The following is a 144,179-nucleotide window of genomic DNA, read 5'->3' as shown; positions in this document are numbered from 1 at the left end:
CACTATATATAATTACACACAGATGTCACACACTGTACACACTATATATAATTACACACAGATGTCACACACTGCACACACTATATATAATTACACACAGATGTCACACTGCACACACTATATATAATTACACACAGATGTCACACACTGCACACACTATATATAATTACACACAGATGTCACACACTGCACACACTATATATAATTACACACAGATGTCACACACTATATATAATTACACACAGATGTCACACTGCACACACTATATATAATTACACACAGATGTCACACACTATATATAATTACACACAGATGTCACACACTGCACACACTATATATAATTACACACAGATGTCACACACTGCACACACTATATATAATTACACACAGATGTCACACACTATATATAATTACACACAGATGTCACACTGCACACACTATATATAATTACACACAGATGTCACACACTATATATAATTACACACAGATGTCACACACTGCACACACTATATATAATTACACACAGATGTCACACACTGCACACACTATATATAATTACACACAGATGTCACACACTGCACACACTATATATAATTACACACAGATGTCACACACTATATATAATTACACACAGATGTCACACACTGCACACACTATATATAATTACACACAGATGTCACACACTGTACACTATATATAATTACACACAGATGTCACACACTGTACACTATATATAATTACACACAGATGTCACACACTGCACACACTATATATAATTACACACAGATGTCACACACTGTACACTATATATAATTACACACAGATGTCACACACTGTACACACTATATATAATTACACACAGATGTCACACACTGTACACTATATATAATTACACACAGATGTCACACACTGCACACTATATATAATTACACACAGATGTCACACACTGCACACACTATATATAATTACACACAGATGTCACACACTGCACACACTATATATAATTACACACAGATGTCACACACTGCACACACTATATATAATTACACACAGATGTCACACACTGCACACACTATATATAATTACACACAGATGTCACACACTGCACACACTATATATAATTACACACAGATGTCACACACTGCACACACTATATATAATTACACACAGATGTCACACACTGCACACACTATATATAATTACACACAGATGTCACACACTGCACACACTATATATAATTACACACAGATGTCACACACTGCACACACTATATATAATTACACACAGATGTCACACTGCACACACTATATATAATTACACACAGATGTCACACACTGCACACACTATATATAATTACACACAGATGTCACACACTGCACACACTATATATAATTACACACAGATGTCACACACTATATATAATTACACACAGATGTCACACACTGTACACACTATATATAATTACACACAGATGTCACACACTGCACACACTATATATAATTACACACAGATGTCACACTGTACACTATATATAATTACACACAGATGTCACACACTGCACACACTATATATAATTACACACAGATGTCACACTGTACACTATATATAATTACACACAGATGTCACACACTGCACACACTATATATAATTACACACAGATGTCACACTGCACACACTATATATAATTACACACAGATGTCACACACTGCACACACTATATATAATTACACACAGATGTCACACACTGCACACACTATATATAATTACACACAGATGTCACACTGTACACACTATATATAATTACACACAGATGTCACACACTATATATAATTACACACAGATGTCACACACTGTACACACTATATATAATTACACACAGATGTCACACACTGCACACACTATATATAATTACACACAGATGTCACACTGCACACACTATATATAATTACACACAGATGTCACACACTGCACACACTATATATAATTACACACAGATGTCACACACTGCACACACTATATATAATTACACACAGATGTCACACACTATATATAATTACACACAGATGTCACACTGCACACACTATATATAATTACACACAGATGTCACACACTATATATAATTACACACAGATGTCACACACTGCACACACTATATATAATTACACACAGATGTCACACACTGCACACACTATATATAATTACACACAGATGTCACACACTATATATAATTACACACAGATGTCACACTGCACACACTATATATAATTACACACAGATGTCACACACTATATATAATTACACACAGATGTCACACACTGCACACACTATATATAATTACACACAGATGTCACACACTGCACACACTATATATAATTACACACAGATGTCACACTGCACACACTATATATAATTACACACAGATGTCACACACTATATATAATTACACACAGATGTCACACACTGCACACACTATATATAATTACACACAGATGTCACACACTATATATAATTACACACAGATGTCACACACTGTACACTATATATAATTACACACAGATGTCACACACTGTACACTATATATAATTACACACAGATGTCACACACTGTACACACTATATATAATTACACACAGATGTCACACACTGCACACACTATATATAATTACACACAGATGTCACACACTGTACACTATATATAATTACACACAGATGTCACACACTGTACACTATATATAATTACACACAGATGTCACACACTGTACACACTATATATAATTACACACAGATGTCACACACTGTACACTATATATAATTACACACAGATGTCACACACTGCACACTATATATAATTACACACAGATGTCACACTGCACACACTATATATAATTACACACAGATGTCACACACTGCACACACTATATATAATTACACACAGATGTCACACACTGCACACACTATATATAATTACACACAGATGTCACACACTGCACACACTATATATAATTACACACAGATGTCACACTGCACACACTATATATAATTACACACAGATGTCACACACTGTACACACTATATATAATTACACACAGATGTCACACACTGTACACTATATATAATTACACACAGATGTCACACACTGTACACTATATATAATTACACACAGATGTCACACACTGTACACTATATATAATTACACACAGATGTCACACACTGCACACACTATATATAATTACACACAGATGTCACACACTGCACACACTATATATAATTACACACAGATGTCACACACTGCACACACCATATATAATTACACACAGATGTCACACACTGCACACACTATATATAATTACACACAGATGTCACACACTGTACACTATATATAATTACACACAGATGTCACACACTGCACACACTATATATAATTACACACAGATGTCACACACTGCACACACTATATATAATTACACAGATGTCACACACTGCACACACTATATATAATTACACACAGATGTCACACACTGCACACACTATATATAATTACACAGATGTCGCACACTGCACACACTATATATAATTACACACAGATGTCACACACTGCACACTATATATAATCACACACAGATGTCACACACTGCACACACTATATATAATTACACACAGATGTCACACACTGCACACACTATATATAATTACACACAGATGTCACACACTGCACACTATATATAATTACACACAGATGTCACACACTGTACACACTATATATAATTACACACAGATGTCACACACTGCACACACTATATATAATTACACACAGATGTCACACACTGCACACACTATATATAATTACACACAGATGTCACACACTGTACACACTATATATAATTACACACAGATGTCACACACTGCACACTATATATAATTACACACAGATGTCACACACTGCACACACTATATATAATTACACACAGATGTCACACACTGCACACACTATATATAATTACACACAGATGTCACACACTGCACACTATATATAATTACACACAGATGTCACACACTGCACACACTATATATAATTACACACAGATGTCACACACTGCACACACTATATATAATTACACACAGATGTCACACACTGCACACACTATATATAATTACACACAGATGTCACACACTGTACACACTATATATAATTACACACAGATGTCACACACTGCACACTATATATAATTACACACAGATGTCACACACTGCACACACTATATATAATTACACACAGATGTCACACACTGCACACTATATATAATTACACACAGATGTCACACACTGTACACACTATATATAATTACACACAGATGTCACACACTGCACACACTATATATAATTACACACAGATGTCACACACTGCACAAACTATATATAATTACACACAGATGTCACACACTGCACACTATATATAATTACACACAGATGTCACACACTGTACACACTATATATAATTACACACAGATGTCACACACTGTACACTATATATAATTACACACAGATGTCACACACTGTACACACTATATATAATTACACACACTGCACACACTATATATAATTACACAGATGTCACACACTGCACACACTATATATAATTACACACAGATGTCACACACTGCACACTATATATAATTACACACAGATGTCACACACTGCACACACTATATATAATTACACACAGATGTCACACACTGCACACTATATATAATTACACACAGATGTCACACACTGTACACTATATATAATTACACACAGATGTCACACACTGTACACACTATATATAATTACACACAGATGTCACACACTGCACACACTATATATAATTACACACAGATGTCACACACTGCACACACTATATATAATTACACACAGATGTCACACACTGCACACACTATATATAATTACACACAGATGTCACACACTGCACACACTATATATAATTACACACAGATGTCACACACTGCACACACTATATATAATTACACACAGATGTCACACACTGCACACACTATATATAATTACACACAGATGTCACACACTGCACACACTATATATAATTACACACAGATGTCACACACTGCACACACTATATATAATTACACACAGATGTCACACACTGCACACACTATATATAATTACACACAGATGTCACACACTGCACACACTATATATAATTACACACAGATGTCACACACTGCACACTATATATAATTACACACAGATGTCACACTGCACACACTATATATAATTACACACAGATGTCACACACTGTACACACTATATATAATTACACACAGATGTCACACACTGCACACACTATATATAATTACACACAGATGTCACACACTGCACACACTATATATAATTACACACAGATGTCACACACTGTACACACTATATATAATTACACACAGATGTCACACACTGTACACTATATATAATTACACACAGATGTCACACACTGTACACTATATATAATTACACACAGATGTCGCACACTGTACACTATATATATATATAATTACACACATTTGTCGCACACTATATATAATTACACACAGATGTCACACACTATATATAATTACACACATTTGTCGCACACTATATATAATTACACACAGATGTCACACACTGCACACACTATATATAATTACACACAGATGTCACACACTGTACACTATATATAATTACACACAGATGTCACACACTGCACACACTATATATAATTACACACAGATGTCACACACTGCACACACTATATATAATTACACACAGATGTCACACACTGTACACTATATATAATTACACACAGATGTCACACACTGTACACACTATATATAATTACACACAGATGTCACACACTGTACACACTATATATAATTACACACAGATGTCACACACTGCACACTATATATAATTACACACAGATGTCACACACTGTACACTATATATAATTACACACAGATGTCACACACTGCACACACTATATATAATTACACACAGATGTCACACACTGCACACACTATATATAATTACACACAGATGTCACACACTGCACACACTATATATAATTACACACAGATGTCACACACTGTACACTATATATAATTACACACAGATGTCACACACTGTACACACTATATATAATTACACACAGATGTCACACACTGCACACACTATATATAATTACACACAGATGTCACACACTGTACACACTATATATAATTACACACAGATGTCACACACTGCACACACTATATATAATTACACACAGATGTCACACACTGCACACACTATATATAATTACACACAGATGTCACACACTGCACACACTATATATAATTACACACAGATGTCACACACTGCACACACTATATATAATTACACACAGATGTCACACACTGCACACACTATATATAATTACACACAGATGTCACACACTGTACACACTATATATAATTACACACAGATGTCACACACTGCACACACTATATATAATTACACACAGATGTCACACACTGTACACACTATATATAATTACACACAGATGTCACACACTGTACACACTATATATAATTACACACAGATGTCACACACTGTACACACTATATATAATTACACACAGATGTCACACACTGTACACACTATATATAATTACACACAGATGTCACACACTGTACACACTATATATAATTACACACAGATGTCACACACTGCACACACTATATATAATTACACACAGATGTCACACACTGCACACTATATATAATTACACACAGATGTCACACACTGTACACTATATATAATTACACACAGATGTCACACACTGCACACACTATATATAATTACACACAGATGTCACACACTGCACACACTATATATAATTACACACAGATGTCACACACTGCACACACTATATATAATTACACACAGATGTCACACACTGCACACACTATATATAATTACACACAGATGTCACACACTGTACACACTATATATAATTACACACAGATGTCACACACTGTACACACTATATATAATTACACACAGATGTCACACACTGCACACACTATATATAATTACACACAGATGTCACACACTGCACACACTATATATAATTACACACAGATGTCACACACTGTACACACTATATATAATTACACACAGATGTCACACACTGTACACACTATATATAATTACACACAGATGTCACACACTATATATAATTACACACAGATGTCACACACTGCACACACTATATATAATTACACACAGATGTCACACACTGTACACACTATATATAATTACACACAGATGTCACACACTGTACACTATATATAATTACACACAGATGTCACACACTGCACACACTATATATAATTACACACAGATGTCACACACTGCACACACTATATATAATTACACACAGATGTCACACACTGCACACACTATATATAATTACACACAGATGTCACACACTGCACACACTATATATAATTACACACAGATGTCACACACTGTACACTATATATAATTACACACAGATGTCACACACTGCACACACTATATATAATTACACACAGATGTCACACACTGCACACACTATATATAATTACACACAGATGTCACACACTGCACACACTATATATAATTACACACAGATGTCACACACTGCACACACTATATATAATTACACACAGATGTCACACACTGTACACACTATATATAATTACACACAGATGTCACACACTGTACACACTATATATAATTACACACAGATGTCACACACTGTACACACTATATATAATTACACACAGATGTCACACACTGCACACACTATATATAATTACACACAGATGTCACACACTGTACACACTATATATAATTACACACAGATGTCACACACTGTACACACTATATATAATTACACACAGATGTCACACACTGTACACACTATATATAATTACACACAGATGTCACACACTATATATAATTACACACAGATGTCACACACTGCACACACTATATATAATTACACACAGATGTCACACACTGCACACTATATATAATTACACACAGATGTCACACACTGTACACACTATATATAATTACACACAGATGTCACACACTGCACACACTATATATAATTACACACAGATGTCACACTGTACACACTATATATAATTACACACAGATGTCACACACTGTACACACTATATATAATTACACACAGATGTCACACACTGCACACTATATATAATTACACATAGATGTCACACACTATATATAATTACACACAGATGTCACACACTGCACACACTATATATAATTACACACAGATGTCACACTGTACACACTATATATAATTACACACAGATGTCACACACTGCACACACTATATATAATTACACACAGATGTCACACACTGCACACTATATATAATTACACACAGATGTCACACACTGCACACACTATATATAATTACACACAGATGTCACACACTATATATAATTACACACAGATGTCACACACTGCACACACTATATATAATTACACACAGATGTCACACACTGTACACTATATATAATTACACACAGATGTCACACACTGCACACACTATATATAATTACACACAGATGTCACACACTGTACACACTATATATAATTACACACAGATGTCACACACTGTACACTATATATAATTACACACAGATGTCACACACTGCACACACTATATATAATTACACACAGATGTCACACACTATATATAATTACACACAGATGTCACACACTGCACACACTATATATAATTACACACAGATGTCACACACTGTACACACTATATATAATTACACACAGATGTCACACACTGTACACTATATATAATTACACACAGATGTCACACACTGCACACACTATATATAATTACACACAGATGTCACACACTATATATAATTACACACAGATGTCACACACTGCACACACTATATATAATTACACACAGATGTCACACACTGTACACACTATATATAATTACACACAGATGTCACACACTGTACACTATATATAATTACACACAGATGTCACACACTGCACACACTATATATAATTACACACAGATGTCGCACACTGCACACACTATATATAATTACACACAGATGTCGCACACTGCACACACTATATATAATTACACACAGATGTCACACACTGCACACACTATATATAATTACACACAGATGTCACACACTGCACACACTATATATAATTACACACAGATGTCACACACTGTACACACTATATATAATTACACACAGATGTCACACACTGCACACTATATATAATTACACACAGATGTCACACACTATATATAATTACACACAGATGTCGCACACTGCACACTATATATAATTACACACAGATGTCGCACACTGCACACTATATATAATTACACACATTTGTCGCACACTGTACACACTATATATAATTACACACAGATGTCACACACTGCACACTATATATAATTACACACAGATGTCACACACTGTACACTATATATAATTACACACAGATGTCACACACTGTACACTATATATAATTACACACAGATGTCACACACTGCACACACTATATATAATTACACACAGATGTCACACACTGCACACACTATATATAATTACACACAGATGTCACACACTGTACACTATATATAATTACACACAGATGTCACACACTGCACACACTATATATAATTACACACAGATGTCACACACTGTACACACTATATATAATTACACACAGATGTCACACACTGCACACACTATATATAATTACACACAGATGTCACACACTGCACACACTATATATAATTACACACAGATGTCACACACTGTACACACTATATATAATTACACATAGATGTCACACACTGCACACACTATATATAATTACACACAGATGTCACACACTGTACACACTATATATAATTACACACAGATGTCACACACTGCACACACTATATATAATTACACACAGATGTCACACACTGCACACACTATATATAATTACACACAGATGTCACACACTGCACACACTATATATAATTACACACAGATGTCACACACTGCACACACTATATATAATTACACACAGATGTCACACACTGCACACACTATATATAATTACACACAGATGTCACACACTGTACACTATATATAATTACACACAGATGTCACACACTGTACACACTATATATAATTACACACAGATGTCACACACTGTACACACTATATATAATTACACACAGATGTCACACACTGCACACACTATATATAATTACACACAGATGTCACACACTGCACACTATATATAATTACACACAGATGTCACACACTGTACACACTATATATAATTACACACAGATGTCACACACTGTACACTATATATAATTACACACAGATGTCACACACTGCACACACTATATATAATTACACACAGATGTCACACACTGCACACACTATATATAATTACACACAGATGTCACACACTGTACACTATATATAATTACACACAGATGTCGCACACTGCACACTATATATAATTACACACATTTGTCGCACACTGTACACACTATATATAATTACACACAGATGTCACACACTGCACACTATATATAATTACACACAGATGTCACACACTGTACACTATATATAATTACACACAGATGTCACACACTGTACACTATATATAATTACACACAGATGTCACACACTGCACACACTATATATAATTACACACAGATGTCACACACTGCACACACTATATATAATTACACACAGATGTCACACACTGTACACTATATATAATTACACACAGATGTCACACACTGCACACACTATATATAATTACACACAGATGTCACACACTGTACACACTATATATAATTACACACAGATGTCACACACTGCACACACTATATATAATTACACACAGATGTCACACACTGCACACACTATATATAATTACACACAGATGTCACACACTGTACACTATATATAATTACACACAGATGTCGCACACTGCACACTATATATAATTACACACATTTGTCGCACACTGTACACACTATATATAATTACACACAGATGTCACACACTGCACACTATATATAATTACACACAGATGTCACACACTGTACACTATATATAATTACACACAGATGTCACACACTGTACACTATATATAATTACACACAGATGTCACACACTGCACACACTATATATAATTACACACAGATGTCACACACTGCACACTATATATAATTACACACAGATGTCACACACTGCACACACTATATATAATTACACACAGATGTCACACACTGTACACACTATATATAATTACACACAGATGTCACACACTGTACACTATATATAATTACACACAGATGTCACACACTGCACACACTATATATAATTACACACAGATGTCACACACTGCACACACTATATATAATTACACACAGATGTCACACACTGTACACTATATATAATTACACACAGATGTCACACACTGCACACACTATATATAATTACACACAGATGTCACACTGTACACTATATATAATTACACACAGATGTTACACACTGTACACACTATATATAATTACACACAGATGTCACACACTGTACACTATATATAATTACACACAGATGTCACACTGCACACACTATATATAATTACACACAGATGTCACACACTGTACACACTATATATAATTACACACAGATGTCACACACTGCACACACTATATATAATTACACACAGATGTCACACACTGCACACACTATATATAATTACACACAGATGTCACACACTGCACACACTATATATAATTACACACAGATGTCACACACTGCACACACTATATATAATTACACACAGATGTCACACACTGTACACACTATATATAATTACACACAGATGTCACACACTGTACACTATATATAATTACACACAGATGTCACACACTATATATAATTACACACAGATGTCACACACTGCACACACTATATATAATTACACACAGATGTCACACACTGCACACACTATATATAATTACACACAGATGTCACACACTGCACACACTATATATAATTACACACAGATGTCACACACTGCACACACTATATATAATTACACACAGATGTCGCACACTGCACACACTATATATAATTACACACAGATGTCACACACTGCACACTATATATAATTACACACAGATGTCACACACTGTACACACTATATATAATTACACACAGATGTCACACACTGTACACTATATATAATTACACACAGATGTCACACACTATATATAATTACACACAGATGTCACACACTGTACACTATATATAATTACACACAGATGTCACACACTGTACACACTATATATAATTACACACAGATGTCACACACTGCACACACTATATATAATTACACACAGATGTCACACACTGCACACACTATATATAATTACACACAGATGTCACACACTGCACACACTATATATAATTACACACAGATGTCGCACACTGTACACTATATATAATTACACACAGATGTCACACACTGCACACACTATATATAATTACACACAGATGTCACACACTGTACACTATATATAATTACACACAGATGTCACACACTGCACACACTATATATAATTACACACAGATGTCACACACTGCACACACTATATATAATTACACACAGATGTCGCACACTGCACACACTATATATAATTACACACAGATGTCACACACTGCACACACTATATATAATTACACACAGATGTCACACACTGCACACACTATATATAATTACACACAGATGTCGCACACTGTACACTATATATAATTACACACAGATGTCACACACTGTACACACTATATATAATTACACACAGATGTCACACACTGCACACACTATATATAATTACACACAGATGTCACACACTGCACACACTATATATAATTACACACAGATGTCGCACACTGCACACACTATATATAATTACACACAGATGTCACACTGCACACACTATATATAATTACACACAGATGTCACACACTGCACACACTATATATAATTACACACAGATGTCACACACTGCACACACTATATATAATTACACACAGATGTCACACACTGTACACACTATATATAATTACACACAGATGTCACACACTGCACACACTATATATAATTACACACAGATGTCACACACTGCACACACTATATATAATTACACACAGATGTCGCACACTGTACACTATATATAATTACACACAGATGTCACACACTGCACACACTATATATAATTACACACAGATGTCACACACTGCACACACTATATATAATTACACACAGATGTCACACACTGCACACACTATATATAATTACACACAGATGTCACACACTGCACACACTATATATAATTACACACAGATGTCACACACTGCACACACTATATATAATTACACACAGATGTCGCACACTGTACACTATATATAATTACACACAGATGTCACACACTGTACACACTATATATAATTACACACAGATGTCACACACTGCACACACTATATATAATTACACACAGATGTCACACACTGCACACACTATATATAATTACACACAGATGTCACACACTGCACACACTATATATAATTACACACAGATGTCGCACACTGCACACACTATATATAATTACACACAGATGTCACACTGCACACACTATATATAATTACACACAGATGTCACACACTGCACACACTATATATAATTACACACAGATGTCACACACTGCACACACTATATATAATTACACACAGATGTCACACACTGTACACACTATATATAATTACACACAGATGTCACACACTGCACACACTATATATAATTACACACAGATGTCACACACTGCACACACTATATATAATTACACACAGATGTCACACACTGCACACACTATATATAATTACACACAGATGTCACACACTGCACACACTATATATAATTACACACAGATGTCACACACTGCACACACTATATATAATTACACACAGATGTCACACACTGTACACACTATATATAATTACACACAGATGTCACACACTGCACACACTATATATAATTACACACAGATGTCACACACTGCACACACTATATATAATTACACACAGATGTCACACACTGTACACACTATATATAATTACACACAGATGTCACACACTGCACACACTATATATAATTACACACAGATGTCACACACTGCACACTATATATAATTACACACAGATGTCACACACTATATATAATTACACACAGATGTCGCACACTCCTCCTGCACATGTCGCACCCTCTGCACTCACAGAACTTGGAGGCGCTGGAGCTGATGCCGGTCAGTCCTCCTCCTCCTCCTCCGCTCCTCCCGCCGTCCCGTCCTCTCCTGCACAGCTCCGGGGCGCAGTCGGGCCGCAGCCGCCAGTGGTTGTGGTTGGGATCCTCCTCCTCCTCCATGGATCTGGTTGTGTCCGACCATCATCGGCCCGGCACCGGGCACTTCCGTTCCGGTCGCGGAGCACGCCGGGAGCTGTAGTCAGAGAGACAGCTGATATCCAGCGGCGAATCAGCAGCCGCCCGGCCGGAAGTCGTCCTGTCACATGGCGGCCATCCTATTCCTCCTGCCTGCGGAGATACATGGCAGGTCACATACATGCTGTCTTACACCCAGCCCTGTATACACTCGCCCTATACACAGCCCCCTATATACAGCGCCCTATATCCAGCGACCTGTACACAGAGCCCTGTATACACAGCAACCTATACCCAGCCCCTATACACAGCTCCCTATATACAGTGACCTATACACAGAGCCCTATATACACAGCAACATATGCCCAGCGAGTTATATACAGCCCCCTATAGACAGCACCCTATACACAGCCCCTTTATACAGCTCCCTATATACAGTACCCTATATACATAGACCTATACACAGCCCTGTATACAGTGACCTATACACAGCTCCCCATATACAGCACCCTATACACAGTGACCTATACACAGTACCCTATACACAACCCCCTATAGACAGCGCCCTATACACCACACCCTATACCCAGCCCCTATATACAGTGCCCTTTATACAGCGACCTATATACAGCACCCTATACACCGTGCACTATACACAGCACCCTATACACAGCGCCCTATACACAGCGCCCTATACACCACACCCTATACCCAGCCCCTATATACAGTGCCCTTTATACAGCACCCTATACACCGTGCACTATACACAGCACCCTATACACAGCGCCCTATATACAGTGACCTATACACAGAGCCCTATATACACAGCAACATATGCCCAGCGAGTTATATACAGCCCCCTATAGACAGCACCCTATACACAGCAACCTATACCCAGCCCCTTTATACAGCTCCCTATATACAGTACCCTATATACATAGACCTATACACAGCCCTGTATACAGTGACCTATACACAGCTCCCCATATACAGCACCCTATACACAGTGACCTATACACAGTACCCTATACACAACCCCCTATAGACAGCGCCCTATACACCACACCCTATACCCAGCCCCTATATACAGTGCCCTTTATACAGCAACCTATATACAGCACCCTATACACCGTGCACTATACACAGCACCCTATACACAGCGCCCTATACACTCGCCCTATACCCAGCGCCCTATACACATCGCCCTATATACAGCACCCTATAGACAGCGACCTGTACCCAGCACCCTATACCCAGCCCCCTGTACAGCACCCTATGCACAGTGACCTATATACAGCACCCTATACACAGAGACCTATATACAAGCCCTATACACTGCCCCCTACACCCAGTGCCCTATACACAGCCCCCTATTCACAGCAAACTATATAGAGCGCCTTATACACAGCAACCTATACCCAGTGCCCTATACACGGTCCCCTATATAAAGCGCCCTATATACACTCGCCCTATACCCAGCACCCTAAACACAGCCCCCTATACACATCACCCTATATACAGCACACTATACACAGCGCCCTGTCACGATAATGCCAAAAAATGCCATATTGTGAGTTTAGCTTCAGAAGCACACTTTCTACACACACACAATGCAGCCGCGACCCCCCTTTCCCCCTCCCCCCCCTTTATCCTCCTAAGCCACAGGCCAGCCAAGATGATACCATGACATAACCTGTAAGTGTTCTCTTTTCAACATTAATCCTATTTTATTTTGTAATCTGTAATGTATATAAGAATTGTCTCCTTTCTAATATCTTTCTATACTTTGTAAACACTGCCTAATTTTTCATGGAGTAAAATATTTAATTGCTAGCTTGTCTCTTCTGCTCTATACAACTTTGCGTCCTCTAAAGTGAATTGTGCTACTGATTTGGGTTGGCTTCCGACCCGTTAGTCAGAGCTGGTTGCAGCATACGTTGTTCGGTGCGATTGGGAATCTTTGCAGCAACGGCTGCATTGATAAATATTGTTCCCGCCTGTGTGGGAGTAGTTATATTGCCCTCGCTGCAGTGTGCCCAATAGCCAGTACATAGCAGGCAGCCTTTCTGGCGACTAATTACCCTAGGTGCAGTACCTAGTCTGACCTGAGGGTAAGGGGGGCGACAGAGAGCTGCAAGTTCCAAACCGGAACTGGGAAGTGGGATATAGATAAATCCCCTTCAGAAGGAACCAGGGGCAACCAAACAACCCCGGTTCACGACAAATTGGTGTGAGTAGTGGGGACGATAAAGATATCCTCCTGGGATCCCTGACACATTGGTGAGACCCGTGACCTAGTGTTGGCAGGAGCCGGCCCAAGCGAAAACGGGTCTGCAGCAGAGGTCCAACTACTGAATGCTGGCCCTACTAGCAACCAGGGCGGCTTGGACCCCCACCTGCAGGCGGCCTTGGAACAACTCCCCGCTGATGACCGTGATGGACGGCTGCAGCTGATCCAGCAATCCCACGAGAAAGCGGAAAAGTGAGCCGAGCGGGAGGCCCAAGCCCAGAGGGACCATGAACTGCCGCTGGCCCAACTCAGAGCCGTACCATCTTCCACGCAGAGCAGTGAGTCGAGCAATGCTCAGTTGCCGAAACCCCGGCCAGAGCACTTTCCTGTGATGGAAAAGGACGGGGACTTGGACACTTTTCTGCGGGCCTTTGAGAAAGCATGCAGACAGTATCAGCTGCCGGATGGTGAATGGGCCTGATACCTGACCCCAGGGCTAAGAGGCAAAGCTCTGGAGGCATTTGCTGCTCTCTCTCAAGATCAAGATGACGACTGTGAGGCCATCAAGCAGGCCCTGATAACGAAGTACCAGCTTTCACCTGAGGTTTACCGTAGAAAGTTCCGGAACCTCCAGCGTGGCCCACACGACAGTTACAGCGATGTGGCACATGGACTGGGGACCCACTTTGACCAGTGGACCCAAGGACTGTCAGTGACGACCTTTGCACAGCTGCGAGACCTGATGATCAAAGACCAGTTCTTCCATCTTTGCCCAGCTGAGGTGTGACAGTTCCTGATAGACAGAGAACCCAAAGACGTGACGAAAGCAGCGCAGATTGACGATGCCTATGAGGCAAACCGTAAATTGGAAGTGCGGAAGCCAGTCACCGCCAGCTGGAGAGGGGGTAAGCCTGCAACCAATGCCAGTACCGCTGCCAGCCAACACCCCAGAGGTCCTGTCCCCGTAGCCAACAGCACCAGAACTACCACCGACCTTGGCAATTGTTTTTCCTGCAAACGGACTGGTCATATCAGGGCCAACTGTCCGGAGAAGCAGAAGATCCCCCCAGCCAAGGCCCCAGGGCCTAATGCAGCAGTTCTTTTGGTGGGTGTGGCGGTTGGGAGGGTGTGTGACAACGTGCAGCATGTCACCGTGGGGGGCCATGTCACTACAGGCTTCAAGGACACCGGGGCTGAACGGACCCTTATCCAACCCGAACTGGAGGCCCCTGAGGAGATCATTCCGGGGAAAACCCTAACGGTCACCGGGATTGGGGGCATCAGCCTGTCTCTTGCCAATGGCCCGGGTTTATATAGATTGGGGTGCCGAGAGCGGGGTGAAGGAAGTGGGGCTGTCCGATATCTTGCCCACTGATGTTTTATTGGGGACTGATTTGGGGAGAATGGTTGCATACTATGTCCCTGACTCTCCTCCCCGATCGAATGCTGATGATAGCAATGGGAAATGTGTTATCTGACAATACTTTATCGAGTAATGATGCATCTGATAACCATTTTTTCTCTAGGAATGTTGCTGAAAATGATGTAAATGTGCCAACTAAACCTGATAACCATTTTTCCACAAAGGTTGATGTGTCCACAGGTGCAGGAGTGCTCAGCCACGTCATTCCACGAGGTGGGATGGCTGAGGAAGACCTAACAGGAGCAAGCGTCGGTGCTCAAGAAAATGGGGAGATGCATGGGAACCGTGAGAAAGGTGATGCTATGCAACTGACCAGTGCCACCGAGGAAGGTAACTGGCCCATAAGTAGCACTGCTCCTGGAATGTTGGGGGTGGATGGGAAGGTAGTACCCATAGCAGCGCCAGCTGATGGGTCTGTGGAAATCCCCAGGGAGACAGCCTACGTAGCTGCTGTCAACCACAGTCTGAGTGCCCAGAACACCAATAACGTTCTGCCTTCTGAACGCTCCTCAGTCATCGTTGTGACTGAACCAGAGATGGACCCAGAGCATGTCCCTCCCAGAGGGTTCCCGTGGGGAAGGGAGCCTGATGTCGCTCAGGGCTTCCCCTAGCCAGGAGTTTCAGGCCGCTCTGCACACAGATGCGAGCCTGGAGAATTTGAGGTACCTCGCCGAGACGCTCACCTCTGTGACCGATAAGGAGAGGGTGTTCTGGGAACGAGGGAGGTTGTACCGGGAGACAGTACCTGGAAAATCGCAAAAGGGGTGGTTGAGGGAAAGACAGCTGGTCGTCCCATAGCAATTCCGGAGTGAGTTGTTACGGATTGCCCATGAGATCCCGCTCGCTGGACACTTGGTGATCAGCAAAACTAAGGCCCGGCTGTCTCAACACTTCTATTGGCCCAAGATGGGGACAGATGTGTCAAACTACTGCTGCTCCTGTGTCACCTGTCAAAGAGTGGCGAAGGCGGAGCCTGCTCTTAAGGCTCCCCTGATCCCTTTGCCAGTGATAGAGGAGCCTATTCAGAGGATCGTGGTGGACATTGTGGGCCCACTGGCTGTCCGCAGCAGCTTTGGAAAGCAATACATCCTCACTGTGGTAGACTACGCTACCCGGTACCCAGAGGCAGTGGCTCTGTCCTCAATTAAGGAGGATAAGGTGGTGCCCTGTTGGCCATCTTTTCACGAGTAGGATTTCCCAGGGAGATGCTTACCGATGAAGTGACCCAATTTATGTCTCGTCCAATGGAGGCTCTCTGTAAGAGAATGCAGGTGAAGCATCTGGTATCGAGTGCGTATCACCCACAGACCAATGGCTTATGTGAGCGCTTCAATGGTGCCCTCAAACAGATGCTCCACATGCTGGTTGAGACTCAAGGACGCGACTGGGAGCGGTACCTCCCACACCTGCTGTTCGCTTACCGAGAGGTTCCACAGGCCTCGACGGGGTTCTCCACCTTCGAGCTCCTGCACGGCAGGCGAGTCCGGGGACCCCTTGGGTTGGGAAGAGGAGCCGAACCCTCCTGAAGTGTCCATATAGTGGAATATGTCATGCGCTTCTGTGACAAGATGCAGACCTTGACGCAGTTGGTGCGTGCATGACAACATGACGCAGGCTCAGGCTGATCAGAATTACTGGTACAACCAGAACGCCCGGGAGTGGACCTACCACGTGGGTCAAAAGGTGTGGGTGCTGGTCCCCATACCCAAGGATAAGCTTCAGGCAGCCTGGGAAGGCTCGTACGTCATCCACCAACAGCTCAGCCCGGTCACCTACGTGGTCACGCTTGACCACGCGCGGGGTAGGCGAAAGGCCTTTCATGTCAACATGATGAAGGCTCATCACGAACGTGAACTGTTCGTCCTACCGGTCTGCAGCCTGCCCGAAGACGGGAAGGAACACCCCCTTCTGGACATGCTGGCCCAAACCAAGGCCAGTGGGTCCATTGATGACGTGGAGGTAAGCGCCTCGCTAACCGAACACCAGCGGTTGCAGTTGCGGACCAAGCTGGAACCCTTCCGGGCCGTGTTCTCCAACCGACCTGGAAGGACTGAGTTAGCAGTCCATGAGGTGGACATCGGGAATCATGCCCCACTACAGGGAACACCCTATCGGATCTCCAATGAGGTGCAGCAGGTTATGCGCCAGGAGATCGATGAGATGTTACACCTGGGGGTGATTCAATGGTCAAAGAGCGTGTGGGCCTCACCTGTAGTTCTCATGCCAAAGAAGGATCGGACCACCCGGTTGTGCGTGGACTACAGGGGGCTAAACGCCATCACAGCCTGTGACGCGCACCCAATGCCGCACATCGAGGAGCTGCTTGAGAAGTTAGCTGGCGCAAAATATCTGACCATAATGGATCTGAGTCGAGGATACTGGCAGATTCCCCTGAGTCCGCCTTTATCACACCCTTCGGACTGTACGAGCCTACGGTCATGCCCTTCGGTATGAAGAATTCCCCTACCACTTTTCCAGCGGATGGTCAACCACCTGCTTCAGGGACTGGACAAGTACGTGGTGGCGTACCTGGATGACATTGCCATCTTCAGTCCCTCCTGGGACGAACACCTGCAGCATCTCAAGGAGGTGCTCAGACGACTTCACTGAGCCGGTCTGACCATCAAGCTGGGAAAGTGCCCGATGGGCATGAGAGAGGTCCACTACCTGGGGCACTGGGTAGGTTGGAAGTCCATAAAGCCAGAACCTGGGAAAGTGGACCCGATTGTGTCCTGGCCCACCCCCAGGACCAAGAAATAGGAGATGTCCTTCCTGGGCACTGCAGGGTACTATAGGCGCTTCGTACAGAACTATAGTAGCCTGGCAAAACCTTTGATGGACCTCACCAGGAAGAAGCTACCCCACAACATCAACTGGACCGACGGCTGTGAGGGGGCCTTCTAGGCATTGAAAACAGCACTGTGCAATGCCCCTGTGTTGAAAGCAGTCGACCGTTCTTGGTGCAGACCGACGCCAGCGAGTTTGGCCTCGGAGCCGTGCTCAGCCAGGTCGACTCAGAGAACCAAGAGCACCCCGTGTTGTACCTGAGCCGGAAGCTTCTGCCGAGGGAAGTGGCCTACTCCACCATCGAGAAGGAGTGCCTGGCCATAGTCTGGGCCCTGCAGCGCTTGCAGCCCTACTTCTACAGTTACAACTCTCTGTGCTTGCTACAAGCCGTGAGTGGAACAAATAGAAGGTTGCTATGCTGGAGCCTTGCCCTCCAGCAGTACGATTTTACCATCGAGCACAAAACGGGCAGGAAACATGGCAATGCAGATGGGTTGTCCCACCAGGGTGAACCTGCTGAGGTACGCATGGAGGAGTACCGAGAGGTTCTGCCTTCGTAGCTCAGTCCAAAAGGGGAGGTGTCACGATAATGCCAAAAAATGCCATATTGTGACTTTAGTTTCAGAAGGATATGGCTTTCTACACACATACAATGCAGCTGCGACCCCCCTTTCCCCTTCTGTGCATTCCTCCATCCAAAGGCAAAGCCTAGAGCACTGACACTGGGTAACTTGACCCAGCGCCCTCTACACAGCGCCCTTTGTACAGCCCCCTATACCCAGCCCCCTGTACAGTGCCCTATATACAGCTCCCTATACACAGACTTATATACAAGCCCTATACACAGCCCCCTACACACAGCGCCCTATACACAGCCAACTATATAGAGCGCCCTATACACAGCACCCTATTCCCAGTGCCCTATACATGGCCCCCTATATAAAGCACCCTATATACATTCGCCCTATACCCAGCGCCCTAAACACAGCCCCTATACACATCACTCTATATACAGCACCCTATACCCAGCGCCTTATACACAGCGCCCTGTCACGATAATGCCAAAAAATGCCATATTGTGAGTTTCGTTTCAGAAGCACATGGCTTTCTACACACACAATGCAGCTGCGACCCCCCTTTCTCCTCCCCCCTCTGCATTCCTCCATCCAAAGGCAAAACCTAGAGCAGGGACACTGGGAAACTTGAAAGTACTGTGTGAGCAGGGTGTGGCTTTAAACTGCAGATGACCAATCCTGTAAAGCCACTCATTGTCCCTCCCCTCTCACTCAGGAATTCCTTTGTCTGAGACTTTGGAAAATGTAAATAACTAGCAGATCAGTGCATATCATTACTCAGCCCACTTAGTGATGTCACGACAGAGGGCATATCTTTTACGCCTGCTGAGTAGTGAGTCAGTCTTGGCCCGGAAAGCGATCTAACACCAGCTTGGCAAAGCTGTTCCATGCATCTGGATGTATTTATCCTCCTAAGCCACAGGCCAGCCAAGATGATACCATGACATAACCTGTAAGTGTTCTCTTTTCAACATTAATCCTATTTTATTTTGTAATCTGTAATGTATATACAAATTGTCTCCTTTCTAATATCGTTTAATACTTTGTAAACACTGCTCGATTTTTCATGGAGTAAAATACTTAATTGCTCTGCTCTGTACGACTGTGCGTCCTCTGAAGTGAATTACGCTACTGATTTGGGTTGGCTTCGGACCCATTAATCGGAGCTGGTGGCAGCATACTTTGTTCTGTGCGATTGGAAATCTTTGTAGCGACGGCGGCATTGATAATTATTGTTCCCGCCTGTGTTTGAGTAGTTATATTGCCCTCGCTGCAGTGTGCCCAATAGCCATTACATAGCAGGCAGCCTTTCTGGCAACTAATTACCCTATGTGCAGTACCTAATCTGACCTGAGGGTAAAGGGGGCGCCTGAGAGCTGTAATTTCCTTAACAGAACTGGGAAGTGGGATATAGATAAATCCCCTTCAGAAGGAACCAGGGGCACAAAGGTATCCTCCCCGGGATCCCTGGCGTATTGTTGTGATCTGTGACATATTGTTGGCAGTACGGTGTGAACCGTGACAGCCCTATACACAACAACCTATATTCAGCGCCCTATACACAGCAAACTATACACAGCGCCCTATATACAGCCCTCTATACACAGCACCCTATACCCAGCGCCCTATACCCAAAGCCCTATACACAGCGCCCTATACCCAGCGCCCTATACCCAAAGCCCTATACACAGTGCCCTATATACAGCCCCTATACACAGCACCCTATACCCAGCCCCCTATACACAGCTACCTATACCCAGCGCCCTATATACAGCGGCCTATACACAGCGCCCTATATACATCCCCTATACACAGCACACAAAACACAGCCCCCTATACACAGCGACCTATACCCAGCGACCTATATTAAGCACCCTATATACAGCGACCTGTACACATCGCCCTATACACAGCTCCCCATATGCAGCGCCCTATTTACAGTGCCCTATATACAGCGTGCTATACACAGCGACCTAGAGCAGCGCCCTGTATACAGCGCCCTCTAAACCGCAAATTATACACTGTGATCTATATACAGCACCCTATACACAGCGCCTTATATACAGCAACCTATACACAACTAACTGTACACAACGCCCTATACACAGCTACTTATATACAGCGCCCTATATACAGCGAACTATACACACCGCCTTATATACAGCGACCTATACACAGCGCACTATGCACAGCGACCTATACACATACAGTGGGGCAAAAAAGTATTTAGTCAGTCCGCAATAGTGCAAGTTCCACCACTTAAAAAGATGAGAGGCGTCTGTAATTTACATCATAGGTAGACCTCAACTATGGGAGACAAACTGAGAAATAAAAATCCGGAAAATCACATTGTCTGTTTTTTTATCATTTTATTTGCATATTATGGTGGAAAATAAGTATTTGGTCAGAAACAAACAATCCAGATTTCTGTCTCTCACAGACCTGTAACTTCTTCTTTAAGAGTCTCCTCTTTCCTCCACTCATTACCTGTAGTAATGGCTCCTGTTTAAACTTGTTATCAGTATAAAAAGACACCTGTGCACACCCTCAAACAGTCTGACTCCAAACTCCACTATGGTGAAGACCAAAGAGCTGTCAAAGGACACCAGAAACAAAATTGTAGCCCTGCACCAGGCTGGGAAGACTGAATCTGCAATAGCCAACCAGCTTGGAGTGAAGAAATCAACAGTGGGAGCAATAATTAGAAAATGGAAGACATTCAAGACTGATAATCTCCCTCGATCTGGGGCTCCACGCAAAATCCCACCCCGTGGGGTCAGAATGATCACAAGAACGGTGAGCAAAAATCCCAGAACCACGCGGGGGGACCTAGTGAATGAACTGCAGAGAGCTGGGACCAATGTAACAAGGCCTACCATAAGTAACACACTACGCCACCATGGACTCAGATCCTGCAGTGCCAGACGTGTCCCACTGCTTAAGCCAGTACATGTCCGGGCCCGTCTGAAGTTTGCTAGAGAGCATTTGGATGATACAGAGGAGTTTTGGGAGAATGTCCTATGGTCTGATGAAACCAAACTGGAACTGTTTGGTAGAAACACAACTTGTCGTGTTTGGAGGAAAAAGAATACTGAGTTGCATCCATCAAACACCATACCTACTGTAAAGCATGGTGGTGGAAACATCATGCTTTGGGGCTGTTTCTCTGCAAAGGGGCCAGGACGACTGATCCGGGTACATGAAAGAATGAATGGGGCCATGTATCGTGAGATTTTGAGTGCAAACCTCCTTCCATCAGCAAGGGCATTGAAGATGAAACGTGGCTGGGTCTTTCAACATGACAATGATCCAAAGCACACCGCCAGGGCAACGAAGGAGTGGCTTCGTAAGAAGCATTTCAAGGTCCTGGAGTGGCCTAGCCAGTCTCCAGATCTCAACCCTATAGAAAACCTTTGGAGGGAGTTGAAAGTCCGTGTTGCCAAGCGAAAAGCCAAAAACATCACTGCTCTAGAGGAGATCTGCATGGAGGAATGGGCCAACATACCAACAACAGTGTGTGGCAACCTTGTGAAGACTTACAGAAAACGTTTGACCTCTGTCATTGCCAACAAAGGATATATTACAAAGTATTGAGATGAAATTTTGTTTCTGACCAAATACTTATTTTCCACCATAATATGCAAATAAAATGATAAAAAAACAGACAATGTGATTTTCAGGATTTTTTTTTCTCAGTTTGTCTCCCATAGTTGAGGTCTACCTATGATGTAAATTACAGACGCCTCTCATCTTTTTAAGTGGTGGAACTTGCACTATTGCTGAATGACTAAATACTTTTTTGCCCCACTGTATATATACAGCACCTGTGAGATATGGGAAAATGTTATTTTGATTTCTGATGGAATTCCCCATCAAGATAAAGTTGGACCAAAAATACTTGCTTCAGACCACTCAGCCATGTGTTACACCCGGTCCGTTTCCTGTACCTCCAAGGGGTTTGTCTGGACTCCCGCCCTGTGCCGGCTCCACACTGTCTGGATGCAGCCTCTGCCCCTCCTTCCTCTCCTGCTTCCTGGTGTGCGGCCAGCAGGTTCCCAGGCAGAGTTCTTAGGTCGCACGCGCGCTCACTCCCGGTCTCTTAAAGAGACAGTGTGCATTTTCCAAAAGTTGCCTCTAACCAATAACGTGAGGTTGGCTACTATTTCTAGTCCCTCCACCATAGGGAGGGCGCCGGAGCAACAAGTATCCACTGTTGCTAACTTCCGGTTCCTGTTTACATGCGCTTCTGTTTCTGAAGTATCTGCCAAGTACTCCGCTTACACTGTCTCCACAGATCCTCTGCTACCTTTACCCGGTTATTCTGGACTGCATCTGCATTATCTACGCTGGACCCGTCTAGTCCGGCCAGTCTGCCTGCCACTCTTCCGGACTACGCCAGTACTCCCGGTACCAGCTTCTACTCGAACTTCCGGTCAGCTCTGCAGCATCAACTAACCCTGCTGGTCCGTCCGTTCCGCTGGGACAGCCGCCACGAGTACGGGGTCTAACTGAAGGTAGCACCCGTGTCCTCAGGCATTCCATTCTGACCCTGTTCGAGGGGACTTACGCGTGTCTGGGGCTCACGCTGTAACGCCCCCTTCGGAGCCCCCCGGACCGTGGTCTAGTGGTTCCACATTTAACCTCAATAAATACGAATGAATGAACTTCTACATCTGTGCCTCCGTTTCCGTTCGTTACACCATGCAATGTGTTCTTTTAATTAAGCTCAGCCAGGTCAACGCAGCGGGCCAGGATCATCCCGTCCTGTACCTGAGCAGGAAGCTATTGCTGAGAGGTTGCCACGATGGAAAAGGGGTGCCTGGCAATTGTGTGGGCCCTGCAGCATCTGCAGCCATACTTGTACGGCCATCCCTTCATCGTGGAGACGGACCACAACCCCCTCAGTTTGTTGCACACGGTCTCCGGGATGGATGAGAGGTTGCTGCGTTGGAGCCTGGCACTCCAGCAGTACCACTTCTCCATTCGCCGCAACCATGGAAATGCTGACGGGCTATTTCGGCAAAGAGACATTGCGGGAGTGCGCTCGGGAGAACACAGGAATGTGATGCCCCCTAGTGCCCTCTAAAGGGGGAGTTGTGAGATATGGGAAAATGTTATTTTGATTTCTGAAGGAATTCCCCATCAAGATAAGTTTGGACCAAAAATACTTGCTTCAGACCATTCTCTTTTAATTAGAATGCCAGGAAGAAACTCTTTGAAGCTATTAACACAAGGGTATGAACTCTCCTGCAAGCTACAGGCAAACTGGACTCTTTTGTCTGACTCAAGCACATGGAGACACCGTGGCACAAAACACAGCAAGCCTCTGAGGTATTGAATCTGGAAAATGACCTAAAATAACAGAATGCAATATCTCTGAGACTAACCGAGCACATAGTCGGAATCGGCATTCCTTCCCCCATACGCCGTGCCCGGCAGTCACCTGTAGCACTCTGCGTTATTGAGTTATAAAGCATAGCTAACAGGAATTATATATGGTCATATTTAGTCTCCATGCGCAGATAAAAATCCAGCGGGACTCAGTGGCGGTGCCGCAGACTCATTCAGAGCTTTGGGCGGAAAGTTATGGGCCATCCATGATTCTGGCCAGATAATCATATTCTCAGACATGGGAGGAGGCAGCCCAGCCTAGGGGTGGCAACAGAGTGTGGGAGGGGGCAGCCTAGGAGATATAAGGCAGCTTCTCATTTTGGACTTATGTTTTTCTACTGGCAGGAGGATACATTAGCTGACACAGCCAGTAAAGCCTGTAACTAAGATTTGGGCCTGTGATCCATCAGCACACGGTAATTGCAACCTATCTATACCCTACCTTTGTACTGCACTCCTGATTGTAAACTTGTATATTTGTTCTTGTATATATACCTGTACTTATCTAGTGCGCCCTTTCAGCGATTAAATATAAAATTAATCTTGGGCTGCTCTTTTATCTCAATTCACGAATCCCCACGTCCACACGCTCGGTTGGTCAATTATACGCTATTCTGGGTTGGTTTCTGACCCGACATAAGCCTGTTGTCGGACGGGGCTTATGTAGAACAAGGAACTGGTGGTGGCATACCGTACTGTGTTAGTGAGGAACTCAGGCAGTGATGGCTGGGAGGTTTATATACACACAGTGTGCAGAATTATTAGGCAAGTTGTATTTTGATACTTTTTCTACATGTTGTCCTATTCCAAGCTGTTCAGGCTTGAGAGCCAACCACCAATTAAGTAAATCAGGTGATGTGCATCTCTGTAATGAGGAGGGGTGTTGTCTAATGACTTCAAAACCCTATATATGGTGTGCTTAACCCCTTCATGACCTTGGGATTTTCCATTTTTCCGTGTTCGCTTTTCGCTCCCCTCCTTCCCAGAGCCATAACTTTTTTATTTTTTTGTCAATTTGGCCATGTGAGGGCTTATTTTTTGCGGGACGAGTTGTACTTTTGAACGACATCATTGGTTTTACCATGTCGTGTACTAGAAAACAGGAAAAATATTCCAAGTGCGGTGAAATTGCAAAAAAAGTGCAGTCCCACACTTGTTTTTTGTTTGGCTTTTTTGCTAGGTTCACTAAATGCTAAAACTGACCTGCCGTTATGATTCTGCAGGTCCGTACGAGTTCATAGACACCTAACATGACTAGGTTATTTTTTTATCTAAGTGGTGAAATAAAATTCCAAACTTTGCTAAAAAAAAAAAAAAATTGCACCATTTTCCGATACCCGTAGCGTCTCCATTTTTCATGATCTGGGGTCGGTTGAGGGCTTATTTTTTGCATGCCGAGCTGGCATTTTTAGTGATACCATTTCGGTGCAGATACGTTCTTTTGATCGCCCGTTATTGCCTTTTAATGCAATGTCGCAGCGACCAAAAAAATGTAATTCTGGCGTTTCTAATTTTTTTCTCGCTACGCCGTTTAGCGATCAGGTTAATGCTTTTGTTTTTTGATAGATTGGGCGATTCTGAACGCGCCAATACCAAATATGTGTAGGTTTGATTATTTTTTTATTGATTTATTTTGAATGGGGCGAAAAGGGGGGTGATTTAAACTTTTATATTTTTTTTATTTTTTTCACATTTTTAAACATTTTTTTTTTTTGTACTTTTGCCATGCTTCTATAGCCTCCATGGGAGGCTAGAAGCAGGCACAACTCGATCGGCTCTGCTACATAGCAGCGATCTGATGTTCGCTGCTATGTAGCAGAAATGCCGGTGTGCTGTGAGCGCCGACCACAGGGTGGCGCTCACAGCTGCCGGCGATCAGTAAACATAGAGGTCTCAAGGACCTCTATGGTTACTATTTAGAAGCATCGCCGACCTCCGATCATGTGACGGGGGTCGGCAATGTGCTAATTTCCGTCCGGAAGCACCGGTTAAATGCCGCTATCTGCGTTTGACAGCGGCATTTAACTAGTTAATAGCGGCGGGTGAATCGCGATTTCACCTGCCGCTATTGCGCGCACATGTCAGCTGTTCAAAACAGCTGACATGTCCCGGCTTTGATGCGGGCTCACCGCGGAGCCCTGCATCAAAGCAGGGGATCTGACCTCGGACGTACTATCCCGAGTCCGAGGTCACAAAGTGGTTAATTTTTAGGCAACTTCCTTTCCTTTGGCAAAATGGGTCAGAGGAGAGATTTGATGGGCTCTGAAAAGTCCAAAATTGTGAGATGTCTTGCAGAGGGATGAAGCAGTCTTGAAATTGACACATTTTTGAAGCATGATTGCAGCGCCCCAGGGTCCTGGTCGTTGCAGTAATGTCATTCTTCCACCAGGGGGAGTGATGTTACGTCTGAGGGCAATAAAGGAGATCACTTTACCAGGTATCACAAACCACACTTCACACTCCAGTCCACCAGGGGGAGCTATGCTCCTATTTATTAGGGCACTCTTCACAATTAGGTAAAACTGGTGGTCTGAATAGGAAGTTAGACAGAAGCTGGCTGGGCTTCACCCAGTGAGCTGCTATCTGAGCTCCACTCAGGTAGTTGGTCCCTGACAGGGGTGGGATCCTGTCAGAGGCCTAGACAGAAGGCCACAGAGCTGCGCCTGTCTTCCGATGCGGCAGCATCCTAAGAAAGAAACAAGAACAGCAAATTGCATTGTAGAGGGTGAGAAATGAAGTCATAGCAAAAGGAGAGGAAACCAGAAGGAGTTCTGCCCTACACAGGCTGCCTCCTTCTGAGGCGCAGGATCCGGTAGCCGAAACACCGAGGGAGCAATCGTCTCCATGCCTTGCTCCAGAGACCGGCAGGACAGCTAATTCCATATTACCTGCCCGACCTATACCCAGGAGGCACGGTGGCAACTTGTGGGGGCCGGGGTGTGCTAGAGTCCCTGTAAAAAGCCTCAGGCCATCGGTCATACAGATTGGTCCTATCCTTACCATCAGGGGGACAGAGAGAGACATAACATCTAGAACATATACAACAGTTGTGAGGACCTTACCGAGAAGCTCAGCAGGAAGGCACTACAACATCCAGGCACTAGAGGAAGGCTACTGATTTCCACCTGGATAAGGGGACTCTGGATTTGCCTTCAGACCGGCCGCACTCTGCCTACCCTGTAATCTGGTGCTCTGGACGGTGGATGCTGAAGTCTTCAGTAAAGAGACTGCAACCTTGTGTCCTCGTTCTTCACTGCGCCTCACACCATCCACCATCTACACACCGGGAAGCCCTGGGGACATGCTTCACCTGTGGGAAGGTATACCATCTAGCTGCCATAACATCACCCCAGCGGACCCCTAAGCAGTGTCGGTCATCCTGACCGAATACCACAGGTGGCGTCACGACCATATCTCTTTAAAGACCTTTCCCCCCTTATTTCAACGGACCTCCCGAGGGCCACGGACCGGGTCAGCCACCGCGACATCCCCCTTGAGAACTGAAGGGCCTGGTACCGAGTACCCCACGGCGCTCCATGATCACCAAACAATCAAGCGTTTCATGGCAAATAGCCAATAGGGTCGCAAGAAGCGTGTTGGGCAAAAAAGGCGCAAAGTAACTGCCCATGAATTGAGGAAAATGAAGCGTGAAGCTGCCAAGATGCCATTTGCCACCAGTTTTGCCATATTTCAGAGCTGCAATGTTACTGGAGTAACACAAAGCACAAGGTGTGCGATACTCAGGGACATGGCCAAGGAAGGAAGGCTGAAAAACGACCACCTGTGACCAAGAAACATAAGATAAAACGTCAAGACTGGGCCAAAAAATATCTGAAGACTGACTTTTTTGTTATAATGTGCAATAAACACCACATAACTATATCTGTCCCATGCCAATAATGGACATACCAATGTCACATATATAATAACAAAGGGACCAGCCCAAAAGGATCCGAATGTGTTATTACACAAAATAGAAGTTAAAGTGACTTAGCGTGACACGGGACATGGGACAGATATAGTTATTGATGGACTGAATGACACTAATGGATTATCGTTTAGCTGTGTGGTGGATTATCTATATAGCATTTGGAGGCACCTGTTTTATCTCATTTATTTACTGTCTGCATTTTGTATTTGATATATTCTATCTTTTCACCACTGTTCTCCACTATATTGTTTTCCCTCCTATATATATAGGGACATTGTAGGGGAGAGAGGGATAGCCTGCGTTGAGTGGGGGCGCCAAAAAATTGCTTCTTAGGGTTCCAACCTCCACAGCAAGGCAGGCGAGAACAGTAGGTGGTAGTACAGTATTCTAATAGGTGATCATTTATGTGGTGTTTATTGCACATTATAACAAACCAAGGTTTGTTTTGGGTCAGGTTTTTATATTTTTTATATTTATTAGGTATTAAAAGCTAAGTTTTAAAGGGATTATATGTGCACAGCAGTTCCCTGACTGACCTTGGGCAAGTGGTGGCACCAGACAGCCGATCCCTGCTGGGTCCTTCTCTCCCCTCCCCCGAGGTGAGCGAAGTCGACACTCCCTTCCCCTGTAACAGCGACCTATACACAGCAAACTATACACAGTGCCCTATACACAGTGACCTATATACAGCGCACTATACACAGCGCCCTATATACAGTGCCCTATACACATCGAACTATACACTGCGCCCTATACACACACAGTGCCCTATACACAGCGATCTATATACAGTGACCTATATACAGCGCACTATACACAGTGCCCTATACACAGCGCCCTATACACAGTGCCCTATACACAGCGCCCTATATACAGTGCTCTATGCACAGCAATCTATATACAGTGACCTATAGACATCGAACTATACACTGCGCCCTATACACAGTGCCCTATACACAGCGAACTATATACAGCGCCCTATATACAGTGCTCTATACACAGCGATCTATATACAGCGCCCTATATACAGTGCTCTATACACAGTGATCTATATACAGTGCCCTATATACAGTGACCTATACACAGCACCCTATATACAGCGACCTATACACAGCACCCTATATACAGCGACCTATACACATCGAACTATACACTGCGCCCTATATACAGCGAACTATATACAGCGATCTATATACAGTGCCCTATATACAGTGACCTATACACAGCGCCCTATACACATCGAACTATACACAGTGCCCTATGCACAGCGATCTATATACAGTGCCCTATACACAGCGAACTATATACAGCGCCCTATATACAGCGATCTATATACAGTGCCCTATATAGTGACCTATACACAGCGCCCTATATACAGCGACCTATACACATCGAACTATACACTGCGCCCTATACACATCGAACTGTACACAGTGCCCTATATACAACCTATACACACAAGGCCTATATCCACAAAAGACCAAAATAAATAAGTGGAATAGAAAAGGATGGATTCAGTGCCAAATAAGTATGAAACTCAAATAGAGAACAAGCACCACCAAGAATCAATGAATAAAAAGATATCGAAGCTTTATTGTAAATAAATACATGAAATACAGGCATGTGACAGAGGTAAGCCAATAGTGAGTGGGATCACAATAAGCACCAACAGGTGTATAAGAATTAGAGATTAAGTAAATTGCTCCATAGTTAATATGTACCCAAATATTAGTAGTAGTATAGAATCTAAAATAGAAACGTATATACCAGAGCAAACAAACTCCAAAAGGGCTGTGTACCACATCTAGAGACCATTAAACAAAGGATATCCGATCATGCAATCATAATGATTACCTGAAAGTGCCTGGAGCCCTGCGATGCCCACCGTCCCCAACGCGCGTTTCGGCGCTATAGCCTTCTTCCGGGGGAGTGCCCTACATACAGCGACCTATATACAGCGCCCAATATACAGCGTCCTATATACAGCACCCTATACACCGCGTCCTATATACAGCACTCTATACACAGCGACCTACTGTATATAGAGCACCCTATATACAGAGACCTATACACATCGAACTATACACATCGCCCTACATACAGCGACCTATATACAGCACCCTATACAGTGTCCTATATACAGCACTCTATACATAGCGACCTACTGTATATACAGCGGCCTATACACAGCGCCCTATACAAATCGAACTATACACAGCGTCCTATATACAGCGACCTATATACAGCACCCAATATACAGCACCCTATACACAACGTCCTATATACAGCACTCTATACACAGCGACCTACTGTATATACAGCGGCCTATACACAACGCCCTATACACAGCACCTTACATACAGCAACCTATACACAGCGCCTTATATACAGCGATCTATACACAGCGCCTTATATACAGCGAACTATATACAGCGACCTATATACAGAGCCCTATATACAGCGAACTATACACAGTGCCTTATATACAGTGATCTATACACAGTGAACTATATACAGCACCTTATACACAGCGACCTATATACAGAGCCCTATATACAGCGACCTATATACAGAGCCCTATATACAGCGACCTATATACAGAGCCCTATATACAGCGAACTATACACAGTGCCTTATACACAGCGATCTATACACAGCGAACTATATACAGCGCCTTATACACAGCGACCTATATATAGCGCCCTATACACAGCAACCTATACACAGCACCCTATACACAGCAACCTACTGTATATACAGCGGCCTATATACAGTGACCTATACACAGCACCTTATATACAGCAACCTATACACAGTGCTTTATATACAGCGATCTATACACAGCAACCTATACACAGCGAACTATATACAGCGCCTTATACACAGCGACCTATATACAGAGCCCTATATACAGCGAACTATACACAGCACCTTATATACAGCGACCTATACAGTGCCTTATATACAGCGATCTATACAGAGCGCCTTATACACAGCGAACTATATACAGCGCCTTATACACAGCGAACTATATACAGCGCCTTATACACAGCGACCTATATACAGCGCCTTATACACAGCGAACTATATACAGCGCCTTATACACAGCGAACTATATACAGCGCCTTATACACAGCGACCTATATACAGCGCCCAATATACAGCACTCTATACACAGCGACCTACTGTATATACAGCGGCCTATACACAGCACCTTATATACAGCAACCTATACACAGCGCCTTATATACAGCGATCTATACACAGCGCCCTATATACAGCGAACGATATACAGCGCCTTATACACAGCGACCTATATACAGAGCCCTATATACAGCGAACTATACACAGTGCCTTATATACAGCGATCTATACACAGTGAACTATATACAGCACCTTATACACAGCGACCTATATACAGAGCCCTATATACATCGAACTATACACAGTGCCTTATAAACAGCGACCTATATACAGCGAACTATACACAGCGCCGTATATACAGCGTGGGGGTGTCCACTGTCCAATTTCTGTTGTTGGTTTTATATCACTTGATTTTTTTTCTCTTTCTTTTGGGAGATGTGGTTTATTGACCATTGTATAAATTGTGGGTTAGTTGTGTGCATTGCAGCTTTGACAAAGAACACAGCTCGTGTTCGAAACACATAGCTGCACATATGGGTGCCATGTCGCTATTTTATATGAAGTTGGAATAAAGACAAGCTTTTTTTATCAGCTGGACTCATTCTGCTTTTTTCATTCACCACTTCTATTGGTCCAAAATGAGGACAGATGTGACAAACTACTGTCGCTCTTGTATCACGCGTCAAAGAGTGCGGAAGTCAGGGCCTGCTCCCAAAGCTCCCCTGATCGCTTTGCCAGTGATAGAGGAGCCTTTCCATAGGATTGCTGTGGACATTGTGGGACCACTGGCCATACCCAGCAGCTCTGGAAAGCGTTTCATCCTTACTGTGGTAGACTATGCTACCCAGTATCCGGAGGCAGTGGCTCTGTCCCCAATTAAGGAGGATAAGGTGGCGGAAGCCCTGTTGGCTATCTTTTCACGAGTAGGATTTCCCAGGGAGATGCTTACCGATCAGGGGACTCAATTCATGTCTGGCATAATTGAGGCTCTCTGTAAGAAAATGCAGGTGAAGTGTCTGGTATCGAGTGCGTATCATCCTCAAACCAATGGTTTGTGTGAGCGCTTCAACTGTACCCTCAAACAGATGCTAAAAATGCAGGTTGAGACCCAGGGACACGACTGGGAGTGGTACCTCCCACACCTGCTATTTACTTACCAAGAGTTCCACTGGCATCAACGGGGTTCTCCCCTTTCAAGCTCCTGTACGGCAGGCAAGTCCAGGGACCCCTTGGTTTGGTAAGGGAATCCTGGGAAGAGCCGAACCCTTCTGATGTGTCCATCGCGGAGTATGTCATGCGCTTCCATGACAAAATGCAGACCTTGAAGCAGTTGGTGCATGACAACACGGTGCAGGCCCAGGCTAACCAGAAGCATTGGTACGACCAGAACGCCCGAGAGCCGATCTACCAGGTGGGTCAGAAGGTGTGGGTGCTGGTCCCCGTACCAAAAGACAAGCTTCAGGCGGCCTGGGAAGGCCCGTACGTCATACACCAACAGCTAAACCCAGTCACCTACATGGTCATTCTTGACCACACTCGGGGTAGGTGCAAGGCCTTCTACGTTAATATGATGAAGGCTCATTAAGAATGTAGAGCCTGCGTCCTACCGGTCTGCAACCTGCCCGAGGATGGGGAGGAAGACCCCCCTCCTGGACATGCTGGCCCAAGCGAAAGCCGGCGGGTCCATAGAGTATGTAGAGATAAGTGCCTTGCTATCCGCAAGCTAGCGGTCGCAGCTGCGAGCAACGCTAAAATCCTTCCAGACCGTGTTTACCAACATGCCTGGAAGGACTGAGGTAGCGGTCCAAGAAGTGGACAACGGGAATCATACCCCAATCCGTCAGACATCCTATCAAATCTCGGACGAGATGCAGCACATCATGCGCCAGGAGATCGATGAGATGCTGAAGTTGGGGGTGATTAAATGGTATGAGCGCGTAGGACGCACCTGTAGTCCTGGTGCTAATGAAAAATCGGACTACCCAGTTCTGTGTGGACTACAGGGGGGCTCAATGCCATAATGGCCTCTGATGCGCACCCAGTAACACGCATTGAGGAGCTGCTTGAGCGGTTAGCTACTGCGAGCTCTCAATCTATTATGGATATGAGCCGGGAATATTGGCAGATTCCCCTGAGCCCCGAGGCACAGGAGATGTCCGCCTTTATCATCTCCTTTGGACTGTACAAGTCCACCATCATGCGTTTTGGCATGAAGAATACCCCTGCTACCTTCCAGCAGATGGTCAACCACCTGCTTCAATGACTGGAGAGGTGCGTGGTAGCGTACCTGAATGACATTGCCATCTTCGGTCCCACTTGGGTGGATCACCTCGAGCATCTGCAGCAGGTGCTCGGGCGCATTCACCAAGCAGGCTTGACCATCAGTGCCAGCTGGGCATGTGCGAGGTCAACTACCTGGGGCACCGGAGGAACTGTGAAGCCAGAGTCTGGGAAAGTGGACGTTATTGCATCCTGGCCCACCCCCAAAAGAAAATGAAGCAGGTGATGTCCTTCTTGGGCACTGCAGGGTACTATAGGCGCTTTGTATAAAACTATTGTTTTGAGCCTCCAGCTCAAAAATATATCCAGAATCCGTCCTTTCCTCAACCGTCAATCTACTAAAATGCTAAAGGCCCCGTCTCACATAGCGATTTACCAACGATCACGACCAGCGATACGACCTGGCCGTGATCGTTGGTAAGTCGTTGTGTGGTCGCTGGGGAGCTGTCACACAGACCGCTCTCTCCAGCGACCAACGATCAGGGGAACGACTTCGGCATCGTTGAAACTGTCTTCAACGATGCTGAAGTCCCCCTGCAGCACCCGGGTAACCAGGGTAAACATCGGGTTACTAAGCGCAGGGCCGCGCTTAGTAACCCGATGTTTACCCTGGTTACCAAAAAAAACAAACAGTACATACTTGCCTTTCGGTGTCCGTCAGGTCCCTCGCTGTCCGCTTCCTGCTCTGACTGAGCCGCCGTACAGTGAGAGCAGAGCGCAGCGGTGACGTCACTGCTGTGCTGTGCTCTCACTGTACGGCCGGATCTCAGTCAGAGCAGGAGGCGGACGGCAAGGGACCTGACGGACATCAGATGGTGAGTATGTACGGTTTGGTTTTTTTTACATTTACGCTGGTAACCAGGGTAAACATCGGGTTACTAAGCGCGGCCCTGCGCTTAGTAACCCGATGTTTACCCTGGTTACCAGTGAAGACATCGCTGGATCGGTGTCACACACACCGATTCAGCGATGTCAGCGGGACCTCAACGACCAAAAAAAGGTCCAGGCCATTCCGACACGACCAGTGATCTCGCAGCAGGGGCCTGATCGCTGGTACGTGTCACACATAGCGAGATCGCTACTGAGGTCGCTGTTGCGTCACAAAACTAGTGACTCAGCAGCGATCTCGCTAGCGATCTCGCTATGTGAGACGGGGCCTTTATGCATGCCCTCATCTCCCGCCTTGACTACTGCAGCATCCTTTTCTGTGGCCTCTCTGCTAACACCCTTGCACCTCTCCAGTCCATCCTTAACTCTGCTGCCCGACTAATTAATCTCTTTCCTCGCTACTCCTCCTCTTCCCCCCTCTGCAAATCTCTTCACTGGCTCCCATTCCCTCAGCGTATCTAGTTCAAATTACTAATACTGACCTACAAAGCCATCCATAACCTGTCTCCTCCATATATCTCTGATCTCCCGATATCTTCCCTCACGTAATCTCCGGTCCTCCCAAGACCTCCTTCTCTCCTCACCCAATCGCCTCCAAGACTTCTCCCGAATATCCCCCATCCTCTGGAATTCTTTGCCCCAACACGTCCGACTATCAACCACATTCGGATCCTTCAGACGGAACCTGAAAATCCACCTCTTCAAGAAAGCCTCCAGCCTGCACTGACCCCACAAATCCCTGATATCATGGGCCGGGAAGGTCATGAATACCTCCCGCTGTGATCTTTGGAGCGCCCAGCTCTTTGCTGCCTCCTATCGTCCGGACAATTACAGGATTGGCCGACGATCAACGGAGGAGGCCGCAGCCTGTTCGCACCACTAGGCTGGCTGTCAGAAAATTAACAATGAGCGTATGGCATATACACCTTCGGATTCCAACACATGGAATATGTGTACACACCCCAGTATGGTCACAGCTAACTCCCTGATAACCCGAGACTACTCGACACCACCACCACTCTGTTTCGGTCGAATGGACACCGTTACGGTAGCTTATGGCTTCAAGGCATATAGTTTACAGAACAGAACTAATAAATGTTATATTTAATCCAAACGGAGGCAGTGTTTATGAAAAATATACAAAAGATTTTACAAGGGGGGCAAAGCAATACAGCATAAAGTTACATAAAATGGATTAACAGGAGAACTTACTACACCAATCGCAGAGACCATTCAGTTTAGCCGGAGTGCGCTTCGATTTGGCTATCAATAAACAGGGCCCCTGCATACATACATACACGATTTGTAGCTCTGCACGAACGCTGATAATTGGGATTGATCTTTTATCAGATCCCGAGTCCCACCCACACCCCCGTGATGACCTCACAAGGGCCCGATTGTGGGCTGCTCTCAGCCCTTCATGATTTTAGGAAATCCCAATTTATACAATAACTCTTCATAGAGCGATCGCTGAAGGTCGAGACTGATGTCATCCTTTGTTATCGGGATTTCAGCTATGCTTAGAGACCAAACATGGCTTATCTGCTGGTGGTTATTTGGCCCCTATGGATTTGGGGCTTTTTAGTGGGGGTGATAATTATGAGAAAATGTGTATTTCTCAGTCGCCCATGACAGCACTACCAGAGAGAGAGGGAATCCGCCCTTCAGGGACAGGAAACCTACAGGATAAAAAGGGCGGTACCTCTCTCCTGCCTCAGTTTTGTTTCCTGTCCCTGACAGGGGAACCCTCAGGATCGGTACCTGTGATCCGGAGCCGACCAGTGGAGGTATGACGGCGGGGAGGCCCCTGTCACCGCTGGTACGGTGTCCGACGACGCCGCTTCTGGGTCCGATGGGGCTGCAGAGCGTGCGGAGGCGAGCTCGGCTGCCTCCCCGGATTGGGGTAGGGGCTTCAGGGACCCGGCGTGCCTTTGCAGCAGAGGCCTGGTCCGGAGCGGCGGCTCGGTGTGTGAGAGCACCAAGATGGCCGCCGCACCGGATATAGACGCTGTCTACTTCCGGGTCCTGGGGAGCGCGCGTGCGCACTGGGGACCAGCGCTTCCCTGCAACGCAGCCCTGGAGGAGGGGTGATCGGCGCACTATTTAAAAGACAGCTGTGAGAGCGCCCTTTGCTGCATGCAGTCCCAATATGGTGGACAGCGATCAGCAGCTCCAGCCGGCGCAGCCCTTACAGCCACCGCCGCAGCAACAGCAGCGACACCACCAGCGCAAGTCAGGCGAGACAAAGAGAAGGACCTCTGCAGGCGCCCGAAGTACCCGCTCCAGGAGTCATTCCACGCCGCAGAGTAAAGCCTCCATTATGTCCAGCCAGCCGACACCTTCTACTTCGGGTCTCATACAAGATCCCGTACCTCCTCCAGAACTGGTACCTGTAGCTGCGCAAGATGGGTGAGTGATCTTCGTGAAAGTTCACCAAATAATTAGGGTCCCCTTTTCCGTTTATTTTTTAGGCAAGAAAAAAAACGGAGAAAACTAAACATAGAGACTGTCCCTTATGTGGAGAACCTCTGTTACAGAACTGGGATAAGAAATTATGCGGTTCCTGTATAGGACAAGTCCTTTGTGAAGAAACCCCTAGTTGTGCCTCTGAATTACGTTCAGTAATAAGATCAGAGGTAGAAACAGTGTTCAAATCCCTTAAAGGGGAGGGGGTTAAGGAGAGAACACCTGTCCCCCTTTCTCACTCCGATCCTTCTAGTTCTGATGAGGATATATCAGACAGGAAAGGTTCCTCTTCCTCCTCAGACTCTGAAAGTGGAGGCCGTCACTGCTTCCCCTTAGACGAAGTAGATGCCCTTGTAAAGACCGTAAGATCTACAATGGGTGTCCTAGACCCACGTCCTGACAAAACGGTACAGGACATTGTTTGGAGGTCTGGGCCAGAAAAAACTTAGAGTTTTTCCACTTAACGAAAACGCGCAGGCCTTAATTAAAAAGGAGTGGGAGAAACCAGAAAGAAAAAATTCATCTGTACCCTCTCTTAAAAGGAAATATCCTTTTGCGGAAGATGATTCTACAGCATGGGACAAAGCCCCTAAACTTGACGTGGCAGTAGCTAAAGCGTCAAAGAAGTTTGCACTGCCCTTTGAGGACATGGGAACACTGAAAGATCCCCTCGATAAAAGAGCCGACACCTTCCTAAAAGGGGCCTGGGAGTCAGCAGGGGGATGTTTAAGGCCCGCAATAGCAGCTGCATGTACTTCCAGATCTTTAATGATTTGGATAGACAATTTAGAGAAACAATTAAGAGATGGAGTATCCAGGCAAAAAGTAATGGAATCAATTCCCATGATTAGGGGGGCGGCAGCTTTCTTGGCCGACTCTTCGGCGGATTCTATCAAGTTCACTTCAAAATCGGCAGCCCTGTCTAATGCAGCTCGTAGAACGCTATGGCTGAAAAACTGGCCAGGCGACCTTCAGACAAAACAAAAACTCTGTTCAATCCCATGTGAGGGAAAATTTCTATTTGGAGAAACCCTAGATGACATTCTACAAAAAGCAGGGGATAAAAAGAAGGGATTCCCTAACCTGGCTACGCCATACGTTAGGCGGCCCTTTCGGAACAGGAAGTTTTTCCGCAGACGCCCCCCTAGAGAACAGAACAGGTGGGAGGATGGGAGAAATAGGGATAGGGGCTTCCTCTTTGGCAATTCCCCAAGAAATAAAAAAAACCCTAAGTGACACCTCCCCCAGGGTGGGAGGGAGACTGTCTCAATACCTTCCGGCCTGGGAAAAAATCTCTTCCAGTACTTGGATTTTAAACCTGATAAAGATGGGACTTCAGATAAACTTTACCACCCTACCTCCCCAACACTATGTGGCCACTCCATTAAAACCCTCATGGCGGCAACAACAGGCCTTGGAACTAGAGATCTCAAAACTCATAGCCAAAGATGTGATCCGAGAAGTTCCCTTAATGGAAAGGGGGAAAGGATTCTTTTCCCCACTTTTTCTGATTCCAAAGCCGGACGGTTCCTTCCACACAATAATAAATCTACGGAAATTAAACGGTTATGTAAAGAATCAAACCTTCAAAATGGAATCGATAAAATCAACAATAAAAAACCTGTTTCCAAATTGTTTCATGGTAGTGTTGGATCTCAGCGACGCGTACCATCACGTCCCCATCCACAAAAACTCACAGAAATACCTCAGACTAGCAGTAGTCATGGAGGGAGTAGTGAAAGAATACCAGTACAAGGCCCTCCCGTTTGGCATTTCAGTAGCGCCCCGTGTTTTTACCAAGGTGGTAGCAGAAATGATGGCCCACATAAGGGGAAAAAGACGTTATTATAATGCCATATCTAGACGACTTCCTAATTGTCAGCAACTCAGCCCAACACTGCCAACAACAATGCAGCAGAGTAATAAAAACTCTAACGGAATTAGGTTGGCTCCTAAATCTCCAAAAGTCAAAACTGGAACCGACCATGGTGCAAGAGTTTCTGGGCCTAACTCTGGACTCGGTTTTACAGGAATGTCGCCTCCCAGACCAGAAGAAACAAAAAATATTAAGTATTGTGTCCGGAGCTCGCTCAAACCCTCATATGACCTTGAGAGGAGCGATGTCACTGCTGGGGTCCCTTTCTGCTTGTCTCCCGGCAGTACAGTGGGCTCAAATCCACACGAGAGACCTCCAGTGGGATGTCCTGAAAAATCAGGTTACACTGAGGGGACACCTAGAAGGTCGCATGACTCTAAGTTTAGACACTATTCGTTCCCTAGTCTGGTGGCTAGATCCCAACAATCTATCAAAGGGAGTTCCGTGGGTGATAGATGCACATCGAGTAGTTACCACGGACGCCAGTCCCATGGGGTGGGGAGCTCACCTGGGAAACTGTTACTCAGGGGGTATGGACAGATCAAGAATACCAGGTATCCTCAAATCAAAAGGAACTTTGCGCAGTGAGCCATGCCCTGTCAATTTTTCTTCCCAAACTACGGGGTCATCATGTCCGGGTTTTTTCGGACAATCAGGTAGTAGTAGCCTACCTGAACCACCAGGGCGGGACCAGATCCCAAGCCCTGATGAAAACTACTTCCCAAATCTTCGCCTTAGCCGAACATCACTTCCTATCCCTCTCGGCGTTACATATAAGGGGAGTAGTGAACAAAAAAGCAGACTTCCTAAGCCGTACCCAGCTAAAACAGGGGGAATGGGCTCTGAACCAAAGAGTCTTCGATCAGATCACCAAAGTCTGGGGGGTCCCAGTAATAGACCTATTTGCCAGTATAGAGAACAGAAAAGTAAAGGAATTTTGCTCTCTAAACCACAGGGGAAACCCCCGTGCACTGGATGCATTCTCGATTCCCTGGACTCACGGTCTGGCATATGCCTTTCCCCCTCATATACTTATTCCGGCAGTTCTACGGAAGATAAGACAGGACAGGGCGAGAATCATCCTAATAGCCCCCTTCTGGCCCAAAAGGGCCTGGTTTTCCTGGCTGAGAATTCTATCGGTCACCGATCCCTGGGTCCTTCCGGATCTTCCGGACCTCTTATCACAGGGACCGGTGTTCCACCCTCAGTCGGCAAATCTACACTTGACAGCGTGGAACTTGAGAGGTCACTGCTAAGGGCAAGGGGCTTCTCAGATAATTTAGTGTCCACACTATTAAAAAGTAGGAAGACAGTAACAACTAAAATCTATGGTAAAAGCTGGAAAAAGTTTCTGTCCACCTCCGGGGTAAAACTACAAGATGGGGTTCCAGTAGTCAAAATATTAGAGTTCCTACAGAAAGACTTGGATATGGGCCTATCGGTGAGCACCTTAAAGGTGCAAGTAGCGGCCTTAGGGGCATTATACAATGATAGTATTGCCACTAACCCATGGGTAACAAGATTAATTAAAGCCGCTGTACGTTCTAGGCCGATAAAAATCAAAAGTCCTCCATCTTGGGACTTACATTTAGTACTTTCAGCTCTGACAGGACCCCCGTTTGAACCCATAGATTCGATACCACTTAAAATCTTATCTCTCAAAACGGCCCTTCTTACAGCCTTAACATCTGCCCGTAGGATTAGTGACCTCCAGGCTCTATCTGCGAACCCTCCCTTCACACAAATCATGGAGGATAGGGTAGTTTTGAGAACAGACCCTGCTTATCTACCCAAAGTTGCTTCCAATTTCCATAGATCCCAGGAAATAATCCTTCCTTCCTTCTGTCCAAACCCGAAAAATCAAGAAGAGGAAAAATTCCACACCTTGGATGTGAGAAGGTGTCTAATACACTACCTAGAATCCTCCTGACAGTGTAGGAAGGAAGGCTCTCTTTTTGTCTGTTTTCAGGGACCTAGGAAAGGACTCAAAGCCTCCAAAACCACTATAACTCGCTGGGTTACTGATGCGATAGCCCTGGCATACTCGTTCACGGGAAACGCAGTGCCTGAAGGACTCAAGGCACACTCTACAAGGGCTATGGCGACCTCCTGGGCCGAAAGGTCGGAGGTACCAATAGATAAAATTTGTAAAGCAGCCACCTGGTCAACACCTTCAACCTTCTTTAGCCTTCTATCGCTTAGACTTAGCCTCTTCGTCGGACTTAACCTTCGGAAGAAGGGTCTTGCAGGCTATGGTCCCTCCCTAAAGCAATAATCTCTGCAATTCTCTCTGGTAGTGCTGTCATGGGCGACTGAGAAAGTCGTAGTTACTTACCGATAACGGTATTTCTCAGAGCCCATGACAGCACCTGCTTATTCCCCCCCTTATCACGTGTGCGGTGTGCACCTTATTAAAAGAAATGTGTGTTTGATTTAGACACGGTGTAATCTTCATAAGTATTTTGCTAAAAATATGTGTATTTCTTGTTGTCACTAACCTGGAGGACCTCTGATGCTCTGTAAACCAAACTGAGGCAGGAGAGAGGTACCGCCCTTTTATCCTGTAGGTTTCCTGTCCCTGAAGGGCGGATTCCCTCTCTCTGGTAGTGCTGTCATGGGCTCTGAGAAATACCGTTATCGGTGAGTAACTACACTATTTTGGCCTAGTTATCCCAGTGCCACCAATATACGTCTCATTAATACTGGATGTATAGAAAATCCAATATTCCATATTTTCTCTCTGAGCCATATTGTCTGCTCTCATTGTACTGCCGTGACCATGGCTAGTTGTAAAGGGTGTCATATCTTCTTTGATCCACTTCAGGCCCTAATAAGACCTTTCCTGTCTCTCTCTGTGGACAATACACATCCTCTTCGGTCATCTGGACATAAAGAGGAATTCTCGCATCTTAATTAATTTGCTTAACATCTGTCACTGCCATCTTACATAAAGGCATCCATCATTGTCTGAAGACAACTGGCAGAAGAAATAAGGGAGTGGTGATATGAGGGACCTCAAGGATTTTTAATATTTTCTATGACAGGGCTTTATTCCAGGATGTTGTTGCCTCCTCATCAAAGGGGTACTTCATTTTGAAGGGTCCCCTTTTTGTTGGCTTTCCCCATTGTTTGTTAATGAGACCCTGCACACATTAATAGGGAAGGTTGTGTGTTTGTTTTCTGATCTAGAGTCCCAAACATTATGTTTTGCACCATTTTTTTGGTCAACTAGTCCCATTGTAGACATCACTGCTTTTACCAGATTGTCCACTTCTTCTAGTGGAAATCAATCAATGACCAGTCCTGGAGTCACTTTCTGATGAGGAAGGAATTGAGGAAGAGTCCTGTAGAACCCCTTCGTCTGGCTCAGTAGCTGATAAAGTGGGAGGTTTTGTGTGTATGTGATGTTTTTCCTGAGTGGGAGGCAGATCAAGGACTTCTCAACCTCTGTTCTAATGAGGGATCTTACACTAGAGGAGAAATTTGGGGATTCCACTGAAACTATCTCGTTTATGAAAGACTGGCATAATCTTTCAGGCCATGCCCTTAACTAACCCCTTGCCACACAGAGCATAGGCTCTGTGATTAGATTTTTGGAGAATCTCCTAGACATACAAGGTAGAGAGAAAGAAAACCTTATTAACAGGTTGAACTTTCACATAGATCACTCACCCCTCAGAGGATAATAACGGGGTACCAGAACAGGAGGCAGAATATCATGCGAAATCTCTCTATCTTTGGAGACAGCGGACTCTTCTGCTGGAGCTGTGCCGACTTGACCTGGAGTCCCTGGTACTGCATACTCGAGCGGCTGGAGACACCGTGGCTGATGCTCCGGCACTGAATGCTGCTGTGACTCCATAACAGAAAATCACAGGAGCCCCTGCCTGCCCGGCAATACTCCCTTAAAAAGGATTGTATTAAGGGGATTAGCAGCCCAGCACGCTCCTGCAGCTTCCGGTACCCGCCCCTGAAAGTATGATTCTGGGTGAAAGGTCCCAGCAAGCGTCATCAGAGCGTAACTTCCGGTTTGCACTTTCACTGCGCATCTGGGAGGTGCAGCTGCCGGCTGCCATGCGGTTATGGGGCCACAGACCCACGTCCGATGGGCAAAACCCCAATAGGGACCCCTGTGACACTTCCAGACCCCCAGCACCACAGAAGACAGTGACCTGCTGGAAATCAGACGGCCCAGGTGTGGGAACTCAGTCTTCATTCTTCTTTTTCTTCCTGCCACTGTCCAAGAAGGATCACCCATCAAGAACAGGAAACAACTTGATGTGAAGGTCTGCACCACCCTTTTTATCTTGAAGATTTCCTGTCCTTGAAGGGAGAATCCCCTCTCTCACTGGTGCTGTCATGGGTGACAGAAAAAAAAAAAAAGATTTGAATATATGAACAACAAAATTAAAAGCATACGTAGGCCAATACCTGAAAATGTGTCCGGTCATGGACGGAAATAACTCAGTCCTGAACTAGTTGGGCAGTCCATCAAGAATTACATCTTTCAGAGACGTGCAATATGGCCTCACCGGCACTGATGTGACCTAATAAGAGGTCCTGGCTCCGAAGTCACAAGGACTTGTGCTGGGACTTTCTTTATTTCCCTTACATCGCCATTGGGAAATCTCTCCACTTACCTGATGGTGGGAGCAGCTCAATGCCAGGTGAAGACAGACATCCACAATGGCCGCCTCAGACCTCGGCACTGGTTCTAAAAGGTGGGGATCCTTACTTATTTTTCATCATCAAACACAACACACAAATTGTTGCCAAGTTTTATTTCTTTTTCGATAAGCAGAACTAAATCCTGTGTTCACCACGACATTAAATTGCACATCATTGTGATATAAGACAACAAAAGACTCATGGGAAAAGAAAAGACTAAAATCAGAATTCCCTCACAAAGATCATGTCAGGACTTCACCATCCTGCATACACATGGAGAAGCAGATCACACAACCCTCCTGGGGTCACTCCGATAAAATGGTCATCTCAATCGATGGAAGCCCACCCTGCTGAACAGGCATCACTTCATCATGGTTTGGTCTTTGCTTCGTGTAATCACTGAAGAGTCGCAATGCAACAAGGACCCAAAATGTTTTATTAAATTGTGACCATTAGCCCTGAAACACAAAGAGACAGGAAGTTACTAGAGTGCTCGCTTAGAAAGGCGGAGGAGAGCGTTACTATTTATCTAGAAGGCAAGTGAATCCTACAAGACCAAGATAAGGTGAAGTCAGCAAGAATAATGGCGAGCATACAGAAATTCATGACGGACGACTTTGTAAAGAGGTCTTGACAGAGGCGAGACACAATCTGGATCCGAAATGATAAAGGCCAAAGGAGTCATAGTTTGAGAAGCAGTTGTCACTTTGTTAGAAAACAGGGTGCTCACAAGATTGTGCTACACTTGCTATCCATAGGAGGACAGGAGACGTCATCTGCACAGACAACTACGGCCATTTATGTCACTGTACTTGGACATGACAATTTATGATTTTAAAGTAATATCTGGAAAGATAGTGGAGGAAAACAAAGGCTGTACCTAGCGGCGCACGGTCGTCCACCCTTCCTCATCGGTCTCATTCTTGGTACGACGAGGAGTTTCTTTATCCTCTTTCTTTTCTGTGCGCCATGAACTTTTCTCCTTGTCGGCAGCTGGAGCTCGTCGGGGAGTCCCACGTTCCTCTTTATCTTCTCCTATTCGCCACTGACTCGCTGTAATAGAGAAAAGAAGAAGATTAAACCTGGAACCACACGAAGGTACTTGCATGTCTCCAGCTATGAGAAACCTAAGTGTTCAGAAGGACAACCCTGTCTGGCCCAAATGCAATCTGCACTTCGAAGAACACTCACAGATGAGCGTTGCAAGGTGACAGCTACTCCTTCATCACCCGCCTTCATATGTTCAGTGATCAATAATTAGGTCTAGGGAACAATGAGACTGACGTACGTTCATCCCGTTCTGTCCTTACAGGACGTCTTCGGTCATCCTTCTGGTCTTCATCACCAGGTGAGCTTATCCTAGCTGTTAAGCCACTTTCTCCTCCACGTCTCCAGCCTGACTCCTCTCTAGAACATACAGCGGTGATTATAAGGGTGTCGTGAAAAACTACCAGAAAAAAACTTTTATAGTGAGCAAAACAGGAGGGCACTACTATTTATAATAGAATTACCTTCTACACACTTGTTGTGAGCATGGACTACACAAAATAAGGCTACTTTCACACTTGCGTCGGTACCGGTCCGTCGCTATGCGTCGGGTCGACGCATGTTGTGAAATTTGTGCACAACGTGGGCAGCGGATGCAGTTTTTCAACGCATCTGCTGCCCATTCTGAAGTCCGGGGAGGAAGGGGCGGAGTTTCGACAGCGCATGCGCGGTAGAAAATAGCGGACATGACGGACAAAAAAAACGTTCACTTGAATGTTTTTTCGTGCCCACGGTCCGCCAAAACACGACGCATCCGTTGCACGACGGACGCGACGAGTGGCCATCCGTCGCTAATACAAGTCTATGGGCAAAAAACGCATCCTGCAAGCACATTTGCAGGATCAGTTTTTTGCCCAAAACGACTGATTGCGACGGATTAAAAAAAACGCTAGTGTGAAAATAGCCTTAGTGAGCACGCTAGCCAGATGACAACATTCTGTTAACCTCTTTACCCCCAAGGGTGGTTTGCACGTTAATGACTGGGCCAATTTTTACATTTCTGACCACGGTCCCTTTATGAGGTTATAACTCTGGAACGCTTCAACGGATCCCGGTGATTCTGACACTGTTTTCTCGTGACATATTGTACTTCATGACAGTGGTAACATTTCTTTGATATTACCTGCATTTATTTGCGAAAAAACAGAAATTTGGCGAAAATTTTGAAAATTTCGCAATTTTCAAACTTTGAATTTTTATGCAATTAAATCACAGATATGTCACACAAAATACTTAATAAGTAACATTTCCCACATGTCTACTTTACATCAGCACAATTTTGGAACCCAAATTTTTTTTTGTTAGGGAGTTATAAGGGTTAAAAGTTGACCAGCAATTTCTCATTTTTACAACACCATTTTTTTTTTAGGGATCACATCTCATTTGAAGTCATTTTGAGGGGTCTATATGATAGAAAATACCCAAGTGTGACACCATTCTAAAAACTGCACCCCTCAAGGTGCTCAAAACCACATTCAAGAAGTTTATTAACCCTTCAGGTGTTTCACAGGAATTTTTGGAATGTTTAACCCCTTCCTGACTTCGGACGGGATAGTACGTCCGACGTCAGGTCCCCTGCTTTGATGCAGGGCTCCGCGGTGAGCCCGCATCAAAGCCGGGACATGTCAGCTGTTTTGAACAGCTGACATGTGCCCGCAATAGCGGCGGGTGAAATCGTGATTCACCCGCCGCTATTAACTAGTTAAATGCCGCTGTCAAACGCAGACAGCGGCATTTAACTACCGCATCCGGCCGGGCGGCCGGAAATGACGTCATCGCCGACCCCCATCACATGATCGGGGGTCGGCCATGTGTCAGGACAGTAACCATAGAGGTCCTTGAGACCTCTATGGTTACTGATCGCCGGTAGCTGTGAGCGCCATCCTGTGGTCGGCGCTCACAGCACACCTGCAATTCTACTACATAGCAGCGAACAGCAGATCACTGCTATGTAGCAGAGCCGATCGTGTTGTGCCAGCTTCTAGCCTCCCATGGAGGCTATTGAAGCATGGCAAAAGTAAAAAAAAAAAGTAAAAAAAAAAGTTAAAAAAATAAAAAAAATATAAAAGTTTAAATCACCCCCCTTTCGCCCCAATCAAAATAAATCAATAAAAAAAAATCAAATCTAAATCGCCCGATCTATCAATAAAAAAAAGCATTAACCTGATCGCTAAACGGCGTAACGAGAAAAAAAATCGAAACGCCAGAATGTTTTTTTGGTCGCCGCGACACTGCATTAAAATGCAATAACGGGCGATCAAAAGAACGTATCTGCACCGAATTGGAATCATTAAAAACGCCAGCTCAGCATGCAAAAAATAAGCCCTCAACCGACCCCAGATCATGAAAAATGGAGACGCTACGAGTATCGGAAAATGGCGCAATTTTTTTTTTTTTTTTTTTAAGCAAAGTTTGGAATTTTTTTTCACCACTTAGGTAAAAAATAACCTAGTCATGTTCGGTGTCTATGAACTCGTACTGACCTAGAGAATCATAATGGCAGGTCAGTTTTAGCATTTAGTGAACCTAGCAAAAAAGCCAAGCAAAAAACAAGTGTGGGATTGCACTTTTTTTTGCAATTTCACCGCACTTGAAATTTTTTTCCCGTTTTCTAGTACACGACATGGTAAAACCAATGATGTAATTCAAAAGTACAACTTGTCCCGCAAAAATGGCCAAATTGACGGAAAAATAAAAAAGTTATGGCTCTGGGAAGGAGGGGAGTGAAAAACAAACACGGAAAAACAAAAAATCCCACGGTCATGAAGGGGTTAAATAAAAATGACATTTAACTTTTTTTCACATAAAATTTACTTCAGCTCCAATTTGTTTTATTTTACCAAGGGTAACAGGAGAAAACGGACCCTAAAAGTTGTTGAAAAATTTGTCCTGAGTACGCCGATACCCCATATTTGGGGGTAAACTACTGTTTGGGCGCATGGCAGAGCTCGGAAGGGAAGGAGCGCCGTTTGACTTTTCAATGCAAAATTGACAGGAATTGAGTTGGGACGCCATGTTGCGTTTGGAGAGCCACTGATGTGCCTAAACATTGAAACCCCCCACAAGTAACACCATTTTGGAAAGTACACCCCCTAACGAACTTATCTAGAGGTGTGGTGAGCACTGTGACCCATTAAGTGATTCACAGACGTTTATAATGCAGAGCCGTAAAAATAAAAAATCATTTTTTCACAAAAATGATTTTTCGCCCCCAATTTTTTATTTTCCCAAGGGTAAGAAGAAATTGGACCTCAAAAGTTGTTGTCGAATTTGTCCTGAGTACGCTGATACCCCATATGTGGGGGGGAACCACCGTTTGAGCGCATGGCAGAGCTCGGAAGGGAAGGAGCGTCATTTGGAATGCAGACTTAGATGGATTGGTCTGCAGGCGTCACGTTGCATTTGCAGAGCCCCTCATGTACCTAAACAGTAGAAACCCCCACAAGTGACCCCATATTGGAAACTAGACCCCCCAAGGAACTTATCTAGATGTGTTGTGAGAACTTTGAACCCCCAAGTGTTTCACTACAGTTTATAACGCAGAACCGTGAAAATAAAAAATCTGTTTGTTTTTTTCCACAAAAATTATTTTTTAGCCCCCAGTTTTGTATTTTCCCAAGGGTAACAGGAGAAATTGGACCCCAAAAGTTGTTGTCCAATGTGTCCTGAGTACGCTGATACCCCATATGTTGGGGTAAACCCCTGTTTGGGCGCACGGGAGAGCTCGGAAGGGAAGGAGCACTGTTTTACTTTTTCAACGCAGAATTGGCTGGAATTGAGATCGGACGCCATGTCGCGTTTGGAGACCCCTAATGTGCCTAAACAGTGGAAACCCCCAATTCTAACTGAAACCCTAATGCAAACACATCCCTAACCCTAATCCCAACGGTAACCCTAACCACACCCCTAACCCTAATCCCAACCCTAAATGTAATCCAAACCCTAACTTTAGCCCCAACCCTAGCTTTAGCCCCAACCCTAACTGTAGCCTTAACCCTAGCCCCAACCCTAACCCTTGCCCTAATCTTAGCCCTAACCCTAGCTCTAACCCTAGCCCTAACCCTAACGGGAAAATGGAAATAAATACATTTTTTTTAATTTTTCGCTAACTAAGGGGGTGATGAAAGGGGGTTTGATTTACTTTTATAGCGGGTTTTTTTAGCGGATTTTTATGATTGGCAGCCGTCACACACTGAAAGACACTTTTTATTGCAAAAAATTTTTTTTGCGTTACCACATTTTGAGAGCTATAATTTTTCCATATTTTGGTCCACAGAGTCATGTGAGGTCTTGTTTTTTGCGGGACGAGTTGACATTTTTATTGATAACATTTTCGGGCACGTGACATTTTTTTTTTTTTTTTTTTAAATTTTTTATTTTCAAATTTTCAAATTACATAAACAACAAAATGGTACACATGAATCTGAGACATCGTGTTACATACTTCTGAATGGAATAAAACGTACCATACAACTGCATATTAATATCGAGGTGACCATAACTATAGTTATTTGCATAAAATATTGGTGGCAATTTTAGGTCACGAGGTTCGGGTTGTGCAACCCAAAAGGCTAAAAACAAAATAGTAAACAATTAACATGTGACTCAAGCAACAACAAAAACTGGGGGTGAAGAGAGGGGGGGGGGGGGGGGGGAGAGAAATACCGGAGGGGAGATAGTGGTCGATGTAGAAATTTCTGAGTACAGGTTATTAGTTTGCGGAGGACGGATACACTACTACCTAAAACCAGTAGAAATTAGTCAGGTAGTTTCGACCATCTGTAGCAGAGTGCCATAGAGAATATTTAAGTAAAACTAAAGTAACCAGGTGAGTGAATAGTGCCCGGGTCCACCACAGTGCATTGTCAATAAACTCGATGAGTTCACAGGGGAACCATTTTGTATAGCTAAGAAGAATAGCTAGTGGAAGGCAGCGGAGAAGGATTATTTAACATTTGCCATGGTAACCATGTCCGAAAGAATTTATCGTGTGAATAAGAGTCCCAGCTGGACAATTCCTCCATCCTACAGATTTCCTGAACTTTTTTGGTCCATTCATCAATATGAGGGGGGTTCTTTTGTCTCCAGTGCAACGAGATCAAGTGTTTGGCTGCGGCTATTAGAAGAGGGAGAAGGTCATGTTTTTTCGGTTTGTATGACTTCGTGGGAAGTGACAGTAGAGTTTCTTGGGGTGTTAGGTTGTGAGTTATCAGTCCCAATTGGCGGAGTCGGTCGGAAACGTCTTTCCAGAATTTTGTGATAGCTGGGCATGACCAGAATATGTGTGATAATGAACCCTTTGACTTCATGCATCTCCAACAAAGAGGAGAGTCTGAGAGGCCCAGGTGATAGAGTGATTCGGGGGTTCTATACCATCTGGAAAGGACTTTAAAAGCATTCTCCTGTAACAGGACACATCTTGAGAACCCGTGTGAGTGTCCTAAAATTTGATTTGATTCCTTATTGCAGAGAGAAATGTTTAACTCAGACTCCCAGGAGGATAGGTATAAGGGCTTGAAATTAGTGTTTGGGGAAATTAAATTATGGTATAGTTTAGATATTAATTTGGGGGGTGTGGGATTAAGTTTTAGTATAAGTTCGAACCAAAGCCAATCTGGGTTGTGTTGGATGTTTGACTTTAGTTTGGACATGATATGTTGAACGTGGTGTACTTGTATGAAGTCTCGGGGACGCTTCCTGACTTCACATGGCCAACTGTTATTACAGTTGATTAGATTAGAAAGCAAATGAGAAACTGGGAGATTCGGTAATGAGTCCCAAAGGTCAAATGCATCTACATATTTTGGGTCAATGAGCCAAGGTGCGACCCCCAGAGACATGCTATCAAAAAAGAGACAGTATGGCCAGTTATTTGGGATCAGTTTCCTCCTAATGGACAGTGTTGTGCTAGTTATTTCTTCAAGAGAATTTTTTGGGGGGATGGCTGAGGTCCAGAGGTATTTCTCAGCTCCTTTTCCCAATAGTAAAAGTTCCAAGTTAGGTGTTTTATGGGAAGGTCTGGGTAGGCACGTGACATTTTTTGATCGCTTTTTATTCTGATTTTTGTGAGGCAGAATGACCAAAAACCAGCTATTCATGAATTTCTTTTGGGAGAGGCGTTTATACCGTTCCACGTTTGGTAAACTTGATAAAGCAGTTTTATTCTTCGGGTCAGTACGATTACAGCGATATCTCATTTATATCATTTTTTTATGTTTTGGCGCTTTTATACGATAAAAACTTTTATAGAAAAAATAATTATTTTTGCATCGCTTTATTCTGAGGACTATAACTTTTTTATTTTTTCGCTGATGACGCTGTATGGCGGCTCGTTTTTGGCGGGACAAGATGACGTTTTCAGCGGTACCATGGATATTTATATCCGTCTTTTTGATTGCGTGTTATTCCACTTTTTGTTTGGCGGTATGATAAAGCGTTGTTTTTTGCCTTTTTTTATGGTGTTCACTGAAGGGGTTAACTAGTGGGACAGTTTTATAGGTCGGGTCGTTACGGACGCGGCGATACTAAATATGTGTACTTTTATTGTTTTTTTTTTTATTTAGATAAAGAAATGTATTTATAGGAACAATTTTTTTTTTTTTTACACGTGATTTATTTATTTATTTTTTTACACTATAACATTGCCCCGGGGGGGCATCATGTTATAGTGTAAGATCGCCGATCTGACACTTTGCTGTGCACTGTGTCAGATCGGTGATCTGACGTGCACAGCTCCTGGAGGCTTCCCGGCGCCTGCTCTGAGCAGGCGCTGTGAAGCCACCTCCCTGCAGGACCCGGATGCCGCGGCCATCTTGGATCCGGGCCTGCTGCAGCGAGGAGGTAGTAAGAGACCCTCAGAGCAACGTGATCACATCGCGTTGCTTCGGGGGTCTCAGGGAAGCACGCAGGGAGCCCCCTCCCTGCGCGATGCTTCCTTATACCGCCGGAACACTGCGATCATGTTTGATCGCAGTGTGCCGGGGGCGGTCCGTGACCTCTCCTGGCACATAGTGCCGGATGTCAGCTGCGATAGTCAGCTGACACCCGGCCGCGATCGGCCGCGCTCCCCCCGTGAGCGCAGCCCGTCGGTGGTCATACGGGCCCATCCCACCTAGACGGGATAGTACGTCTAATGTCAGAAAGGGGTTAAATGACCAAAAATGTTTTTTTCACAAAGCAGATAAAGACATACATAATAAAAACATTTAAAAAGCCAAAAAGACTTGTATACCACCCCTCCTTTAATGCACACGTTTGAGATAACCTAAAAAATTATAGATTAATGTGAAAAGCCTTTAAAGAGATGACAATGGACTAATCCAATAAAGGAGATACCATGTGATGTTCCCCAGTATAAATAACAAAAAAAATGTATCTAAACATGTCCTTGAAGAAACGTTAATAGTAGCACACATACAGATCCAACAAACCCAAACGCACTAGAAGAATCCAAGGTAACACGTCCAAAAATGACAACACACAATAGTACAAACTTGGACCTGTATACAGCAGCCATGACCCAGGGAGCAGAGACCCCAAGCGTATCGCCACTACATGTGGCTTCCTCAGGGGTAATGGTGGAAGTATGCCCAGAGTCTGTTCCATATATATGCACAATTAATGAAATAGATCAAAGATAATGATTACCACACGGTGAAGGAGATGAGGAAATCAAGTCTGGAAGCGGCATTCTTTTTTTTTTAAAACCAAATATTTTTTATTATGCAAAAGATATACAACAATATCCATTCAGATAACAATATACATCAATATTTTGATTTTTACAAGAAACAAACCCCCCCGCCTCCCCCCCTCCCCCCTTAACGACCAACTCCAATCATACAATTCTCTTGGAAAGAACAGATTAAGCAGTACATACATATTTATTATTAGCATCATTTTACCACCGCCGTTCAGTTATTCCCGTCCAGCCATGGCTGCCATCCTATTCCTCTTATTATATATGCTTCTCTGGAGCTGGACAATACGATTCGCTTGTGCGATAAACTCCCGTCTAGTAGGAGGTTCCTCCCTGATCCAATACCTTGCAATCACCTTTCTCGCAATGAACAATAATCTAGCTATAGCCATTTTGGCAGTTTCATCGGCCAGGATTTCCTCCACATACCCAAGTACACAAACCACCGGATCCCTGGGAATCGTACACCCATAGATCACCCCTATCTGGTTCAGCACCACAACCCAGTATGCCAACAATCTGGGGCACAGCCACAACATGTGCAGTATCCCCGCCTGTGACTGGGAGCACCTGGGGCACCCAGAGTCGTCTCTCAGCCCGGCTTTTACCCCTTCCCGACATGTGACCGAATAGTACGTCACATGTCGGGACCCCCGCTTTGATGTGCGCTCCGGCGGTGAGCGCACATCAAAGTCGCGACATGTCAGCTGTTTTTTACAGCTGACATGTGCGCGCAATAGCGGCGGGTGAAATCGCGATCACCCGCCGCTATTAACTAGTTAAATGCCGCTGTCAAACGCAGACAGCGGCATTTAACTACCGCATCCGGCCGTGCGGCTGGATATGAGCGCATCGCCGACCCCCGTCACATGATCGGGGGTCGGCGATGCTCCTCCATTGTAACCATAGAGGTCCTTGAGACCTCTATGGTTACTGATTGCCGGTGGCTGTGAGCGCCCCCCTGTGGTCGGCGCTCACAGCACACCGGCATTTCTGCTGTGTAGCAGCGATCTTATGATCGCTGCTGCATAGCAGAGCCGATCGCGTTGTGCCTGCTTCTAGCCTCCCATGGAGGCTATAGAAGCATGGCAAAAGTAAAAAAAAAAAGTTTTTAAAAATGTGAAAAAAACAAAAAAAATATAAAAGTTTAAATGACCCCCCTTTCGCCCCAATCAAAATAAATCAATTAAAAAAAAAACCCAACCTACACATATTTGGTATCGCCGCGTTCAGAATCGCCCGATCTATCAATAAAAAAAAAGCATTAACCTGATCGCTAAATGGCGTAATGAGAAAAAAATTCGAAACGCCAGATTTACGTTTTTTTGGTCGCCACGACATTGCATTAAAATGCAATAACGGGCGATCAAAAGAACGTATCTGCACCAAAATGCTATCATTAAAAATGCCAGCTCGGCACGCAAAAAATAAGCCCTCAACCGACCCCAGATCACGAAAAATGGAGACGCTACGAGTATCGGAAAAAGGCACAATTTTGTTTACTTTTGTTTTTTGCAAAGTTTGGAATTTTTTTTCACCACTTAGGTAAAACATAACCTAGTCATGTTAGGTGTCTGTGAACTCGTACTGACCTGGAGAATCATAATGGCAGGTCAGTTTTAGCATTTAGTGAACCTAGCAAAATAGGCAAGCAAAAAACAAGTGTGGGATTGCACTTTTTTTGCAATTTCACTGCACTTGGAATTTTTTTCCCGTTTTCTAGTACACGACATGCTAAAACCAATGATGTCGTTCAAAAGTACAACTTGTCCCACAAAAAATAAGCCCTCACATGGCCAAATTGACGGAAAAATAAAAAAGTTATGGCTCTGGGAAGGAGGGGAGCGAAAAACGAAAACAGAAAAAGCTCCGGGGGTGAAGGGGTTAAACAACATATCAGGTGTCCTATAGGCCCTATTTATCACATATAATTGCGACAGTCTCCCAGGCTCACTCATCGACAACTTAGGTATGTATTCCAAGATAGACTCCCACCTATCATCGTCTATTTGCCCCAGTTCATCCTCCCATTTCCTTCTGGCCTTAATAGGGTAATTCAATAGAAAGGTGTGTAACAAATCGCCATATACTTCGGATATTGCCACTTTTGTTCTGTTATCATTTAATATAAAATCCAACATTAGATCCTTCAGGATCACTATAGGCCCTCTCTTTTTTTGTGCCTGAAATGCGTGCTGAACCCTTCTATATTGATACAACTTTAACCCCGGGAAATGGAACTCCTGCTGCAGCACCTCAAAAGGTTTAAGATTCCCGTTGTGAATCAACTGACTTATCAACGCAATGTCTTTTTCCCTCCACTCTCCCATTCCTTCCATATGATTAAATTCTTGAAAAGAGAGGTTATCCCATATAGGCGAAAACTCAGTGAATTTCACAACCCCCCTTATACCTTTAATCGTCTGCCATACCTTATGGATCAAATTTATGGTGTGAAAACAAGTTCCCAACTTCTTAACCCCTTAGTGACAGAGCCAATTTGGTACTTAATGACCGAGCCAATTTTTACAATTCTGACCACTGTCACTTTATGAGGTTATAACTCTGGAACGCTTTATCGGATCCCGCTGATTCAGAAATTGTTTTTTCGTGACATATTGTACTTCATGTTAGTGGTAACATTTCTTTGATATTACTTGCGATTATTTATGAAAAAAACGGAAATATGGCGAAAATTTTTAAAATTTTGCAATTTTCAAAAATTTGTATTTTTATGCCCTTGAATCAGAGAGATATGTCACGAAAAATAGTTAATAAATAATATTTCCCACATGTCCACTTTACATCAGCACAATTTTGGAAACAAAATTTTTTTTTGTTAGGGAGTTATAAGGGTTAAAAGTTGACCAGCAATTTCTCATTTTTACAACACCATGTTTTTTTTAGGGACCACATCACCTTTGAAGTGATTTTGAGGGGTCTATATGATAGAAAATAACCAAGTGTGACACCATTCTAAAAACTGCACTCCTCAAGCTGCTCAAAACCACATTCAAGAAGTTTATTAACCCTTTACGTACTTCACAGGAACTGAAACAATGTGGAAGAAAAAAATGAACATTTAACTTTTTCTTGCAAACATTTTACTTCAGAACCATTTTTTTTAATTTTCACAAGTGTAAAAACAGAAATGTAACCATAAATTTTGTTGTGCAATTTCTCCTGAGTACACCGATACCCCATATGTGGAGGTAAACCACTGTTTGGGCGCACCGCAGAGCTTGGAAGTGAAGGAGCACCGTTTGACTGTTTCAATGCAGAATTGACTGGAATTGAGATCGGATGCCATGTCGCGTTTGGAGAGCCCCTAATGTGCCTAAACAGTGGAAACCCCCCACAAGTGACACCATTTTGGAAACTAGACCCCTTAAGGAACTTATCTAGATGTGTGGTGAGCACATTGAGCCCCCAAGTGCTTCACAGAAGTTTATAACGTAGAGCCGTGAAAATAAAAAATCGCATTTGTTTTCACAAAAATGATTTTTTCGCCCACAAATTCTTATTTTCACAAGGGTAACAGGAGAAATTAGACCACAAAAGTTGTTGTGCAATTTCTCCTGAGTACGCCGATACCCCATATGTGGGGGTAAACCACTGTTTGGGCGCACCGCAGAGCTTGGAAGAAAAGGAGTGTCGTTTTACTTTTTCAATGTAGAATTGGCTGGAATTGAGATCGGACGCCATGTCACGTTTGGAGAGCCGCTGATGTGCCTAAACAGTAGAGACCCCCCACAAGTGATACCATTTTGGAAACTAGACCCCTTAAGGAACTTATCTAGATGTGTGGTGAGCACTTTAAACCCCCAGGTGCTTCACAGAAGTTTATAACGTAGAGCCGTGAAAATAAAAAAATCAAATTTTTTCTACAAAAATGATCTTTTTGCCTCCAAATTTTTATTTTACCAAGGGTAACAGGAGAAAATGGACCCCAGAAGTTGTTGTACAATTTGTCTTGAGTACGCCGACACCCCATATGTGGGGGTAAACCACTGTTTGGGCGCATGGCTGAGCTCGGAAGCAAAGGAGCGCCATTTGACTTTTCAATGCAAAATTGACTGGAATTGAGATCGGACGCCATGTCGCGTTTGGAGAGCCCCTGATGTGCCTAAACAGTAGAAACCCCCCAAAAGTGACCCCATTTTGGAAACTAGATCCCCCATGGAACTTATCTAGATGTGTAGTGAGAACTTTGAATGCCCAAGTGCATCACAGAAGTTTATAATGCAGAGTCGTGAAAATAAAAAATATATTTTTTTTAACAATAAAGATTTTTTAGCCCCCAAGTTTTTATTTTCACAAGGGTAACAAGAGAAATTGGACCCCAAAAGTTGTTGTCCAATTTGTCCTGAGTACGCTGGTACCCCATATGTGGGGGTAAACCACTGTTTGGGTGCACGGCAGAGCTCGGAAGGGAAGGAGCGCCATTTTGGAATGCAGACTTTGATAGAACTGTCTGCGGGCGTTATGTTGCGTTTGCAGACCCCTAATGTACCTAAACAGTAGAAACCCCCAACAAGTGACCCCATTTTGGAAAATAGACCCCCCAAGGAACTTATCTAGATATGTGGTGAGAACTTTGAATGCCCAAGTGCTTCACAGAAGTTTATAATGCAGAGTAGCGAAAATAAAAAATATTTTTTTTCCCACAAAAAAGATTTTTTTAGCCCCCAAATTTTTATTTTCACAAGGGTAACAAGAGAAATTGGACCCCAAAAGTTGTTGTCCAATTTCTCCTGAGTATGCTGGTACCCAATATGTGGGGGTAAACCACTGTTTGGGCGCACGGCAGAGCTCGGAAGGGAAGGAGCGCCATTTTGAAATGCAGGCTTTGATAGAATTGTCTGTGGGTGTTATGTTGCGTTTGCAGAGCCCCTGATGTACCTAAACAGTAGAAACCCCCCACAAGTGACCAAATTTTGGAAACTAGACCCCCTAAGGAACTTATCTAGATATGTGGTGAGAACTTTGAATGCTCAAGTGCTTCACAGAAGTTTATAATGCAGAGTAGCGAAAATAAAAAAATATTTTTTTTTCCCACAAAAAAGATTTTTAGCCCCCAAGTTTTTATTTTCACAAGGGTAACAGGAGAAATTGGACCCCAAAAGTTGTTGTCCAATTTATCCCGAGTACGCTGATGCCCCATATGTGGGGGTAAACCACTGTTTGTGCGCACGGCAGAGCTCAGAAGGGAGGGAGCACCATTTGACTTTTTTAGCGCAAAATTGGCTGTCGTGTTTGGAGACCCCCTGATGTACCTAAACAGTGGAAACCCCCAAATTATAACTCCAACCCTAACTCCAACACACCCCTAACCCTAATCTCAACCCGATCCATAATAATAATCACAACCCTAATGATAATCACAACCCTAACCCCAAAACAGCCCTAATCTCAATCCTAACCATAACCCTAATCAAAACCCTAAATCCAACACACCCCTAACCCTAATCCCAACTCTAACCCTAACTTTAGCCCCAACCCTAACCATAACTTTAGCCCCGTCGTCACAAAAAGAGTTCAATGTAACCTTTTTTTTGTACGTCGCGTCCGCCATTTCCACGCATGCGTGGCCGTAACTCTGCCCCCTCCTCCCCAGGACATAGACTGGGCAGCGGATGCGTTGAAAAACTGCATCCGCTGCCCACGTTGTGCACAATTTTCACAACGTGCGTCGGTACGTCGGGCCGACAGGCGGAGTTCCGGCCGCGCATGCGCGGTCGGAAATGGCGGACACGTCGCACAAAAAAGTTACATGTAGCTTTTTTTGTGCCGACGGTCCGCCAAAGCACGACGCATCCGTCGCACGACGGATGCGACGTGTGGCAATCCGTCGCAATGCATCGCTAATGCAAGCCAATGGAGAAAAAACGCATCCTGCAAGCACTTTTGCAGGATGCGTTTTTCTCCAACGACGCATTGCGACGGAAGCCAAAAAACGCTAGTGTGAAAGTAGCCTAACCCTAGCCCTAACCCTAAATTTAGCCCTAACCCTAGCCCTAACTCTAACCCTAGCCCTAACCCTAAATTTAGCCCCAACCCTAGCCCTAACTCTAACCCTAGCCCTAACCCTAATTTTAGCCCCAACTCGTCTCTCCTGCCGGCCGGCAGATGGCAGGCGCACTGCGCATGCGCCCGCCATAAGGAAAAAGCCGGGCGGCAGGAGGAGACAGAAGAGGACCCAGGGACACCGGGTGAGTATGTTAGGGTCCCCGAATCCCCCTATTTCTCTGTCCTCTAATGTGCGATCACATCAGAGGACAGAGAATTACAGATCGCTTTTTTTTTTTTTTTGCGGTCGCCGGTAAACTGTTAATTACCGGCGATCGCAAAACAGGGGTTGGTGCAAACCGACCCCGATCATGTTCTTTGGGGTCTCGGCTACCCCCGGCAGCCGAGACCCCAAAGATCTTCCGGGTGCCGGGCGCACTGCGCGTGCGCCCGCCATTTTTTCCCGGAAAAAAGATGGCGGCGCCCATCGGGAGCCACGAGGAGCACCGGGGGAGGTAGGTAAGTATCGGGGGGCTATTGGGGGCCATCGGGGACCACATTTCTCTGTCCTCCGATGTGCGATCACATCGGAGGACAGAGAAATTAAACAGCAAATCGCGTTTTTTTTTTTTTTGTTGCGACCGCCGGTAAACGGTTAATTACCGGCGATCGCAACTCGGGGGTCGGTAAAAAACCCCCGAATCATGTTCTCTGGGGTCTCGGCTACCCTCAGCAACCGAGACCCCAGAGAAAATCCGACTCTGGGGGGCGCTATTCACTTTTTCCACAGCGCCGTTAATTAACAGCGCTGTGGTTTAAGTACCCTTAGCGGCCGCCGTTAAAAGGCGTATCGGCGGTCGTTAAGGGGTTAAATATGCCAGCTTCTAGACCCTGACCCAAGGGCCACCTGCCAATTATATGTACCAAGCTACTATGTCCCTGACCTTTCTCAAGTCCATCCCCCCAACCCCTAAGATGCTGGCTTTGCGCAGATAAAAAATATAACCAGGGATTAGGCAGGGCAAGTCCCCCCTCATCTTTAGGCCTCTGCAGTATCTCCTGCCTAATTCTAGGGTTCTTCCCACCCCACGTCAATTCCCCAAATAATGATCGTAGTTTACGAAATCTGGTCAGAGGGATCCATACCGGAGAGTTATGCAAAATGTACAAAACCTGTGGCATCACCACCATCTTAAGTAGGTTTACTCTACCCACCACCGACAAATGTAGCTTATTCCAAGCTGTAAATTTGACGCGTAGTTTGTTTATTAAAGGCTCAAGATTAAGTTCCTCAAATCTAGTTAAGGGAAGAGAAACCTGGATCCCTAGATATTTAAATTGCGTCACCACCCTTAATTTCGTACTCTGCTCCACCTCCCTCGTACAATCTACTTCCCTATCCACCTGCATAACACTTGATTTATCCCAGTTGATAATCAATCCAGAAATTTGCCCAAATCCTTCAATTAATGAAATCACATTTCCTAAAGACTCCCCAGGGTCCTCAAGAAAAAGCAAAATATCATCTGCATATAGAGCAACTTTCTCCTCCATTTTCCCATACACAAACCCCTTTACTAATTGAGACCTTCTGATAGCCGCCGCCAGTGGTTCCACTGCCAGAGCAAATAGCAACGGGGACAACGGGCACCCCTGCCGAGTACCTCGAAAGAGCTGAAAGCTCTCCGACAGTGCGTTGTTCACCCTAAGTTTAGCCACTGGAGAGGAGTATAGGAGTCTCACCCATGACACAAAAACTGGCCCAAACCCAAAGCGACCCAGAACCGACCACAGGTATTGCCATTCTATACTATCGAAGGCTTTATGTGCGTCGAGGGAAACTACCACCCTCCTACCAGCATTCTCCGCCGGTATCTGCATATTGAGGAATAGCCTTCTCAAGTTGATGGCAGTGGATGTATTAGGCATAAAGCCAGATTGGTCCGAATGAACCACCTTTTCTATCACCTGGGTCAGTCTGTTCGCCAAGGCCTTAGCCAGAATCTTAACATCTGTTGTCAGAAGTGATATCGGTCTGTATGACTCCGGCAACCGTGGGTTTTTATCAGGTTTAGGAATGACCACAATAGTGGCCTCTCTCATGGAGGCAGGCAATATTCCCCTCTCCAGTGACTCCTCAAACACCCCCAACAATCTGGTCAACAGCTCTTCAGAAAGGACATCATATATCTCAACAGGGACGCCGTCAGCCCCCGGAGCCTTCCCCCCTGCCATTGACCTCAAAGCACTCTCCAACTCCTCCACCGTAAGCGGCCTATCTAACAAATCTCTTTCCTCAGCTTCCAGCCTTGGTAAGTTTGCCTCCTCTAGAAATCTATTAATTTCAACTTCCTTTTGCCCCGTATGCGATGCATATAAATCACTATAAAATCCTTTAAACCCCTCCAAAATTTGGGCCCCCTGTGTTACAATATTACCATTTGCTAGTTTCAGAGCGTGTACATGTGTCGAGTCCCTCTGAGCAGATGTTATCACCGACAGTAGATGACCTACTTTCTCCCCTTCCGCATAAAATGCCTCTTTTTGGAAAGCTCTCGCCCTCTCTGCTTTGCGTAAATGTAGTTTGTTAACCTCCTCCTGGGCCATCTTCATACGGTTCATGGTGTCCTGAGTGCGTACATTACTCAACTCAGCCTCCGCTGCCTTCAATTCCTCCAGTATAATTTTGTCGGACTCCCTTGTTTTTGTTTTATGCCTAGTAATCTCTTTAGATAATATTCCCCTCAAATAAGCTTTCATGGTGTCCCATACCACATGCTTCGCCGCACTACCATCATTAAATTTAAAAAATTCCCCTATCTCTTCCCCGATCTTTCCCATATCAAGAATTTTTAACCAAAAAGGGTTAATTTTCCACCCCAATTTAACTGCCTCCCCAGGGCCTTCAATTTGCAGTGTTACTACCAATGGACTATGATCCGATAGTATTCTAGGCATATAGTCTACCTCCTGCACCATCCTATCCATTCCTTCATTACCCAGAGCCAAATCAATCCGGGATAGAGAGCCATATGTCGCCGAGTAACAGGAGAAACAGAATATGCCGTTATTACGAACTCTCCATAAGTCCTTCCATGCCACCTCTTTTAAATAGCTACCAAATGCTGTCAAATTCCCCTCCGTCCTCAACCTAGCCTGCTGCCCCCTATCCCAGTGATCATCAATAATATTGTTCATGTCTCCCATTATAAGTAACGGAACTCCTCCCCACCTGCCGGATAGACTTAGGATTTCCTGTAGTTTTTTCCATGAGTACGGTGGAGGAATATACACCGACACGACACACAACAACTTAGCATATATCTTACACACAAGGAATACATATTGTCCGTCACTGTCTATTACCACCTCTACCTCCTCGAACGGGACACTAGTATGCACAAGTATTGACACTCCTCTAGCATAGGCCGAGAATGTCGCATGATATGCCTTCCTCACCCATCTTTTCTGCAATAAACCCGTCTTTTCTTTTACTAAATGAGTCTCTTGAAGGCATATCAGCGAGGGTCTCTGCTTCAAACTATATTGCAAGATAGCATTACGTTTGGTATCATTCGATAGACTCATACAACCATTTCGATCCAATAAGGGTCGAACACAGAAGAGATCCTTTAAAAGGGTAACATTTTATTGAACAAATTTTTAAAAGACATAAAAAGCAGAACAATTCACAGAAAGGGAAGCTGCTGAAATCCAGACCCCAAGTAAGCAGCGTCCCCTCACCCCGACGCGCGTTTCGACGCCAGCTTCTTCCGGGGGCGTGTTATTGGAATCACCTTTTCCTACTGATGTTATTCTTACTAGACTGTTATCCATCTTTTGATATAGGCATTGTTTAGGTATTTTTTTGATACTGTTGTCATTATAATTGTTTACTTGGGGTCTGGATTTCAGCAGCTTCCCTTTCTGTGAATTGTTCTGCTTTTTATGTCTTTTAAAAATTTGTTCAATAAAATGTTACTCTTTTAAAGGATCTCTTCTGTGTTCGACCCTTATTGGATCGAAATGGTTGTATGAGTTTAATAGGTTGAAGTGCCTTTATACCTAATATGGTGGACCTTTTGATGTAAATCATTCGATAGACCCCTAATGTTCCAGCTCAAAATTTTTACTTTATCCCCCATCATTTTGCATAATGGTAGAACTGCTCAACTTCCCTCCGTTGGTCGCCCTTAACCCCCCAACCTGGGCCCACCTACCCAAAACTCCCTCCCAAATCCTCATTATTCAAAACAAAACCCCTAACCTTACCCTTCCCTTCCCGCAGTAACTTCCTCCCCCAAGACCCCCCAAAACTTTTTACCAATCAAGAAAAAGTCTCCTACTCCCTCTCTGTATGAGAAAGGGGAACGCGATTTCGCAGTCTCAACAGTGGCTCAATAGCCAACACCAACTCCCAATGAGTTGAACCCTTTCCTTCAGTCGTTCCTCCCTCCGCCCCTCAGAAACAGAATATATAAACAGTTGCGCCGCCGAACACAACTTTAACGCACAGGAACCACGTATCAGATTCCTCTAGTAATAATAAACCAGAATAAATCAACAACTCAATTTTCTTCCCCTCCCACAACTATCACAACAGCCTGAAGTTCACGTCTGATGTTCCTCAGCGGGTCTTTTCTGCTCCAATACGTTTAGCATTCAAATCCAGCCAATGAGACACCTCCTCAGGATTTAGAAAAAAGAGAACCTTTTCCATGGCCACCACACGTAGTTTAGCTGGATATAGCATAGAATAAACCAGGCCCAGTTCACGTAAGCGTCTTTTTGCCTCTCCAAACTTCATCCTGAGCTTCTGTACAACTGTGGAATAATCAGGGTATAGAGATACTCGGTTGCCATCAATATTTAATTCCTCCATATTTCTGGCTTTCCTGAGCAAAATATCTCGGTCTCTGTAATTTAGGATTTTGGCCAGAAAGGTCCGTGGGGCGGAGCCAGGGGGCAGAGGTCTGGTCGGCACCCGGTGAGCTCGCTCTACTGCGAATAATTTAGTGAGACTGTCCCCTCCAACCTTAGTTTTCAGCCATGTCTCAATAAAGTCAGTGGGGTTGTTTCCTTCGGTCTTTTCGGGCACACCTACAATTCTCAATGTATTCCTGCGCGAACGATTCTCCAAATCGTCAGTTTTAAGTTCCAACTGCGCAATGCGCTGGACATATTTTTTCTCTCTTTTTGCCAGTTCGGCAATTTGATCTTCTGCACCTCCCACTCGTTCCTCCAGCATTTCAACTCTCCCTTCCATCTTGTGCATAGCCGAGCGAAAAGAGGTAACTTCCCCTTTAAGATCATTCACCTGGGCAGTTAGGGTTGTCAATGCAGTCTTACAGAATAGTAGTGCAGAGAATATGTCTTTCAGGGTTGGCTCCCCAGCCCCCTCATCTCTCACAGACCCCATTTGTGCAGCATGTTCCTGGGTCAGATCATCCACCACATTCAGTGGAGCAGTCTTCATAGTTGGTGCTGTAATATGTGTTGTGCAGGCTCCGCTCACCATCCCCTCTGCCTGTGCCCCAGACCTCACATCCACCTGCTCCCCCATATCTGCCGCTCCTCCTGTTACCTCTCCACCGGCTCCCACCATCAGACGCTCTGAGTCCTCTGTTCTTGCGAACTGCTCCAGCCTGGCGATCACTTCAAGCCGCCTCTGGTATGCAGCATCCGCCCTTGCCGCTTCTTCCTCAGCGCTGCCGGCGCCATCTTGGGAGCGCGTGCTGCCTGCCATCCCGACCTCCTTCTGCCTCTTACGAGTCATTCCCAGCCTTCCTCGCAGTGCGGCCGGTACCCTCCGCTCCTCGGATGTTCAGGAGCTCTCCCTCCGGTTTTTGGCGTTCGGCGGCGCCTCTGAAATGACCGGATTATCGTTCCAGCAGCAGGGAGAGATCCGACCCACGTCTTCCTACATCGCCCGCTAGGCCACGCCCCCCTGGAAGCGGCATTCTTAACCCCTTCATGACCTTGCCGTTTTTTGCAATTCTGACCAGTGTCCCTTTATGAGGTAATAACTCCGGAACGCTTCAACGGATCCTAGCGATTCTGAGACTGTTTTTTCGTGTTTATTTGTGAAAAAAATGGAAATTTGGCAATTTTCACATTTTGAATTTTTATTCTGTTAAACCAGAGAGTTATGTGACACCATATAGTTAATAAATAACATTACCCACATGTCTACTTTACATCAGCACAATTTTGGAAACAAATTTTTTTTTTGCTAGGAAGTTATAAGGGTTAAAATTTGACCAGTGATTTCTCATTTTTACAACAAAATTTACAAAACCATTTTTTTTAGGGACCACCTCACATTTGAAGTCAGTTTGAGGGTTCTATATGGCTGAAAATACCCCAAAGTGACACCATTCTAAAAACTGCACCCCTCAAGGTGCTCAAAACCACATTCAAGAAGTTTATTAACCCTTCAGGTGTTTCACAGCAGCAGAAGCAACATGGAAGGAAAAAATGAACATTTAACTTTTTAGTCACAAAAATGATCTTTTAGCGAAATTTTTTTTATTTTCCCAAGGGTAAAAGGAGAAACTGGACCACAAACGTTGTTGTCTAATTTGTCCTGAGTACACTGATACCTCACATGTGGGGGTAAACCACTGTTTGGGCACATGGTAAGGCTCGGAAGGGAAGGAGCGCCATTTGACTTTTTCAATGAAAAATTATCTCCATCGCTAGCGGACACCATGTCACGTTTGGAGAGCCCCCGTGTGCCTAAACATTGGAGCTCCCCCACAAGTGACCCCAGTTTGGAAACTAGACCCCCCAAGGAACTTATCTAGAAGCATAGTGAGCACTTTAAACTCTCAGGTGCTTCACAAATTGATCCGTAAAAATGAAAAAGTACTTTTTTTTCACACAAAATTTCTTTTAGCCTCAATTTTTTCATTTTCACATGGGCAACAGGATAAAATGGATCCTAAAATTTGTTGGGCAATTTCTCCTGAGTACGCTGATACCTCATATGTGGGGGTAAACCACTATTTGGGTGCACGGCAAGGCTCGGAAGGGGAGGCGTGCCATTTGACTTTTTGAATGGAAAATTAGCTCCAATCGTTAGCGGACACCATGTCGCGTTTGGAGAGCCCCTGTGTGCCTAAACATTGGAGCTCCCCCACGTGACCCCATTTTTGGAAACTAGACCTCTTGTGGAACTAATCTAGATGTGCGGTGAGCACTTTGAACCCCCAAGTGCTTCACAGAAGTTTATAACGCAGAGCCATGAAAATAAAAAATAATTTTTCTTTTCTCAAAAATGATTTTTTAGCCCACATTTTTTTATTTTCCCAAGGGTAACAGGAGAAATTGGACCCCAAAAGTTGTTGTCCAGTTTCTCCTGAGTACGCTGATACCCCAATATGTGGGGGTAAACCACTGTTTTGGCACACGTCGGGGTTTGGAAGGGAAGTAGTGACGTTTTAAAATGCAGACTTTGATGGAATGCTCTGCGGGCGTCAGGTTGCGTTTGCAGAGCCCCTGATGTGCTTAGGCTACGTTCACATTTGCGGTCAGCGCCGCAGCGTCGGGCGCCGCAGCGGCGCCGCATGCGTCATGCGTCCCTATATTTAACATGGGGGCGCATGGACATGCGTTGTGCTGCGTTTTAGCGTGCGTTTTGCCGCGTTTTTGTTTGCGTTGTGCGCTGCGGCGCCGACGCTGCGGCGCACAACGCAAATGTGAACGTAGCCTTAAACAGTAGGAACTCCCCACAAGTGACTCCATTTTGGAAACTAGACCCCCAAGGGAACTTATCTAGATGTGTGGTGAGCACTTTGAAACCCCAAGTGCTTCACAGAAGTTTATAACGCAGAGCCGTGAAATTAATAAATGTGTTTCCTTTCCTCAAAAATATTTTTTTAGCCCAGAATTTTTTATTTTTGCAAGGGTAACAGGAGAAATTTGACCCCAAAAGTTGTTTTCCAGTTTCTCCTGAGTACGCTGATACCCCATATGTGGGGGTAAACCACTGTTTGGGCGCACGTCAGGGCTCGGAAGGGAAGTAGTGACATTTGAAATGCAGACTTTGATGGAATGGTCTGCGGGCGTCACATTGCATTTGCAGAGCCCCTGATGTGCCTAAACAGTAGAAACACCCCACAAGTGACCCCATTTTGGAAACTAGACCCCCCAAGGAACTTATCTAGATGTGTGGTGAGCACGTTCAACCCCCAAGTGCTTCACAGAAGTTTATAACGCAGAGCCGTGAAAATAAAAAATAATTGTTTTTTCCTCAAAAATTATGTTTTAGCAAGTAATTTTTTATTTTTGCAAGGGTAACAGGAGAAATTGGACCCCAACAGTTGTTGCCCAGTTTGTCCTGAGTACGCTGGTACCCCAAATGTGGGGGTAAACCACTGTTTGGGTGCACGTCGGGGCTTGGAAGGGAGGGAGCACCATTTGACTTTTTGAACGCAAGATTGGCTGGAATCAATGGTGGTGCCTTGTTGCGTTTGGAGACCCCTGATGTGCCTAAACAGTGGAAACCCCTCAATTCTAACTTCAACACTAACCCCAACACACCCATAATCCTAATCCCAACTGTAGCCATAACCCTAATCACAACCCTAACCCCAACACACCCCTAACCACAACCCTAACCCCAACACACCCGTAACCCTAATTCCAATCCTAACCCTAATCCCAACCCTAACCCTAATCCCAACCCTAACCACAACTGTAACCCCAACACACCCCTAACCCTATCCGTAACCCTAACCACAAGCCTAATCTTAACCCTATTTCTAACCCTAGCCCTAATTCCAACCCTAACTCTAATTCCAACCCTAACCCTAAGGCTATGTGCCCACGTTGCGGATTCGTGTGAGATTTTTCCGCACGATTTTTGAAAAATCTGCAGGTAAAAGGCACTGCGTTTTACCTGCGGATTTACAGCAGATTTCCAGTGTTTTTTTTGTGCGGATTTCACCTGCGGATTCCTATTGAGGAACAGGTGTAAAACGCTGCGGAATCTGCACAAAGAATTGACATGCTGCGGAAAATACAACGCAGCGTTTCTGCACGGAATTTTCCGCACCATGGGCACCGCGGGTTTGGTTTTCCATAGGTGTACATGGTACTGTAAACCTGATGTAAAACTGCTACGAATTTGCAGCGGCCAATCTGCTGCGGATCCGCGGCCAATCCGCTGCGGATCCGCAGCCAAATCCGCACTGTGTGCACATGCCATAACCCTACCCCTAACCCTACCCCTAACCCTAACCCTAACCCTACCCCTAGTTCTAACCCTAGTTCTAACCCTAACCCTAGTGGAAAAAGAAAAAAAAATATTTTCTTTATTTTATTATTGTCCCTACCTATGGGGGTGATAAAGGGGGGGTTTATTTATTATTTTTTTTATTTTGATCGCTGTGATAGAACCTACCACAGCGATCAAAATGTACTTGTAACGAATCTGCCAGCCGGCAGATTCGGCGGGCGCACTGAGCATGCGCCCGCCATCTTGGAAGATGGCGGCGCCCAGGGAGAAGACGGACCGACTTCGGGAGGCTCGGTAAGTATGAGGGGGTGGATCGGAGCACCGGGGGGGGGGATCGGAGGACGGGGGGAGCGGACAGGAGCACGGGGGAGCGGACAGGAGCACGGGGGAGCGAACAGGGGGACGGAGGGGGGTACCGGACAGAACGGTGGACTGGGGAGGAGATCGGGGGCGGTGGGGGGGGCCAGAACATGATTTCCAGCCATGGCAGATGCTATTGCAGCATCGGCCATGGCTGGATTGCAATATTTCACCATTTTCATAGGTGAAATATTGCAAATTGCTCTGATTGGCTGTTGCACTTTCAACAGCCAATCAGAGCGATCGTAGCCACGTGGGGGCAAAGCCACCCCCCCTAGGCTGAAGTACAACTCCCTCTCCCTGCAGATCGGGTAAAATAGGAGTTAACCCTTTCACCCGATCTGCAGGGATGCGATCATTCCATGACGCCACATAGGCGTCATGGGTCGGGAAGGGGTTAAGTATCAAGTGAGAAAGCGCACAACGTACTGGCAAGGAAATGGATCTAGTAAAAGATTAACCAGTGAGCAAGCGCACAACATACTGGCAAGGAAAGGGGTCTAGTAAAAGATTAACCAGTGAGCAAGCGCACAACGTACTGGCAAGGAAAGGGGTCTAGTAAAAGATTAACCAGTGAGCAAGCGCACAATGTACTGTCAAGGAAAGGGATCTAGTAAAAGATTAACCAGTGAGCAAGCGCACAACGTACTGGCAAGGAAATGGGTCTAGTACAAGATTAACCAGTGAGCAAGCACACAGCATACTGGCAAGGAAACGGATCTAGTACAAGATAAACCAGTGAGCAAGCGCACAACGTACTGGCAAGGAAAGGGGTCTAGTAAAAGATTAACCAGTGAGCAAGCGCACAATGTACTGTCAAGGAAATGGATCTAGTACAAGATTAACCAGTGAGCAAGCGCACAATGTACTGTCAAGGAAAGGGATCTAGTAAAAGATTAACCAGTGAGCAAGCGCACAATGTACTGTCAAGGAAAGGGATCTAGTAAAAGATTAACCAGTGAGCAAGCGCACAATGTACTGGCAAGGAAAGGGATCTAGTAAAAGATTAACCAGTGAGCAAGCGCACAACGTACTGGCAAGGAAATGGGTCTAGTACAAGATTAACCAGTGAGCAAGCACACAACGTACTGGCAAGGAAAGGGGTCTAGTACAAGATTAACCAGTGAGCAAGCACACAACGTACTGGCAAGGAAACGGATCTAGTACAAGATAAACCAGTGAGCAAGCGCACGACGTACTGGCAAGGAAAGGGATTTAGTACAAGATGGTGAGGGACGAGGGAGACTCCATTTTGGATTGGTGTGAGGGATGAGGGAGACTCCATTTTGGATTTAATAATTCAGGCCTCTAAGATTATCCAATGATCTCCCTTCACAGCAGGGTTGTGGCCCTCACCCTTGGGTAAGTACACAATTCCCAAAAGAACAGAACTTTTCTACATGGCCAGAGAATTAGAGGACTGAAGGGGAGAAGGAGCAGAGCTGGGACCCCCTGCTGTCTTTTGTGCAAGGCGGTCAACATCAATTCGCTATTAATGGAAGCTCTAGACCGAGCGTCACCGACACCTAGAGATGAATGAGAGCACCATGCATTTCACTGTTACGTCCAATATACCACCAGAACCCTGGGAGCCCTCCACACACACCCGTGTCTCACCTTTCTCTAGTTGTCTCGGATACTGATCTATAGATACTGGCTCTCCAGAGCCACTTAGCCAACCCAAGTTTGGATTCTCCATATCGGTCCAGCCCCAACGAACCCACTGAGATGTTAGTCGTCCCGTTTGGACCTCCCACTAGGAAGCTATGACCCATCCTAGATATTGGGAATTATTTCAGCTAGAAGGTCTAGGGAGGAAATTTCAGTCAAATCCAAAGAGGAGGTGGCGAATTTGGGAGGTGGCAAGCTGGGTGTTAAAAGCTAGCTACACACCTTTAGCCAGTGTCATTGTTCTGCCACGGAAGCCGCGTCATGTCACGCGTGGAGACAGACCTGTAACTAAGAAGGTGCCTGTGGATACGAGAGCTTCTCTTCATCCTGCCGACTTCAACTCAAAAATATTTCACGAATCCGTTCATTCCTCAACCAAGAATCTGCAAAAACCCTAGTCCATGCCCTCATAATCTCTCGCCTTGACTACTGCAACCTCCTGCTCTGTGGCCTCCCCTCGAACACTCTCGCACCCCTCCAATCTATTCTAAACTCTGCCTGACTAATCCACCTGTCCCCCCGCTATTCTCCGGCCTCTCCCCTCTGTCAATCCCTCCACTGGCTCCCCATTGCCCAGAGACTGCAGTATAAAACCCTAACCATGACGTACAAAGCCATCCACAACCTGTCTCCTCTATACATCTGTGACCTCGTCTCCCGGTACTTACCTACACGCAACCTCCGATCCTCACAAGATCTCCTTCTCTACTCCCCTCTTATCTCCTCTTCCCACAATCGTATACAAGATTTCTCTCGCGTATCACCCCCTACTCTGGAACCCTCTACCACAACACATCAGACTCTCGCCCACCATGGAAATCTTCAAAAAGAGCCTGAAGACCTACCTCTTCCGACAAGCCTACAACCTGCAGTAACCACCGATCAACCAAACCGCTGCATGACCAGCTCTATCCTCACCTACTGTCTCCTCACCCATCCCTTGTAGATTGTGAGCCCTCGCGGGCAGGGTCCTCTCTCCTCCTGTACCAGTTATGACTTGTATTGTTTAGGATTATTGTACTAGTTTTTTATTATGTATACCCCTCCTCACATGTAAAGCGCCATGGAATAAATGGCGCTATAATAATAATAATAATCCACAAATTATAAGGAACGGTAACATGACACATGCAGCTAACTGCAATCTCACACCTGTACCCTCCCTTTATCTGTACTTCTGGCTACAATATCTGTTTATTACTCTGTATATGTGTGTATTATTGTGAAGGAAGCCCAGTTCCTCCCACGTCACCAATCCGTGACGTCACTACACAGGCACAGCTCTCCGGCGCCCCCTTTGTCTCTCAGGTCAGTAAGGGAACTGCACCTAGAGCAAATGACCGCCGGGGAGACTGCCTTGTTACCCACGCTGGGTATTCTAAGATTCGCAATCAGAGTAAAAGGATCAGCCCAAAATTAATTTATGATTTAATTGCCTTAAGGGCGCACTAGGTGATTACAAGAAATATACAGTCAAAATATATCAAGAGTTACAGTCAGAGTAAAATATAACAATCATAAGACAAAGCTTAGAGGTATACAGCTGGAGGTCAATTTACCAGGTTGAAGGTCGCTTGTGGAAGCCGGGGGGCTCAGCGTTCCGCAGGTCCAAGACTTAGTTGCCGGGAAGCCCCCAGAAAGCGTGTGCTTGCTCCCCTCTGGCTGGCATATGCCCTGTTCCTTAGTTAGTCATCTTCCTCTGTTCTCACCCACTCTCCAAGTGTCCCAGCTCTTAACCCTGCTGTGTCCCTCCCCCTGTAGCTGGGTGGGCTTAGCAATCTCCACCCCTCTGCCTCCCTGCAAGATTTATTCCCATATCTAATAAATGGGATAACTTCTCTCAGGATGATCGGATCAGAACACGGGCAGTACCAGCGCATGTGGTTTGTTCTGCCGGTCGTACAGGGATCAAACCTGGACCCATTCGGTCCCTGTGGGAGGCTGATCCCTATATCTCGGGTTTCAGACCCCCCACGGACACGGGAGTCGCACTGTCAGATGCGCAATTTCTTTAGGGCGAGGGGGATATTTTTTATGAGCCGGTACCTCGGACGATGCGTCCATAATTCACGATTCCATGTTGGAGACGGTTCGACTGGACAGCCATAATAGAGGTGTATCCTGTGGCCACTTGACATAGGGATTTTTGTGTTACTCACCGTAAAATCCTTTTCTCCGAGACGCTCATTGGGGGACACAGGACAGTGGGTGTATGCTTCTGCCGCCAGGAGGCTGACACTAAGTAAACTTGAAAAAAAGTTAGCTCCTCCTCCGTCGTATACACCCTGACACTGGCTACCAGAGAATCCAGTTTGGTGCAAAAGCAGTAGGAGAACAAAAAAACAAGAATTAGTATAACAGCATAAATACAGAAAACTCATGTCTGGAAAAGACCTACTGCCTGATAATTTCAGATACGAAAAAGAGCAGCCATCAGGCTACCAGGGAGGGAGCGGTGTCCCCCAATGAGCGTCTCGGGAGAAAAGGATTTTACGGTGAGTAACACACAAATCCCTATTTCTCCTGTGTCCCCCAATGAGGCGAAGGAGAAATAGGGATTTTTGTGTTACTCACCGTAAAATCCTTTTCTCCCGAGACGCTCATTGGGGGACACCGCTCCCTCCCTGGTAGCCTGATGGCTGCTCTTTTTCGTATCTGAAATTATCAGGCAGTAGGTCTTTTCCAGACATGAGTTTTCTGTATTTATGCTGTTATACTAATTCTTGTTTTTTTGTTCTTCTACTGCTTTTGCACCAAACTGGATTCTCTGGTAGCCAGTGTCAGGGTGTATACGACGGAGGAGGAGCTAACTTTTTTTCAAGTTTACTTAGTGTCAGCCTCCTGGCGGCAGAAGCATACACCCACTGTCCTGTGTCCCCCAATGAGCGTCTCGGAGAAAAGGATTTTACGGTGAGTAACACAAAAATCCCTATTTCTCCTTCGCCTCATTGGGGGACACAGGACAGTGGGATGTCCTAAAGCAGTCCCTGGAAGGGAAAATGACTCACCGGTTATAAATATCCAGGCAGCTGTCGTTATAAGTGCGTTACCGCCGCCTGAAGAATCCTTCTACCCAGACTTGCATCAGCAGAGATCTGGGAGTGGACATTGAAGTGCTTGGCAAAGGTATGCAGACTAGCCCAGGTCGCAGCTCTGCAAACCTGTTCTGCTGAGGCCTGATGCCGAATTGCCCAGGAAGCTCCCACTGCTCTAGTGGAGTGGGCTTTGATTCCATCCGGAATCATCATGTCCTTGGCACGATAGGCCTCCTGAATAGCTGAACGTATCCACCTGGCCAAGGTAGATTTTGAGGCCGCAAATCCCTTCCTGCGACCCTCTGGGAGGACAAACAGAGCATCCGTCTGTTGAAAAGGAGCTGTTCGCGAAATGTACCACCTCAGCGCTCTCACTAGGTCCAACGTATGGAGAGCTTTTTCCACACGGTGCGTCGGTGCCGGACAAAAAAAGAGGGAAGAACTATATCCTCATTAATGTGGAACGAGGAAACAACCTTCGGCAAAAAGGAGGGCGCTGGTCTGAGCACTACCTTATCCTGATGGAACCGTAAAAAAGGAGCACGACAGGAAAGAGCTGCCAGCTAAGATACCCGCCTTATGTAAGTTATGGCCATTAGGAATACAACCTTCCAGAAAAGGAAGGTTAAGGAAACATCCTGAAGTGGTTCGAAAGGAACTTCCTGTAAAGCCCTTAAGACCAAATTAAGGTCCCAAGCTTCCAAAGGAGTTTTAAAAGGCGGGACCTTATGAGTTACTCCTTGAAAAAAAGGTCCTTACCTGTAAGTTGGTAGCAATTCTGCACTGAAAAAGGACCCATAAGGCTGAAATCTGCCTTTTAAGGGTACTAGGAGCCAGCCCTGAATCTAGACCTGCCTGGAGAGAAGCAAGAATATTAGGAATGGAAAAACGCAGAGGAGGCAGCCCGCGCTCTCTGCACCATGAAAGAAACGCCTTCCAAGTGTTATAATAAATCCGAGCCGAAACGGACTTTCGGGCACTAATCATGGTATTCGCCACCTCTTGGGAAAACCCGGCCTGAGCTAACCCCCAAGATTCCATGGCCAGGCCGTCAGACTCAGGATCCCTGAGTTCTGGAGGTAAATCGGCCCTTGGGACAGAAGATCTGGACGATCAGACAGCCGCCACGGAGTTCTGGGGAGAAGTTGTATTAGGTCTACGTACCATGACCGCCGCGGCCAATCCGGGGCGACCAGAATCGCTGGTACACTCTCTGACTTGATCTTCATGATCACTTTCGAAAGCAGTGCCAGAGGGGAAACAAATATGGGAGGCGAAACGGGTTCCAGGACAGAACTAGCGCACCTACGGCGATTGCCTGTGGATCTAGATACCGGGCGACAAATCTGTTGAAAGACCTCGGGATGGAGCGACCATTCCCCGGAAGCCAGGCCTTGCCGACTGAGAAAGTCCGCCGCCCAGTCTTCCTCGCCAGGGATGTGGACTGCCGAAATCACAGAGTGATTTCTCTCTGCCCAGCACAGAATCTGCTTTACTTCCTGCATGGCCGCCTTGCTGCGGGTGCCCCCTGATGATTTATGTATGCCACGGCTGTGGCATTGTCCGATTGAATCCGGACCGGGCGTCCCGCCAGAAGATGGTGAAAATACTGCAACGCCAGACGAAATGCCCGAATCTCCAAGAGATTGATAGGAAGGGCTGACTCCCGGGAGGACCAGTGCCCCTGAGCCATGTGGTGAAAGAATACCGCTCCCCAACCTAGGAGACTGACATCCGTTGTAACCACTAGCTAACTGGTTGGAGGGAAGGGTTTCCCCTTTAGAAGGGACGGGCTGTTTATCCACCATGACCGAGCCTGTCTAACCTGAAGAGAACCGAAACCTGAAATTGAGGGAAGATGGATTCTTGTCCCATGCTGCTAAAAGAGCATGCTGGAGAGGATGAAGATGAAGCTGAAGCTGAGCAAATGGTACTGCTTCTATTGTAGCAACCATACTTCCTAAGACCCTCATGCAGGACCGGACTGTATGAAAGTACGGCTGCTGAAGAATCCTCACCTCTCGCCGAAGGACTAGGACCTTGTCCTGGGGCAGAATCGAGAGGGCTTGAGAGGTGTCGAAAATTATCCCTAGAAAAGAGATTCTCCGGGATGGAATCAGGGATGACTTCTTTAGATTCACTAGCCAACCTAGACGAGAAAGAGTGTCTAGAGAAAAGCTGACATTCTGCTCGCAGGCCCGAAAGGTCGACCCCTTTACGAGAAGGTAGTCTAAATATGGCAGGACTACTATGCCTCGAGAGTGTAGAATGGAAACTACGGTAGACATGACCTTTGTGAACACCCTGGGGGCGGAGGCCAGCCCGAAGGGTAAGGCCGTGAACTGGAAATGTAAGTTGTTTATTGTAAACCGGAGAAATCTTTGATGGGAAGGAAAAATGAGAATATGGAGGTAGGCATCCTTTTCCATGGACGCAATGACTGACAGGAGAGATTCCATGAGGAATTTTTACGAATTTGTTTAAGCATTTCAGATCCAGAATGGGCCTTACTGATCCGTCCTTTTTGGGGACTACAAATAGGTTGGAATAGAACCCCTGAAATCTCTCCTCCCTTGGAACAGGAGTGATGACGCCGTGGAGACGAAGGGACTCTATAGAATTGAGCAGGGCTTGACGCCGGGACTCGGACCTGGGAAGACGGGATGGAAAGAACCGGTGTGGAGGAGGGCAAACCAACTCTATCTTATACCCTGAGGATACAAGCTCCTCCACCCATCTGTCGTGAATTGAATGAAGCCAGGCCTGGCGAAACAAAAGTAGGCGCCCGCCAACTCCGTCTGCGGCAATCCGAGGATGCCTCCAGTCACTTGGCAGAAAATCTTTGAGCCCTGGACCCTCTGGATCTAGGTGGCTGGGAACGCATTCTTCCCCCTGGGTTGGTTCTATAGAAGATCCGATTGTCTCGGTCCAGATTGGGACGACCCTGCGCAGCGGAACCTGACGCTTGGGTCCATCTAGCATTACGAAAAGGCTTAAAACGGGCCTGAAATTGACGACGAAACGGCTGTCTAGCCCTCTGCTGAGGAAGAAATTTGCTTTTCCCACTTGTGGTATCAGAAATAAGCTGATCCAGCTTCTCTCTGAATAAGCGACCCCCCTGATAAGGGAGGGTTGTAAGAGATTTCTTAGAGGTAGAGTCTGCTCGCCAAGTTCTTAACCAGAGGGCCCGTCTGATGGCAATTGCCTTTGCCGCTGCAGAAGCGGCACAGTCTGCTGCGTTCAGGGATGCATTAATCAGATAGCTCCCGGCAAGGGTTATCTGACTAGACATTTCTGTCAATTCCGCTGGCAAGTCCCTGTCTTGAAGCGCCTTAGTCAAAGATTCTGACCAAGACATCCTGGCCTTAGCAACCCAAGTTGCCGCAAAAGAGGGAAAAAGGGCTGAACCTGAAGACTCAAAAAACGGAATGAGCCAAGCTTTCTATAAGACGATCCGTGGGATCCTTAATAGAAGAACCATTGGGAAGAGATAAGAGAGTATTAGAGGCTAAGCGGGACACCGGCGGATCTACCGAAGGGGATTCCGCCCATTTGCTACGCAGCTCAAGAGAAAAAAGGGTATTCTTGCTTTCAAGGCTTTTTGGCCTGAAAAGAGTTTGTCCGGGTGTTCCCGGTTTCGCTGAATCAGGTCTTCAAACTCTGGATGAGACGAGAACACCTTATGAGACAATCTGGCCCGCTTAAAAGAAACCTTATGATTCGTGAGATCCTCTATTCCCAGGGTCTGATTGACAGCCTCAATCAGACTATCTACTGACTCCTGAAATCCAGGAGTCTCTAAATTGAGGGACCCCTCTGAATCATAGTCTGATCCAAGTTCACCGCTCTCTGCTGGGGAAGGAGAGCGAGAAACGTAACTCCAGGATGCAGATGCACCTGATGGCCCGGGAGACGCTGTGAGATTTCGCTTTCCCCGCGTCTGCCTGGTGAGAGCGCGGCCCCTGCAGGCCAGAGGCCCCAGAGAATCTGAAGCTCTCTCTAAGACAGAAGAGCTGCTGTCCCTGACTCCAGCCAGGGTCTGAAGGGACTCAATTGCCTTAGTTAGAGACGCCATGGATTGGGACTAAGACATGACCCATTCCGGAGGAACCACTCCAGCTTCTGCCTGAGGGACAGGAGAAACCGCCGGGGAACTAGCAGGGGGGGCTCCTGAGCGTGTTCGCAGTCACAGGCCTCACAGAGACGATTGCTCTGGGCATGCGGAAAGGCAGAACGACAGGCTGCACAGACGGTATATAAGACCGCGTGAGATTTCATCCTTTTAGACATAGTGCTTTACCCTTAGACTGGGACAAAAAAGATGCTACTGCTGTCAGACTGGAGGGAGAAGTACTTACCCCAGTCCTGTGTCCCCCACATACAGATTCAACACACTCCGAGAAGCGCACCTGCGCCATTTTTATCCCTAACCCCCCTCAGGAGGCGGACCGATAGGAGGGAGCGCTGATGCGGCCTGGAACAGGCCGAAGCCGGGACCTCAATTTTGCCCCAGCGAGGAGAGGAGGGGGTGGACCGGAACAAGATGCGCCGGAGGGGGCGGGGCCTCACAGCGCGCAGTTCAAGCCGGAAACTGGGTCAGCCTGACCCGGAAGGGTTCCTGTGAAGCTCGGCCGGAGCCTGCAGCTTCTGAAGGGCCCGACGCCACACCGGACCGCTGCAGCGCTAACAAGCGCCAGGGAAACCGAGCGCCGACCAGAGGAGAATATGGCGCCGCTATAAACCCGGCGCTAGACCGCACAGGGACCATGCCTGAAAAAGGTAATGCTGTATCAGGAGCCCCTATTTCTGCCTTTCCCCCTTAATCCAGCTGAACCTCTGCAATCAGAAGAACAGTGTAGGTATAAAAATATTATATACATTCTCTCCCTCTTTTTTTTTCTTTCCGGTCGGGGGGAGGGAAAGAAATACATGACGGTGCAGGAACCCAAACTCCATTTTCCCCTGAAGGATAAGGAGAGGGACCGTCCACCTCCCCTCTATCACCGCAGCCAAACATAGGTGTAGAAAAAACACGGGGGGGGGTCACACGGATATCAGGGGGCGCCTGTACAGCCTATGGTCCAAATACCTTAGTGTGGTCAGGGCCAAGTCCGGTGATAACCCCACGTCGCGGGAAAGGATACGTGCAGCATGCTCGCACGTGCTCGCCCGTTGCGCTGGTTTGGGGAGATCGGACCCTCTGAAACAGGGTCTGTCGCCCCTCTCAATCCCTATGTAGAAAGAAACAAGGGACCGAAGGATCCGGCACCCAGAGATGTGCCTCCTTCAGACACTAAGCATGAACTGGATTCTCTGGTAGCCAGTGTCAGGGTGTATACGACGGAGGAGGAGCTAACTTTTTTTCAAGTTTACTTAGTGTCAGCCTCCTGGCGGCAGAAGCATACACCCACTGTCCTGTGTCCCCCAATGAGGCGAAGGAGAAATGCGTGCTTTAATTAAGCCCCTCAGGCACCTCTATGTCCCCTGCTGGTGTGGCTTCCTCACTCAGGCATTGAAATGCCAACTGCCTGCTACATGGTACTCAGCCCATTACCATACTAAAAGGAACTTTATTCATTAAAAAAGGTGGGGGCCTGGAGCACTCCTCTCTGCAGACCTGTGACCAGGAGACAAAATGGAGTCACGCCAATCTGTGTTAGTAGGCCCGTCCAAGATGGCGGCTGTTCCCTCATCACAATTATCTAGTGCGCTTTTCGGCAATTGAAATATCAATTCATTTTGAGCTGCTCATTTATCTCGAAACCCGATTTCCCACGTCTGAGTCCGGCAAGTACTTATACGCTACCTTTGGTTGGTTTCAGACACAAAATAAGCTTGCTAACGGACCGGGCTTATATCCAATGAGGAACTGGTGGCAGCATTCCGTTCTGGTGTCATTGGCGGATCCTGGCAGTAACGGACCGGAGGGGTGTGTGTGTGTGTGTGTGTGTGTGTGTGTGTGTGTGTGTGTGTGTGTGTGTGTATATATATATATATGTATATATGTATATATATACACTCACCGGCCACTTTATTAGGTACACCATGCTAGTAACGGGTTGGACCCCCTTTTGCCTTCAGAACTGCCTCAATTCTTCGTGGCATAGATTCAACAAGGTGCTGGAAGCATTCCTCAGAGATTTTGGTCCATATTGACATGATGGCATCACACAGTTGCCGCAGATTTGTCGGCTGCACATCCCAAAGATGCTCCATACAAGGCAGGATGGATCCATGCTTTCATGTTGTTTACGCCAAATTCTGACCCTACCATCCGAATGTCGCAGCAGAAATCGAGAATCATCAGACCAAGCAACGTTTTTCCAATCTTCTACTGTCCAATTTCGATGAGCTTGTACAAATTGTAGCCTCAGTTTCCTGTTCTTAGCTGAAAGGAGTGGTACCCGGTGTGGTCTTCTGCTGCTGTAGCCCATCTGCCTCAAAGTTCGACGCACTGTGCGTTCAGAGATGCTCTTAGGCCTACCTTGGTTGTAACGGGTGGCGATTTGAGTCACTGTTGCCTTTCTATCAGCTCGAACCAGTCTGCCCATTCTCCTCTGACCTCTGGCATCAACAAGGCATTTCCGCCCACAGAACTGCCGCTCACTGGATTTTTTTTCTTTTTCGGACCATTCTCTGTAAACCCTAGAGATGGTTGTGCGTGAAAATCCCAGTAGATCAGCAGTTTCTGAAATACTCAGACCAGCCCTTCTGGCACCAACAACCATGCCACGTTCAAAGGCACTCAAATCACCTTTCTTCCCCATACTGATGCTCGGTTTGAACTGCAGGAGATTGTCTTGACCATGTCTACATGCCTAAATGCACTGAGTTGCCGCCATGTGATTGGCTGATTAGAAATTAAGTGTTAACAAGAAGTTGGACAGGTGTACCTAATAAAGTGGCCAGTGAGTGTATGTATGTATGTATGTATGTATGTATGTATGTATGTATGTATGTATGTATGTATATATATATATATATATATATTATTATTATTTATTGTTATAGCGCCATTTATTCCATGGCACTTTACATGTGAGGAGGGGTATACATAATAAAAACAAGTACAATAATCTTGAACAATACAAGTCATAACTGGTACAGGAGGAGTGAGGACCCTGCCCGCGAGGGTATATATACATATACACATATATATATATACACATACATATACACATATACATATACACACACACATATATATATATATTTTCCCGGCCTGGCACTGGTGATATATATACACTGTCCTCACTGCAGAGTGCCCCGATATCCAGTACGTGACAGGGCAGCCTCTCCGGCGACTACTTACCCTAGATGCATTTCCCTGACTGGCCTTAGGGTAGGGGGGCACCAGAGCTGTGACTCTGTAAGCTCCGTCAAAGATTGGTGATGGCAGGGGGACATCTGTAATCCCCGGCTCTCTCTCGCGTTTCCTTCCAAAGATTAACCAGAGAGCAAGCGCACAAAGTACTGGCATGGAAAGGCATTTAGTACAAGATTAATCAGTGAGCAAGCGCACTGCAACAAGCCAGTAACTTGTAGAATGCGGCTGTGCAGCAGACTGAATTAGTCATATGACGTCCATCAGGACGGTAATCCCAGCGTCTGCGCACAAGAGGAAATAGAAATATGCAGGCGCATAGTGTGATCAGTGCTGTACATGTGTGGAAGAACGGTATATCACGCCTTCGCACTGTACAACAGTCTTTCCCTGTCGATATAATCCATTTTTTGCTCTGAGATATTGGACATATTTTATATATTTAGATTATGCATGTCTGTTTTGGTACAGATTTGTTGGTCATTTTACACAATGTTGTGATCCTGACTAGCATGCTCACTTCTTTTGTCTAGGTGTCCTTATCACAGGGACTGCGCACTGTCCTATCATCTTCACTCACCGGGCAGGCTTCCTCGCAAGCTCAGAATCTGGTTCCTTCTCACTCCTGGACCATTCATGATCTTCAGAAGGCTTTGTTTCCCGTGGAGGCCCCCAGCTGTCCTCCCGAGCCTTTTCACGTTCTCGCCACCCTCCTGCAAAAGTTATATCATTGAAAGGACATACAGTATATAAAAGAAAGACTTTCCACTTCCCTGCCTGTGATCCACGGTCACTGTGGACTGTGAGGCTGGTCCCTCTTGGCTCTCATCCAAAGACACAGCAGACACCAGAGTAATCTTTTAGCTTTAAAGCCCACAGACAACTCTGACATCAGAATAATGATTTCTTTATTTCAATGTACTTAAAAGCTGTACTAAATTTCATCAATCTTCATTCCTCCTTTGATTTTCAGATGCCTGAAAAGTGGCTTCTAACAATCTCCTGGATTCAGGTCCCTCAGAGAAGACCGCCATGGGCACGCTCCACCCTCATACTGAGCCTGCGAGCCTCCCTGCAGACCACCCGTGTCCAGCACTCCCCATCCAGTGTAATCTGCCCCCTCTGATGACTTGGATGGTTTCATTCACCTTTCCCCCTGCTATGTCTAACAGAGATGATGGGCACCTACATGAGATTACGCAAACATTAAGGCTAGGTTCACATTGCGTTAGGGCAATCCGTTAAGCGCATAGCGGTAGCGGATTGCGCTAACGCAATGTATCTATAGGGATCGCGTTTGCCGATCCCACTAGCGCAGATCCCCGATCTGCGCTAGCGAGGACCGGATCTCGGACGCTGCAAGAAAATAACGGCACATCACTAGCGCGTGCCGAAAATGGCATGCGCTAGAGATCAGAATCACATTGCCGTCAATGGGTGCGCTAACGGACCCGTTGCATGGCGTTAATTGCGACAATTTCGCCATGCAACGAAGTCCGTTAGCGTTAACCCATTAATGCAATGTGCTAAATAGCACAACAAAAACAATAGGAAATTGTCAAGTTAATTAGATTTGAATTAATGAAACAATACATGAAAAAATTAAGATGTCTACGTTTCTTAGGGAGGGAGGACTTTTCACAACTGTTGCACTTATACACTTTACACTCCTTTGGTACTTGTGGTTTGTCCTGATGAAGTCAGATGACTGAAACGCATTGTTTCTCAACCGTACACTCCTGCACATACTAGAAGGAATATAAATAAAATTGATTTTATTTCCTGCCCTCCATCACGGAGATACAGGGCATCAAAATTACTGGCCCCTATTGAGGGGCATCATAGTGGGATGAAAGTACAGTTAAGAGAAAGGAGACGTCCAGTTGTATCATACACCACACACTTGATGCCAGTAATTTCAGCACCCTATATCTCCACGATCAAGGGCAGAATTTGGGTACTTACAATAAAATCTCTCTTGGAGTCTTCTTTGTGGGACACAGGAAACCATGGGTGTATGCTGCTGCCACTGAGCAAAAAAGTTAACTCCTCCTTACAGGTTACACCCGCCAACTGGAACCACTCTAATCAGTTAGTGGGAGAAGCAACAATAACTTCAAACCGGCTAAATATAGGCATAAACAAGGGGCGAGTTCTCCTGCAATGGAAGTCTTCAAACAGAGGCTGGACAGACACGATGACCCTTTACGTCTCTTCCAACTCTAACATTCTAGGATTCTAATGACAATTGCAGTGTTCCCAAATGAAGACGCTGAGAACTCAATATCCCCTTTTCTCTCTCTCTCTTCATTGGAGGACACAGGAAACCATGGGATGTCCCAAAGCAGTCCCAAGGGTGGTAAAAAGGAGGCACCTAATCTCAAGATGGAGGCTGGCCCACTGCCACTCGCAAGACCTTATGGTATGCACGCTGTGGACCATGTAGCCGCCTTGCAGAGCTGAAAAGCAGAGCGCTAATTACAAACGATCCAGGTCTCCACTGCACATGCAGAGTGACCCTAAGTGGGGGCAGCCTATCCTTTACTCGATATACTTCCAAGATGGCAGAATGGACCCAAAGATCAATAGCTGTCTTAGAAGCAGGTAGCCTTCTATGATGACCCTAGGAGATCACAAACAAGAAACCCGAGCGTCTTAAGGATGTTGTCCAGGAAGAGTAGAGCAGTGCTCTGAAAAGATCCAGTTTGTGAAGAGACTGCGCCAAGGGATGGAAAGGAGACGGGCAGAACGAGGAAGGAAGATATCCTCATTGACTTAGTAGAGGGTTACCACCTTGGGGAGAAAAATTGGAACTGGATGCAAGACCACATTATCTTGTTGGAGAACCAGGAAAGGAGAAAGATATGAGTGCTGCTATCTCTGAGACTGGACTGATGGACGTGATTGCCATAAGAAAAGAAACCTTCTAGGAGAGCAACGTTGGAAGGACATTCAACACCAAATTAAGGTTCCATGGAAGGCCGGAAGAGTGTAACTGAATGGGCAATGCCCTGCAGGAAAGATTTTATCTGACAGCGGTAAGCCATATTGCTTTGGTAAAGAATAGAAAAGGGCAGATACCTGACCCATAAGAGAACTGAGAGACAGACTGGACTCAAGACCAGACTGTAAAAAGGCCAGGAGGGAAACAATAAGACAAGAGTGCGGGCCTGGCTTCACACCAGCAAAAAATGGCCTTCCATGCGCGCGGCGTAGATGCGAGAGACATAGGCCTTTTATTACGGTGTAGAGAAAAATTTAGAGAACCATGCAGCCTTTAACACTGCAGCATCAACAGCTATGCCATTAGAGAGACTGTGAATTCTGGTTGGAAAGAAAACCCTGAGAAAGGTCAGGACGATTCGGAAGCTTCCACAAGGCGTCTGCGAGAAGGTCGATTACCTCCGTGTACCAAACTCTTCCGGGCCAGATGTCAGCTACGAGGATGACTATCACCCCTTTTGCCATGATCTTCTTGATGAACACGGGAATCAGAAGAAAGGGAACAATTACAGAAGGGTGAATTGGGACCAAGGGATCACTAAAGCATAGAAGTCAACTGCTAGGGGATCATGGAACCTGGAAAGGAGCCGAGGGACTTTGTTGTTCATTCTGGACGCCATCAGGTCGGCCCTACCGAAGACAAATTTAATTGAAGCCTGTGGGATTCAGAGACCACTTGCGGCTTTGAAAGTCAGCAGGGCCAGTTGTCCTCCGGGGATGTGCACTGCCAAAATCACTGGTAAGCTCTGTTCGGTCCATGACCAGATGCAAGATACTTCTGACATGACTGGATTCCTCAGAGTTCTGCCCTGGTGATTGGTGTATACCATGGCTATGGCGCTGTCACAATTAATGACTGGACAGCAGCAGGTCCTATCAGAGAAGGAGAAAGATAAATGTTTCTCTGTTCCAGAATGTTGATGGGAAAAGAGGATTCTTGAACCGTGAGATTTTGTAATACTGCTCCCCAACCCAGGAGACTGGTGTCTGTCATCACAAGTCCATGTATTGGTAAAAATGATTTGCCGCAATAAATGAGAGAACACTTCCACCAGGCTAGGGACTGTTTTACTCGAGTAAGGAGGATAGAGAGACCATCTTGTCCCAATGCAAAAGAGGAGCTAGTTGGAGGGGTCAAGTGTGGAACCGTGCAAATGGAACTGCCTCCATTGCCGCTACCATCTTGCCCAACACTATAAGGCAAAGCCGAAATGAGCAATGAGAGAGCAAGAATTCCAAGAAGAGTAAAGATATTTTCTTAGGGAAAGAAAATTCTTGCGCATGTGGTATCAAACAGCATTCCCGGAAATACTGAACGTTGGGCTGGGATCAGAGAGGACTTTGATTTGTTGATGATCCAGCCAAGACGGGAAAGTGTGTTGAGAGTAATCTGCAGCAGGCTAGACAGGATGGGGGTATGATTAGGAAGTCATCCAGGTAAGTGATAGCTAAAATCCCTGTGGTTCAAAGGATGGCCATGACAGCTGCCATGATCTTTGTAAAAGACCCTAGGGCGGTTGCTAGCACGAAAGGAAAAACCATTAGCTAAAAATATGAGTCTTGGACTGCGAAACCAAGAAATCTTTGATAAGCCAAAAAAATGGTGTTGTGTTGTGGGTAGTCCTGGATGTCCACTGGACTGAGGTACTCCTCGAGCTCAATGGAGGACATCAAAGAACAAAGGGACGCCATCCAGAAGTGGCGAAGATGGACACATCTGTTTTGGAGCTGGAGATCCAAGATGGGGCCTTCTTTGGGACCGCAAAGCAGTTTGAATGAAAACTGAAAAACGTTCCTGAGGAGGAACAGTAATGATAATGCCTGCTTGGCAAAGAAAAGTGGTGGCATTGAAAAAATGGAGGCTAGGGAGTGGACTGGGTGGGGGCAGGGAATCAAAGACACGATTCTGAGGGAGGGAAGAAAATTCTATTTTGTAGCCGTAGAAGACTACTTCCCTGACCCAGGAATAGTCAACTGCGGAGAGCCAAACGTTCCAAAAAAGAAGGAGACGGCTGTCCATCCTGAGAGGGATTCATGGTGTGAGTGCCCCGTCATGCAGAGGAGAACCGGTTTATCTGGAAAATACAAAAATGTACGAAAGTAGTGAAAATGAAGGGTACATGTCTTCTGGGGAGGGGGTGCTTGGATCTTGACTGGGGAAAAGAAGTCCTCTTTCCTCTGGTAGCATCCGAAATGGTCTGATCCAACATGGCTGCAAACAGGCTGGAGCCTTGGAAGGCTAGTGCGAGACAACTTAGAAGCTGAATCCGCATTCCATGCTTTAAGCCTTAGAACCCTACGTATGGCCACGATGTTGCTGGAAAACCAGGGCAGAGCATCCAGCAGCACCTAGAGATGCAGAGCGGAGTTATTTTCCTGTGTGACAATCTGATCTGTTAGATCCGGTCAGAGTCCGACTACGAGAGAACAGACTCCTGAACTGCCTGGGGTTCGGGTGAAGGGGAACACAAAATGGAAGCTACCCTGGAGGAGGTGGAGGGAGCAGACCTGGAAGAGGAGCTGGTACGCACCTGCTTTTTGGTTCTCATGCACGACCTACCATGATGGAGCTGGTCCAATTCACGCAGAATGACAATCGGCACTCCAGCGGCGGCTGATGGGTTAGGCAGACGCTATGACTGAGACCAAAGTTTGGGATTCCTTGATTAGGTCAGTGACAGACAGATAGAGCAGCGGCCCACCCAGGCAGAGGGGGCATGCTCTCGCTCTCGCTCTGGGAGGCTCCTGAGGGTTCGGCATAGTGTGGGGGGCCTGCAATCCAAGCAGAGAGCAAAGGGCTGACCTGAGGGAATCTTTTATTGCATGAGTAGCTGACAAATTGAAAGACTATAGAGGAGTGGGAGCAATTCTCCCTGAGGTTAGACACAGAAAAAAAGGGTTCCACTAAGGGTATCTAATGGGTAGTGTGGCCCAAATAGACAAGAGCCTATGCCGTTCCTGAAGTTGTAGGAGCCCTGGTGCAGAATCCTGTGTTGAGAACAGAGGCTGAGGATCGACTAGTCGGAGAGAGTTGCTGGACCGAAGCTGGAAATGAGCAAACCGTAATGGCACCAAGCAGGGGAAGATGGGCGAAGTAAAAAAGAAGTGAAAAACTTCCTAAGCAACTGTATTTTGGTACAGAATAAAGTGGTACCGGATAGATAAGACATTAAAAGAATGGGTGGGCCCAAAAAGTGCCCGGAAGTGCTGAGACAGGGGCAATCCCCCAGAAAATCAAGAAGGCCTCGAAAAAGCCGGGAGCTAAATTTAGAAGGGGATCTGACAAGAATGACGAACAGCGCAGAAAAACCGGAATAGGGAGGAAAGTAGCCAGAAGACCCTACAGGACCTGGAACATTGACCTAGGAGCCACGCTGCTGACCCTTGGAAGAAGAGTCAAGAGAATCTGATCCTGAAGATATGTCCCGACTCCTTCGCAGCATAGAAAACTGCCATTAGGAGCCCCGGGAAGGGGAGCTTTCCTCTCTGCAGTCTCACTATAGCGGACAAGCGGGCCAAAGATGGGTGGATAGGACTGTCAGCCAGATCGCTCCTAACACTTTTGATGTGTTAGGGGGTTAGGGTCCTGCCGTGTAGACCAGAGTGGGTATGATGTGGCACATTCCACACTGTTCTCTTGGTGGGATGACAGAGTGAGCGGTTGTACTCTGATGCCCAACTCACAAGCTACATCTGAAAGAAAAAGGAAAATCATGAAACAATTGTAAGGTACAAACAGGTCTGGGAACAGACAGTGTCTGCCTCCTGCTAACACTAAGCTAGCACTGATTATCTTGGGTCCAGAGGGTGGGTGTAACCGGCTAAGGAGCAGTTCAATTTTTGTTCCTAGTGTCAGCCTGCTAGTGACAGCAGCGTACACCCATGGTTTCCTGTGTCCCCCAATGAAGCAATAGAGAAATAAAAACCTCTATCTATACGCCCACTACTATGTGCAGGAGTGTAGTGTATAAGAGCAAAAGTTGTGATAGGTTGTCCTGAACTGTTCCCATCAGAGGAAACTCATGTATCACCTGGGCGACTGGACCCATATGGTTTCCAGGGCGTTTGTCCTCCATCATCATCATCATCACCTCCACGCCTGGGACCTCTGTCTTCATCTCCACCTCTCCTGGGACCTCTGTCCTCACTACTTCTCCACGAACTACGGTCTTCCTCCAATCCTCTACGTGGTGTTCGATCTTCGTCATTGCCCCTTCGTGGTCCACGATCCTCGTCAAAGCCACGCCTGGGGCCCCTGTCCTCGTCAAAGCCACGCCTGGGGCCCCTGTCCTCGTCAAAGCCACGCCTGGGGCCCCTGTCCTCGTCAAAGCCACGCCTGGGGCCCCTGTCCTCGTCAAAGCCACGCCTGGGGCCCCTGTCCTCGTCAAAGCCACGCCTGGGGCCCCTGTCCTCGTCAAAGCCACGCCTGGGGCCCCTGTCCTCGTCAAAGCCACGCCTGGGGCCCCTGTCCTCGTCAAAGCCACGCCTGGGACCCCTGTCCTCGTCAAAGCCACGCCTGGGGCCCCTGTCCTCGTCAAAGCCACGCTTGGGGCCCCTGTCCTCGTCAAAGCCACGCCTGGGGCCCCTGTCCTCGTCAAAGCCACGCCTGGGGCCCCTGTCCTCATCAAAGCCACGCCTGGGGCCCCTGTCCTCGTCAAAGCCACGCCTGGGGCCCCTGTCCTCATCAAAGCCACGCCTGGGGCCCCTGTCCTCGTCAATGCCTCTCCTTGGAACACGATCATCGTCAAAACCTCTCCGGGGACCACGATCTTCATCAAAGCCCTTCCTAGGTTCACGGTCATCATCTTCAAAAGCCATCCTTGGACCACGGTCCTCATCAAAGCCTCTTCTAGGAACCCTGTCATCTTCAAAACCTCTCCTAAGACCGCGATCCTCTTCTGCACCTCTCCAAGACCCTTTATCCTCGTCTACATTCCGCTTTGGTCCTCTTTCGTTTGGCCCACCGCGGGGTGGTGCATGATCTTCATCCAAATGACCTTCAGCATCCTTTTTGAAGAGAGATCCTTCATCAGTGCTTGGGGCATTCTCTTCCATTTCTGGTCTTGGCGATTTGTCAGATTCCTGTCCTCTGCGCCATTCCCTGGAAAAAAAACAAACAGCAGAACATGACTACTGTATAAAATGTATACACCTTTAGGAACAAGGATCATAAAGTAGTGGGGAAAGGAACCGGAACCAAATCTTTACTGGCAATGGCCAATATAGGAAGAGGACCTACCGATCTGCTGGTTTACTGCGATCGTCAGCATCGCCTGCTCGCCGCCAGCCGCTCTCAGCCTCTCTATCAGCCCAGCGATTGGAGTCCTAATATAAAAAGGACATTATATTATGTGACACGGCTCATACAAGACGTCTTGTCTTAAAGTTGAGAGATCATACTAAAGAGTGAGCACAGGGCCCGTGCAGACAGTGTTAGCAGCGGTTTCTGACTGCAGATTACAGAAATTACAACCAACAGAAGTTCTATAGACCGCCACCATTTAGCAGAAGGTGGGTACCTTTCTAAAAGTGTCATCTCCACCACGCCGCTCCTCATCTCGCCGCCGCTCCCTCTCCTCAATCTCCAGCTCCCGCTGGCGTTTCTTACGCTCCTGCTCCTCAAGCTTCTTGACACGTTCTTGGTATTCTCGCTCCTCAGCTTCTCTCTTTGTATTCTCTATCTGCTCTCGCTCTTCTCGTTCTGGAACCAAGAGAGGAAACGTTACCGGGGGATGGACTGGTGATGTTGTAACGTGTGACCATCACAGCCACCATACTGACCTTTACAGCACGGCACATTTCATAGCCAGATGGTCACATCTTTCAGTTCCCAGCACAGGAACTACTTGCTAATTTGCAGAGTGATATGATGGAGAAGTGCTAACGGGAAACTGCGCACCCCATTCTTGTGAAAAGTGGACTAATCAGAAAGCATTTCACGGAGTGCTCTGGATGAGCGGCACACTACCACCACCATATTGCGGAGTGGCAGCCGCACGCACCTTTCTTCAGCTGCTCCTCCTGCTCCCTCTGCTCCTCCTCCTCCTTATGCTTGTAGTAAGCAATGCGCCGCTCCTCCTTGCGCTGCCTCTTGCGCTCCTCCAGTCGAGCCTTCCTCTCTTCCGATTGTCTCTCCTGGAATTGCTTCAGTTTATCCTGAAGTAAATGTGAAAACTTTAAATCCTACAAGGCACAAATGAGGCGGAGGCGTCTGCCACGGGATGTTGGGAAGGGCAGCCTACAGGGGTTTTCTGAATAAATCATGTCCATCACCTCTTCATTGGATAAGGTGATCAATTTTCAGATTAGACCCGCCGGGCCCTCAGCTATCTAGAGGAGGGGGCCCCAGAGCCACTAAGCTTATTATTCCTGAGACTGATGAAGTTAAAGAGGTATTCCCATCTCCAAGATCTATCCCAATATGTAATAGGTGTAATAATATTAGCAAATGCCTCCAATTAGAAATGTGGGATAGTTTTTCTGATTCGCTATGTCTCTTTCCTCATCTGCAGGCATTTCAAGACCTTAGGTTTCCATGGTTACTATTACTAGCAACTGTCAGTATATCAGTGGTCCTAACCATGGATACCTAAGGTCCTGCAATGCCTGCAGATGAGGAAAGAAACGTAGCGAATCAGAAAAACTATCCCACATTTCTAATTGGAGGCATTTGCTAATATTATTACACCTATTACATATTGGGATAGATCTTGGAGTTGGGAATATCTCTTTAAACTCCATGTACAAGGAAAGATAAGCATGTAATCATTCAGTGCAAACGGGCTGCTGATCCCCCGATGAACAAGCAAAACGACCGGTCCGTGGGGCGAAACAATCTGACATGTGCAGCACAAGCAGTGATCGTGTCTGGGGTTAATCACATCTTGCACTGCCGAGAACCATGGCAGCCTATTCCAGAGCGCATGTTTTACTGCGGTCTACCTGTGTAATCAGGACTCGCACTGCCGAGAACCATGGCAGCCTATTCCAGAGAGCATGTTTTACTGCGGTCTACCTGTGTAATCAGGACTCGCACTGCCGAGAACCATGGCAGCCTATTCCAGAGCGCATGTTTTACAGCGGTCTACCTGTGTAATCAGGACTCGCACTGCCGAGAACCATGGCAGCCTATTCCAGAGCGCATGTTTTACTGCCGTCTACCTGTGTAATCAGGACTCGCACTGCCGAGAACCATGGCAGCCTATTCCAGAGCGCATGTTTTACAGCGGTCTACCTGTGTAATCAGGACTCGCACTGCCGAGAACCATGGCAGCCTATTCCAGAGCGCATGTTTTACTGCGGTCTACCTGTGTAATCAGGACTCGCACTGCCGAGAACCATGGCAGCCTATTCCAGAGCACATGTTTTACTGCCGTCTACCTGTGTAATCAGGACTCGCACTGCCGAGAACCATGGCAGCCTATTCCAGAGCACATGTTTTACTGCGGTCTACCTGTGTAATCAGGACTCGCACTGCCGAGAACCATGGCAGCCTATTCCAGAGCACATGTTTTACTGCGGTCTACCTGTGTAATCAGGACTCGCACTGCCGAGAACCATGGCAGCCTATTCTAGAGCGCATGTTTTACTGCGGTCTACCTGTGTAATCAGGACTCGCACTGCCGAGAACCATGGCAGCCTATTCCGGAGCACATGTTTTACTGCGGTCTACCTGTGTAATCAGGACTCGCACTGCCGAGAACCATGGCAGCCTATTCCGGAGCTCATGTTTTACTGCAGTCTACCTGTGTAATCAGGACTCGCACTGCCGAGAACCATGGCAGCCTATTCCAGAGCACATGTTTTACTGCGGTCTACCTGTGTAATCAGGACTCGCACTGCCGAGAACCATGGCAGCCTATTCTAGAGCGCATGTTTTACTGCGGTCTACCTGTGTAATCAGGACTCGCACTGCCGAGAACCATGGCAGCCTATTCCGGAGCACATGTTTTACTGCGGTCTACCTGTGTAATCAGGACTCGCACTGCCGAGAACCATGGCAGCCTATTCCGGAGCACATGTTTTACTGCGGTCTACCTGTGTAATCAGGACTCGCACTGCCGAGAACCATGGCAGCCTATTCCGGAGCACATGTTTTACTGCGGTCTACCTGTGTAATCAGGACTCGCACTGCTGAGAACCATGGCAGCCTATTCCGGAGCACATGTTTTACTGCGGTCTACCTGTGTAATCAGGACTCGCACTGCCGAGAACCATGGCAGCCTATTCCAGAGCGCATGTTTTACAGCGGTCTACCTGTGTAATCAGGACTCGCACTGCTGAGAACCATGGCAGCCTATTCCAGAGCACATGTTTTACTGCGGTCTACCTGTGTAATCAGGACTCGCACTGCCGAGAACCATGGCAGCTTATTCTAGAGCGCATGTTTTACTGCGGTCTACCTGTGTAATCAGGACTCGCACTGCTGAGAACCATGGCAGCCTATTCCGGAGCTCATGTTTTACTGCAGTCTACCTGTGTAATCAGGACTCGCACTGCCGAGAACCATGGCAGCCTATTCCGGAGCTCATGTTTTACTGCCGTCTACCTGTGTAATCAGGACTCGCACTGCTGAGAACCATGGCAGCCTATTTAGACCAAGAGATCTATTACAGATCGCATGTTTTACTGCAGTCTGCTGTGTAATCAGGGTATTAAACAACTGCCAATCGGTAAAGGTTTACAGATTAGCGGTTGTTTAGAGCTGTGGGTCGGTCCGTGTTTTCAGACCTTTAAGCACTCGACTATCTCAGTCTGTCATGTAGGCAATGAATGCAGCACTGACCATCACACTTCAGGAGGAACAGGGCTTGAGGTCCCCATTCTAGTGATTGAAGGGCATGGCAGTGCCTCCTGCAGATATTTAATAGGTGCCCTATGGATATGTGATAAATATCATCCATACATAATTACTCCATCCTACACTTGTAGCCAAAGAGAACAGTCAGACAAGAAACCTTCAAACACACTTCTGGTTGACGTAAGCATAGAAAAGGAACCCATTGTCAAAGCATAGCCGGAAAAGGAATGAAAGCAGCAACTGTGTGACTGACCTCATAGACAGAGCGGCGGGCAGTCTTCAGCTTTGAAACAAACATGTCTCGATCTTCCAGCATCCGGGACATCCTGTTCTTGTGCTCCACTGCTTTCTCCCGCTCCAACATGAGTGTGTTAATCTGTTGGGACAAAAACCCCATAAAACACAGAGCTGACCAGCACATCCCAAAAGACTGAAGACCAGAAGGCCTCAATCGTCCCCCCAGAGCTGAATGTCCATACCCGCTCGGCCTCCTGCTGCTCCCACAGCTCCATGTCCATGATCCTTTGCTCATCATAAGCCTTCTTAATCAGGGGGATTTCTTCCAGGCGTTTTGCTCTCTCAAAATAATCAATCTGACCGGAAACACAAATATAAACATGTTAAGCAAAGATCCAAGAGGCAGACCAGCCCAGTCCGCCAGTTCAGCCACTTACCTTCTTCTCCTGATTCTTCAGACGTTCCTGCAGCTCCTTCTTCTCCTTCTCAAGCTGCTCCACCTGTTTGGCCATTATGAAGTCTGGATCCAACTCCTCCAGGTTCTGCAGAAGGTTCAGACATATTCAGTAATGATTTCACAGACTGTACTAGGCTCATTGTAGGGGGGGGGTTCTGGTGCGGCAGCCCACACGTCAGGCGCTCCTTACCTCACACGTCAGGCGCTCCTTACCTCACACGTCAGGCGCTCCTTACCTCAATGTCTATGTCCTTGAAGGCTTTGGCGCCCAGCTCTGTTTTCTTGATCTGTTCTAGCCTCTCTCTCACAGTCTTCTTCTTGATCTGTTCATGTTCCTGAAGAATTCGCTCCTTCTCTCGCTCTTTGGCTTCCTGACGTAGACGTTCCTCCTCAGCCTTCCGTACTTTCTGGAGTTCGGCTTCTCGTTGCTCCAGTTCTTCCTTCTCTCTCTGGATATTGAGATTTTCTAGACGCTCCTTCCTTTCTTCAATGGTCTGACGACGTGTCAAGATACGCTGATGTTCTTTCCTTGAGTTCTTCAAAAAAGAAGTGATAGCGAGCTGCTGCTGCTCTTCCTTCTCTTGCTGAAAGGAAAGCCACATCTGGTTAAGACGGATAATGGTTCATAATCTCATGACCGTACTGGAGTGCTCGGGTGTAACACTTGGAGACAGTGACAAATGTATGAAGGAGACTGGCAGCGGTAACTACTGTGGAGAAGTCACACTGCTAATTAGCCTTCAGCTTGGTCTAGCACATCAGAAATCACTGCTCGTCAAGAGAAGCAAAGCAAAACAACAAGATGTGCCACAGCAGAACTGCGGAGTGGAGGGCAGCAACTAACCAGGATATGAGCAGGCTTAATGGTGGCCACCGCCTTGGACAGGACAGAAGACATAGCAGTCAGCTGGTTCCGGATGTGCTCCGAGGGCATGTTCTGTAGGTAAGGTCCAACGGGTGCATCCTCCCGTGTAGAATAATTCAGATCGGAGCCAAAACTTAGCGTTCTGGAAGAATGGTCTATACGGACCTGTAGAGAACAAAGATAAGCACAGGAGTGGACACGAAGTGCTGGCCAGGCGCACATGTATGAAGGGGACTGACGGAAGTAACCACTAGAAACAAGTTACGCTGCTAATTAGCCTTCTTTCTGTTGTCGGACATCAGGACACAGAGCAAGGCCTTGAAATGGAGACCAACATCCTAAAGACGCTGCACTCCGGAAACCCTCACCTGCAGATCACAGTGACGGGCAGCATCCACAATGGCTCTCTCCAGCATGAACGCATCGACAAAAGGCACAAGGGACGTAAGGCGCGAGAACTCGATACTCTGATAGATCTGAGCCACCTGTGGAAAGAGAAGAGCAGAAAATCAGCGGTCATATCTGTCCACACCGCAGAGGCGGGCAGACGTGTCCGGCGGCTAGGGCCTCACCTGCTGCAGGAGGCGCAGAATGGTGTTGTTCTGGAGCTGCGGCACGTACTGCTGAAGCTCAGGCTCCTTCTCCGCTTGGTCTTTTACCCAGTCCAAAACCTTTAGGAAGACAAAACAGTTACACAGCTGGCGGCAAAACCACCACAGTGGCGGAGCAGGCGGCGGCAGCGAGGGGACCGGGCCACTGGAGCTTCGTACCTTGGTGACGCGTGCAGAGAGCTTCAGGGGGTGGAAGTCGACTTCTATCCAGTTGTACAGCTCCTTCACCTCAGGGACCACATACTGAAGAACATTAAAGCGGACCTACAACACCAGAGATGCAGAAATCATCAGGCCCCATGATCGCATCACTCCATTGTCAGCTCACAACCAGCAGGAGACCTGGAAACCAAAAAGGCGGCCTTAACCCTTTCACCCCCCGGGGGATTCCCAGTTTACTTTTTTTTCCTCCCCTTCTTCCAAGAGCCATCAGTTTTTTCCTATCCAGTCAATATGCAGCGTGAGGGATTGATTTTTTGCGGGACGAGTTGCACTTTTCAATGACACCATTCATTTTATCATGAGATGCACTGGAAAGCAATGAAAAAAATTCCAAAAAACAAAAAAAGTGCTATTCCACAATTGGTTTTCTGTTCACTCTATGGTGGAAGTGACCCGGCACCATGACTCCCCAGGTTCGTACGAGTGCGCAGGAACCCAATCTGGACACGGTAGTAGTGAAATAAATAAATCCAGTGGTGTTTCCCGCCATTTTACGAGCCCTGTAGCGTGTCCATTCTTCAGGACCTGGTGGGGGGGTACTTTCTGCACTCTGTTTACATTTTGTGGTCGATACGATGTTCTGAATGCCTCTTACTGCATGTTATTACACCATTTACTCATCAGATTAATTTCCTGTATATGACTTTATGGCAGACCGGACAGGTCTGGATGCAGCAATAACAAATAGGTCTCTTTTATATTTTTGAAGATTTGAACTTGTGTTTTATTCACTTTTCAATGTATTTCCCCTCAGGAAGCTGCACACGGAGCACTGCTATCACCGTCACGAGGATCGGAATGACAGGCACAGGGGTCTTCCGCAGACTCTTGGCTGCTATGACAACCTATTGGTGCCCTGCGATCCTGTTTCGGGTGCCAAAGGGAGCATGGAATGATATGACCTCTGCCAGCAGGTGTTAAATGTCGCTGTCAGAATTTTAACAGGTTAACAGCTGCAAGCAGAGTCCGCTCCACCTGCAGGTGTTAGAGGGACATGATGACTGATTAAATCAGCAATCATGTGCAGGGAAAGATGTGGGCTCAGTGTGAGATCGCATCAAAGGAAGGGACACGACTTTTGACATACATATATAAATATCAAAAGTGGAGAAAGGGTTAAAGCCCCCAATAGTCTCTCACCATATCATTGATGAGGGCCACACGTGTCGGAGGAGCTTGCAGTCCCAGGAGAGTGGCCAGGCGCTTCTGCTTCTCCACAATGATCCCATCCATGTCCAGCAGCCGAGCAATGTCTGTACGTTCTGGAGTTATGGGGATGGACAAAGTGGCCAGCAGGACCCGGGTCGACATCCTGAGGGGGGAAATAAAGCAGCGTCTCATGCCCTGCAGAGATATTTCACCATTATCTGGGGGTCCCGATAAGCGATGAACCGCAGGAGACAAATGGCCAGAGGATTGTGTGAAGGTGACTGACAGTGCTGGCCACCAGAAGCGCTGCACTGCTAATTGTCCTTCCACGTTCATGTGCACATACGGCAGGACCTCATCCTCACAGGAGGGGAAGCAGACAATGCCGTGATGTGCCGGGAGCAAGCATGGCTCTCACCTCTGCATCTCCTCCTGCGTCAGGTTCTTCCGCATCTCTCTGGACAGATGGTAGAGTCTGTGCAGGGTGGAGGCGTGGAAGAGCGTGTTCCCCGACTTCCAGAACACCGTGGACACCTTGTTGTAGTAATTCGCCATCAGCTGAGGTTTTGGCGGCTTCTTGGATAAGGCGAAGAGTCCATGAATATCCTCAACAGCTTTAAAGGCTTCCTGCAGAAGGAAAGGAACGGCAAGGGGAATAAGAAAGCAGCAGGAAGAAGCGCTGAACCCCCGGGGTCACCTGAAACACCCCCTCATCCCTGTGCCTCATCTGCCCGCCACTAACCGTACCTGCCAGAGCTCCATGCTGATGGCGCTGTCCAGCTGCACAAGCCGGGTCTCCAGGTGCATGGACTGACTCTCCGGGTTGTTCAGATTGATGGCCGTGCTCTGATTGTGGTGACGCTGGATCTGACCCAGGTGCATTCTCAAATTATCGCACAACTTCCGGAACTCGGCCTTCCTGGTGTACAGCAGGCAGAACTTGAAAGCTGCGGAAATAGGAATCAGTGATGACAAGGGCAGAACTCGCCCCACTGCCGTCCCCACCACCGCCAGCTGCACCCACCTTGCTGGGCAATGTCATGGTACAAACGCTCCACCTTAGAGTTATTTCTCAGCAGGTCCAGGCACTGTCTGTACGATTCCCAGAGGAATTTCACCCACGGAGTCAGCAGCAGACGGTCAGTGCGGTCCTGAGTGTCCTCGCCACTCACGGCACTCAGAAGAACACTGCGGCGGAGAAAAGTAAGGTCACAGAAGCGCACGCCGCAGCCTGAGAAGTCACGCCTCGTCATCCCTGTACCAGACCGCGCCACAGAGGAAGCGCCTCATCGTCCCTACCCCAGGCACGCCACAGAGGAAGTGCCTCATCGTCCCTACACCAGGCACGCCACAGAGGAAGCGCCTCATCGTCCCTACCCCAGGCACGCCACAGAGGAAGCGCCTCATCGTCCCTACCCCAGGCACGCCACAGAGGAAGCGCCTCATCGTCCCTACCCCAGGCACGCCACAGAGGAAGCGCCTCATCGTCCCTACCCCAGGCACGCCACAGAGGAAGCGCCTCATCGTCCCTACCCCAGGCACGCCACAGAGGAAGCGCCTCGTAGTCCCTGCCACAGGCACGCTACAGAGGAAGCGCCTCATCGTCCCTACCCCAGGCACGCCACAGAGGAAGCGCCTCATCGTCCCTGCCCCAGGCACGCCACAGAGGACGAGCCTCATCGTCCCTACCCCAGGCACGCCACAGAGGAAGCGCCTCATCGTCCCTGCCCCAGGCACGCCACAGAGGAAGCGCCTCATCGTCCCTACCCCAGGCACGCCAAAGAGGAAGCGCCTCATCGTCCCTACCCCAGGCACGCTACAGAGGAAGTGCCTCATCATCCCTACCCCAGGCATGCCACAGAGGACGAGCCTCATCGTCCCTACCCCAGGCACGCCACAGAGGACGAGCCTCATCGTCCCTGCCCCAGGCACGCCACAGAGGTCGCACCTCATCGTCCCTACCCCAGGCACGCCACAGAGGACAAGCCTCATCTTCCCTACCCCAGGCACGCCACAGAGGCCGCACCTCATCGTCCCTGCCCCAGAGGCCGCACCTCATTCCCTGCCCCAGGCACGCCACAGAGGACGCGCCTCATCGTCCCTGCCCCAGAGGCCGCACCTCATCGTCCCTGCCACAGAGGCCGCACCTCATCGTCCCTGCCACAGAAGCCGCACCTCATTCCCTGCCCCAGGCACGCCAGAGGACGCGCCTCGTCATCCCTGCACCAGACCGCGCCACAGAGAAAGCGCCTCATTGTCCCTGCCCCAGGCACGCTACAGAGGTCGCGCCTCATCGTCCCTGCCCCAGGCACGCCACAGAGGACGAGCCTCATCGTCCCTACCCCAGGCACGCCACAGAGGACAAGCCTCATCGTCCCTACCCCAGGCACGCCACAGAGGCCGCACCTCATCGTCCCTGCCCCAGAGGCCGCACCTCATTCCCTGCCCCAGGCACGCCACAGAGGACGAGCCTCATAGTCCCTGCCCCAGACCGCGCCACAGAGAAAACGCCTCATTGTCCCTGCCCCAGGCACGCCACAGAGGCCGCACCTCATCGTCCCTGCCCCAGAGGCCGCACCTCATTCCCTGCCCCAGGCACGCCACAGAGGACGCACCTCATAGTCCCTGCCCCAGGCACGCCACAGAGGCCGCACCTCATCGTCCCTGCCCCAGAGGCCGCACCTCATTCCCTGCCCCAGGCACGCCACAGAGGACGCACCTCATAGTCCCTGCCCCAGGCACGCCACAGAGGCCGCACCTCATCGTCCCTGCCCCAGAGGCCGCACCTCATTCCCTGCCCCAGGCACGCCACAGAGGACGCGCCTCATCATCCCTGCACCAGACCGCGCCACAGAGAAAGCGCCTCATTGTCCCTGCCCCAGAGGCCGCACCTCATTCCCTGCCCCAGAGGCCGCACCTCATTCCCTGCCCCAGGCACGCCACAGAGGACGCGCCTCATAGTCCCTGCCCCAGGCACGCCAGAGGACGCGCCTCATCATCCCTGCACCAGACCGCGCCACAGAGAAAGCGCCTCATCGTCCCTGCCCCAGAGGCCGCACCTCATCGTCCCTGCCACAGAGGCCGCACCTCATCGTCCCTGCCAGAAGCCGCACCTCATTCCCTGCCCCAGGCACGCCAGAGGACGCGCCTCGTCATCCCTGCACCAGACCGCGCCACAGAGAAAGCGCCTCATTGTCCCTGCCCCAGGCACGCTACAGAGGTCGCGCCTCATCGTCCCTACCCCAGGCACGCTACAGAGGACGAGCCTCATCGTCCCTGCCCCAGGCACGCCACAGAGGACGAGCCTCATCGTCCCTACCCCAGGCACGCCACAGAGGACAAGCCTCATCGTCCCTACCCCAGGCACGCCACAGAGGAAGCACCTCATCGTCCCTGCCCCAGGCACGCCACAGAGGACAAGCCTCATCTTCCCTACCCCAGGCACGCCACAGAGGAAGCACCTCATCGTCCCTGCCCCAGGCACGCCACAGAGGCCGCACCTCATCGTCCCTGCCCCAGAGGCCGCACCTCATTCCCTGCCCCAGGCACGCCACAGAGGACGAGCCTCATCGTCCCTGCCCCAGACCGCGCCACAGAGGACGCGCCTCATCGTCCCTGCCCCAGGCACGCCACAGAGGAAGCGAGTCATAGTCCCTGCCCCAAGCATGCTACAGAGGACGTGCCTCATCGTCCCTACCCCAGGCACGCTAGAGGACACGCCTCATCGTCCCTACCCCAGGCACGCCACAGAGGAAGCGCCTCATCGTCCCTGCCCCAGGCACGCCACAGAGGAAGCGCCTCATCGTCCCTACACCAGGCACGCCACAGAGGACGAGCCTCATCGTCCCTACCCCAGGCACGCCACAGAGGAAGCGCCTCATCGTCCCTACCCCAGGCACGCCACAGAGGAAGCGCCTCATCGTCCCTGCCCCAGGCACGCCACAGAGGAAGCGCCTCATCGTCCCTACCCCAGGCACGCCACAGAGGAAGCGCCTCATCGTCCCTACCCCAGGCACGCCACAGAGGAAGCGCCTCATCGTCCCTACCCCAGGCATGCCACAGAGGACGAGCCTCATCGTCCCTACCCCAGGCACGCCAGAGGACGAGCCTCATCGTCCCTGCCCCAGGCACGCCACAGAGGTCGCACCTCATCGTCCCTACCCCAGGCACGCCACAGAGGACAAGCCTCATCTTCCCTACCCCAGGCACGCTACAGAGGACGAGCCTCATCGTCCCTGCCCCAGGCACGCCACAGAGGCCGCACCTCATCGTCCCTGCCCCAGGCACGCCACAGAGGACAAGCCTCATCTTCCCTACCCCAGGCACGCTACAGAGGACGAGCCTCATCCTCCCTGCCCCAGGCACGCCACAGAGGACGAGCCTCATAGTCCCTGCCCCAGACCGCGCCACAGAGGACGAGCCTCATCGTCCCTACCCCAGGCACGCCACAGAGGACGAGCCTCATGGTCCCTGCCCCAGGCACGCCAGAGGTCGCACATCATCGTCCCTACCCCAGGCACGCCACAGAGGACAAGCCTCATCTTCCCTACCCCAGGCACGCTACAGAGGACGAGCCTCATCCTCCCTGCCCCAGGCACGCCACAGAGGCCGCACCTCATCGTCCCTGCCCCAGAGGCCGCACCTCATTCCCTGCCCCAGGCACGCCAGAGGACGCGCCTCATAGTCCCTGCCCCAGGCACGCCAGAGGACGCGCCTCATCATCCCTGCACCAGACCGCGCCACAGAGAAAGCGCCTCATTGTCCCTGCCCCAGAGGCCGCACCTCATTCCCTGCCCCAGGCACGCCACAGAGGCCGCACCTCATCGTCCCTGCCCCAGAGGCCGCACCTCATTCCCTGCCCCAGGCACGCCACAGAGGACGCACCTCATCGTCCCTGCCACAGAGGCCGCACCTCATCGTCCCTGCCACAGAGGCCGCACCTCATCGTCCCTGCCACAGAGGCCGCACCTCATCGTCCCTGCCAGAAGCCGCACCTCATTCCCTGCCCCAGGCACGCCAGAGGACGCGCCTCGTCATCCCTGCACCAGACCGCGCCACAGAGAAAGCGCCTCATTGTCCCTGCCCCAGGCACGCTACAGAGGTCGCGCCTCATCGTCCCTACCCCAGGCACGCTACAGAGGACGAGCCTCATCGTCCCTGCCCCAGGCACGCCACAGAGGACGAGCCTCATCGTCCCTACCCCAGGCACGCCACAGAGGACAAGCCTCATCGTCCCTACCCCAGGCACGCTACAGAGGTCGCACCTCATCGTCCCTGCCCCAGGCACGCCACAGAGGCCGCACCTCATCGTCCCTGCCCCAGAGGCCGCACCTCATTCCCTGCCCCAGGCACGCCACAGAGGACGAGCCTCATAGTCCCTGCCCCAGACCGCGCCACAGAGGACGCGCCTCATCGTCCCTGCCCCAGGCACGCCACAGAGGAAGCGAGTCATAGTCCCTGCCCCAAGCATGCTACAGAGGACGTGCCTCATCGTCCCTACCCCAGGCACGCTACAGAGGACGCGCCTCATCGTCCTTACCCCAGGCACGCCACAGAGGACGCGCATCATCGTCCCTGCCCCAGGCACGCTAAAGAGGACGCGCCTCATCGTCCCTACCCCAGGCACGCTGCAGAGGACGCGCCTCATCGTCCCTACCCCAGGCACGCTAGAGGACACGCCTCATCGTCCCTACCCCAGGCACGCTAGAGGACACGCCTCATCGTCCCTACCCCAGGCACGCTAAAGAGGACGCGCCTCATCGTCCCAGCCCCAGGCACGCTAGAGGACACGCCTCATCGTCCCTGCCCCAGGCACGCTACAGAGGACGCGCCTCATCGTCCCTACCCCAGGTACGCCACAGAGGACGCGCATCATCGTCCCTGCCCCAGGCACGCTAAAGAGGACGCGCCTCGTCATCCCTGCCCCAGGCACGCTAGAGGACACGCCTCATCGTCCCTACCCCAGGCACGCCACAGACGACGCGCCTCATCGTCCCTACCCCAGGCACGCCACAGAGGACGCGCCTCATCGTCCCTACCCCAGGCACGCCACAGAGGACGCGCCTCATCGTCCCAGCCCCAGGCACGCTACAGAGTATGAGCCTCATCGTCCCTACCCCAGGCACGCTAGAGGACACGCCTCATCGTCCCTGCCCCAGAGGCCGCACCTCATTCCCTGCCCCAGGCACGCCACAGAGGACGAGCCTCATAGTCCCTGCCCCAGACCGCGCCACAGAGGACGCGCCTCATCGTCCCTGCCCCAGGCACGCCACAGAGGAAGCGAGTCATAGTCCCTGCCCCAAGCATGCTACAGAGGACGTGCCTCATCGTCCCTACCCCAGGCACGCTAGAGGACACGCCTCATCGTCCCTACCCCAGGCACGCTACAGAGGACGCGCCTCATCGTCCTTACCCCAGGCACGCCACAGAGGACGCGCATCATCGTCCCTGCCCCAGGCACGCTAAAGAGGACGCGCCTCGTCATCCCTGCCCCAGGCACGCTACAGAGGACACGCCTCATCGTCCCTACCCCAGGCACGCTAGAGGACACGCCTCATCGTCCCTACCCCAGGCACGCCACAGAGGACGCGCATCATCGTCCCTGCCCCAGGCACGCTAAAGAGGACGCGCCTCGTCATCCCTGCCCCAGGCACGCTACAGAGGACACGCCTCATCGTCCCTACCCCAGGCACGCCACAGAGGACGCGCCTCATCGTCCCAGCCCCAGGCACGCTACAGAGTATGAGCCTCATCGTCCCTACCCCAGGCACGCTAGAGGACACGCCTTATCGTCCCTGCCCCAGAGGCCGCACCTCATTCCCTGCCCCAGGCACGCCACAGAGGACGAGCCTCATAGTCCCTGCCCCAGACCGCGCCACAGAGGACGCGCCTCATCGTCCCTACCCCAGGCACGCCACAGAGGACGCGCCTCATCGTCCCTACCGCAGGCACGCCACAGAGGACGCGCCTCATCGTCCCTACCCCAGGCACGCCACAGAGGACGCGCCTCATCGTCCCTACCGCAGGCACGCCACAGAGGACGCGCCTCATCGTCCCTACCCCAGGCACGCTACAGAGTACGAGCCTCATCGTCCCTAACCCAGGCACACTGCAGCCGGAGAGGTCGCCCCTCATTACCTTTCTGGGGTCTGGATGTTGTCAAGGTCTTCAATATCTAGAACCATTTGCTGTGAAGACTCCTTGGCGGCCTCTGTCCTTTCCTCCGCCAGCTTTAAATAGGCTCGTACCACATCTTCCAAAGACTTGATATTTACCTGTAGAGCAGGAGAACAGGCGTCAGCGCAATGTCCACTACACCCCAGACATGCAGGAGGCCCGCTGCTGCCCCCGCACCTGCTGGCAGATGTTCTTGTACTGGTACAAGCCTTCCTTGGCCAGGTGGCTCTTGCGCAGGTCCACGCACAGCTCCAGGTACTTCAGCATTATGGGCTCGTGGATTTTCTGCCATGTTCGGTGCTTCTTACTTTTTATTACGTCGTATAAAACATCCAGAGCCGGCTGCTTCTTACCAACTTCAAGGAATTCTACAAGAAGGAATAAAACACATGAAAAGATCATGGAAGACAGAAGAGGATTCACCAGATCACCAAGCAAAGAAAACATCAAATCAGAAGAGGATCAACTAGAGCAAAGACCACAGAAACAGAAGAGGAACCACCGAATTACAGACCACAGAATACACAAAACCATAAGACGATACACTAGATCAGAGACCCCAGAAAACCCCAATCAGATGAGGATCCACCAGATCAAAGACCCCAAAAAAACAGAAGCCAGAAGAGGATCCACTAGATCAGAGACACAAGCAAGACCAAAATCAGAAGAGGATGCACCATAAAAACAATACCCAGAAAATGATCCACCAGATAACAGACCCAAGAAAACCCGAAATCAGAAGAGGATCCACAGGACCCCAGAATCACAACAGATGAGGATCCACCAGAATGCCAACACCAGAAAAACCCAAACTTAGGCCATGTGCACACGCTCAGGATCGTGTTTTTTCGCTATAAAAACGTGATAAAAACGCGAAAAAAAACGCTTACATATGCCTCCAATTATTTACAGGGTATTCCACATTTTTTGTGCAAATGTTGCATTTTTTTCCTCGAAAACATCGCAACGCGGAAAAAAAAGCAACATGTTCATTGAAATGCAGAATTGCAGGGATTCCGCACACCTAGGAGTGCATTGATCTGCTTACTTCCCGCACGGGGCTTTGCCCACCATGCGGGAAGTAAACAGATCATGTGCGGTTGGTACCCAGGGTGGAGGAGAGGAGACTCTCCTCCATGGACTGGGCACCATATAATTGGTAAAAAAAAAGAATTTAAATAAAAAATAGTGATATACTCACCCTCTGATGGCCCCCGAAGTGTTCCCGCCTCTCCGGTGCATGCTTTCTCTTCCGTTCCTATAGATGGTGTGGTTCAGGACCTGTGATGACGTCGCGGTCTAAAGATTGGTCGCGTGACCGCTCATGTGACTCACGCGACCAATCACAAGCCGCGACGTCATCGAAGGTCCTGAACCACACCGGCATCTATAGGAACGGACGCCGCTGAGGAGATCGGCTGTCTGCAGAGGGGGAGTATAACCATTTTTTTTATTTTTTTTTTATTTTTAAACATTCTATCTTTTACTATAGATGCTGCATAAGCAGCATCTATAGTAAAAAGTTGGTCACACTTGTCAAACACTGTTTGACAAGTGTGACCAACTTGTCAGTCAGTTTTCCAAGCGATGCTACAGATCGCTTGGAAAACTTTAGCATTCTGCAAGCTAATTACGCTTGCAGAATGCTAAAAAAACCGTGAAAAAAAACGGAAAAAAAACGCAAAAAAAAAAATACGGATTTCTTGCAGAAAATTTCCGGTTTTCTTCAGGAAATTTCTGCAAGAAATCCGGACGTGTGCACATACCCTAAAGGAGGATCCATCAAATCAAGTATCACATAAATAAAACAGAAGGGGATCCACCAGATCAAAGAACCCAAGGACCCCAAAAACATCACAAAAGAGGATCCGATGGAAAAAACCAAATCAGAAAAAGAGCCATTCGACCATGATCCAGAAACGGCACCGGAGAGAATTCACCGAACCAAGGACCCCGAAAAATCCCAAATCAGAAAAGAATCATTGATCGACATCCCTATCCTGTACATAACGTGACATGTGATCCCGTTTACCGTACAGGTGATGTGATGTCACCGTCCTCTATATAACCCGATGTGACGTCACCATCCTGTATATAACCCGATGTGACGTCACCGTCCTCTATATAACCCGATGTGACGTCACCGTCCTCTATATAACCCGATGTAACGTCACCGTCCTCTATATAGCCTGATGTGACGTCACAGTCCTCTATATAGCCCGATGTGACGTCACCGTCCTCTATATAACCCGATGTGACGTCACCGTCCTCTATATAGCCTGATGTGACGTCACCGTCCTCTATATAGCCTGATGTGACGTCACCGTCCTCTATATAGCCTGATGTAACGTCACCGTCCTCTATATAACCCGATGTGATGTCACCGTCCTCTATATAACCTGATGTGACGTCACCGTCCTCTATATAGCCTGATGTGACGTCACCGTCCTCTATATAACCTGATGTAACGTCACCGTCCTCTATATAACCCGATGTGACGTCACCGTCCTCTATATAACCCGATGTAACGTCACCGTCCTCTATATAGCCTGATGTGACGTCACCGTCCTCTATATAGCCTGATGTGACGTCACCGTCCTCTATATAACCCGATGTGACGTCACCGTCCTCTATATAACCCGATGTGACGTCACCGTCCTCTATATAACCCGATGTGACGTCACCGTCCTCTATATAACCCGATGTGACGTCACCGTCCTCTATATAACCCGATGTGACGTCACCGTCCTCTATATAACCTGATGTGACGTCACCGTCCTCTATATAACCTGATGTGACGTCACCGTCCTCTATATAACCTGATGTGACGTCACCGTCCTCTATATAGCCTGATGTGACGTCACCGTCCTCTATATAGCCTGATGTGACGTCACCGGCCTCTATATAGCCTGATGTGACGTCACCGGCCTCTATATAACCTGATGTGACGTCACCGGCCTCTATATAACCTGATGTGACGTCACCGTCCTCTATATAACCTGATGTGACGTCACCGTCCTCTATATAACCCGATGTGACGTCACCGCCCTCTATATAACCTGATGTGACGTCACCGTCCTCTATATAACCTGATGTGACGTCACCGTCCTCTATATAACCTGATGTCACCGTCCTCTATATAACCCGATGTGACGTCACCGTCCTCTATATAACCCGATGTGACGTCACCGTCCTCTATATAACCTGATGTGACGTCACCGTCCTCTATATAGCCTGATGTGACGTCACCGTCCTCTATATAACCTGATGTGACGTCACCGGCCTCTATATAACCTGATGTCACCGGCCTCTATATAACCTGATGTGACGTCACAGTCCTCTATATAACCTGATGTGACGTCACCGTCCTCTATATAGCCTGATGTGACGTCACCGTCCTCTATATAACCTGATGTCACCGTCCTCTATATAACCCGATGTGACGTCACCGTCCTCTATATAACCCGATGTGACGTCACCGTCCTCTATATAACCCGATGTGACGTCACCGTCCTCTATATAACCTGATGTGACGTCACCGTCCTCTATATAACCTGATGTGACGTCACCGTCCTCTATATAACCTGATGTGACGTCACCGTCCTCTATATAACCTGATGTGACGTCACCGTCCTCTATATAACCTGATGTGACGTCACCGTCCTCTATATAACCTGATGTCACCGGCCTCTATATAACCTGATGTGACGTCACCGGCCTCTATATAACCTGATGTGACGTCACCGTCCTCTATATAACCTGATGTGACGTCACCGTCCTCTATATAACCTGATGTGACGTCACCGTCCTCTATATAACCTGATGTCACCGGCCTCTATATAACCCGATGTGACGTCACCGGCCTCTATATAGCCTGATACGACGTCACCGTCCTCTATATAACCTGATGTGACGTCACCGTCCTCTATATAACCTGATGTGACGTCACCGGCCTCTATATAACCTGATGTCACCGGCCTCTATATAACCCGATGTGACGTCACCGGCCTCTATATAGCCTGATGTGACGTCACCGTCCTCTATATAACCCGATGTGACGTCACCGTCCTCTATATAACCCGATGTGACGTCACCGTCCTCTATATAACCTGATGTGACGTCACCGTCCTCTATATAACCCGATGTGACGTCACCGTCCTCTATATAGCCTGATGTGACGTCACCGTCCTCTATATAACCCGATGTGACGTCACCGTCCTCTATATAACCTGATGTGACGTCACCGTCCTCTATATAACCCGATGTGACGTCACCGTCCTCTATATAGCCTGATGTGACGTCACCGTCCTCTATATAACCCGATGTGACGTCACCGTCCTCTATATAACCTGATGTGACGTCACCGTCCTCTATATAACCTGATGTGACGTCACCGTCCTGTATATAACCCGATGTGACGTCACCGTCCTCTATATAACCTGATGTGACGTCACCGTCCTCTATATAACCCGATGTGACGTCACCGTCCTCTATATAACCCGATGTGACGTCACCGTCCTCTATATAACCCGATGTGACGTCACCGTCCTCTATATAACCTGATGTGACGTCACCGTCCTCTATATAACCTGATGTGACGTCACCGTCCTCTATATAACCTGATGTGATGTCACCGTCCTCTATATAACCTGATGTGACGTCACCGTCCTCTATATAACCCGATGTGACGTCACCGTCCTCTATATAGCCTGATGTGACGTCACCGTCCTCTATATAGCCTGATGTGACATCACCGTCCTCTATATAGCCCGATGTGACGTCACCGTCCTCTATATAGCCCGATGTGACGTCACCGTCCTCTATATAACCTGATGTGATGTCACCGTCCTCTATATAACCTGATGTGACGTCACCGTCCTCTATATAACCTGATGTGATGTCACCGTCCTCTATATAACCTGATGTGACGTCACCGTCCTCTATATAACCCGATGTGACGTCACCGTCCTCTATATAGCCTGATGTGACGTCACCGTCCTCTATATAGCCTGATGTGACATCACCGTCCTCTATATAGCCTGATGTGACGTCACCGTCCTCTATATAGCCTGATGTGACGTCACCGTCCTCTATATAGCCTGATGTGACGTCACCGGCCTCTATATAGCCTGATGTGACGTCACCGGCCTCTATATAACCTGATGTGATGTCACCGTCCTCTATATAACCCGATGTGACGTCACCGGCCTCTATATAACCTGATGTGATGTCACCGTCCTCTATATAACCTGATGTGACGTCACCGGCCTCTATATAACCTGATGTGACGTCACCGGCCTCTATATAACCTGATGTGATGTCACCGTCCTCTATATAACCCGATGTGACGTCACCGTCCTCTATATAACCTGATGTGACGTCACCGTCCTGTATATAACCCGATGTGACGTCACCGGCCTCTATATAACCTGATGTGATGTCACCGGCCTCTATATAACCTGATGTGACGTCACCGTCCTCTATATAACCTGATGTGACGTCACCGTCCTCTATATAACCCGATGTGACGTCACCGTCCTCTATATAACCTGATGTGACATCACCGTCCTCTATATAACCTGATGTGACGTCACCGTCCTCTATATAGCCTGATGTGACGTCACCGTCCTCTATATAGCCTGATGTGACGTCACCGTCCTCTATATAACCTGATGTGACGTCACCGTCCTCTATATAACCCGATGTGACGTCACCGTCCTCTATATAACGTGATGTCACCGTCCTCTATATAACCTGATGTGACGTCACCGTCCTCTATATAGCCTGATGTGACGTCACCGTCCTCTATATAACCTGATGTCACCGTCCTCTATATAGCCTGATGTGACGTCACCGTCCTCTATATAACGTGATGTCACCGTCCTCTATATAACCTGATGTGACGTCACCGTCCTCTATATAGCCTGATGTGACGTCACCGTCCTCTATATAGCCTGATGTGACGTCACCGTCCTCTATATAACCCGATGTGACGTCACCGTCCTCTATATAACCTGATGTCACCGTCCTCTATATAACCTGATGTGACGTCACCGTCCTCTATATAACCTGATGTGACGTCACCGTCCTCTATATAACCTGATGTAACGTCACCGTCCTCTATATAACCCGATGTGACGTCACCGTCCTCTATATAACCTGATGTGACGTCACCGTCCTCTATATAACCTGATGTGACGTCACCGTCCTCTATATAACCTGATGTGACGTCACCGTCCTCTATATAACCTGATGTCACCGTCCTCTATATAACCTGATGTGACGTCACCGTCCTCTATATAACCTGATGTGACGTCACCGTCCTCTATATAACCCGATGTGACGTCACCGTCCTCTATATAGCCTGATGTGACGTCACCGTCCTCTATATAGCCTGATGTGACGTCACCGTCCTCTATATAACCTGATGTGACGTCACCGTCCTCTATATAACCCGATGTGACGTCACCGTCCTCTATATAACGTGATGTCACCGTCCTCTATATAACCCGATGTGACGTCACCGGCCTCTATATAACCTGATGTGACGTCACCGTCCTCTATATAACCTGATGTGACGTCACCGTCCTCTATATAACCTGATGTGACGTCACCGGCCCGTATATAGCGCTCGGGTGCTGCGGCCTGCACGGATTACCGCCGGCCGGGGATCAGGCACCGGGCACAGCAGACGAGACTCCCGCAGCCCCAGGACTAACCGTTCGCCCTCTTCAGAGCATTCTCGGGGCGCTGGAAGTAAGCCGGCATGTCTGCGGCGGGAACAACAGCGAGAACAGCAGCGGGGATCGGAGGGAGATTCTCCGGTTATGGCTGCTGCAGCATGGCCGCTACAGGAAAGAGCGAGGGGGCGGGGCCGGAGCTACGTCACTTCCGAGGACCGACGTCACAACGCACACCTCAGTGCTGGCCTCTGACGGTCCCAGCGAGAACTGCGCCTGCCTGTGTGCTCTATACTGACACCAGCGGCCACAGGGAGAACTGCGCCTGCATGTGTGCTCTATACTGACACCAGCGGCCACAGGGAGAACTGCACCTGCCAGTGTGCTCTATACTGACACCAGCGGCCACAGGGAGAACTGCGCCTGCATGTGTGTTCTATACTGACACTAGCGGCCACAGCGAGAACTGCGCCTGCCTGTATGCTCTATACTGACACCAGCGGCCACAGGGAGAACTGCACCTGCCTGTGTACTCTATACTGACACCAGCGGCCACAGGGAGAACTGCTCCTGCCTGTGTGCTCTATACTGACATCAGCGGCCACAGCGAGAACTGTGCCTGCCAGTGTGCTCTAAACTGACACCAGTGGCCACAAGGAGAACTGCGCCTGCCAGTGTGTTCTATACTGACACCAGTGGCCACAGCGAGAACTGCACCTGCCTGTGTGCTCTATACTGACACCAGCGGCCACAGGGAGAACTGCACCTGCCTGTGTGCTCTATACTGACACCAGCGGCCACATTGAGAACTGCACCTGCCTGTGTGCTCTATACTGACACCAGCGGCCACAGCGAGAACTGCACCTGCCTGTGTGCTCTATACTGACACCAGCGGCCTCAGGGAGAACTGCACCTGCCTGTGTACTCTATACTGACACCAGCGGCCACAGCGAGAACTGCTCCTGCCAGTGTACCCTATATTGACACCAGCGGCCACAGCGAGAACTGCACCTGCCTGTGTGCTCTATACTGACACCAGCGGCCACAGGGAGAACTGCTCCTGCCAGTGTACTCTATACTGACACCAGCGGCCACAGCGAGAACTGCTCCTGCCAGTGTACCCTATATTGACACCAGCGGCCACAGCGAGAACTGCACCTGCCTGTGTACTCTATACTGACACCAGCGGCCACAGGGAGAACTGCTCCTGCCAGTGTACTCTATACTGACACCAGCGGCCACAGGGAGAACTGCGCCTGCCAGTGTACTCTATACTGACACCAGCGGCCACAGCGAGAACTGCACCTGCCTGTGTGCTCTATACTGACACCAGCGGCCACAGGGAGAACTGCTCCTGCCAGTGTGCTCTATACTGACACCAGCGGCCACAGGGAGAACTGCACCTGCCAGTGTGCTCTATACTGACACCAGCGGCCACAGGGAGAACTGCTCCTGCCAGTGTACTCTATACTGACACCAGCGGCCACAGGGAGAACTGCTCCTGCCAGTGTACTCTATACTCACACCAGCGGCCACAGGGAGAACTGCACCTGCCAGTGTGCTCTATACCGACACCAGCGGCCACAGCGAGAACTGCACCTGCCTGTGTACTCTATACTGACACCAGCGGCCACAGGGAGAACTGCACCTGCCAGTGTGCTCTATACTGACACCAGCGGCCACAGGGAGAACTGCACCTGCCTGTGTGCTCTATATTGACACCAGCGGCCACAGGGAGAACTGCTCCTGCCAGTGTGCTCTATACTGACACCAGCGGCCACAGGGAGAACTACACCTGCCTGTGTGCTCTATACTGACACCAGTGGCCACAGCGAGAACTGCACCTGCCTGTGTGCTCTATACTGACACCAGCGGCCACAGGGAGAACTGCACCTGCCAGTGTGCTCTATACTGACACCAGCGGCCACAGGGAGAACTGCACCTGCCTGTGTGCTCTATATTGACACCAGCGGCCACAGGGAGAACTGCTCCTGCCAGTGTGCTCTATACTGACACCGGCGGCCACAGAGAGAACTACACCTGCCTGTGTGCTCTATACTGACACCAGTGGCCACAGCGAGAACTGCACCTGCCTGTGTGCTCTATACTGACACCAGCGGCCACAGGGAGAACTGCTCCTGCCAGTGTGCTCTATACTGACACCAGCGGCCACAGGGAGAACTGCTCCTGCCAGTGTACTCTATACTGACACCAGCGGCCACAGGGAGAACTGCACCTGCCAGTGTGCTCTATACTGACACCAGCGGCCACAGGGAGAACTACACCTGCCTGTGTGCTCTATACTGACACCAGTGGCCACAGCGAGAACTGCACCTGCCTGTGTGCTCTATACTGACACCAGCGGCCACAGGGAGAACTGCACCTGCCAGTGTGCTCTATACTGACACCAGCGGCCACAGGGAGAACTGCACCTGCCTGTGTGCTCTATATTGACACCAGCGGCCACAGGGAGAACTGCTCCTGCCAGTGTGCTCTATACTGACACCGGCGGCCACAGAGAGAACTACACCTGCCTGTGTGCTCTATACTGACACCAGTGGCCACAGCGAGAACTGCACCTGCCTGTGTGCTCTATACTGACACCAGCGGCCACAGGGAGAACTGCTCCTGCCAGTGTGCTCTATACTGACACCAGCGGCCACAGGGAGAACTGCTCCTGCCAGTGTACTCTATACTGACACCAGCGGCCACAGGGAGAACTGCACCTGCCAGTGTGCTCTATACTGACACCAGCGGCCACAGGGAGAACTGCACCTGCCAGTGTGCTCTATACTGACACCAGCGGACACAGGGAGAACTGCACCTGCCAGTGTGCTCTATACCGACACCAGCGGCCACAGCGAGAACTGCACCTGCCTGTGTGCTCTATACTGACACCAGCGGCCACAGTGAGAACTGCACCTGCCAGTGTGCTCTATACCGACACCAGCGGCCACAGCGAGAACTGCACCTGCCTGTGTGCTCTATACTCACACCAGCGGCCACAGGGAGAACTGCACCTGCCAGTGTGCTCTATACTGACACCAGCGGCCACAGGGAGAACTGCACCTGCCTGTGTGCTCTATACTGACACCAGCGGCCACAGGGAGAACTGCTCCTGCCAGTGTGCTCTATACTGACACCAGCGGCCACAGGGAGAACTGCTCCTGCCAGTGTGCTCTATACTGACACCAGCGGCCACAGCGAGAACTGCACCTGCCAGTGTGCTCTATACCGACACCAGCGGCCACAGCGAGAACTGCACCTGCCAGTGTGCTCTATACCGACACCAGCGGCCACAGCGAGAACTGCACCTGCCAGTGTGCTCTATACCGACACCAGCGGCCACAGCGAGAACTGCACCTGCCAGTGTACTCTATACTGACACCAGCGGCCACAGGGAGAACTGCACCTGCCAGTGTGCTCTATACTGACACCAGCGGCCACAGGGAGAACTGCTCCTGCCAGTGTGCTCTATACTGACACCAGCGGCCACAGGGAGAACTGCTCCTGCCAGTGTACCCTATATTGACACCAGCGGCCACAGCGAGAACTGCACCTGCCTGTGTGCTCTATACTGACACCAGCGGCCACAGGGAGAACTGCTCCTGCCAGTGTGCTCTATACTGACACCAGCGGCCACAGGGAGAACTGCTCCTGCCAGTGTGCTCTATACTGACACCAGCGGCCACAGCGAGAACTGCACCTGCCAGTGTGCTCTATACCGACACCAGCGGCCACAGCGAGAACTGCACCTGCCTGTGTGCTCTATACTGACACCAGCGGCCACAGGGAGAACTGCTCCTGCCAGTGTGCTCTATACTGACACCAGCGGCCACAGGGAGAACTGCACCTGCCAGTGTGCTCTATACTGACACCAGCGGCCACAGGGAGAACTGCTCCTGCCAGTGTACTCTATACTGACACCAGCGGCCACAGGGAGAACTGCACCTGCCAGTGTGCTCTATACTGACACCAGCGGCCACAGGGAGAACTGCACCTGCCTGTGTGCTCTATACTGACACCAGCGGCCACAGGGAGAACTGCACCTGCCAGTGTACTCTATACTGACACCAGCGGCCACAGCGAGAACTGCACCTGCCTGTGTGCTCTATACTGACACCAGCGGCCACAGGGAGAACTGCACCTGCCTGTGTGCTCTATACTGACACCAGCGGCCAAAGGGAGAACTGCACCTGCCTGTGTGCTCTATACTGACACCAGCGGCCACAGGGAGAACTGCTCCTGCCTCTGTACTCTATACTGACACCAGCGGCCACAGGGAGAACTGCTCCTGCCTCTGTACTCTATACTGACACCAGCGGCCAAAGGGAGAACTGCACCTGCCAGTGTACTCTATACTGACACCAACGGCCACAGGGAGAACTGCACCTGCCTGTGGGCTCTATACTCACACCAGCGGCCACAGGGAGAACTGCTCCTGCCTGTGTGCTCTATACTGACACCAGCGGCCACAGGGAGAACTGCACCTGCCAGTGTGCTCTATACTGACACCAGCGGCCAAAGGGAGAACTGCACCTGCCTGTGTGCTCTATACTGACACCAACGGCCACAGGGAGAACTGCACCTGCCTGTGGGCTCTATACTCACACCAGCGGCCACAGGGAGAACTGCACCTGCCTCTGTGCTCTATACTGACACCAGCGGCCACAGGGAGAACTGCTCCTGCCACTGTACTCTATACTCACACCAGCGGCCACAGGGAGAACTGCACCTGCCAATGTGCTCTATACCGACACCAGCGGCCACAGCGAGAACTGCTCCTGCCAGTGTGCTCTATACTGACACCAGCGGCCACAGGGAGAACTGCTCCTGCCAGTGTGCTCTATACTGACACCAGCGGCCACAGGGAGAACTGCACCTGCCAATGTGCTCTATACCGACACCAGCGGCCACAGCGAGAACTGCTCCTGCCAGTGTGCTCTATACTGACACCAGCGGCCACAGGGAGAACTGCTCCTGCCAGTGTGCTCTATACTGACACCAGCGGCCACAGGGAGAACTGCACCTGCCAGTGTGCTCTATACTGACACCAGCGGCCACAGGGAGAACTGCTCCTGCCAGTGTGCTCTATACTGACACCAGCGGCCACAGGGAGAACTGCACCTGCCAGTGTGCTCTATACCGACACCAGCGGCCACAGCGAGAAATGCACCTGCCTGTGTGCTCTATACTGACACCAGCGGCCACAGGGAGAACTGCACCTGCCTCTGTGCTCTATACTGACACCAGCGGCCACAGGGAGAACTGCACCTGCCAGTGTACTCTATACTGACACCAGCGGCCACAGCGAGAACTTCTCCTGCCTGTGTGCTCTATACTGACACCAGCGGCCACAGGGAGAACTGCTCCTGCCAGTGTGCTCTATACTGACACCAGCGGCCACAGGGAGAACTGCACCTGACAGTGTGCTCTATACTGACACCAGCGGCCACAGAGAGATCTGCACCTGCCAGTGTGCTCTATACCGACACCAGCGGCCACAGCGAGAACTGCACCTGCCAGTGTGCTCTATACCGACACCAGCGGCCACAGCGAGAACTGCACCTGCCAGTGTGCTCTATACTGACACCAGCGGCCACAGGGAGAACTGCTCCTGACAGTGTGCTCTATACTGACACCAGCGGCCACAGGGAGAACTGCTCCTGACAGTGTGCTCTATACTGACACCAGCGGCCACAGGGAGAACTGCACCTGCCAGTGTGCTCTATACTGACACCAGCGGCCACAGGGAGAACTGCTCCTGACAGTGTGCTCTATACTGACACCAGCGGCCACAGGGAGAACTGCTCCTGACAGTGTGCTCTATACTGACACCAGCGGCCACAGGGAGAACTGCACCTGACAGTGTGCTCTATACTGACACCAGCGGCCACAGCGAGAAATGCACCTGCCAGTGTACTCTATACTGACACCAGCGGCCATAGGGAGAACTGCGCCTGCCAGTGTACTCTGTACTGACACCAGCGGCCACAGGGAGAAATGCACCTGCCAGTGTGCTCTATACTGACACCAGCGGCCACAGGGAGAACTGCGCCTGCCAGTGTACTCTGTACTAACACCAGCGGCCACAGCAAGAGATGCACCTGCCAGTGTGCTCTATACTGACACCAGCGGCCACAGCGAGAACTGCACCTGCCTGTGTGCTCTATACTGACTCCGGCGGCCACAGGTAGAACTGCACCTGTCAGTGTGCTCTATACTGACACCAGCGGCCACAGCAAGAACTGCACCTGCCAGTGTGCTCTATACTGACACCAGCGGCCACAGCGAGAACTGCACCTGCCAGTGTACTCTATACTGACACCAGCGGCCATAGGGAGAACTGCGCCTGCCAGTGTGCTCTATACTGACACCAGCGGCCACAGCGAGAACTGCACCTGCCAGTGTGCTCTATACTGACACCAGCGGCCACAGGGAGAACTGAGCCTGCCAGTGTACTCTATACTGACACCAGCGGCCATAGGGAGAACTGCGCCTGCCAGTGTACTCTGTACTGACACCAGCGGCCACAGGGAGAAATGCACCTGCCAGTGTGCTCTATACTGACACCAGCGGCCACAGGGAGAACTGCACCTGCCAGTGTACTCTGTACTGACACCAGCGGCCACAGGGAGAACTGCTCCTGCCAGTGTACTCTATACTGACACCAGCGGCCACAGGGAGAACTGCACCTGCCTGTGTGCTCTATACTGACACCAGCGGCCACAGGGAGAACTGCACCTGCCAGTGTGCTCTATACCGACACCAGCGGCCACAGCGAGAACTGCTCCTGCCAGTGTGCTCTATACCGACACCAGCGGCCACAGCGAGAACTGCACCTGCCAGTGTACTCTATACTGACACCAGCGGCCACAGCAAGAGATGCACCTGCCACTGTGCTCTATACTGACACCAGCGGCCACAGCGAGAACTGCACCTGCCTGTGTGCTCTATACTGACTCCGGCGGCCACAGGGAGAACTGCTCCTGCCAGTGTGCTCTATACTGACACCGGCGGCCACAGCAAGAAATGCACCTGCCTGTGTGCTCTATACTGACACCAGTGGCCACAGGGAGAACTGCACCTGCTGTGTGCTCTATACTGACACCGGCGGCCACAGGGAGAACTGCACCTGCCAGTGTGCTCTATACTGACACCAGCGGCCACAGGGAGAACTGCTCCTGCCTGTGTGCTCTATACTGACACCAACGGCCACAGGGAGAACTGCTCCTGCCAGTGTGCTCTATACTGACACCGGCGGCCACAGCAAGAAATGCACCTGCCTGTGTGCTCTATACTGACACCAGTGGCCACAGGAAGAACTGCACCTGCCTGTGTGCTCTATACTGACACCAGGGGCCACAGGGAGAACTGCACCTGCCAGTGTGCTCTATACTGACACCAGCGGCCACAGGGAGAACTGCTCCTGCCAGTGTGCTCTATACTGACACCGGCGGCCACAGAGAGAACTACACCTGCCTGTGTGCTCTATACTGACACCAGTGGCCACAGCGAGAACTGCACCTGCCAGTGTGCTCTATACTGACACCAGCGGCCACAGGAAGAACTGCACCTGCCAGTGTGCTCTATACTGACACCAGCGGCCACAGGGAGAACTGCACCTGCCTGTGTGCTCTATACTGACACCAGCGGCAACAGGGAGAACTGCTCCTGCCAGTGTGCTCTATACTGACACCAGCGGCCACAGGGAGAACTGCACCTGCCTGTGTGCTCTATACTGACACCAGCGGCCACAGGAAGAACTGCTCCTGCCAGTGTACTCTATACTGACACCAGCGGCCACAGGGAGAACTGCGCCTGCCAGTGTACTCTATACTGACACCAGCGGCCACAGCGAGAACTGCACCTGCCTGTGTGCTCTATACTGACACCAGCGGCCACAGGGAGAACTGCTCCTGCCTGTGTGCTCTATACTGACACCAGCGGCAACAGGGAGAACTGCTCCTGCCAGTGTACTCTTTACTGACACCAGCGGCCACAGGGAGAACTGCACCTGCCTCTGTGCTCTATACTGACACCAGCGGCCACAGGGAGAACTGCACCTGCCAGTGTACTCTATACTGACACCAGCGGCCACAGCGAGAACTGCACCTGCCTGTGTGCTCTATACTGACACCAGCGGCCACAGGGAGAACTGCACCTGCCTGTGTGCTCTATACTGACACCAGCGGCCACAGGAAGAACTGCTCCTGCCAGTGTACTCTATACTGACACCAGCGGCCACAGGGAGAACTGCGCCTGCCAGTGTACTCTATACTGACACCAGCGGCCACAGCGAGAACTGCACCTGCCTGTGTGCTCTATACTGACACCAGCGGCCACAGGGAGAACTGCTCCTGCCAGTGTGCTCTATACTCACACCAGTGGCCACAGGGAGAACTGCACCTGCCTGTGTGCTCTATACTGACACCAGCGGCCACAGGGAGAACTGCTCCTGCCTGTGTGCTCTATACTGACACCAGCGGCCACAGCGAGAACTGCACCTGCCAGTGTACTCTATACTGACACCAGCGGCCACAGGGAGAACTGCACCTGCCTGTGTGCTCTATACTGACACCAGCGGCCACAGCGAGAACTGCACCTGCCTGTGTGCTCTATACTGACACCAGCGGCCACAGCGAGAACTGCACCTGCCAGTGTACTCTATAATGACACCAGCGGCCACAGGGAGAACTGCACCTGCCAGTGTGCTCTATACTGACACCAGCGGCCACAGCGAGAACTGCATCTGCCAGTGTGCTCTATACTGACACCAGCGGCCACAGGGAGAACTGCACCTGACAGTGTACTCTATACTGACACCAGCGGCCACAGGGAGAACTGCACCTGCCTGTGTACTCTATACTGACACCAGCGGCCACAGGGAGAACTGCTCCTGCCTGTGTGCTCTATACTGACATCAGCGGCCACAGCGAGAACTGTGCCTGCCAGTGTGCTCTAAACTGACACCAGTGGCCACAAGGAGAACTGCGCCTGCCAGTGTGTTCTATACTGACACCAGTGGCCACAGCGAGAACTGCACCTGCCTGTGTGCTCTATACTGACACCAGCGACCACAGCGAGAACTGCTCCTGCCAGTGTACCCTATATTGACACCAGCGGCCACAGCGAGAACTGCACCTGCCTGTGTGCTCTATACTTACACCAGCGGCCACAGGGAGAACTGCACCTGCCTGTGTGCTCTATACTGACACCAGCGGCCACAGGGAGAACTGCTCCTGCCAGTGTACTCTATACTGACACCAGCGGCCACAGGGAGAACTGCGCCTGCCAGTGTACTCTATACTGACACCAGCGGCCACAGCGAGAACTGCACCTGCCAGTGTACTCTATACTGACACCGGCGGCCACAGGGAGAACTGCTCCTGCCAGTGTGCTCTATACTGACACCAGCGGCCACAGGGAGAACTGCTCCTGCCAGTGTGCTCTATACTGACACCAACGGCCACAGGGAGAACTGCACCTGCCTGTGTGCTCTATACTGACACCTGCGGCCACAGCGAGAACTGCACCTGCCTGTGTGCTCTATACTGACACCTGCGGCCACAGCGAGAACTGCTCCTGCCAGTGTGCTCTATACTGACACCAGCGGCCACAGCGAGAACTGCACCTGCCAGTGTACTCTATACTGACACCAGCGGCCACAGCGAGAACTGCACCTGCCAGTGTGCTCTATACTGACACCAGCGGCCACAGGGAGAACTGCTCCTGCCAGTGTACTCTATACTGACACCAGCGGCCACAGGGAGAACTGCTCCTGCCAGTGTACTCTATACTCACACCAGCGGCCACAGGGAGAACTGCACCTGCCAGTGTGCTCTATACCGACACCAGCGGCCACAGCGAGAACTGCACCTGCCTGTGTACTCTATACTGACACCAGCGGCCACAGGGAGAACTGCGCCTGCCTGTGTACTCTATACTGACACCAGCGGCCACAGCGAGAACTGCACCTGCCTGTGTGCTCTATACTGACACCAGCGGCCACAGGGAGAACTGCTCCTGCCAGTGTGCTCTATACTGACACCAGCGGCCACAGGGAGAACTGCACCTGCCAGTGTGCTCTATACTGACACCAGCGGCCACAGGGAGAACTGCTCCTGCCAGTGTACTCTATACTGACACCAGCGGCCACAGGGAGAACTGCACCTGCCAGTGTGCTCTATACTGACACCAGCGGCCACAGGGAGAACTGCACCTGCCAGTGTGCTCTATACTGACACCAGCGGCCACAGGGAGAACTGCACCTGCCAGTGTGCTCTATACCGACACCAGCGGCCACAGCGAGAACTGCACCTGCCTGTGTGCTCTATACTGACACCAGCGGCCACAGTGAGAACTGCACCTGCCAGTGTGCTCTATACCGACACCAGCGGCCACAGCGAGAACTGCACCTGCCTGTGTGCTCTATACTCACACCAGCGGCCACAGGGAGAACTGCACCTGCCAGTGTGCTCTATACTGACACCAGCGGCCACAGGGAGAACTGCACCTGCCTGTGTGCTCTATACTGACACCAGCGGCCACAGGGAGAACTGCACCTGCCTGTGTGCTCTATACTGACACCAGCGGCCACAGGGAGAACTGCTCCTGCCAGTGTGCTCTATACTGACACCAGCGGCCACAGGGAGAACTGCTCCTGCCAGTGTGCTCTATACTGACACCAGCGGCCACAGCGAGAACTGCACCTGCCAGTGTGCTCTATACCGACACCAGCGGCCACAGCGAGAACTGCACCTGCCAGTGTGCTCTATACCGACACCAGCGGCCACAGCGAGAACTGCTCCTGCCAGTGTACCCTATATTGACACCAGCGGCCACAGCGAGAACTGCACCTGCCTGTGTGCTCTATACTGACACCAGCGGCCACAGGGAGAACTGCACCTGCCAGTGTGCTCTATACTGACACCAGCGGCCACAGGGAGAACTGCTCCTGCCTGTGTGCTCTATACTGACACCAGCGGCCACAGGGAGAACTGCACCTGCCAGTGTGCTCTATACTGACACCAGCGGCCAAAGGGAGAACTGCACCTGCCAGTGTGCTCTATACTGACACCAACGGCCACAGGGAGAACTGCACCTGCCTGTGGGCTCTATACTCACACCAGCGGCCACAGGGAGAACTGCACCTGCCTCTGTGCTCTATACTGACACCAGCGGCCACAGGGAGAACTGCTCCTGCCAGTGTGCTCTATACTGACACCAGCGGCCACAGGGAGAACTGCACCTGCCAATGTGCTCTATACCGACACCAGCGGCCACAGCGAGAACTGCTCCTGCCAGTGTGCTCTATACTGACACCAGCGGCCACAGGGAGAACTGCTCCTGCCAGTGTGCTCTATACTGACACCAGCGGCCACAGGGAGAACTGCACCTGCCAGTGTGCTCTATACTGACACCAGCGGCCACAGGGAGAACTGCTCCTGCCAGTGTGCTCTATACTGACACCAGCGGCCACAGGGAGAACTGCACCTGCCAGTGTGCTCTATACCGACACCAGCGGCCGCAGCGAGAAATGCACCTGCCTGTGTGCTCTATACTGACACCAGCGGCCACAGGGAGAACTGCACCTGCCTCTGTGCTCTATACTGACACCAGCGGCCACAGGGAGAACTGCACCTGCCTGTGTGCTCTATACTGACACCAGCGGCCACAGGGAGAACTGCACCTGCCAGTGTACTCTATACTGACACCAGCAGCCACAGCGAGAACTTCTCCTGCCTGTGTGCTCTATACTGACACCAGCGGCCACAGGGAGAACTGCTCCTGCCAGTGTGCTCTATACTGACACCAGCGGCCACAGGGAGAACTGCACCTGACAGTGTGCTCTATACTGACACCAGCGGCCACAGAGAGATCTGCACCTGCCAGTGTGCTCTATACCGACACCAGCGGCCACAGCGAGAACTGCACCTGCCAGTGTGCTCTATACCGACACCAGCGGCCACAGCGAGAACTGCACCTGCCAGTGTGCTCTATACTGACACCAACGGCCACAGGGAGAACTGCACCTGCCTGTGTGCTCTATACTGACACCTGCGGCCACAGCGAGAACTGCTCCTGCCAGTGTACCCTATACTGACACCAGCGGCCACAGGGAGAACTGCACCTGCCAGTGTACTCTATACTGACACCAGCGGCCACAGCGAGAACTTCTCCTGCCTGTGTGCTCTATACTGACACCAGCGGCCACAGGGAGAACTGCTCCTGCCTGTGTGCTCTATACTGACACCAACGGCCACAGGGAGAACTGCTCCTGCCAGTGTGCTCTATACTGACACCGGCGGCCACAGCAAGAAATGCACCTGCCTGTGTGCTCTATACTGACACCAGTGGCCACAGGTAGAACTGCACCTGCCTGTGTGCTCTATACTGACACCAGGGGCCACAGGGAGAACTGCACCTGCCAGTGTGCTCTATACTGACACCAGCGGCCACAGGGAGAACTGCTCCTGCCAGTGTGCTCTATACTGACACCGGCGGCCACAGAGAGAACTACACCTGCCTGTGTGCTCTATACTGACACCAGTGGCCACAGCGAGAACTGCACCTGCCTGTGTGCTCTATACTGACACCAGCGGCAACAGGGAGAACTGCTCCTGCCAGTGTGCTCTATACTGACACCAGCGGCCACAGGGAGAACTGCACCTGCCTGTGTGCTCTATACTGACACCAGCGGCCACAGGAAGAACTGCTCCTGCCAGTGTACTCTATACTGACACCAGCGGCCACAGGGAGAACTGCGCCTGCCAGTGTACTCTATACTGACACCAGCGGCCACAGCGAGAACTGCACCTGCCTGTGTGCTCTATACTGACACCAGCGGCCACAGGGAGAACTGCTCCTGCCAGTGTGCTCTATACTCACACCAGTGGCCACAGGGAGAACTGCACCTGCCAGTGTGCTCTATACTGACACCAGCGGCCACAGCGAGAACTGCACCTGCCTGTGTGCTCTATACTGACACCAGCGGCCACAGGGAGAACTGCACCTGCCTGTTTGCTCTATGCTGACACCAGCGGCCACAGGGAGAACTGCTCCTGCCAGTGTGCTCTATACTGACAACAGCGGCCACAGGGAGAACTGCGCCTGCCAGTGTGCTCTATACTGACACCAGCGGCCACAGGGAGAACTGCACCTGCCAGTGTGCTCTATACTGACACCAGCGGCAACAGCGAGAACTGCACCTGCCAGTGTACTCTATACTGACACCAGCGGCCACAGCGAGAACTGCACCTGCCTGTTTGCTCTATGCTGACACCAGCGGCCACAGGGAGAACTGCTCCTGCCAGTGTGCTCTATACTGACAACAGCGGCCACAGGGAGAACTGCGCCTGCCAGTGTGCTCTATACTGACACCAGCGGCCACAGGGAGAACTGCACCTGCCAGTGTGCTCTATACTGACACCAGCGGCAACAGCGAGAACTGCACCTGCCAGTGTACTCTATACTGACAACAGCGGCCACAGCGAGAACTGCTCCTGCCTGTGTGCTCTATACTGACACCAGCGGCCACAGGGAGAACTGCTCCTGCCAGTGTGCTCTATACTGACACCAGCGGCCACAGGGAGAACTGCACCTGCCAGTGTGCTCTATACTGACACCAGCGGCCACAGGGAGAACTGCTCCTGCCAGTGTGCTCTATACTCACACCAGCGGCCACAGGGAGAACTGCACCTGCCAGTGTGCTCTATACCGACACCAGCGGCCACAGCGAGAACTGCACCTGCCAGTGTGCTCTATACTGACACCAGCGGCCACAGGGAGAACTGCTCCTGCCAGTGTACTCTATACTCACACCAGCGGCCACAGGGAGAACTGCACCTGCCAGTGTGCTCTATACCGACACCAGCGGCCACAGCGAGAACTGCTCCTGCCAGTGTGCTCTATACTGACACCAGCGGCCACAGGGAGAACTGCACCTGCCTCTGTGCTCTATACTGACACCAGCGGCCACAGGGAGAACTGCACCTGCCTGTGTACTCTATACTCACACCAGCGGCCACAGGGAGAACTGCACCTGTCAGTGTGCTCTATACTGACACCAGCGGCCACAGCGAGAACTGCACCTGACAGTGTGCTCTATACTGACACCAGCGGCCACAGCGAGAACTGCACCTGCCAGTGTACTCTATACTGACACCAGCGACCACAGGGAGAACTGCACCTGCCTGTGTGCTCTATACTGACACCAGAGGCCACAGCCAGAACTGCACCTGCCTGTGTGCTCTATACTGACACCAGCGGCCACAGCGAGAACTGCACCTGCCTGTGTGCTCTATACTGACACCAGCGGCCACAGCGAGAACTGCACCTGCCTGTGTACTCTATACTGACACCAGCGGCCACAGGGAGAACTGCACCTGCCTGTGTGCTCTATACTGACACCAGCGGCCACAGCGAGAACTGCACCTGCCTGTGTGCTCTATACTGACACCAGCGGCCACAGCGAGAACTGCACCTGCCTGTGTGCTCTATACTGACACCAGCGGCGACAGGGAGAACAGCGCCTGCCAGTGTGCTCTAAACTGACACCAGCGGCCACAAGGAGAACTGCGCCTGCCAGTGTACTCTATACTCACACCAGCGGCCACAGGGAGAACTGCACCTGCCAGTGTGCTCTATACCGACACCAGCGGCCACAGCGAGAACTGCACCTGCCTGTGTGCTCTATACTCACACCAGCGGCCACAGGGAGAACTGCTCCTGCCAGTGTGCTCTATACTGACACCAGCGGCCACAGCGAGAACTGCACCTGCCAGTGTGCTCTATACTGACACCAGCGGCCACAGGGAGAACTGCACCTGCCAGTGTACTTTATACTGACACCAGCGGCCACAGGGAGAACTGCTCCTTCCAGTGTACTCTATACTGACACCAGCGGCCACAGGGAGAACTGCGCCTGCCAGTGTGCTCTATACTGACACCAGCGGCCACAGGGAGAACTGCGCCTGCCAGTGTGCTCTATACTGACACCAGCGGCCACAGGGAGAACTGCACCTGCCTGTGTGCTCTATACTGACACCAGCGGCCACAGGGAGAACTGCTCCTGCAAGTGTGCTCTATACTGACACCAGCGGCCACAGGGAGAACTGCACCTGCCAGTGTGCTCTATACTGACACCAGCGGCCACAGGGAGAACTGCTCCTGCCAGTGTACTCTATACTCACACCAGCGGCCACAGGGAGAACTGCACCTGCCAGTGTGCTCTATACCGACACCAGCGGCCACAGCGAGAACTGCACCTGCCTGTGTGCTCTATACTCACACCAGCGGCCACAGGGAGAACTGCTCCTGCCAGTGTGCTCTATACTGACACCAGCGGCAACAGCGAGAACTGCTCCTGCCAGTGTGCTCTATACTGACACCAGCGGCAACAGCGAGAACTGCACCTGCCAGTGTACTCTATACTGACACCAGCGGCCATAGGGACAACTGCGCCTGCCAGTGTACTCTATACTGACACCAGCGGCCACAGGGAGAACTGCACCTGCCTGTGTGCTCTATACTGACACCAGCGGCCACAGGGAGAACTGCTCCTGCCAGTGTACTCTATACTGACACCAGCGGCCACAGGGAGAACTGCACCTGCCAGTGTGCTCTATACTGACACCAGCGGCCACAGGGAGAACTGCGCCTGCCAGTGTACTCTATACTGACACCAGCGGCCACAGGGAGAACTGCACCTGCCAGTGTACTCTATACTGACACCAGCGGCCACAGGGAGAACTGCACCTGCCAGTGTGCTCTATACTAACACCAGCGGCCACAGGGAGAACTGCACCTGCCAGTGTGCTCTATACTGACACCAGCGGCCACAGGGAGAACTGCACCTGCCAGTGTGTTCTATACTGACACCAGCGGCCACAGCGAGAACTGCACCTGCCTGTGTGCTCTATATTGACACCAGCGGCCACAGCGAGAACTGCACCTGCCTGTGTGCTCTATACTGACACCAGCGGCCACAGGGAGAACTGCTCCTGCCAGTGTGCTCTATACTGACACCAGCGGCCACAGGGAGAACTGCACCTGCCAGTGTACTCTATACTGACACCAGCGGCCACAGGGAGAACTGCACCTGCCAGTGTACTCTATACTGACACCAGTGGCCACAGGGAGAACTGCACCTGCCAGTGTGCTCTATACTGACACCGGCGGCCACAGCAAGAAATGCACCTTCCTCTGTACTCTATACTGACACCAGCGGCCACAGGGAGAACTGCACCTGCCAGTGTGCTCTATACTGACACCAGCGGCCACAGCGAGAACTGCACCTGCCTGTGTGCTCTATACTGACACCAGCGGCCACAGGGAGAACTGCTCCTGCCAGTGTACTCTATACTCACACCAGCGGCCACAGGGAGAACTGCACCTGCCTCTGTACTCTATACTCACACCAGCGGCCACAGGGAGAACTGCACCTGCCAGTGTGCTCTATACCGACACCAGCGGCCACAGCGAGAACTGCGCCTGCCAGTGTGCTCTATACTGACACTAGCGGCAACAGGGAGAACTGCACCTGCCTCTGTGCTCTATACTGACACCAGCGGCCACAGGGAGAACTGCTCCTGCCAGTGTACTCTATACTCACACCAGCGGCCACAGGGAGAACTGCACCTGCCTGTGTGCTCTATACTGACACCAGCGGCCACAGGGAGAACTGCTCCTGCCAGTGTGCTCTATACTGACACCAGCGGCCACAGGGAGAACTGCACCTTCCTCTGTACTCTATACTGACACCAGCGGCCACAGGGAGAACTGCTCCTGCCTCTGTGCTCTATACTGACACCAGCGGCCACAGGGAGAACTGCACCTGCTTGTGTACTCTATACTCACACCAGCGGTCACAGGGAGAACTGCACCTGCCTGTGTGCTCTATACTGACACCAGAGGCCACAGCCAGAACTGCACCTGCCTGTGTGCTCTATACTGACACCAGCGGCCACAGCGAGAACTGCTCCTGCCTCTGTGCTCTATACTGACACCAGCGGCCACAGGGGGAACTGCACCTGCCTGTGTACTCTATACTCACACCAGCGGCCACAGGGAGAACTGCACCTGCCTGTGTGCTCTATACTGACACCAGAGGCCACAGCCAGAACTGCACCTGCCTGTGTGCTCTATACTGACACCAGCGGCCACAGCGAGAACTGCACCTGCCTGTGTACTCTATACTGACACCAGCGGCCACAGGGAGAACTGCACCTGCCTGTGTGCTCTATACTGACACCAGCGGCCACAGCGAGAACTGCACCTGCCTGTGTGCTCTATACTGACACCAGCGGCCACAAGGAGAACTGCGCCTGCCAGTGTGTTCTATACTGACACCAGCGGCCACAGGGAGAACTGCTCCTGCCAGTGTGCTCTATACTGACACCAGCGGCCACAGGGAGAACAGCGCCTGCCAGTGTGTTCTATACTGACACCAGCGGCCACAGGGAGAACTGCACCTGCCACTGTGCTCTATGCTGACACCAGCGGCCACAGGGAGAACTGCTCCTGCCAGTGTACTCTATACTGACACCAGTGGCCACAGCGAGAACTGCACCTGCCAGTTTACTCTATACTGACACCAGCGGCCACAGGGAGAACTGCACCTGCCAGTGTACTCTATACTGACACCAGCGGCCACAGGGAGAACTGCACCTGCCAGTGTACTCTATACTGACACCAGCGGCCACAGCGAGAACTGCACCTGCCTGTGTGCTCTATACTGACACCAGCGGCCACAGGGAGAACTGCGCCTGCCAGTGTACTCTATACTGACACCAGCGGCCACAGGGAGAACTGCACCTGCCAGTGTGCCCTATACTGACACCAGCGGCCATAGGGGGAAATGCACCTGGCAGTGTACTCTATACTGACACCAGAGGCCACAGGGAGAACTGCGCTTGCCAGTGTACTCTATACTGACACCAGCGGCCATAGGGAGAACTGCGCCTGCCAGTGTACTCTGTACTGACACCAGCGGCCACAGGGAGAACTACACCTGCCTGTGTGCTCTATACTGACACCAGCGGCCACAGGGAGAACTGCGCCTGCCAGTGTACTCTATACTGACACCAGCGGCCACAGGGAGAACTGCGCCTGCCAGTGTACTCTATACTGACACCAGCGGCCACAGGGAGAACTGCGCCTGCTTGTGTGTTCTATACTGACACCAGCGGCCACAGGGAGAACTGCTCCTGCCAGTGTGCTCTATACTGACACCAGCGGCCACAGAGAGAACTGCACCTGCCACTGTGCTCTATGCTGACACCAGCGGCCACAGGGTGAACTGCACCCGCCACTGTGCTCTATGCTGACACCAGCGGCCACAGGGAGAACTGCACCTGACAGTGTGCTCTATACTGACACCAGCGGCCACAGGGAGAACTGTGCCTGCCAGTGTACTCTGTACTGACACCAGCGGCCACAGGGAGAACTGCACCTGCCTGTGAGCTCTATACTGACACCAGCGGCCAAAGGGAGAACTGCTCCTGCCAGTGTGCTCTATACTGACACCGGCGGCCACAGGGAGAACTGCACCTGCCAGTGTACTCTATACTGACACCAGCGGCCACAGAGAGAACTGCACCCGCCACTGTGCTCTATGCTGACACCAGCGGCCACAGGGAGAACTGCACCTGACAGTGTGCTCTATACTGACACCAGCGGCCACAGGGAGAACTGTGCCTGCCAGTGTACTCTGTACTGACACCAGCGGCCACAGGGAGAACTGCACCTGCCTGTGAGCTCTATACTGACACCAGCGGCCAAAGGGAGAACTGCTCCTGCCAGTGTGCTCTATACTGACACCAGCGGCCACAGGGAGAACTGCGCCTGCCAGTGTACTCTGTACTGACACCAGCAAACCACAGGGAGAAATGCACCTGCCAGTGTGCTCTATACTGACACCAGCGGCCACAGCGAGAACTGCACCTGCCAGTGTACTCTATACTGACACCAGCGGCCATAGGGAGAACTGCGCCTGCCAGTGTGCTCTATACTGACACCAGCGGCCACAGCAAGAACTGCACCTGCCAGTGTGCTCTATACTGACACCAGCGGCCACAGCGAGAACTGCACCTGCCAGTGTACTCTATACTGACACCAGTGGCCATAGGGAGAACTGCGCCTGCCAGTGTGCTCTATACTGACAACAGCGGCCACAGCGAGAACTGCACCTGCCAGTGTGCTCTATACTGACACCAGCGGCCACAGGGAGAACTGCGCCTGCCAGTGTACTCTATACTGACACCAGCGGCCATAGGGAGAACTGCGCCTGCCAGTGTACTCTGTACTGACACCAGCGGCCACAGGGAGAAATGCACCTGCCAGTGTGCTCTATACTGACACCAGCGGCCACAGGGAGAAATGCACCTGCCAGTGTACTCTGTACTGACACCAGCGGCCACAGCGAGAAATGCACCTGACAGTGTGCTCTATACTGACACCAGCGGCCACAGCGAGAACTGCACCTGCCTGTGTGCTCTATACTGACTCCGGCGGCCACAGGGAGAACTGCACCTGCCAGTGTGCTCTATACTGACACCAGCGGCCACAGGGAGAACTGCACCTGCCAGTGTGCTCTATACTGACACCGGCGGCCACAGGGAGAACTGCACCTGCTGTGTGCTCTATACTGACACCGGCGGCCACAGGGAGAACTGCTCCTGCCTGTGTGCTCTATACTGACACCAGCGGCCACAGGGAGAACTGCTCCTGCCTGTGTGCTCTTTACTGACACCAGCGGCTACAGCGAGAACTGCACCTGCCTGTGTGCTCTATACTGACACCAGCGGCCACAGGGAGAACTGCACCTGCCTGTGTGCTCTATACTGACACCAGCGGCCACAGGGAGAACTGCACCTGCCTCTGTGCTCTATACTGACACCAGCGGCCACAGGGAGAACTGCACCTGCCAGTGTGCTCTATACTGACACCAGCGGCCACAGGGAGAACTGCACCTGCCTGTGTGCTCTATACTGACACCAGCGGCCACAGCGAGAACTGCACCTGCCTCTGTGCTCTATACTGACACCAGCGGCCACAGGGAGAACTGCACCTTCCAGTGTGCTCTATACTGACACCAGCGGCCACAGGGAGAACTGCACCTGCCAGTGTGCTCTATACTGACACCAGCGGCCACAGGGAGAACTGCTCCTGCCAGTGTGCTCTATACTGACACCAGCGGCCACAGGGAGAAATGCACCTGCCAGTGTACTCTATACTGACACCAGCGGCCACAGGGAGAACTGCACCTGCCAGTGTACTCTATACTGACACCAGCGGCCACAGCGAGAACTGCACCTGCCAGTGTGTTCTATACTGACACCAGCGGCCACAGGGAGAACTGCACCTGCCAGTGTACTCTATACTGACACCAGCGGCCACAGGGAGAACTGCCCCTGCCTGTGTGCTCTATACTGACACCAGCGGCCACAGCGAGAACTGCACCTGCCAGTGTGCTCTATACTGACACCAGCGGCCACAGGGAGAACTGCACCTGCCTGTGTGCTCTATACTGACACCAGCGGCCACAGGGAGAACTGCTCCTGCCAGTGTGCTCTATACTGACACCAGCGGCCACAGGGAGAACTGCACCTGCCAGTGTACTCTATACTGACACCAGCGGCCACAGCGAGAACTGCACCTGCCAGTGTGCTCTATACTGACACCAGGGGCCACAGGGAGAACTGCACCTGCCTGTGTGCTCTATACTGACACCAGCGGCCACAGGGAGAACTGCACCTGCCTGTGTACTCTATACTGACACCAGCGGCCACAGGGAGAACTGCGCCTGACAGTGTGCTCTAAACTGACACCAGCGGCCACAGGGAGAAATGCACCTGCCAGTGTGCTCTATACTGACACCAGCGGCCACAGGGAGAACTGCTCCTGCCAGTGTGCTCTATACTGACACCAGCGGTCACAGGGAGAACTGCTCCTGCCAGTGTGCTCTATACTGACACCAGCGGCCACAGCGAGAACTGCACCTGCCAGTGTGTTCTATACTGACACCAGCGGCCACAGGGAGAACTGCACCTGCCAGTGTACTCTATACTGACACCAGCGGCCACAGCGAGAACTGCACCTGCCAGTGTGTTCTATACTGACACCAGCGGCCACAGGGAGAACTGCACCTGCCAGTGTACTCTATACTGACACCAGCGGCCACAGGGAGAACTGCCCCTGCCTGTGTGCTCTATACTGACACCAGCGGCCACAGCGAGAATTGCACCTGCCAGTGTGCTCTATACTGACACCAGAGGCCACAGGGAGAACTGCACCTGCCTGTGTGCTCTATACTGACACCAGCGGCCACAGGGAGAACTGCTCCTGCCAGTGTGCTCTATACTGACACCAGCGGCCACAGGGAGAACTGCACCTGCCAGTGTACTCTATACTGACACCAGCGGCCACAGCGAGAACTGCACCTGCCAGTGTGCTCTATACTGACACCAGGGGCCACAGGGAGAACTGCACCTGCCTGTGTGCTCTATACTGACACCAGCGGCCACAGGGAGAACTGCACCTGCCTGTGTACTCTATACTGACACCAGCGGCCACAGGGAGAACTGCGCCTGACAGTGTGCTCTAAACTGACACCAGCGGCCACAGGGAGAAATGCACCTGCCAGTGTGCTCTATACTGACACCAGCGGCCACAGGGAGAACTGCTCCTGCCAGTGTACTCTATACTGACACCAGCGGCCACAGGGAGAACTGCTCCTGCCAGTGTGCTCTATACTGACACCAGCGGCCACAGGGAGAACTGCACCTGCCTGTGTGCTCTATACTGACACCAGCGGCCACAGGGAGAACTGCGCCTGACAGTGTGCTCTAAACTGACACCAGCGGCCACAAGGAGAACTGCGCCTGCCAGTGTGTTCTATACTGACACCAGCGGCCACAGGGAGAACTGCACCTGCCACTGTGCTCTATGCTGACACCAGCGGCCACAGGGAGAACTGCACCTGCCAGTGTACTCTATACTGACACCAGCGGCCACAGCGAGAACTGCACCTGCCAGTGTACTCTATACTGACACCAGCGGCCACAGGGAGAACTGCACCTGCCAGTGTACTCTATACTGACACCAGCGGCCACAGGGAGAACTGCACCTGCCAGTGTACTCTATACTGACACCAGCGGCCACAGCGAGAACTGCACCTGCCAGTGTGTTCTATACTGACACCAGCGGCCACAGGGAGAACTGCACCTGCCTGTGTGCTCTATACTGACACCAGCGGCCACAGCGAGAACTGCACCTGCCAGTGTACTCTATACTGACACCAGCGGCCACAGGGAGAACTGCACCTGCCTGTGTGCTCTATACTGACACCAGCGGCCACAGGGAGAACTGCTCCTGCCAGTGTGCTCTATACTGACACCAGCGGCCACAGGGAGAACTGCGCCTGCCAGTGTACTCTATACTGACACCAGCGGCCACAGCGAGAACTGCACCTGCCAGTGTGCTCTATACTGACACCAGCGGCAACAGGGAGAACTGCACCTGCCTGTGTGCTCTATACTGACACCAGCGGCCACAGGGAGAACTGCTCCTGCCAGTGTACTCTATACTGACACCAGCGGCCACAGGGAGAACTGCACCTGCCTGTGTGCTCTATACTGACACCAGCGGCCACAGGGAGAACTGCTCCTGCCAGTGTACTCTATACTGACACCAGCGGCCACAGGGAGAACTGCACCTGCCTGTGTGCTCTATACTGTCACCAGCGGCCACAGGGAGAACTGCGCCTGACAGTGTGCTCTAAACTGACACCAGCGGCCACAAGGAGAACTGCGCCTGCCAGTGTGTTCTATACTGACACCAGCAGCCACAGGGAGAACTGCACCTGCCAGTGTACTCTATACTGACACCAGCGGCCACAGCGAGAACTGCACCTGCCAGTGTACTCTATACTGACACCAGCGGCCACAGGGAGAACTGCACCTGCCAGTGTACTCTATACTGACACCAGCGGCCACAGGGAGAACTGCACCTGCCAGTGTACTCTATACTGACACCAGCGGCCACAGCGAGAACTGCACCTGCCAGTGTGCTCTATACTGACACCAGCGGCCACAGGGAGAACTGCTCCTGCCTGTGTGCTCTATACTGACACCAGCGGCCACAGGGAGAACTGTGCCTGCCAGTGTGTTCTATACTGACACCAGCGGCCACAGGGAGAACTGCTCCTGCCAGTGTGCTCTATACTGACACCAGCGGCCAGAGAGAGAACTGCACCTGCCACTGTGCTCTATGCTGACACCAGCGGCCACAGGGAGAACTGCACCTGCCAGTGTGCTCTATACTGACACCAGCGGCCACAGAGAGAACTGCACCTGCCACTGTGCTCTATGTTGACACCAGCGGCCACAGGGAGAACTGCACCTGCCAGTGTGCTCTATGCTGACACCAGCGGCCACAGGGAGAACTGTTCCTGCCAGTGTGCTCTATGCTGACACCAGCGGCCACAGGGTGAACTGCACCTGACAGTGTGCTCTATACTGACACCGGCGGCCACAGGGAGAACTGCACCTGCCAGTGTACTCTATACTGACACCAGCGGCCACAGAGAGAACTGCACCCGCCACTGTGCTCTATGCTGACACCAGCGGCCACAGGGAGAACTGCACCTGACAGTGTGCTCTATACTGACACCAGCGGCCACAGGGAGAACTGTGCCTGCCAGTGTACTCTGTACTGACACCAGCGGCCACAGGGAGAACTGCACCTGCCTGTGAGCTCTATACTGACACCAGCGGCCAAAGGGAGAACTGCTCCTGCCTGTGTGCTCTATACTGACACCAGCGGCCACAGGGAGAACTGCGCCTACCTGTGTACTCTGTACTGACACCAGCGGCCACAGGGAGAACTGCACCTGCCTGTGTGCTCTATACTGACACCAGCGGCCAAAGGGAGAACTGCTCCTGCCAGTGTGCTCTATACTGACACCAGCGGCCACAGGGAGAACTGCGCCTGCCAGTGTACTCTGTACTGACACCAGCGGCCACAGGGAGAAATGCACCTGCCACTGTGCTCTATACTGACACCAGCGGCCACAGCAAGAACTGCACCTGCCAGTGTGCTCTATACTGACACCAGCGGCCACAGCGAGAACTGCACCTGCCAGTGTACTCTATACTGACACCAGCGGCCACAGGGAGAACTGCTCCTGCCAGTGTGCTCTATACTGACACCAGCGGCCACAGGGAGAACTGCGCCTGCCAGTGTGCTCTATACTGACACCAGCGGCCACAGCGAGAACTGCACCTGCCAGTGTGCTCTATACTGACACCAGCGGCCACAGCGAGAACTGCACCTGCCAGTGTGCTCTATACTGACACCAGCGGCCACAGGGAGAACTGCGCCTGCCAGTGTACTGTATACTGACACCAGCGGCCATAGGGAGAACTGCGCCTGCCAGTGTACTCTGTACTGACACCAGCGGCCACAGGGAGAAATGCACCTGCCAGTGTTCTCTATACTGACACCAGCGGCCACAGGGAGAAATGCGGCTGCCAGTGTACTCTGTACTGACACCAGCGGCCACAGCGAGAAATGCACCTGCCTGTGTGCTCTATACTGACACCAGCGGCCACAGGGAGAACTGATCCTGCCAGTGTGCTCTATACTGACACCAGCGGCCACAGGGAGAACTGATCCTGCCAGTGTGCTCTATACTGACACCGGCGGCCACAGGTAGAACTGCTCCTGCCAGTGTACTCTATACTGACACCAGCGGCCACAGGGAGAACTGCACCTGCCTGTGTGCTCTATACTGACACCAGCGGCCACAGGGAGAACTGCTCCTGCCAGTGTACTCTATACTGACACCAGCGGCCACAGGGAGAACTGCACCTGCCAGTGTGCTCTATACTGACACCAGCGGCCACAGGGAGAACTGCTCCTGCCAGTGTGCTCTATACTGACACCGGCGGCCACAGGGAGAACTGCACCTGCCAGTGTGCTCTATACTGACACCAGCGGGCACAGGGAGAACTGCACCTGCCAGTGTACTCTATACTGACACCAGCGGCCACAGGGAGAACTGCACCTGCCTGTGTGCTCTATACTGACACCAGCGGCCACAGGGAGAACTGCTCCTGCCAGTGTGCTCTATACTGACACCGGTGGCCACAGGGAGAAATACACCTGCCAGTGTGCTCTATACTGACACCAGCGGCCACAGGGAGAACTGCACCTGCCAGTGTGCTCTATACTGACACCAGCGGCCACAGCGAGAACTGCACCTGCCAGTGTGCTCTATACTGACACCAGCGGCCACAGGGAGAAATGCACCTGCCAGTGTACTCTATACTGACACCAGCGGCCGCAGGGAGATCTGCACCTGCCAGTGTACTCTATACTGACACCAGCAGCCACAGGGAGAACTGCACCTGCCAGTGTGCTCTATACTGACACCAGCGGCCACAGGGAGAACTGCACCTGCCTGTGTACCCTATACTGACACCTGCGGCCACAGCGAGAACTGCACCTGCCAGTGTACTCTATACTGACACCAGCGGCCGCAGGGAGATCTGCACCTGCCAGTGTACTCTATACTGACACCAGCAGCCACAGGGAGAACTGCACCTGCCAGTGTGCTCTATACTGACACCAGCGGCCACAGGGAGAACTGCACCTGCCTGTGTGCTCTATACTGACACCTGCGGCCACAGCGAGAACTGCACCTGCCAGTGTACTCTATACTGACACCAGCGGCCACAGGGAGAACTGCACCTGCCTGTGTGCTCTATACTGACACCAGCGGCCACAGCGAGAACTGCTCCTGCCAGTGTACTCTATACTGACACCAGCGGCCACAGCGAGAACTGCTCCTGCCAGTGTACTCTATACTGACACCAGCGGCCACAGCGAGAACTGCACCTGCCAGTGTACTCTATACTGACACCAGCGGCCACAGGGAGAACTGCACCTGACAGTGTGCTCTATACTGACACCAGCGGCCACAGGGAGAACTGCACCTGCCTGTGTACTCTATACTGACACCAGCGGCCACAGGGAGAACTGCACCTGCCTGTGTGCTCTATACTGACACCAGCGGCCACAGGGAGAACTGCTCCTGCCAGTGTGCTCTATACTGACACCAGAGGCCACAGGGAGAACAGCGCCTGCCAGTGTGCTCTATACTGACACCAGCGGCCACAGGGAGAACTGCACCTGCCAGTGTACTCTATACTGACACCTGCGGCCACAGCGAGAACTGCACCTGCCAGTGTACTCTATACTGACACCAGCGGCCACAGGGAGAACTGCACCTGCCTGTGTGCTCTATACTGACACCAGCGGCCACAGCGAGAACTGCTCCTGCCAGTGTACTCTATACTGACACCAGCGGCCACAGCGAGAACTGCACCTGCCAGTGCACTCTATACTGACACCAGCAGCCACAGGGATAACTGCACCTGCCTGTGTGCTCTATACTGACACCAGCGGCCACAGGGAGAACTGCTCCTGCCAGTGTGCTCTATACTGACACCAGCGGCCACAGGGAGAACTGCACCTGCCTCTGTACTCTATACTGACACCAGCGGCCACAGTGAGAACTGCACCTGCCAGTGTACTCTATACTGACACCAGCGGCCACAGGGAGAACTGCTCCTGCCAGTGTGCTCTATACTGACACCAGCGGCCACAGGGAGAACTGCACCTGCCTGTGTGCTCTATACTGACACCAGCGGCCACAGGGAGAACTGCACCTGCCTGTGTGCTCTATACTGACACCAGCGGCCACAGGGAGAACTGCTCCTGCCAGTGTGCTCTATACTGACACCACCGGCCACAGGGAGAACTGCACCTGCCTGTGTGCTCTATACTGACACCAGCGGCCACAGGGAGAACTGCACCTGCCTGTGTGCTCTATACTGACACCAGCGGCCACAGGGAGAACTGCACCTGCCTGTGTGCTCTATACTGACACCAGCGGCCACAGGGAGAACTGCACCTGCCTGTGTGCTCTATACTGACACCTGCGGCCACAGCGAGAACTGCACCTGCCAGTGTACTCTATACTGACACCAGCGGCCACAGGGAGAACTGCGCCTGCCTGTGTGCTCTATACTGACACCAGCGGCCACAGGGAGAACTGCTCCTGCCAGTGTACTCTATACTGACACCAGCGGCCACAGCGAGAACTGCACCTGCCAGTGTGCTCTATACTGACACCAGCGGCCACAGGGAGAACTGCTCCTGCCAGTGTGCTCTATACTGACACCAGCGGCCACAGGGAGAACTGCACCTGCCTCTGTACTCTATACTGACACCAGCGGCCACAGGGAGAAATGCTCCTGCCAGTGTGCTCTATACTAACACCAGCGGCCACAGGGAGAACTGCACCTGCCTGTGGGCTCTATACTGACACCAGCGGCCACAGCGAGAACTGCACCTGCCAGTGTGCTCTATACTGACACCAGCGGCCACAGCGAGAACTGCACCTGCCTGTGTGCTCTATACTGACACCAGCGGCCACAGGGAGAACTGCACCTGCCTGTGTGCTCTATACTGACACCAGCGGCCACAGGGAGAACTGCACCTGCCAGTGTACTCTATACTGACACCAGCGGCCACAGGGAGAACTGCACCTGCCTGTGTACTCTATACTGACACCAGCGGCCTCAGGGAGAACTGCACCTGCCTGTGTACTCTATACTGACAACAGTGGCCACAGGGAGAACTGCTCCTGCCAGTGTGCTCTATACCGACACCAGTGGCCACAGGGAGAACTGCACCTGCCAGTGTGCTCTATACTGACACCAGCGGCCACAGTGAGAACTGCACCTGCCACTGTGCTCTATACTGACACCAGCGGCCACAGGGAGAACTGCTCCTGCCAGTGTGCTCTATACTGACACCAGCGGCCACAGGAAGAACTGCACCTGCCAGTGTGCTCTATACTGACACCAGCGGCCACAGGGAGAACTGCACCTGCCAGTGTACTCTATACTGACACCAGCTGCCACAGGGAGAACTGCACCTGCCTGTGTGCTCTATATTGACACCAGCGGCCACAGGGAGAACTGAACCTGCCAGTGTACTCTATACTGACACCAGCTGCCACAGGGAGAACTGCACCTGCCTGTGTGCTCTATACTGACACCAGCGGCCACAGCGAGAACTGCTCCTGCCAGTGTTCTCTATACTGACACCAGCGGCCACAGGGAGAAATACGGCTGCCAGTGTACTCTGTACTGACACCAGCGGCCACAGCGAGAAATGCACCTGCCTGTGTGCTCTATACTGACACCAGCGGCCACAGGGAGAACTGCACCTGCTGTGTGCTCTATACTGACACCGGCGGCCACAGGTAGAACTGCTCCTGCCAGTGTACTCTATACTGACACCAGCGGCCACAGGGAGAACTGCACCTGCCTGTGTGCTCTATACTGACACCAGCGGCCACAGGGAGAACTGCTCCTGCCAGTGTACTCTATACTGACACCAGCGGCCACAGGGAGAACTGCACCTGCCAGTGTGCTCTATACTGACACCAGCGGCCACAGGGAGAACTGCTCCTGCCAGTGTGCTCTATACTGACACCGGCGGCCACAGGGAGAACTGCACCTGCCTGTGTGCTCTATACTGACACCAGCGGCCACAGGGAGAACTGCTCCTGCCAGTGTGCTCTATACTGACACCGGTGGCCACAGGGAGAACTACACCTGCCAGTGTGCTCTATACTGACACCAGCGGCCACAGGGAGAACTGCACCTGCCAGTGTGCTCTATACTGACACCAGCGGCCACAGCGAGAACTGCACCTGCCAGTGTGCTCTATACTGACACCAGCGGCCACAGGGAGAAATGCACCTGCCAGTGTACTCTATACTGACACCAGCGGCCGCAGGGAGATCTGCACCTGCCAGTGTACTCTATACTGACACCAGCAGCCACAGGGAGAACTGCACCTGCCAGTGTGCTCTATACTGACACCAGCGGCCACAGGGAGAACTGCACCTGCCTGTGTGCCCTATACTGACACCTGCGGCCACAGCGAGAACTGCACCTGCCAGTGTACTCTATACTGACACCAGCGGCCGCAGGGAGATCTGCACCTGCCAGTGTACTCTATACTGACACCAGCAGCCACAGGGAGAACTGCACCTGCCAGTGTGCTCTATACTGACACCAGCGGCCACAGGGAGAACTGCACCTGCCTGTGTGCTCTATACTGACACCTGCGGCCACAGCGAGAACTGCACCTGCCAGTGTGCTCTATACTGACACCAGCGGCCACAGGGAGAACTGCACCTGCCTGTGTGCTCTATACTGACACCAGCGGCCACAGCGAGAACTGCTCCTGCCAGTGTACTCTATACTGACACCAGCGGCCACAGCGAGAACTGCACCTGCCAGTGTACTCTATACTGACACCAGCGGCCACAGGGAGAACTGCACCTGCCTGTGTGCTCTATACTGACACCAGCGGCCACAGGGAGAACTGCACCTGCCTGTGTACTCTATACTGACACCAGCGGCCACAGGGAGAACTGCACCTGCCTGTGTGCTCTATACTGACACCAGCGGCCACAGGGAGAACTGCTCCTGCCAGTGTGCTCTATACTGACACCAGCGGCCACAGGGAGAACTGCACCTGCCTGTGTACTCTATACTGACACCAGCGGCCACAGGGAGAACTGCACCTGCCAGTGTGCTCTATACTGACACCAGCGGCCACAAGGAGAACTGCGCCTGCCAGTGTGTTCTATACTGACACCAGCGGCCACAGGGAGAACTGCACCTGCCAGTGTACTCTATACTGACACCAGCGGCCACAGGGAGAACTGCTCCTGCCAGTGTGCTCTATACTGACACCAGCGGCCACAGGGAGAACTGCACCTGCCAGTGTGCTCTATACTGACACCAGCGGGCACAGGGAGAACTGCACCTGCCTGTGTGCTCTATACTGACACCGGCGGCCACAGGGAGAACTGCACCTGCCAGTGTACTCTATACTGACACCAGCGGCCACAGGGAGAACTGCACCTGCCTGTGTGCTCTATACTGACACCTGCGGCCACAGCGAGAACTGCACCTGCCAGTGTACTCTATACTGACACCAGCGGCCACAGGGAGAACTGCACCTGCCTGTGTGCTCTATACTGACACCAGCGGCCACAGCGAGAACTGCTCCTGCCAGTGTACTCTATACTGACACCAGCGGCCACAGCGAGAACTGCACCTGCCAGTGTACTCTATACTGACACCAGCAGCCACAGGGAGAACTGCACCTGCCTGTGTGCTCTATACTGACACCAGTGGCCACAGGGAGAACTGCTCCTGCCAGTGTGCTCTATACTGACACCAGCGGCCACAGGGAGAACTGCACCTGCCTCTGTACTCTATACTGACACCAGCGGCCACAGGGAGAACTGCACCTGCCAGTGTACTCTATACTGACACCAGCGGCCACAGGGAGAACTGCTCCTGCCAGTGTGCTCTATACTGACACCAGCGGCCACAGGGAGAACTGCACCTGCCTGTGTGCTCTATACTGACACCAGCGGCCACAGGGAGAACTGCACCTGCCTGTGTGCTCTATACTGACACCAGCGGCCACAGGGAGAACTGCACCTGCCTGTGTGCTCTATACTGACACCAGCGGCCACAGGGAGAACTGCACCTGCCTGTGTGCTCTATACTGACACCAGCGGCCACAGGGAGAACTGCTCCTGCCAGTGTGCTCTATACTAACACCACCGGCCACAGGGAGAACTGCACCTGCCTGTGTGCTCTATACTGACACCAGCGGCCACAGGGAGAACTGCACCTGCCTGTGTGCTCTATACTGACACCAGCGGCCACAGGGAGAACTGCACCTGCCTGTGTGCTCTATACTGACACCAGCGGCCACAGGGAGAACTGCACCTGCCTGTGTGCTCTATACTGACACCTGCGGCCACAGCGAGAACTGCACCTGCCAGTGTACTCTATACTGACACCAGCGGCCACAGGGAGAACTGCGCCTGCCTGTGTGCTCTATACTGACACCAGCGGCCACAGGGAGAACTGCTCCTGCCAGTGTACTCTATACTGACACCAGCGGCCACAGCGAGAACTGCACCTGCCAGTGTGCTCTATACTGACAACAGCGGCCACAGGGAGAACTGCTCCTGCCAGTGTGCTCTATACTGACACCAGCGGCCACAGGGAGAACTGCACCTGCCTCTGTACTCTATTCTGACACCAGCGGCCACAGGGAGAACTGCTCCTGCCAGTGTGCTCTATACTGACACCAGCGGCCACAGGGAGAACTGCACCTGCCTGTGTACTCTATACTCACACCAGCGGCCACAGGGAGAACTGCACCTGCCAGTGTGCTCTATACTGACACCAGCGGCCACAGCGAGAACTGCACCTGCCTGTGTGCTCTATACTGACACCAGCGGCCACAGGGAGAACTGCACCTGCCTGTGTGCTCTATACTGACACCAGCGGCCACAGGGAGAACTGCACCTGCCAGTGTACTCTATACTGACACCAGCGGCCACAGGGAGAACTGCACCTGCCTGTGTACTCTATACTGACACCAGCGGCCTCAGGGAGAACTGCACCTGCCTGTGTACTCTATACTGACACCAGTGGCCACAGGGAGAACTGCTCCTGCCAGTGTGCTCTATACCGACACCAGTGGCCACAGGGAGAACTGCACCTGCCAGTGTGCTCTATACTGACACCAGCGGCCACAGTGAGAACTGCACCTGCCACTGTGCTCTATACTGACACCAGCGGCCACAGCGAGAACTGCACCTGCCTGTGTGCTCTATACTGACACCAGTGGCCACAGGAAGAACTGCACCTGCCACTGTGCTCTATACTGACACCAGCGGCCACAGGGAGAACTGCTCCTGCCAGTGTGCTCTATACTGACACCAGTGGCCACAGGAAGAACTGCACCTGCCAGTGTGCTCTATACTGACACCAGCGGCCACAGGGAGAACTGCACCTGCCAGTGTACTCTATACTGACACCAGCTGCCACAGGGAGAACTGCACCTGCCTGTGTGCCCTATACTGACACCAGCGGCCACAGGGAGAACTGCACCTGCCAGTGTACTCTATACTGACACCAGCTGCCACAGGGAGAACTGCACCTGCCTGTGTGCTCTATACTGACACCAGCGGCCACAGCGAGAACTGCTCCTGCCAGTGTGCTCTATACTGACACCAGCGGCCACAGCGAGAACTGCTCCTGCCAGTGTACTCTATACTGACACCAGCGGCCACAGCGAGAACTGCACCTGCCAGTGTGCTCTATACCGACACCAGCG

General features: G+C 49.6%; 2 protein-coding genes and 1 non-coding gene across 3 annotated transcripts in view; all 3 read right to left on the bottom strand.

Annotated features, from left to right (window-relative positions):
* The window catches only part of CACUL1 (CDK2 associated cullin domain 1), a 94,976-nt gene extending 80,162 nt beyond the window's left edge, over window positions 1–14,814 (bottom strand). Inside the window, exon 1 of the mRNA XM_077257884.1 lies at window positions 14,471–14,814. Within this exon, the coding sequence (XP_077113999.1) occupies window positions 14,471–14,618 (148 nt within the window). The 5' untranslated portion in view covers window positions 14,619–14,814. The remainder of the gene's footprint in view (window positions 1–14,470) is intronic.
* Window positions 14,815–46,390: 31,576 nt separating this feature from the next.
* Window positions 46,391–112,075, bottom strand: EIF3A (eukaryotic translation initiation factor 3 subunit A). Its single transcript, XM_077257874.1, has 23 exons — window positions 111,918–112,075; window positions 105,376–105,566; window positions 105,160–105,296; window positions 99,047–99,210; window positions 98,770–98,969; window positions 98,441–98,649; window positions 98,014–98,185; window positions 96,811–96,915; window positions 96,613–96,711; window positions 96,409–96,525; window positions 96,020–96,205; window positions 95,412–95,759; window positions 95,156–95,260; window positions 94,961–95,074; window positions 94,735–94,857; window positions 91,684–91,837; window positions 91,201–91,382; window positions 90,921–91,006; window positions 89,713–90,782; window positions 83,259–83,391; window positions 47,581–47,699; window positions 47,173–47,345; window positions 46,391–46,750 (listed from the first exon to the last, which is right to left on the bottom strand). Exons 1-22 carry the CDS (start codon window positions 111,964–111,966, stop codon window positions 47,173–47,175), a joined length of 4,236 nt encoding a protein of 1,411 aa, XP_077113989.1. The 5' UTR covers window positions 111,967–112,075; the 3' UTR covers window positions 46,391–46,750.
* Window positions 95,854–95,985, bottom strand: LOC143770865 (small nucleolar RNA SNORA19). Its single transcript, XR_013214773.1, has one exon. It is a non-coding gene; the product is annotated as a small nucleolar RNA SNORA19 (small nucleolar RNA).
* Window positions 112,076–144,179: the final 32,104 nt, after the last annotated feature.

Source organism: Ranitomeya variabilis, chromosome 4 (assembly GCF_051348905.1).
Source record: "Ranitomeya variabilis isolate aRanVar5 chromosome 4, aRanVar5.hap1, whole genome shotgun sequence".
NCBI lineage: Eukaryota > Metazoa > Chordata > Amphibia > Anura > Dendrobatidae > Ranitomeya > Ranitomeya variabilis.
The sequence above is the reverse complement of the archived record's forward strand: the minus strand, read 5'-3'. Positions and strand labels throughout refer to the sequence as shown.

Excerpts from the sequence above, each read along its gene's own strand:
- EIF3A (XM_077257874.1), bottom strand. The coding sequence starts at position 111,966 with ATGCCGGCTTACTTCCAGCGCCCCGAGAATGCTCTGAAGAGGGCGAAC. Across the intron at positions 95,261-95,411 it reads TCAAGGACATAGACATTGAG|AACCTGGAGGAGTTGGATCC; the intron begins GTAAGGAGCGCC and ends AACCTTCTGCAG. Across the intron at positions 47,700-83,258 it reads CTTGCGAGGAAGCCTGCCCG|AGAGGAGTCAGGCTGGAGAC; the intron begins GTGAGTGAAGAT and ends TGTATGTTCTAG.